At 42.7% G+C, this 144179-nt stretch overlaps 1 protein-coding gene across 1 annotated transcript; it reads left to right on the top strand.

The window, feature by feature from the left end:
* Positions 1–35094: 35094 nt before the first annotated feature.
* On the top strand, positions 35095–98451 carry ISM1 (isthmin 1; the record flags this gene model as incomplete). Its single annotated transcript, XM_082250613.1, has 6 exons — positions 35095–35109; positions 35496–35717; positions 69458–69722; positions 80577–80720; positions 92781–92870; positions 97735–98451. The coding sequence occupies 6 exons, from the start codon at positions 35095–35097 to the stop codon at positions 98250–98252; spliced, it is 1254 nt and encodes a 417-aa protein (XP_082106739.1). The 3' UTR covers positions 98253–98451.
* Positions 98452–144179: the final 45728 nt, after the last annotated feature.

Below are 144179 nucleotides of genomic sequence, written 5' to 3'. Positions count from 1 at the left end.
CAATTAAGGCCGTCTGCCTACTGCAGGTTCTGCCACTGACAGTTCTTTTATAGGTAAGGGCGGGACCACCTATTTATTTCCCCCCCCCCCCCCCCCCCCCCCCCCCCGTGCGGCGGGCAGTGACATTGGGGGACTTTGGTTTTTTATAAAGGAATTGTCAAAACTGTCAGGTTTTTATTACTAGTTGACACTTTTTTTTTGTTTGGTGGATGGGTAGGGGTTATGTACCCCATACTCATTCACATGGGGGGGCAGGATCTGGAGGCCCCTTTTTTAGAGGGGGCTTCCAGATTTCTGACAAACCACCTGCCCGCATACCCCACAACCCTAGTGATGCCCTTGTACCCAAAGGAGGGATCCCACACTTTTTTTTTTTTTTTTTAATTTTTGCGTGGGGTTCCCCTTAAGATTCACACTAGACCCCAAGAGCATTGTATGGACTGGGGGGGGACCCCCATGCTGTTTTTTTATTTCAACATTTTAATTGTCAACCTGTTTGCTTGTTTTTTTGTTTTGTTTTGTTTTTTTTTTGTGTGTGTGTTTGTTGTTGTTTGTATTTAGTTATTTATTTTTCAATAAACAGCTAGGCTTGAATTTCACTTTATTGTGGCTGGGTGGTAATGTATTAATGGTTTTACTATGTAATACAATGTAACATGACTTTCTGCCACTAGCAGGCTGTGCCACGTAGCTGTGAATTTTGGTGTGGCAAAAAAAATAAATGTTCTATATTCTGTAACAATTTTTAAGTCCAGCAGCATTCTCCAATACAAGAGCCCTGATGAAGGTGGAGGATTCAAACCCTTGGAACCCATAGGCTTTCTTTCTATTGATCACTAGATCACTTTGGACACTTTGACCATAGGTGTAGCACTCCTCCTGCTTCCTGTAGGTGGCCTTTTCTAAGGACCCCCCCCCCCCCATCCTTTTTGAGATTTTCTGGTATTTGTGAGCATCCTAACCAAAACAAGTTAGCTTGATTTACCTACTTGCAGGCCGCCCCATGCAAAGGACGGCCACTCTGTGCCGATCATGCACATGTACATGATCCAGCATTTATGGGTAGGGGGTGGGCGCCCTCTGCCCTATCTGTGCTTTAATTCCCTACAGCACAAGTGGGTTAACCGGTCCCGGCCAATGATTTATGGTCGATATTTGCTGATCGGCGTAGCGAATCACAGTACAGAGTCCTGTGCATACGAGCAGAAATGTGGCTGCTAAGCAGGAAAAAAAAATCAGCCACATCTAGTAAAAGCAACACACAATTAACCCTTTCATTGCCCCTAGATGCTAACCCCCCCCCCCCCCCCCCCCAGCCAGTGTCATTAGTACAGTGATCGTGTATAATATTTGCACTGATCACTGTATTAATGGCAGTGGCAGTTAGTCAGTCCCCCCCCCAGCATCAGTTAGTGTCAGATTTCCTGCTGCACTAATCGCAGCGCCATTATAAGTCACTGATCACCACTATTAGTATTTAAAAATGTATAATATAGAAAAGAATCACCCCCCCCCCCCTTTTTTAACACAATCACATTTTGTTGCTATGCAGCCTGAAATGAAGACACACACACACTTTTTTTTTTTTTTAATCGAGCTGTATTTAGAAAAGATCACCCCCTCGTAAAAATGACTTGTAAACTCAATCAGTTGTGTGTATGTGTGTGTGTCACTGGTGATGTCAGTGGCAGTTAGTCAGTTCCACCCAGTGTCAGATTGTCCGCCGCGCTATTGTAGTCCTGCTAGAAGTCGCTGATCATCACCATTACTAGTAGTAATAAAATACCAGTGTATTTATACTATAATTGGTAGGAGCTATAACTTTCACGCAAACCAATCAATATACACTTATTGGGATTTTTTTTCTACCAAAGACATTTTTTTTTATGAAGGAATATGTGTGTATAAAAAAAAAAAAAAAAAAAAATTTATATATGGGATGCACCGATCCGACTTTTTTGGACCCTATACCGATATTTGGCGTTGTGAAATCGCCGATACCGGAACCGATCCGGCGCTACACACAAAGCAAGTGGCTGCAGTACAGAGCAAAGCCGCTGCTTCATGTGTACGGCTCCTCCATTCACAGGCGGAGTGCATCTGATACAGTAAGTAGTGGCTCCCATCCCATACTACTACTGCACCTAGTAAGGGATGGCTGAGCCGTTACCAAGCAAAAAATCGGATCGGCCAATGTTAAGCCTCGTACACACGTACCGATCGTCGGCCGAACGATCGGCCGTCTTTTGTCCAGGGCTGTCGTGTCTGTTGAAAACTGCAAAAGACTGCACACAAATTTTGTCAGCCAACAACGGCTGACTGCAGAAGTGATGTCATGTGATGGTTAACTTTCCTTGTCTTTTTTTCTTTTCTGAGCATGCCCAGTCTTGCAAATCTGCTGTCTGTCGGCCGAAATCTGTACTGACTGGCGAACAATTGGCCGTTCCGGTGTTGGCCAACAAAAATTTTAATGCCTGCACGACAGATTCTGTTCGGCCGAAAATGCGCTGTTGGAAGCATCATACTAACAAGCCTACAATCGGCCGATCGGTCGTCGGCCGAATATTTACGGCCGACAATCGGTACGTGTGTACGGGGCATTACCGATCCCCCGATCCATCTAAAATGGCCATATCGGCGCCGATATCCGATCCGAATATCGGATCGGTGCATCCCTAATAAAAAAAAAATATACAAATATATATACACACACATACAAATACTTTTTTTTTTTTTTTTTTCAAAATGTTCAGTCTTTTTCCACTTGTATAATAAAAAAAATAAAAAAATCGTTATGATCAAATGCCACCAAAAGGAAGCTCTATTTGTGTGGAAAAAAATATATACATTTTGCTTGCACAGTTATGCAATGCTGTACCCAATTATCAGTTATAGTAGTGCAGGGCTAAATGACAAAAAAATGGCCTGGTCGTGAAGGGGGTACCATTTTAAAAGTGGTTAAATGATTGATAAAAAGAGCCAAGGCGTTTTGGGGGCTTAGACAACCTCCCTTCATCAGGGTTTATGTATTGCATATTCTCAAAGGTGACAAGACCCAATTAAAATGTAACATTAGATACAAAATATATAACTATCCCCAATATAACACAGATGGCAAAATATAATTTTACTGGGATTAAGCCTACCCATGCTAGCCAACATGAGAGGGGAGTTGGCTTTAGATGTGCTTTAATCATTGCCTGCATGTATTTTGATTGTAGTTCAGAATAAGATTCATCTATACCTTGTTAGTAAAAAGAGTTGGCACGAGATTAGAAAAGCCGGACCTACCGTCTGTCACTCTAGAAACTACTGCCATATGCTTTTTACTTTTCTTTATAGCGCAGCAAAATGATGAGATTGTAAAATCTTCCAGGCAGAGACAGATTAGGGCTGAGATTTATACTGTGTAGTGCAGCTCACTCCAAATTCCGAACATATGGACATCAAAGGTGTGTCTGCTCTCTTCTCCTACAGGGTCCAGGGTACTTTTCTAATAACTGAAAACTATTCAAGAAGAGTTTTTACTTTAGAGGAAGTATTTGTGCTGCTCAGAAACATTTACAGTGGGTACGGAAAGTATTCAGACCCCCTTAAATTTTTCACTCTTTGTTATATTGCAGCCATTTTCTAAAATCATTTAGGTTCATTCTTCTTCCTCATGAATGTACACATAGCACCCCATACTGACAGAAAAACACAGAATTGTTGACATTGTTGCAGATTTATTAAAAAAGAAAAACTGAAATATCACATGGTCCTAAGTATTCAGACCCTTTGCTGTGACACTCATATATTTAACTCAGGTGCTTTCCATTTCTTCTGATCATCCTTGAGATGGTTCTACACCTTCATTTGTGTCCAGCTGTGTTTGATTATACTGATTGGACTTGATTAGGAAAGCCACACACCTGTCTACATAAGACCTTCCAGATCACAATGCATGTCAGAGCAAATGAGAATCATGAGGTCAAAGGAACTGCCTGAAGAGCTCAGAGACAGAATTGTGGCAAGGCACAGATCTGGCCAAGGTTATAAAAAGATTTCTGCTGCACTTAAGGTTCCTAAGAGCACAGTGGCCTCCATAATCCTCAAATGGAAGACGTTTGGGACGACCAGAACCCTTCCTAGAGCTGGCCGTCCGGCCAAACTGAGCTATCGGGGGAGAAGAGCCTTGGTGAGAGAGGTAAAGAAGAACCCAAAGATCACTGTGGCTGAGCTCCAGAGATGCAGTCAGGAGATGGGAGAAAGTTGTAGAAAGTCAACCATCACTGCAGCCCTCCACCAGTCGGGGCTTTATAGCAGAGTGGCCCGACGGAAGCCTCTCCTCAGTGTAAGACACATGAAAGCCCGCATGGAGTTTGCTAAAAAAACACCTGAAGGACTCCAAGATGGTGAGAAATAAGATTCTCTGGTCTGATGAGACCAAAATAGAACTTTTTGGCCTTAATTCTAAGCGGTATGTGTGGAGAAAACCAGGCACTGCTCATCACCTGTCCAATACAGTCCCAACAGTGAAGCATGGTGGTGGCAGCATCATGCTGTGGGGGTGTTTTTCAGCTGCAGGGACAGGACGACTGGTTGCAATCGAGGGAAAGATGAATGCGGCCAAGTACAGGGATATCCTGGACAAAAACCTTCTCCAGAGTGCTCTGGACCTCAGACTGGGCCGAAGGTTTACCTTCCAACAAGACAATGACCCTAAGCACACAGCTAAAATAACGAAGGAGTGGCTTCACAACAACTCCGTGACTGTTCTTGAATGGCCCAGCCAGAGCCCCGACTTAAACCCAATTGAGCATCTCTGGAGAGACCTAAAAATGGCTGTCCACCAACGTTTACCATCCAAACTGACAGAACTGGAGAGGATCTGCAAGGAGGAATGGCAGAGGATCCCCAAATCCAGGTGTGAAAGACTTGTTGCATCTTTCCCAAAAAGACTCCTGGCTGTATTAGATCAAAAGGGGGCTTCTACTAAATACTGAGCAAAGGGTCTGAATACTTAGGACCATGTGATATTTCAGTTTTTCTTTTTTAATAAATCTGCAACAATGTCAAAAATTCTGTGTTTTTCTGTCAGTATGGGGTGCTATGTGTACATTCATGAGGAAGAAGAATGAACTTAAATGATTTTAGCAAATGGCTGCAATATAACAAAGGGTGAAAAATTTAAGGGGGTCTGAATACTTTCCGTACCCACTGTATAACTCGCTTGGTTTGAAGCATGCCATGGCTGGGGTGTTTAAAGGGTTACTCCTCCTAAAACGTCTTGCGTGTGCGCTTCAGCAACAACTCAGTCAGTGATTGAGTGCTACATTTCTAGGCACTCTCACATCTTTACATTTCTTTTTTATTATTGCTAAGCTAATGATAATTAAAGTGATTGTAAAGGTAAATTAAATGAAATAACAAACGTCTCTACTTACCTGCTCTGTGCACTGGAAATGCACAGAGCGGCCGTGAACCTCCTCTTTTCGAGTCCCCCCACCGGTGCTGCTGGCCCCTCCCCTCTGTCCAGTGCCCCCGTGGGAAGATGCAACTTTGCTGCGATTTTGGGCCTATTTTACTTATGATTTGTTTTTCATAGGTCATGTGACCTCATGGGTTACTGATGCGTTCTTGCTGCGTTTTCAGTGCATTTTAATGGGGTAGTGCGAAATGCAGCAAGCAGGATTTTATACACAACAGAAGTTCAATGGACCAGTGTGAAGACATACATAGAATTTAAAGAGATGCATTTTATCCTAAAGCTTTTCTTGCGCTAAAGGTGCCAATAATGACCAACAATAAATTCATATTCATCTAAATTGATGATATTAAAAAGTCGAATAATACAATTCTATATATAAAAATATTTTAAAAACCGTCATTTTTGGTGTCAGTTTTTGGCCAATGCATCCTGCATTTTCGGTTTCGGCACCATTTTCATTCTGTGCACCTCCTATTTATTTACCTTAATACAAGGAATACATTAGGGTAAAAAAATGTTTAGACTTTACAGCCACTTTTAAATTAATAATGAGTAATTAAAGCCCAGCTCCGTGAAAAGTTGTCATAATTTTTCCTTGAGGTGGGACTGTGCCCTTGCTGCAAGGGTTAACTGCTTGTCTATTCTATGGCAGGGTAATAGCCCTTTTACTTACCCGATCCTCCACTTTCCCAGCAGACTTCACTTCCCTATGCTCTGGCAGTGGATTGTCCTTCTGGATCCTCACGTCCAATGCAGGGCTTTGGAGCCTGCTTTGGTTTTGCAGACATTAGGACCTGGGACTGCTGGAGCATGGGGGAGAAGACACTGCAGGAACCGGTCTAACATCGCAAAGAATCGGGTAAGTAAATCTTCTTCTTCTTTTCTTTGCCCCCTAGACCTAAACAAGCAGTTAATACTTGTATTGCGGGTGCAGCCCCCACAGCGAGGGAGGGTTTCGGATTTTCCGGAATTAAGCCCCAAAGTGTTACTAAACCCAGGACCCTGCATTCACTATATCTGGTCTCCCATAGTACACAGGACATGGAAATGCAATTATTTTAGTAAATATAAATTGCTAAATAGCTTTTCTCATCAGCAGTATATAGCAATCTCGTGACTCCTATCGCTATCAATGTCCAGCCAAGCATTGGTTAAATCTTTCAGGAAGAGTTTTTTTTTTTTTTTTTTTTTTTTTTTACTCCTCTGGCTTCCCTGAGGCTGCATCTGCAGTGCTGATTGGCCCTGTGCTGATCACATGCACCCCCCCCCCCCCCCGACAAGGCCCAGGCCTAGGGCAGCACTTTTCAGGGGGGGCAGCAAAAAAGCCACCCCCCTTCACCTGAGACTCTATTGGCCACTGGTTGCTAGAGCCAACTCTCTCACCCCTTCCTCTTTCTCACCCCCCTTCTCCCTCTCTCTCATCTCCCCTCTCTCATCTCCCCTCTCTCATCTCCCCTCTCTCATCTCCCCTCTCTCATCTCCCCTCTCTCATCTCCCCTCTCTCATCTCCCCTCTCTCATCCCCACCTCCCGCTCTCTCCCTCTCTCTCCCACCCCCCTCTCATGAGATCTCAGGGGTTCATGCTGGGACTTGTAGTCCTTAAATTTTAGAGGGAGTCACATCCATCTAAAAGGAAGGAGTGGGGCAAATTTACATGGGGGGTGGGGGGGGGGGGGGGTTGGTCGCCCAATTTTAGTCTTGCCTAGGGCAGCACAAAACCAAAATACACCACTGCCCCCCCCCCACTAACTCTCCAACAATACACACTGAACTGAGCATGTGCAGAATGCCTCCAAGGCTCTGTTCTATCAGCAGATGGATTGGGGACAGTAAAAGGGGAGGATCAGAGAAGACCGGATTATTACACAATGAGGAGGATTAACCCATTAGGTTCCATAGTAAGTATAACGAGCATGCTTTACTGCATATACACACTCCTTTTACTGTTGTGGGTTTAGTAACACTTTCAAGTGAGGCTATATCAAGTCCAATAATTCAAATCAATGTGCAAGCAAATTATTATTTTTTTTTTTTTTTCTTTTTAATTTCCCATACATGAGATTTGGCTTTCGGCGAATCACCTTAATTACTAAGCAAAGTGCACATATCCTTTAAAAAGTAAACAGCAGCTACTCCTTAGGAGCTCATTCACATAACCGTTCCTGGCTGTAGACCACCCAGAACAGTGCATTTCTGCTGCAGGTTTGGACTGATGAGTGGCTCTGTACGGTACAAAGACTGCATCCAGGGCTGGTAATCTCTCCCTAACAACAGCTAGTCGCTCCATGTGCAATTCTACGCGGAGAGCCTCTCAGCCTGTCATTGGTTTTTTTTCCATACTGAGCGGCTGCAGCTGAACATAGACACCTGGCTTAACCTTCCTGTGAAATATGCTGATCTGGGTGGTGTATGGCCATGTGAGTGAGCCTCTGTGCAAAAATAAGCATCTCCTATTGCCAAAATTGCTTCTTTATGCCATCTTGTGTCAGAATGAACGCTGGTAATTGCATACTATCCTCAAATTGTGGCTCTTGTGTCAGTCTGTCTATGGCCAGCCGATGACCTTCTTCCACTTGGATGATGGGAGTCCTTTTTCTATCTTTTCTGGGAGATGGGGTCTGGTGGCACCCATTGATGGTGGATAGTTGGATGTGCAGGGTACAATCTGACTGCCTTTTGACACCGTTGCAGACTTTCCTCTGTCCGTGTATATAAATCTATATAATAGTGTAGGGTGCTACAAGCACCATTTGTTCACTAGCAGACCATTGCAATATACATGAGTTTCTGTAACCTTATTCTCCTCTTAGGAGAAGATGGACAGCGTGCATCATTTTTGGGGGCACCAGATGCGATTAATACTGACAAATGTATAGGCCAGGCAGGGTGAATGGCACTTTCTGCTTTTATGTGTATTTAAATTGTACATAAGTGCTTGTGATCCTTTTATTAGGAATAAGACCTATAGAGGGTCTTTTTTTTTTTTTTTTTTATCTTGGCGTGCACATCTGCTAGACAGTGCCTGTTGCTGAAGACCCTCATAAAGTCTACACTAGTGCCAGCTTGGGGATCCTTTACACTGGATGCATTGTCATGTATTTTATTACATTAGGATTTCTGTCCTTTTTTCTAATAACATAATAAAAAAAAATGTGACAACTCACACCGTGCTTTTCTCAAGGTCACCCCAAATCACCCCAAATGTGGGTAGCAGTCCTGCGTTTTGTTGTGAAAAACAGGGTTAAAGTGTACAACGCAAAATGCACTTGGCTTAGTGGGGAAAAAAAGGAGCCAAATGCACTTGGCTCAAAAAAAGGAGCGCTTTGGCACTTTTTACTCATAGGGAAGTCCATTCAAGTGAATGCGATGTCCTATATGTGACGAGCGAAAACATGCAAAAAAAAAACACGCAGGAACGCACATTCACATTGGTGAAGTTCCCCTTTCCAATTCTGTGATGGAGATTAACACAAAGGTGTACGTTTATGAAACAGAATTTTTCTCTCAGTTTACTTCCCACAGGGAGAACAGAGGAGAAGTTTTTCCTTTGAAAACGGCCAAGATCTTTGTAAAAGTGAATGGGCTGCCTGTATTCTCGTGAGAAATAGCGAGATTACAGTACAAGAAACACTCTGGTGCCTGTTTATTAGGCAGTGGTAAATTACCACTGATGAGTACACATGCATTCTCAGAGGAGACCCCCCACCTAATGGTAATAAAATAATTAGTCTTCCTACACAAAAAAAAAAAAAAAAAAATATATATATATATATATATATATATATATCGTATTTATTGGCATATAACACGCACTTTTCCCCCCTGAAAATAGAGGGCAAATCGTGTGTGCGTGTTATACGCCAATATTGTGCCTGACTGCCTCGGAGGGGAAGGGGGTGGGATGAGAGCTGCCGCATTACACAAAGCCGGGATCTTCTGTGTACTCAGCACTCGCTCCCGCCTCCTGGACCGGCTCTTAGGATAGACGTCACATGTTCATTGGACCAGTGTTCTGTCTATCATAAGAGCCGGCCAAGGAGGCGGGACTGTGTGAGACTGCGATCGCCGAGTAAACAAGAGATCCTTCTGTGTAATCTGGCACAGATCAGTCTGCAGTGGTGGGCACAGATCAGTCTGCAGTGGTGGGCACATATCAGTCTGGAATGGTGGGCACTGGTGAGGCTACAGATGCTTACTGACCCTTATTTTGCTTCAAAGCTGTTTATGTATAATTTACGTTTTTTTCCTGAAACCTTCCCTCATAAAATTAAGGTGCGCGTTATACGCCGATAAATACTGTGTTTCAGTGTATATAATATATACATACATCACAAAAGTGGGTACACCCCTCACATTTTTATTATATCTTTTCATGTGACAACACTGAAGAAATGACACTTTGCTACAATGTAAAGTAGTGTGTACAGCTTGTATAACAGTATACATTTGCTGTCCCCCTCAAAATAACTCCACACACAGCCATTAATGTCTAAACTCCTGGCAACAAAAGTGAGTACACCCCGAAGTTAAAAGTCCAAATTGGGCCCAATTAGCCATTTTCCCTCCCTGGTGTCATGTGACTCGTCGGTGTTACAAGGTTGCAGGTGTGAAACATTTGGTGTTATCGCTCTCACTCTCGCCGCCTCGCCATGGTCGACCAAAGAAACCGAGTGCACGTGCTCAGCATCCTATCCAGAGGTTTTCTATGGGAAATAGAGGTATGAGTGTTGCCAGCATTGCTGCAGAGGTTGAAGGGGTGGGAGGTCAGCCTGTCAGTGCTCAGACCATACACCGCACACTGAATCAAATTGGTCTGCATGGCTGTCGTCCCAGAAGATGCACAAGAAAGCCTGCAAACAGTTTGCTGAAGACAAGCCGACTAAGGACATGGATTACTGGAACCATGTCCTGTGGTCTGATGAGACCAAGATAAACTTATTTGGTTCAGATGGTGTCAAGTGTGTCGCAGCAACCAGGCGAGGAGTATAAAGACAAGTGTGTCTTGCTTGCAGTCAAACATGGTGGTGGGAGTGTCATTGGGGTGGGACTGATGGCACTGGGGAACTACAGTTCATTGAGGGAACCATGAATGCCAACATGTACTGAAGCAGAGCATGATCCAAGGAGACTGAACCGCAGGGCAGTATTCCAACATAACGACCCTAAACACACCTCCAAGATGACTGCCTTGCTAAAGAAGCTGAGGGTAAAGGTGATGGACTGGCCAAGCATGTCTCCAGACCTAAAGCATCTGTGGGGCATCCTCAAACGGAAGGTAGAGGAGCGCAAGGTCTCTAACATCCACCAGCTCCATGATGTCATCATGGAGGAGTGGAAGAGAACTCCAGTGGCAGCCTGTGAAGCTCTGGTGAACTCCATGCCCAAGGGGGTTAAGGCAGTGCTGGAAAATAATGGTGGCCACACAAAATATTAACACTTTGGCCCCAATATGGACATTTTCACTTAGGGGTGTACTCACTTTTGTTGCCAGCGGCTTAGACAATAATGGCTGTGTGTTATTTCGAGGGGACAGAAAAATTACACTGTTATACAAGCTGTACACTCACTACTTTACATTGTAGCAAAGTGTCATTTCTTCAGTGTTGTCACATGAAAAGATATAATCTTTACAAAAATTTGAGGTGTGTGTGTGTGTGTAAAACACACACACACATTATATATATCTATATCTATATCTATCTATGTATATGTGTGTGTGTGTGTGTGTGTGTGTGTGTGTGTGTGTGTGTGTGTGTGTGTGTGTTTTGTGTGTACATAAATATAGCAGGAGGACATGTTTACTGTCTTGGGGGGGTCTGATCGAGGAAGAAGGAAGTCAATATTCTTCCTTCTTACCCCCTCAGTCCCCCCCCCCCCAGATTCTGTCTTCTCTCCCCGATTCTCTACCTCTGGGTTGGTGAATCTGGGAGTGTGAATTCTGGCACAGATCTCCAGTGAAGTGTGGAGATCACTGCTTCATCAACTGGCCATTTCTGTGTCTGTCAGTGATGATCAGTGGAGAACATGTTCTCCCCTGATCATCTGTTTCATAAACCAAAAATGATCAGCTGCTCATCTGTTTCAAAACTGGACACCATATTGAAACCATTGTTACAAGGAAGTTAAAAACCACCACCGTGAGGTGCTACTACTAGTGCGTGTCCAATCTAAAACATTATGTAATGCAGAGTCTTAATGCATGGTTTGAAGTATAAAAAAAAAAGTGTTAACTCTTTTAGTCTAGAGCAGGGATCTCCAAACTACGACCCTCCAGCTGTTCGGAACTACACGTCCCATGAGGCATTGTAAAACTCTGACATTCACAGACATGATCAGGCATAATGGGAATTTTAGTTCCTTAACAACTGGAGGGCCGTAGTTAGAGACCCCTGGTCTAGAGTAGCATGTATGCTTTTGACTTATTGGCTGGGCCTCTTGCCATACACGGCCCCACTTTAACCAGCAGCATGACCAATTTAAATGTGGGAAGTAATAATTGGGCACTAGAGCTGTTTGTGTCCAGCTTTTTGCATGCCATACATGTAACAATGGCCAGTCTTAAGTGGGGTACACACTAGTAGAAAATCTGCTGAAAATTCCTGCCTGAGGTAAAATTGTACGATTTTCGGCTAGTGTGTACACAACTTTCAGCAGCCGATGCCGACATTTTCAACGAAAAAAAACGGAGGGACAAACCCCAAAATTTTCCCCGCACGACCAATTTTCTTTTAATGTGTATGCAGTACGTCTGTGAAAAATCGGAAACGAAAGACCGCACATGATCTGGAGTTGCTGACGACCCGGAACAAACATCCCAAAAAAAAAAATAAAAAATCGGACGAGAAATTTCGTGAACATTATGCGCTGGCAACTAAACGGTTATGACCGCTGAGCATGAGAGAGAAAAATCGGAGGATATTTCGTCCGATTCTCGTCAAGCGTGTACGAGCCATTCTAGACTAGGGTAATTCTAAACAATACATATCCCATATCAATTTGGTAATTTAAATCAGATTTTAAAGTGATTGTAAAGTCTCGTGTTATTTTTATAGGGGAAAAAAAAAATGTTATACTTACCACCTCTGTGCAGTTGGTTTTGCACAGGGCAGCCCGGATCCTCCTGTTCTCGGGTCCTTGGCTGGTGCTCCTGGCCCCTCCCCCCTTTTGAGTGCCCCCACAGCAAGCAGCTTGAGCCAAGTGTGTCCATTCAGACATGGAGCTGCTGTTTGGCCCTGTCCCCCCCCCCCCCTCTTTCCTGATTGGCTAACTGAGTTTTATTGACAGCAGCGGGAGCAAATGACGCCTCTGCTTTATCTTAGCCATTCAGGGGAGAGTCCCGGACGGCTGAAGCACTCGTGGAGTGGACATTGCTGGATAAAGAGGGGGCTCAGGTAAGTAATAAGGGAGCTGAGGGGAGCCACTGCACACAGAAGGCTTTTTATCATAATGCATAGAATGCATTAAAGCGGAGTTCCAGCCACAAAATCGACATAGTCTATTTTGGGCCATCCGCTTGCTATAGCTCATCTGAAACAGAAATGGATAATTGCGATTTTGTTTTTTTTTTTACTCACCTTGTAATTGCAGAAAAACATACTCCCCTTTTTTCCACTTCCTCCCGCGGCCCGCGCCGTCACTTCCGCTTTGCAATGATTCCTGGGAGCTGAACGTCATCGCTCCCAGGAATCAATGCGCCTGCACCGACCCCGACGTCAGTTCCGGTGCAGGTGCATCATACCTTGCTAAACAGCTTCTGGGCATGCCCAGAAGCTGTGCAGGGATGACGCTGCAGACCCGGAAGTGATGGCGGGGCCGGCGCAGTGCATCGTGGGACCGAAGAGGATGGAAGAGGCCGCAGAAGAGGATCGCGCTGGCTTCAAGCTGCCCACACCTGAGATGGCGCTGGAGAATACATTTTAAAAGTAAGTATTTCTTCTAAAAGGTAAGTGCGAACCGGGACAGATCAGAGGCTAGCCATTGTGGAATGTACTAGCCCTGACTGTCCCGGGGATATGTATGTTGAAATATTTTTTTTTTTTTGTGGCTGGAACTCCGCTTTAAGATATATAAAAAAAAAAAAACCTTCTGCCTTTACAACCCCTTTGAACCCATGACCAATTATTTAAATGATCACCGAATTGCCTGTTTTTTTGCAATCAATTTCTAAAAGCTTTATTTATTTTTTTTTATTTATTTATTTTTTTTTTTTAAATGGTTCTGTAAAATGGTAGCTTTGTATTGCCAGCATTCGTTTAAAGCCTAACTCTGGGATTTGGAAAAAAAACTACCTTTGCAGTGGGCCATACTGCAAGGGTTGAATGCTTGTAAAAGTGAAGCTAAACTGTATCTGAGCACCATAAACTGAAAAAAATTAATTTTTAATGTTCAAAACAAACTGTCTCCATGCTTTATTTGGTTGAGAAATCACTTTGAAAAATGCCCTCCTAGTAATTCTAGCCACGGCCATCTTTGGTAAGGGTAGTCAGTTCATGCAGAATTTACTTCCTGGAATCTATTTGCCCTTAGCTCAGGCAGGAGGGTGTGCCTATGTGAGACAGTCCCACTTCCTCTCCTCCAAGATGAAAGAAAAATAGTCCATGAAGACTAAGACCTGAAGGTCAGAAACCCAGAAGCAACTGAGGAAATGTAAATGAGGTTAGAACAAGTAAATGTAAAGCAGAGTGGCCATCTTGGAGACCTGTAGAGATGTATTGATATACAGAGCTGTCCTGTAATGCTGTACAGAGAGTACTAAATAAACATCCGTTGTTCCAGACCAGAGTCTTGTCTCTCACAACACGGAGAATATAACAGTGGCGACGAGGATGGGATTTACAAGGTTACTATCCGTGTGAGAAAGGAAAAGAAGAAGAAAAAAAAAAAAACTCTGAATTGTCAGCTGGATACAAACACCCACAGAGCCCAGCAGGAAAATGTCATTGATCGGGATTAAGTGATTTTGATGGAGAACAGACATCGTGGAGCTCCTGGATTGAGAGACTGGAACAGTATTTTGCTGCAAATGCCATCCCAGGCGACAGGCAAGTAGCAGTATTTCTGACACTGGTTGGTGCTAGGACATATGATACTCTTAGGGATCTCCTTTTTCCCTGAAAAACCAGCAACTAAGACTTTGGCAGAGCTCCTGACACTGTTAGGGAATCCCTTCCAGCCTAAACCACTAGAGATTGCAGAGAAATTCCGGTTCTATCAGCGGCAGCAACAGCCAGGTGAAGATATTAAGGCTTATGTGCTCGCCCTTCGCAGACTAGCCTCAACCTGTTCTTTTGGGGAGTACTTACCAACTGCACTGAGGGATAAGTTTGTCATGGGACTAAATAGTGAGTCTAGCCAAAAGAGACTGTTAACAGAGAAAGCTCTTACCCTTACAAAGGCAATTGAGATAGCTTCAGTGATGGAAATGGCTGTGAAAGATACAGAGGCATTGAACCCCCAGAGCAGAAGGGAAGAGGTTAAAGAGGAAGTTTTCAGAATAGCACTCAAGCCAACTGCAGCTAACTGTAAATATAGAACCTCACCAACCCGGACGTCGGCTTGCTACCGTTGTGGGAATACAGACCATGATCACAAAGTCTGCCGGGTTAAGGATCAGCTCTGTCATAATTGTGGTAAGGCAGGCCATCTGAAACGAGTCTGCCGTAGTAAGAAGGTGCGAAATAAACAACCTCTGCACACCAGGACAAAGGCATATATGGTGGGAAGATATACATCGTCATCTGAATCAGAGGATGAGGAAGTGCTCCACAGATTGGACATACATCATATGCATTCAGCACCCTCTGCAATGACTGTAGAGGTAACCGTGGAAGGAAAGAAACTCAAGATGGATGTAGACACAGGAGCAGCAGTTTTAGTTATCACCCAGAAACAATGGAGAAAACTTCTGATCCGAACAACTGTCCGTCCAACACCAAAACTGCAGACATACTCAAAGCAGATACTCCACCCACTGGGGTACGTGAAAGTACAGGTATCCTACAATGGTCAGACAAAGAGAATGCCACTGTATATCCTAGAACATGGGGGACCCCCTCTCTTTGGGAGAGACTGGATTGCTTACTTTGGCATGCCAGACATCGCCATAAACCCCTGCAACACCGTGACCATCCCAGCAAGAGATAACGAGGGATGGGTGGAATCCCTGAAACAGCGATTCCCACAAGTCTTTGATAACCATTTGGGAAAAATAAAGCATGACTGTGTGAGAGACACAGGACTCTAGTCTGGAACAACGGATGTTTATTTAGTACTCTCTGTACAGCATTACAGGACAGCTCTGTATATCAATACATCTCTACATGTCTCCAAGATGGCCACTCTGCCCCTTGACCCTTGTCATCACTCCTGGGTGGAGCCAGCCTTAAAGTGACAGTACATGTGAAACCCTTCAGATATAACACCTTCCTATAATTATTAAAAAGTTAATTGAGAGAGTTTAGTTCCACTAGCATACTAAAGTCACTTTCATTACAATAAGTATTGATGGGGAACACTCAAAATGCTGTGTTAGTAATGTGGTGGATGGTGTGTTTTTTTTTTTTTTTTTTTTTGTCCATCCCTGTAGCTGCAGCTGCTGTTTTTTAGTATTTGTGCCTCTCCATAACAAACAGTAGGGCATGGCTACATCCACTTCCTGCTGATTGCAAAACTAAAAACACATCCCTGGCCACCCTTTAAATATGCATGTTCCAGGGAGGGAGCTGATCACTGGAAGGTATAAACTCCAGCGAAAGGCTGCCCATACATAAGTTGCTTGATTACATTCTATCATACCTGCTTCCAGGACAGCAATCAAGCAACTGATTAGCTCAACAGTATGCACAATCCACTGGCCAGCAAGGAGGAACATGCTCATCTAAAAAGATGTCAGGAATGTGTTCCTTCAATCTGGTTCATCACTGAAAAATCATCTGAATGTGTGGTTGCAAAGGGAGTTGAGAGTGCAGGATTAAATTTTAGAAATCAATTAAATCAATGCAAATTTGGGTCTTCAAGGTATTTAATAGAATAGTGGATAATCTGACAGATTGGGGTTAGGAGTTCCATAGGATTGGAGAGGCTCTGGAAAAGTCCTGGAGGCGAGCATGGGAGGAGGTGACGAGGGAGGTAGAGAGCAGGAAGTTTGGAGAGGAACGAAGAGAGTGATTCTGTTGGTATTTTGAGACGAGGCTAGTGATGTAGCTGGGGGTTAAATTGTGGATGGCTTTGTAAGATGTTAGTATTAATTGAATTTGTTGGGTGAGCGGAAGCCAGTGGAGGGATTGGCAGAGAGGAGTAGCGGACACTGAGCGGTTGGTAAGGTGAATGAGTCTGGCAGCAGCATTCATGATGGATTGAAGGGGGGGGGGATAGCCTGTGAAGAGGTAAGCCAATGAGGAGGGATTTGCAGTAGCCGAGGCACTAGATGACCAGGGAGTGAACTAGGAGCTTTGTTGTGTCTTTGGTTAGAAAGGGGCGCATTTTGGAGATGTTGCGGAGGTTGAGGCGGCAAGATTTGGACAGTGATTGGATGTGGGGCTTTAAGGAGAGAGTTCAGAGTCCAGGACTACACCTAGGACCTTGGCATGCAGGGATGAGCTGATAGTTGTGCCATCCATTTTGGCAGAGATCGGGGGAATGGGCACGTGGTGGAGGAAAAAAGTTTAGTTTTTTAATAGATTGAGTTTGAGGAAGTGGTGTGACATCCAGACTGATATATCTGCTAGTAAATTTGTGATCCATGAGGAGACTGAGGGGGTGAGCTGAGGGGTGGATAAATAGATTTGATTTTACTGTTGTGAGTTTAGTAACACTTTAAGTTGGGCTTTAACGCTAGAGGATAAGGAATTGGGTGCAATAATTACTTTACTCCTTGCTCCAGCAGGCTCACTCAAGCTGTGTGACAAGTCCCCCACAGCCTCCTTTTATAGGTACCCTGGGCTGCAATTGCATGAAAACATCATCTAGGACTTAAAGTGGAGTTCCGGCCTATTTTGCAACTTTAGTGATTCCTGGAGTGCTCCCTATGCTGATCAACAATTGGGCATTTTAAATTTTTTTTCGGGGGTCCCTTACCTTATTTTTAGGGCATTTTTGATTGTACTTCCTCCTTCTCCATCCCCCCCCCCCTCTGTGGCCACGGCCTCCGACATCACTTCCACCTTTTGCATTGCATCCTGGGTGCTGTTTGTCATCACTCCCAGGAGGCTGGAATCAGGAAGAACTCCCAGAACACTTCCTGGAATCAGGAAGAAGGACACAGCAGATTAAACTGAGGCTTCCGATGCCCACGTCTAAGATGGCCGCACCCAGACAGCGTTTTTAAAAGTAAGATTTTGACTAAAATCCAATACTGTACACCTTGTAAGTATGAGAATAGCGGTTCTGTAAAGGGCGATGGATTAGTATTATAGGGGTATTTTTAGTTAAAAAAGGCATTTGAGGCCGGAACTCCGCTTTAATGATATTGTCAAGTACAATGCAGGACCAATAGCAATGTTCTGTGTGTAAGAACTGTTCACAAGTCACTGTGGAGGAGTGTGCTGGTGCAAGGAATAAGATATAACATAACGCAAAGTAGTGCATTATGGTGTGCTGCAATGGAGGTTTGCTGGGCTGAATGAAAAATCTTGGCTGGCTTAATTGTCTTCAACAACAAAAAAAGCTTGCACTCCCTGCTGATTGGAGAGAATTGACTCCGAAGGCAGTTTGTCAGACCTCTGTAGAGAGACCACTGCTTCCACACAGAGCACAGGTCCTGCTCTCCAACATTCTGGCAGGGGACAGGCTATTTTATTCAGGCTGTGGCTGTTTTGTAAAGAAAATAACTTAAAGCGGTAGTATCCTGCTTTTTTCACTTTTAACTACAGGTAAGCCTATAATAAGGCTTACCTGTAGTTACAATAAATATCTCCTAAACCTGCACGGTTTAGGAGATATTCCCACTGTATGAAGCCGCTGACGAGTGCGGTGCATGCGCTCTGAAGGTCCGGGGGGGGACCTTCAGAGTTCCTTGCCGGGAATTGCCCGAAAATCACTCCCGCGCGCATGCGCGGGAGTGACGTCATTGCGGCTCCGGGCCAATCACAGCGCCAGAGCCGCCGTACCCGGAAGAGACGCCGAGGGATCATGTCAGCGCCCACAGCGATGTCTGGGGGTCCGTGTCGGGGCTTCGTTCTAAGGTAAGTGTTTCATAATGAGCTAGTATGCGATGCATACTAGCTCATTATGCCTTTGTCTTGCAGGTTTTTTTTTTTTTTTCTTGGATGAGTTTACTACCGCTTTAATACCTTTTTTTGTGTTTTTATTGCACTTGGAATATATTTACCTAATTTAAACTAAAAGTTCAGTTGGTCTTTTATAATGTATTTGTTTATTACAAGCATGTACTGTATTGGAATGTAAAAATTCCTACGCTTCAAGAGGTCTTCATGGCACGGCGTGGCTGTTCCAGGCAAACGTGACACGAATTTTACTGTATATCTCTTCCTGACATTCCTGAATCCTGTGTGTCCCTCTTTACTACCAAATGGTTTAAATTATTCTCCTCAATGTAACAGGATTTGAAAGCTCCAATATTGTAATTCTATCTCCTGACGGCCTTTCAAGTAAACTATTTTTGTTTAAGCAGCTGTATTTCTGAATGAAAATACCTAGGATAAATATTGGCCTGATCATATTCGAGCAATTAATATAGTGGGAGCAGATGAAACCTATTCAGTGGAAATCATGTATGGTGTGCAAGCTGTGTGTATATAGTGGGATATAGGGCCGATGAGATCCACAAAACTCAAGAACCTTTCCTGCTTTTACTCTTACAATTTTCTGAAGTACGTACAGCTTGTGTGTTTTGTATTATAGTGCTATGTATTCATTCTGTTTCTATTCTTGAATTGATTACTGGAGAATGGAGTCCTGTGTGAGTTTATTTTTTTATTTTATTCTAAAAAAAAAAAAAATATTTATATATAATATTTTTTTTTATGACTTAAGAACTTCATGTTGCGGTAATTTTTGTTGCATGCAAATTTTAAGGCTACATTCACATGTGGGCGTAGCGGATCACGGGCAGAATCACCGTGATTCTGCCCGCGATCCGGAATCATTGCAAATCGCGGGACGCCTGTGCGATGCCCGTGATTTGCAATGGCACCCCAAACGCTGTGCGATGTTGCCGCGATCGCGGTAACATCACGCGAACAGAATCGTGGGACGCATGACGCACAAAAGAAGCTCCTGTACCTATGTTACCGCGATTCGGCAGGCGGAAATCGCGGCAACATCGCACAGCGTTTGGGGTGCCATTGCAAATCACGGGCATCGCACAGGCGTCCCGCGATTTGCAATGATTTCCGGATCGCGGGCAGAATCGCTGTGATTCTGTCCGTGATCCGCTACGCCCACATGTGAACGTAGCCTAAACGGAATGTAAAGTGTACTGTCAGTAAACAAACACATTGTTACATACTTGCTCTCCTGTATTTTTGATTCTTAAAATTTGTGCCATAGATTGGTCACTAGAGCATTTTTTTTTTTTTTTTATCACCCTTCTCATAAGGTCAAGATTTTTTGCTGTCGGATCCCCCAATAGGGCGTTTCACTCTCCCTATTTGTCCTGTTTACCATTATCATTAAAAGTAAATGAAAATCCCAAATGTTGGGTTGTCCCCAGAAAAGTAATCGAGGGGAAATCTTCCAATGGGGACACTAGCACTAGTTCTGGTGATCTAGGTGGCCCCAAAAGATTTCCTCTCCCTTCCTGTTTTGGCTATGGGGCAGGAAGTGAAGGGAAGTCTCCCCAATGGGACACAGATTGCACAAATGAACCGTTTTAACCCCCTTTACTCTATCCAAAATTATTTTAAAAAAAAATGCTTAAAAGCTTGAGGTGAGGGCTGCTAACCTGCATCCCCTAAACCTGACCTCCAGATGTAAGTTATCTGTATGTGCTCAGCTTCAGGATCATTAAGAGTGAGCAATGTCTGAGCCTGTCACCACCACTGCATCATCATGATTGATTGACAGTGGGGATTGGGCATGTTGTTGGTTCATGGAAGGATATTTTTTTTTTTTCCTCTACGTGTCACCAGTATTTTGGTTGCAGCCCGGGGTCTTGAGTGAGGGTTTCCTTAAGAGGTTTTACCAGTAGCTTAAACTTGACTTTGGCTGTGATAAATTAGAAAAGAAGAGACACAGCTGGAGAAGTGATAAAGAAATGATGGCACTTCTAAAAAGAAAACCGCTGACCATCTCAAGAACAAAATCCTTCTGTTGAAAAGATCATTGATTTCCCTTGACAATTTAAGAGAACATCTGTGCAGAATTGAAGTGGATTTCTTCGGAGGTAGCATGTGCCGTGCCGTGTGATATTTGAGATCACAATGCAAAGCCTTCTTTCTGCACCCTATAATGAATATAGCAGGTCTGTTGATATTTCATTATGTCTTGTGTTTCGTTTCATCACTACTTTACGTGCCTGTTCCAGGAAGGATTGCAGGATCTCGTCTTAGCTGAATTTTTTTCTTTCCTTCTTGAAAGAAAAAAGGTCAGTAGCAATCTTTTGCTGCCTCCTGTTTACGTTCTACACAGGCCAGTCAGGAATTTTAGAGATATTGGGGTTGATTTACTCAAGCAATAGAGGCTGTTCACCAACATTCACTTTCCAAAGTGACTTGGTAAGCGAAGAAGGTCAATCTGTATTGGTAGTGTCAATCTGTGTTCGCAGTGTATGTGTCCAGTGAAGGATTGCAACGAGGCTGGTTTGCTAAAGGGGTTGGCACCAGCCTCTTCCAACCTTTCTGTCCTATGGAAGCCCTTGAAATTTTTAGGAACCTTGAAATAATAATTTTTAAGTCTTAGAGGAACCCCTTCTTCTTGAATGTATTCCTTTGGGGGTCAGTGGATAGACTGCCTCCTGCACACAGTGGTTGCCCTAGTGCCACCCTTACAAACAATATTCTAAACAAGCTGCGCTGAATCACACCCTTACAAACAGACTGGTGACATGCTGTTGGCTTTGCCGATTGGCATTGAATCCTTATCTTTGCAGCAACATCAAGAGGAAGGTCATTCGGTCACAGCTCAAAGATCCCTCTAGAGCAAAGATCCAAATTTTGATCCCGGATGTGGCCCTTTGTTTGCTTTTTCTGGCCCTTGGGGCACTATTCCCCCCCCCCATTGTTGGGGGGGGGGGGGGAATGGGACACCGTTCTTCCACGGACACTAGTGATGGTGATGGGGTACAGTTTCTCCCACTGACACCAATAACACACACAAGAACCCCATTCTCAAGATTTTATCTTCTAATACACCAGATCAGTATTTGAGCAAATTTGTATATGCTAGCCTGGTAGGCTCCTACCTCCTTCTAGTCAGTTGACTTTCACCAATGGGCTGCCATCCATCTGAGAAAGAGAAGAGGATATAGCTAAATGTACTAGCTAACAATAAGTTGTCTGCAAATGGTAGTATGACTGAGACAGTAGCCTATAGCATAAAACAAATCCTCTGCTTGCGTGAGCCACGAATTAAACTCTTAGCTGACTAAGGGCCAATTTACACTATATGCGGTGACAGACGTTTTACCGTTGTGTAAAACGTCTGTCACCTCAGGGACGCACTGGAAGCCACTGTTGCCTATGTGTCCCATTCACACTGCTAAGCAAAGCTTTAGGCGTCTTACACACTGCTGCCAAAATTTTTTTTTTTTCTCTGATCTAAGTGCAGCCCATTGTTTTCAATGTGCTTGTACACACAGGCGCGTAAACTTGCTCTGAATATAGATGAATAAAGATGAGTAAATGAAAAGTGCAGAAATACATGTTGCTGGTCAGTGCTTATGCGGGCAATGTTAATTTGAGGTTAAAATTGCTTTTTTTTTTTTTTTTTTTTTTTTTGTGTGTATTTTGCGCTTAATTGCACGTACATATATACCTAGAAATACTGATGATCTAACATCAGTACCGTGTGCAAGTACCCCTAATTGACTGAAGCAAGCCCTGTTTTTAATATTACCACCATGGGATGAGACCTGCTTGGCTCATGGAGCCTACTGATATACAGTAATCCCTTTAGGACTCTACCAACCAACACCCCTGTCCCTAATAAAATTGAATGAAGGTAAAAACAGATGTTGGCAATTGTCTTTTATTGCCTTGTGCTTCCATCCATAAGTCATTCTATCACTTTACTACAATCCCAACCAACAGGACTATTGTCTGTTCTAAAGAGTCTACATTGATTTGTGTGTTTATCATGCGATTATCCAGGATGCCAGTGTTAATTTTAACATCAAATTTAAAATTTAAAGCGGAGTTCCAGCCAGTATAGCCTGTATATATAAAAAAAAAATGTAAAGTCAGCAGCTAAAGATACTGTAGCTGCTAACTTTTAATATAGGGACTCTTACCTGTCCAGGGTTCCTGTGATGTTGGCACCCCAAGCCGGTCTGTCCATCGGCTTCAAGTGCAGGCGTCGGCATTGCTAGTAGGGGAAATTGGCAGTTGCCAAATTGGAAGTCTTTAGGTGAATCATGCTACACTTTCTGGATGGTCCCATCATCTTCTGGGACACACACAGGTCCCAGAAGGCAGTGGGGGGTAAAGGAGGAGGGCCCGATGAAATTGCAGAAGTGACGTACCTCACCATGGTTGGACGGAAGTCCACCTGAAAAACGTCGGAAAAGGTACCACAAAGACTGAAAAAAAGTGCCCAAAAAACCAGGGGGGTGGGGGTGCTTTATTGTATAAAATCTAGCTGTATTTCAGCCTGGAACTCCGCTTTAAGCCTGCTACACACTATCAGTTTTTTTTTTTTTTTTCGTTCATCCCAGGGGGCTGAATGGAAGAAAAAAATCTGAAGAGTTTAGGAGGAGATCCTGTACTATTAATCTGATGTTGGTACAGCGATCTACCCACTTAGCTACTGTGTTCTGACGGGGACAGCCCCCGCCAGAACACACAGGTCAATGGCTTAGAGCAGTTGTCCTCAACTCCGGACCTCGGGGCCCACTAACAGGCCAGATTTTAAGTGTTACCTTGGGGAGACCTTGGGGAGATGCAGACTAGAATACTGCAATCACTGAGCAGCAAATGAGATCACCTGTGATGTAATTTAGTTATCTTGCAAACCTGGCCTATTAGTGGGCCCCGAGGACTGGAGTTGAGGACCACTGGCTTAGAGCACTAATTGCAGACATTTTTCGGTCATGCCCCTACGTTCGTCCTGCTTCTGTTGAATCGACTGACTTACACATGGGCCAAATGTCGGCCGGTTTCCATGGAACTAGCTGATACCACCCGCTATTCGGCCCAAGTGCCTTTGGTCTTAGTCAGTCTTTTGACTAAGATGCCATTTTAGATTTAGTCATATTTTAAATGTCATCTGAATTGTTTTAGTTGTATTCTACTCGACTAAAATCTCCAGTACGTTTTTTGGTCAACTAAAATCCAACGGGTTTAGATCAATTGTAATGTATTATTTAAACATTTCTCTAAATTTCCAAACCCCTGGAGGAAAACTGCAATAATGTGTTATTTATGGTATTAGGGTTTTTGAATTTGCACTACAGACACAGATTAAGCCGTTGTGATATAACCTCTTTATAAATAAAAACCCAAGTCTTGCTACAAGCATAATGCTTTTTTGACAGAATGCCAACTTTAAAATTTAAAAAAATCTAACAAAAAATCAGGCCTTCACTTGCTAAAAATCAGAGAGCTACCATGGGAGCCGGAAGAACTGTCAGATGGAGCTGTCAAAAGCCTGGGTGCTAGTAGCCAATCTGTAATGGTTTCAGAGGAAAAACCACGCCTTCATCAACTGATGAAGAAAGAGGCAGATGAAGGCACAGTTTTGCCTCTGAAATGCTTCCTGATTGGCTGCTAGCAAACAGGGTTTTGACAGCTCCATCTGACTGTTCTTCCAAGGTTCCTACTGTGGCTCTGACAGCTTCTTTGGATCTCATCACCGGCATCTACTGCCTCTCTATGATCCCAGCGGCTTCATTCGGGACTATTACCACTACTGATGGCTTCACATTAAGCTAATTCTATGCCTGTTTCACATTAAAGGTTGTGCATGCATTACCATTGTTTTTATACTTTTTATATGAATAAAAATCTTGCTGCACTATTGGCGGCCTGGGGCCTTTCTCTAACCTCCTTACTATCAAAAAAAAAACACCCCTCCCTAAATTTTAGTTCCATTTGCGTTCATTGACGAAAATTGGCATTGATTTTCGTCATAGTTTTTGTCACTGAAAACATGCCACTTATGAAAAATGACAAATATTTTTGTCAATGAAATTAACACTACAGGATGTCAACAGTAAAGTGAACTATACACAACTAGAGTTTGGCCAATTCAGCAGGAAATTGAAGGCGTTGGTTGCCCTGTAGGCACCAGGCTTTACAACCTTTAATTGAAAAACCAATGAAGCCGGGTGGAAAATTGTTGGCCGAACAGTGATTGCATCCAGCCTGATATTCAGGTATTCAGACAGCCACTGGCTCTGTCCATACTGTTTGCATGACTAGCATAACAGTCATCTGAAATTCGGAAAACCTGTATCATAATGCATTGAAACTTGCCGTTATGGGGGTTCCTTGCTGATTCAGGTGGTTTAAATTATTGTAATTATTAAATTTTCAGCTGCATGCCAATATATCTTAAAGCAGGTGCTGGAAGACCATAAAGAATTATGTAAGATTATAAAATGCTCAAAGGAGATTTATTAAAGGGACATTAATTTTTATTTGTGGTAAAATATGCTTTTCAGCAAATGTATAATGCTGCTTTACTACTATAATTTTTGCTTTGTTAGTCATGCTAGAGGGTTAGATTGTGCATATTTTGTTAAATGCATGTGAAATGGTTACTTTTTTTTTTATTTTTTTTTTATATGAGCCATGTATAATGGTTCCCATATTCCATGAGGATTGCTTGATACAGCCTGCATTCACCTGAAAGGACTAAGCCCTGTCTGTTTTAGATTAGATGCTAAATGTAAGTAGTAAAACCGTTCCACGTTCGAACATTTCTTCAGGGCAGGCAACAGCTTTTACATGGTTTTCTGTTGGGTCTAGGGGTGGCTTGTGTTGAGGGTAAGCTCTTGTGGGCCAAGCTTTGAGAGTATGTACACATTTCCAGTGTGCAGGGAAAGTTTGTATGCAACAAAATTACTAACAGAAATGTAGTTTTCTGGAATTCAGCTCCTAAATACAGATTTAAAAAGAAGTATGAGCTTTAAAAAAAAGAGAGAAAAAAAAAACATTTTATACTCAACTAGGTGAATGCCGCATCGATCCAATACTGCATCTGTCCCCCATCGCCTCTGCACTGAGTGTACAAACACTGCTGACCGCTCAGTTCTCCCAACCGCTCTGAGCAGAGAGCCCTGAATGTGGAGGGGAGGGGCTGTCTAAGGTTTAGGGCGGATCGTTGGTGCCGATCCAGGGTTCAGGGTGGATCCTGATCATATGGTCAGGAGCTTTTCAGAGCCTGGACCGGCTCTGTGACATCAGCTGAAAACAGGTTACAGAAATGCTGAATGAACTGCACTCCTGTGACCAACAGAAGTATAGCCAAAAAAGCTTTGGCTATGCTTCCCCATTTAAAGAATACCTAAATCCTAAAACAAAAATTGTAGATAGTGTAGCTTACCAGTCCTTAGATGTGGTAATTGCATTAGTTTTTCCTTTTTCAGGCTTTGAACATTTTCTGCAATTACAAAAATACATGTTGGTCCTGCCAGAAATCAAGTGTCCTTGTCACTTTCTGCTCAATGAACTAAAATCTGAAGCGATGTGATCAGCTTTCCCAACTATCTTCTGTGAGCTACAAAAGAATGCCCCTCTTTGTAAGGGGATTGGGAGGAGAGAGGGCGTCTTTGTAGTCCAAATCGGGTAAGCAGCTTTATGAGGCAAACCTCCATAGATGCAGTAAATCAGCATGGTCACTCTAGGACAGGGAGTGTCCCCCTGGCAGGATCACCAAGAGGGGAAAAAAGGGGGTAAACAAAAAACCAATGCAGCCACCACATTGAAGGACTGACTGGTAAGCTGTAATGTATTGCTTTCTTGTTCTTGGCTTTGGATTCACTTTATTGGCCACAGTTTGCTTATGGCTGTAATCCCAGGCTCTTCAGTAGTAAACGAAGCCTGTCTAAAAAATATCCTATAAGTTTTGGGGTCGGTTCACACTGTAGCGATACCAGACATTGCATGTGATTTTTCACCCCCACTGCTGTGCAAATCACATGCAATGTCATTGTATGGCTGAATTTGCATCGCATGAGGACAAAACTCGTGCAGAACCCTTTTTTTTGGTCTGCACCAGAATCTGATTGCATAGGTGTTCACACCTTTGCAATCCGAATCCGGTCCGAATTGAAAGTTCGCACTGCGATATGCGAACTGGTCTGGGGGTGTCACTAACTTTGTATTGACACTCCCACCGGTTCACATATGGCAGTGTGAACTGCCTGTGAGCTGGGTTCCCGCATCGCACCAATGTGAACCGAGCCTTGGACAGCATACAAGCTGTTACATATAATGGAGCTCCAACCATCAGTAAACCCAACTTGCATCAGTTTTACTAGGTTTGTAAACTGTACATCTGTTTTATATGTGTGGCTCCATTTTCCAATTGAAAAAAGAATGGTCAGCCCATAACTGGATATTCTGTATTGTTTTTCTTTTCCTCCATTCCTCCATTTCCTCCATTTGTTTGCAGACTGAAGACTGCTTAGAGATTAGTGTAGCCCCTGACCTTTCTACTCTGTAATACACCTGCTTGCCTTTTGAACCTTACCTGGACTCCTTAGAGTTGGAGCCAGTCTTCTAAACTCCACTTATAATAGATGTAGCAAAAAAATTTCTAGGATCATTCAAGAAGTTTAATATAATTTCAGTTTGTGACTTTACAGCTAAATTATAGGTACAGATTTTAAAACCTAGTTGCATTAACTCAGCTTGGAGCAAGGTAAGCATGATTTTACCGTACCTTAGGGACCGATGTGAAAGCAGAGAATCACTGTAGTAGTCACTGTTACTACAGTGATTGTTGCTGTCGTCCAGTTCCATTCAAAGAAAACCTTGCATTTTTCTCAGTTAATGTAAAGCATTTTCTGATTGGATGAGGTGGAGATTGTGATGTCCCAGCCCTGCCTCTTCTTCATCCAATCAGATAATGCCTTGCATTCATTGAGAAAAATGCAAGGTGTTCTGTGAATGGTGCCTGTGCCAAGCGAACGCCCCCATGTTGGCACAGAACCTTTTTGGAAGACCGCAGGGATAACTTTAGTAACCTTAACTACTACAGTGATTCTCCACTTCCACAGCAGTCCGATGATATACAGTATATACAGTTTACTTGGTCCAAGCTCGACCACCATACCCAAGCTATAAATTCATACCTGAAATTTTGGTTCTTTCCAAAAACAATGGAAACCACTTCCTAATTTTTAAAATGGGTCTGTAGACCATGAAGCTCTTAATTGGACTGACTCCTGATCTATGTTTAGAGTGTATGTTTGGGCAAAGTAAATAATATTCAGTACATGCATATTTCCCCATGTTGTATCCCTTTAAAAACGTTGCAGGCACATAAAAACATGTTGCTCTGCGAGAAGTCCAGTGTGCTCTTAAATTCCTGTAGTAAACTGACATACTGCCTGTGCTGCACTGAAATACCAAGTTATGGTATCAGGCCTGCCCAGTTCTGCTCTGAATTACTGAACCTACATATGTTCTAGAGAAGGGTAGGTAGACCTAACACACTTCCTGTCCTAGGTGACAACACTGCTCCTCTAAATACAGTACAGTGAGCAAGCAATGTCATCCTAAGGCCCCTCTCACACGATCGGATCTGCCTGTCCGTTTTTCAGGTGGACCAGATCAGGCCACCCATTGACCTCTATGGGGAGGCGGATGTCAGCAGACATGTGTTCGCTGACACCCTCCTGGCATCCGATCCGACAAGATCCGCTGAAAACAGACATGTGGCGAAACGTTCGCCATCCGTCCAGCGGGTTGAATCGGAAGAAATCCTCTGGGCCATTGTTGCATAGCGGTCATGCTACAGTAGTGTGCATTAGGTCCAACACTTTGTGCAAGGATGGTTGATGACCTGCAGGTCACACAAAATGGTTGCACTGGACAGTGTGGAGCCCTGTTTAGCATTCTGTTAAGATTGCATTTTCTTTTAATGCCCCTCCAGAGGTGCACCGTGCAGACTTTTCTTTAGGGTTTGAAGACTGTGACTGTCCTATTAACGGGAATGAAGTCAAGCAGTAAATTTACCGCTCACCCTTTTCACATTGACCGTGTGTCTCTCTCCGTAGGGATCCTTTGATGTTGTAACAATAGAACATTGACCTAGTGGAAGATTAGGGCCCTTGAGGAAAGAAAAGAAAGCATGGTGCTGTTAACCCATGATTGGTTTGAGAACTTGATATACTGTTTTCGACATGCACCTTGTTTTTTTGTGGTAACACAGTGATATACTTTACAGTATAGTCTTCTCACCTCCAAGATGCCCCTGCAGCTGCCCAGCATGAGGTGGTATGAGAAGTTTTAAAAATGTTGGAAGGTTAAAAGTTTAGTTAACAAGGATTAAACTTGTGACATTGTAGAATAGAAAAATAAACATAAAGAGGTTTTGGCACCAAACAATCGGCACATAAGAACGTTGTTTATAGCTGTTAAATATGTGACCTCCCTGAGGTCAGGGCACAGGGAACAGAGCAAGAAAAGAAACCATTATCACTGCAGCATTGACCTGTTACAATCCAGTTGTTTAAAGGTTTCATATAATTGAATTCTATGTAACCATACACCGCTTAAAAAAATAAATTATATATATATATATATATATATATATATATATATATATATATATATTACAGTGGTGGGATTCAAAAATTTTAGTAACCAGTTCCGACTTTCCCAGCAGAATGACCAGCGTGCCCCCTTTCAATGCACAATGACCAGCGTGCCCCCTTTCAATGCACAGTGACCACAGCATTGCCCCCAATGATTGCAGAGTGCCAGCCACAGCATTGCCCCCAATGATTGCAGAGTGCCAGCCACAGCATTGCCCCCAATGATTGCAGAGTGCCAGCCACAGCATTGCCCCCAATGATTGCAGAGTGCCAGCCACAGCATTGCCCCCAATGATTGCAGAGTGCCAGCGATCCCCCGCACTTACCTCACGCAGCTTCTCTTCAGTCCCCGGCTCCCCGCATCTCCGAGTCTTTAGTCCTCCCGCGGCGCCTCCTCCTCGTCCAATGGCACGGTGTTTGCCTTTCGGCCAATCAGGAAGCGGGAGGACCCGCTCCCTGATTGGCCAGGAGGAGGATCCGTGTGACAATAGCGAATTCTCATTCGCTATTGTCACAGAATGGGCGGGTCGGGGCGCGCTGCTCCCTCCCTGGCCGCCACGTCTGCGGCTGCGCGGTCCGAGTGCGGGACATTCAATTGTACTGCGCTCGGACGCGCAGAGGGATTCAGCCGGTTCTGCGAACTTGCAGAAAGTTAGTAACAGGTTTTATGGAACCGGGGCAAACCGGCTGAATCCCACCACTGTGTGTGTGTGTATGTATGTATGTATATGTATATGTATATGTATGTATGTATGTATATGTATATGTATATGTATATGTATATATATATATATATATATATATATATATATATATATATATATATATATATATATATATATATATATATATATATATATATATATCTATCTATCTGATGATCTGTGTATAATTTTAAAGTAATCTCAACAAATTCTTCAATGTACAGAACTTTGACCATCAAAAAGAACATTTTCAACCACTAGCTGTCTGAGTCAATTCTGACACTTCCCACATGCATGTAAAAATCAGGATTTTTTTGCTAGAAAATGACTTGGAACCCCCAAACATTTTATATAATTTTAAGCCAAAGCCCTAAAGAAAAAAAATGGTTGGTGTTGCAATATTTTATGTCACACGATATTTGCACAGTGGTTTTTTAAATGAGTATTACTTGAAAAAAATACGCTTTTTAATGAAGTTTATTTCATGAAACCACAATATTCTACCCAATTGGTGTAACATTTTCTTTTGTATTTTACCAAACAAGTAAATGCCTAACATGTCACACTTTAAAATTGTGTACACTTGTGAAATGGGGACAAACTATGGTATTTAATTTTTTTTTTTTTTTTTATAGATGACACTTTAAAAGCCTTTTACAGGTTACCCGTTTAAAGCTAAACCGGAGGTCTGGTGCTAGAATTATTGCTCTTCCTATGACTTTCGTGGCGATACCTCACATGTGTGATGTGATTACCGTTAATATGTGCACGCAGGACCTACGTATGCATTCGCCTTTGTATGTGAGCATAGGGGGTGGGGGTACTTTACACTTTACATAGAATGCCTTTAGAACCACTTTAATTCCATTTTGGGGCTGTCAGCAGATTGACCTCTACTAACTCGGCAGTGCGTAAAAATTGAAATCAACTGAGCATGTGCAGAACTGGGCGAGACAGTGCATCACTGGATTTTACACAGTATAGACCCTTATTTATAATGTTTTCCATAGCTATACCTGCAAAAGGGGCAGCCTAAAGTTATTTAGCAGGACTTGATTTTCTGACTAAAGTTCCACTTTAAGGGAGACCACCCTAATGGATGAATAGTACACCTCCCCTTCTTTTTTTTTCTTTTTTTTTTTTTTTTTTTTTTTTTAACAATGCAGCTCACCACAGGCTGGTGTGCTGCAGTTCATTGGGCTCTGCTGTACAATCCATTGGAGTGCCATCCACGTAGAGCAGGTTCATTGCCGTGTGGTGTGGCAAGGCATGTTCATTCTCATTGCCACAATGCGCAAGTGTGAATGGGCCCTAAGATTCCAACCTTGCCAATATAAGAAATTAACTGTAATGTCTGTAAATTATAAAAAATGTTGGGGTGTGTGTATTATACACAAATATATAAAATATATTATTAAGCTTTCAGTAGCTTAATGGTCATGTACATGGGGTCTGTACATGGTATACAGAAAACTTTAAAAATCTGAGAATATTGTGTTTTTTTGATAGGGGCTACCTGTGTGTTCTGGGTATACATAGTAACTATTCACCCATTACCTTCTCTTGCTTTTTAAATTTTGATTACTACACTGCATACATCATCAATGCTGTTTGCGCTACCTTACTGGGCAAGCACATATGGCATGCATCCTCATTGGGCCAGCAGAATAGAAATATCTGAAGGAAGACTGTATATTTTTTTTTAGAAGCCTATTATGTTCTTCTTTAATGCATCGTAAACCTTAGAGGAAGGCTTGAAAGTCCTTAAAGACCAATGACCCATTGATAAGCCACTATTGTTAAATGGGTTCCCTATTTCTATTCCAACTCCTTTTTATTCAGAGGTATAATTCTGTGAGCCTGGAAAAACGACTCACACTTGTAATTTGTGTTTCCTTAACTCAATTCAATAAAAGTTTATTGAACGGAAGCCTCAAAGGAAGAATCTTCTTGCTGAGAGATGAGAAATTATTCTTTTCTGGACACTTTTTTTTTTTTTTTTTTTTTTTTTTTTTTTAATGCATAATCCCTGTTTCCGTGTGATCATTGCAGAAGGGGTGCGGAAGGAAGGTGTTGTAACGAGTACACCAAAGCTGAGAACAAGCTGAATAATAACAGAACTGTGAAACACCAAAACCCATCCCAGAGAAACTCAATCTGAAAAATATTCAACATTTGATACCCCCAAAGATAATTTGGTTGTTAGCAGCTTAAGGGCTTTAGCAAATTCTGGAAATGGGTTGGGTTGTAGAAATGTGAAGCCAGTCAATGGCTTCAAATGGTTTCCCATTGGGGAAAATAAATTCCTGTTTCCTTATCTTAATAGAAAAGTATTTTATACATTTGTCTAATAATAATTAGTTTGACTATTCTTGAATCTTAGAACATAAATAAGCATTTATTGATGGCTGATTGGAACTTTTTGAGTTCTGGATAATTTTATTGTGGACGCTGGATTGCAGAAAGTGGCTGCAGCATGTTAGTCTCCATTCACACTGGTACGACTTGTCAGGCGACTTGGGTCAGCCTGACAAGTCGCGTCCCATAGTGTAGTACAGGAATGGTTCTAATAGGAGCGACACAAGTCGCTCCGACTTAGAAAAAGGGTCCTGTACTGCTTCGGGGCGACCTGGAGCGACTTGCATAGACATTCATTTTATGAAGTTCTTGCAAGTCGTGCTGACGTAGTGTGAACCAAGACTAAGGGTCAATCTAGTTTATTTATAACCCAAAATCATTGGTTTGGCTGTATTGGATAAGTGGCATAGCCCACAGTTCTCTGCTCTTTTACCATGAAAATGGTTGATCAAGGAAAATTTTGGAGGCAACTTAGCGGACAGATGGGGGTAATTACCAAGGCAAATTTAGATGGCAGCTGGCGTAGTCCTTCTTTAAAAGGTCATTTGATTGGTGTTGGTAATCTCAAACAAAGGATTTTACTTTTTTTTTTTTTTTTTTTTTTCTAGCTTTTAGTAGTATCTTAGCACTTCCATGTTAATAGTGCCTTATTTCTTCTGCCTTTTTAGCATTATCCCCTTATCACAGGCTCCCCATTTACCATTAGAAATATCTATCTTGCATACGCTTCTGCTGAGGAACTGCAAGCAGACATGCAGGGCTGGTGTTAGACTATTTTGCACCCTAGGCAAGACCAGCTACCTGCACTTCCCCAAAAAATTTAAAGATAAAAAAAAAAATGTATTACCATAATATAACCATACTATTAAAAAAGCATATGATTTCCAACAACTGGTAAGTTTCCTAACCTATCGGCAAATGCAGCCTGTGCAGGGATGCTTTCTCACCTCCTTGCCAACGTTGGCTCTGTGTGGGGACTGAGTGGGGAGCTTGGAGGAAGTGATCTTGAGTGCATTATGGCTTGCGTGGCACCTCATTGGCTGGATACCTTATTCACAGATTGGCTGAAGTTTGCATGAGATGACTTTGTCTCCAGCTAACATCATCCAATCCTGCAGCGGTATGCGGAACATCAGCGCAGTGTGTGTAGGGAACATTGGTGGACTGTGGGGAGAAGCCAGCAGAGTGTTAGGAAGCCAGCGGAGCATAGGGAAAACAGTGGCCTTGGCTGTGCCCTAGGCAGCTGCCCTAATTGGCCTAGAAGTAGCAGCAGCCCTGCAGATGTGCTTTAGCACTGCCCAGCAATGCAAAACACTTATAGCAGTTTTTGAAGGGAAGCTGGCAGTCTGTTATTAAGCCTGTTTACATTTTTATATACTTCAGATAGCCCCAACCACTCCACTTCAAGCTGTATCTCTACTCCAACAACCACACTGGGTAGTTTATTAAAACTGGAGCAATTGTGCATACTAACCAATCAGCTTCTATCTTCAGCTTATTCAGTTAAGCTTTGAAAATGAAAGCTAGACGCTGATTTTGTGCCATGTACAGTTTCTCCAAATTTTGGCTGCTTCAGGCTTAAGATCCCTTCATTGGGTACTGGCTCCAGTCAGTCTGTGATCTTCTCACAGTTTTATTATAGCACCAGAAACAAGAATGAAGCTGTTCCCCCTTCTAAAAGTCAAAATTTTAATTTTCTTAATGTAGTTTGGTACAAGGGGTGATTTATTTGGGCTTCTAGAATAGAAGCTTCGTTCTTGTTTCTGGTGCTTAAATTGTGTTTAATTCCTGCTGAATTCAATCTAATAGTGGTCTCATCAGAACCACCTGGCTTGACATGATGATCCTGAAAATTCAGAGAAGCAGGGTGGAAAATTGATGGTTAAACAGTGATCACAGACAGTCAGCTGGGTGCCAGGTGCTGGCTGTTTTTAATACAATGACAAGTATCATAGGTTCCCCTCCAAAATTTGAGTTGCCAGAACAGAAATCTGGGAACTCTGGGAGAAATCTTCCAATGGAGACACTGGTTCTGTTGACATCTAAGAGCGGATTTTCCTCACTTTGAAAAGATTTCCTTTTTATTTCCTGTTGTATCTGTAGAACAGGAAGTGAAGGGAAATGTCCTCAATGGGACACAAGGGTTAAAACAAAGGTGTGCTTTAGTTTTACGTTAAAGTGCAGGCAGTGTGGAGTGATCCCTGTGATATCACCCTGAAAATAGTATCTATTCTCTGTTCTAAATCTGCACCTTAAAGCCTCATGCACACACATGACCTAAATTTGCTGAATATAAGGCTCCGTTCACATGTAGGTGTTTTGGGGCGTTTTTGGGGAGTTTTTCTGCTCTAGGATCCGCTCTCAAAATGCCCAACAAGACAAATCCTATTCATTTCAATGGCCCCTGTTCACATCTGAGCGTTTTGACGCTGTGAGCAAAACGCCCAACGCTCAAAGTACATGAGCTTCTTTTTGGGCAGATTACAGGCGTTTTCCATTGGTCTCTATTATTCAATCTAAAAACGCCTGCACAAAAAACGCCTGTAAATCGCGGCAAAATCGTGGTAAAAAACGCTACGCTCAGGTGTGAATGTAGCCTAAAAATCTAGGCAAATGGCTGCATGCAGCTGTACTCTTGTAAACCTATTTTTCTGAATGGGGAAGTTTCACATCCGGGAAATATGCCTTATGTGCAGGTAAACTCTGATGCAAACTAGTATCAGCATTTAGAAGAGGACAGCTGCATATGGCCATTCAATTGAAGGGAAAGCTTTACGTTGCACCTTTTTCCCCCCTAGGCGTGGGAAAACGCCCAGATTTGTTTGTCTCTTGACTTCCATGTTAATCAAGGATAAAAGATCAGAATACTAACCTGTTGTGTATGGTGGAACCAGCTGGTAGATAGACTGGTCCCCCTGATTTTATTGTAGCGCAATTTAAAAAAATACGTTTTTTTTTTTTTGTAATTGTAAAGCAAAGAATGGCTGGAAACCATATTTTTTAGATTTGTTAGACGTTCCTGCAAATTTAAAGTGTACACTGTAAAATGTTTCTAAAGATGTTTTCATTTTGCTTTCTATAGAATGCTGAGGCCTTCTCTGATGGAAGCTTTCAGTTTCCCCATGGTGAAAGACCAGAATATCTGGATGACCAGGCAGCACACAGGTCTCTACCAAAACATCGTTTTATGACCGATGGACACTCCCCTTTACAAAGTGATGGAACAGGCTCTTTCCTTCTAGATCTTCCAAACTTTCCTGACCTCTCTAAAGCAGACATTAATGGTCAGAATCCAAACATTCAGGTAAAAATCAGCCTTTTTTTTCTTTACTTTTTTTGTTAGATCTGTAAATGGTATTTTAAATAATTTTTGTGATTTTTGTAGGCTGATGACACACAAGCAACTCCACCCCTGGTAATCCGGCTGCTGACAATTTGCTTAAATTGACAGTGACTGGATTGCTAAAGCCAGCCATAGATGGGTAGAATCTTGGCCAATTCAGCAGGGACCACCCAAGATTAGATCCATCTATGGGCAGGCTGCTTGCTACCAAGTTGATCCATTGATCAGCTTTGGTACAACAAGCATGTCAGATTTTTAGCATTTGATTATTGTCGGCAGCTCTAGCCACTAGCGGTAATCACTGTGTTCTTGTGACAGGGACAGCTCCCGCAATCCAACACAATAGCTCTGTGGGAGGGATTCTCCAACACTATCTGTGTTGATGTGGGGAATCGAGCAACTTTCTTGTTGCTGGAAAGAAAATCGAATAATTTATGGCTGGCTTAAAAGTCTACCTGTTTCAACCCTATATAATTGCTCCCTCTGTAGCTGAGATAGGGAAACATAGGCAGCCTTTTTACAATTTGTTGCTGGCGGAAGCATCACCCATGTGTCATCAGCCTAAGTTTATTGATGTCAAAAACCTGAAGAGTACCTTTATACAAATTGACACTTAAAGTCCAGAGAACTGTTGTATTACACAAGACCTTGCCAATTTATATTGACCTCATAGTCCTATCTCATAATGGCATGCATAAGATGGTTCATCTAAAATAATGATGTATTTGTATAGGTTACCTGGAAAAAGGTGCTGGTAGTCGCAGTATACTCCCCCCATGCTTTCTATCATTTGTTTTTACGTTTCCTGTTCTTGATTATGTTTTGATAGGGAATTATTTGATTAACAAACTTATTCCAGATCGTAAGTGTAGGCGGCCTAGGGTTCATCCATTTCAAAACTGTTGCTTAAACACATGGAAATAATACTTGAAGAAAAGTTCTAATATAATGAGACCATTGTACCTCATCTAGAAGTTAAAATAAACAATATCCAACAGTTAGAGGAACCTCCAGAAATTCTTAAAGAAGGGAATTTTGCTTGGTGGAAGAAGTCAAATGTAAGTGAGCATCCCCAAAATGTATGTATAAACTCGCGTCTGGAGAAAAAAAAAATTTAATTGGTTGAAAACGAGTCTTTCCCATTTTCTCTATACCTTGAAGTTCCATTTCAATATCAAACAATATTGGATGCAAGTATCATTTTGAAATTGGGACTCCCAGGATCTTGGGATCTCAGCAAATCTATCCGTTATATATTGAATATATCCTGTTTCTCGTTTCTATACAAAATACCCAGGCCTGTGGTGTTCAAAATTCTCAGTCTCTCCTCTGACTAAACACACGAACACACAATTTTCAGCTTGAGCCACTGAGTTCTGTAAACAGGTTTTACATCAGAGAGAAGGGAGGACCTGATAAATGTGAAAGGATTTGCCTTTACCCGTGCATATTTTAACATCTGTTACATGGCTTATTTTGCTATTTTAGCAAAGCCTCCATATACCTTCTCCCTTCTCCTGCAGCCTTTAGACTCTGAACTAAGAAACATGACAAGTCAAGGTTGTAAAGTACCCAGGATGTTCCCTGTTTTATGTCTGACCTCTAGGACATGAAAAGATCAGTAGTAATCATTCTCTGTCACCCAGCAGTGCATTGCCAAATGTCTGCTACTGAAACTGAACATGAAAGGAGCCGGAGGTGTGATTTATCTGTTCTTCATAATCTCTTCTGACTCTTGGCATAATTATTGAACTATAAACATTCCACAGTATTCTCATATGTTAATGGGAAAATAAAAAAAATGCAATCATCCTCGATCCATTAGGGGAGAAAAATAAAAGTAACTTGGCATTTTTTTAAAGACCAACCTTATTGAAAGGATTTTTATAAATGTTTTTCTTACATAAAATGGTTTTTAAAAAAATGTTTTTGCATAATCTTGACATAGTCTCTTTTTATCTTATAATATTCAGGGTGCACCCATTAATATTCAGCTAATAAACATTAACTTAAAAATTATAAACTTATTTGAATTCTAAGTAGATTAAAAAAAATATAGAGAGAGAGAGGGTTTTTTTTTTTTTTTTTCCATGTTGAACCCCATAAAGAATATAGCAAAAAATTAAAAATTTTTGTTTATAGTTTGCATGAAATACTCTGTGTTTTTTTTTTTTTTTGTATATTCAGTCCTTGGAAATATATGCAGAGCTAGCAAGGATCTACAGTACCTGCTGGGAAGCTGTGTAGCATGAGACATCTGAAGATTTTATTGATGACCTTGAAAATACAAACCTCAAACTTCTTACTGAAAAGCAAATGCCTTGGCATAGATGTGTGGCACTATCCTACATAAGAGTAAAATATCACATAAACATGGTGAAGCCATTGGACTGTAACAAATGACCATTGTTTTGGGACTGCACAAAGTCTGCTTTTAATCAGGGCAAAACCTTATTTTGTCCACTTGTAGATTGATAAAGCAACTCTGTCTAGTTAAGTGTGTTTTTTTTTTTTTTTTTTTTTTTTTTTTTTGTTATAAAGCAAACCACTAAATAAACAGATAAAATACATATACAGTAAAACCTTGGTTTGAGAGTAACTTGGTTTAAGAGCGCTTTGCAAGACAAGCACAATTTTCAAACAAATTTTGACTTGTATATCAAGACATCGCTTGTATATCAAGTAGCCTCAAGTCACAGCTGAGTATAAAAGAGAAGAGAAGCACCTCTAAGTGTAGCAATATGGTTAAATTTAACCGCTTCCATACAGAGCAGTTAGACACCCTTCCTGCCCAGACCAATTTTCAGCTTTCAGCACTCTCACACTTTGAATGACAATTGCTCAGTCATGCTACACTATAACCAAACAAAATTTTTATCATTTTTTTCACACAAATAGAGCTTTCTTTTGGTGGTATTTGATCACAACTGGGGTTTTTTTTTTTTCGTGATATATGCAAAAAAAGAGCAACAATTTTGAAAAAAAAACACTTTTTTTTAGTTTCAATTATGAAATTTTGCAAAAAATAAATTTTTCTTCATACATTTGGGCCAAAATGTATACTGCTACATGTCTCTGGTAAAATTAACCCAAATTAGTGTATATTATTTAGTCTGTGTGAAAGTTATTGAGTCTAGAAGCTATGGTACCAATTACTGAAAATTGATCACACCAGATGTACTGACTGCCTATCTCCTTTCTTGAGGCCCTGAAATGTCAGGACAGTACAAATACCGACCAAATGACCCCTTTTTGTAAAGTAGACCGTCCAAGGTATTTAGTAAGAGGCATGGTGAGTTTTTTGAAGTTGTAATTTTTTCCCACAATTCTTGGGAAAATGAAGAAAAAATTTTTTTTTTGCTTTTTTTTTTTTTTCCCACAAAGTTGTCAATTTATAAGCTATTTCTAACACATAGCATGTACACAGCAAAAATTACACCCAAAAATACATTCTGCTACTCCTTCCGAGTATGGCGATACCACATGTGTGAGACTTTTACACAGCCTGGCCACAAAAAGAGACTCCACGTCCAAGAAGCACATTCAGGCGTTCTAGGAGCATAAATGCACATAAAACTTTCTTACTACCTATCACACTTTTCAAGGCCCTAGAGCACCAATACAATGGAAAAGTCCACAAAATGACCCCATTTTGGAAAGCAAACACTCCAACGTATATTCTATGAGGCATTATGGGTCGTTTGAACATATCATTTTTTTCCACAGGTTTTTGGAAAATGTGGGAAAAAAATGAAAACTTTTTTTTTTTACACAAAGTTGTCAATTTATAGGATATTCCTAACACATAGCATGTACACAGCAAAAATGACACCCCAAAATACATTCTGCCACTCCTCCTGAGTATGGCAATACCACATGTGTGAGACTTTTTCACAGCCTAGCCATATAGAGGGGCCGAACATCCAAGGAGCATCATCATGCATCCTAGCCACTTGCCTAGGCCTATTTTTGACATTTGGTGTTTACAAGCTAAAATCAGTTGTTTTGCTAGAAAACTGCTTAGAACCCCCAAACATTATATATTTTTTTTTAGCAGAGACCCTAGAGAATAAAATGGAGATTATTGCACTATTTTTTATCACACCGTATTTGCGTAGCGGTCTTCCAAACGCAGTTTTTTTGGAAAAAATTCACTTTTTTTAATTAAAAAATAAGAAACCAGTAAAGTTAGCCCAATTTTTTTCCATAATGTGAAAGATAATGTTACGCCGAGTAAATAGATACCCAACATGTCATGTTTCAAAATTGCGCACGCTCACGGAATGGTGACAAACTTTGGTACTTAAAAATCCCCATAGGCGACAATTTAAAAATTTCTACAGGTTGCCATCTTTGAGTTACAGAGGAGGTCTAGGGCTCAAATTATTCCCCTTGCTCGAACGATCGCGGCGATACCTCACATGTGTGGTTTGAACACCGTTTACATATGTGGGCGGGGTTTCTGTATGCATTCGCTTCTGTGCGCGAGCTAACGGGGACAGGGCGCTTTAATTTTTTTTTTTTTTTTTTTTTTACTATTTATTTTATTTATTATTTTTTATTTTTACACCGTTTAAAAAAAAAAAAAAAAATTGATCATTTTTATTTCTATTAAAAGAAATGTAAATATTCCTCGTAATAGAAATAGGCACGACAGGACCTCTTTTTTGTGAGATCTGGGGTCAAAAAGTCCTCAGATCTCACAAGTACACTAAAAGATAGAAAAAAAAAAAAAAAAATAATAATTATAATATAAAATGAAAAAAAAAAAAAAAGAACCTTTAAACCGGTTGCTAGGCAACAACATTTTCCGTAGCTCCGGTCCTCCAAGACCATAGAGTCAAGTGAGGGCAAGCTTGCCCTCACTCGACATCCTGTCTGTGAGGATTCGGGACCGGATCGTTTTCCCCGCTGCCGGCGGGTCCGGTAAGCGGGGAAAAGGACCGGAACGCGTCGGGAGGGGGGGGGGCGCCTCTTCCGCCATCCCGGAAGGGTGATCCCACGGCGAATCCGCCGCTGGGACCACCCTTATCGGAAAGCCAACCGTCCACCGTTTAAAAAAATACCAGGGTTATGGCAGCTATCTGCTACCATAACACCGGTATTTAGGTTTAAACGGACGACGTATATAAACCTTTTTGGACTTGGACATGGTGGCTGTATGAAGGGTGACAGGTACTCGGGTACTTTGTTGGGCAGGTGACAGGTACTCTGGTACTGATGAGCAGGTGGCAGGTACTCGGGTACTCCGATAGGCAGGTGACAGGTACTCGGGTACTCTGATGGGCAGGTGACAGGCAGGTGATAGGTACTGATGAGTAGTACTCACTGACTGATAGGTGATAGGTGATACTGTACTGATGGGTACTGATGATCAGTACTGATACGTGATAGGTACTGATGAGTACTGATGAGTAGTGATGGGTACTGATGAGCAGGCGGCAAGTACTTGGGTACTTCAGGCGTCAGGTACTCTGATGAGCAGGTGGAAGGTACTCGGGTACTCTGATGGGTAGGTGACAGGTACTCAGGTACTCTGATGACGGGTACTCCGTTGACAGGTACTCAAAGTACCCGAGTACCTGTCATCAGAGTACCCGAGTACCTGTCATCAGAGTACCCGAGTACCCGTCATCAGAGTACCCGAGTACCCGTCATCAGAGTACCCGAGTACCCGTCATCAGAGTACCCGAGTACCCGTCATCAGAGTACCCGAGTACCCGTCATCAGAGTACCCGAGTACCCGTCATCAGAGTACCCGAGTACCCGTCATCAGAGTACCCGAGTACCCGTCATCAGAGTACCCGAGTACCCGTCATCAGAGTACCCGAGTACCTGTCATCAGAGTACCCGAATACCTGTCACCAGCCCATCAGAGTACCCGAGTACCTGTCATCTGAGTACCTGATGACAGGTACTCGGGTACTTTGATGGGCTAGTGACAGGTGCTCTTTATTGGGGGGGGGGCAATCAGTGTGGTTGGGGTGCACTGTAGTTGGTAACTAGCTGTTTCCACACTCTCCTCCTCACACAGGATCAGTGTGTGAGGAGGAGAACACGGTGACAGCTAGTTACCGTGTTCTCTGTTGACATTTGTGACCGGCTGTGATTGGACACAGCCGGTCACGTGGTAAAGAGCCAATTTCATTGGCTCTTTACCTAGATCGGGGATCGACTCTGTCCGAGGGACGAGCCTCGTCCCCGATCGCTGCTCTGCGCGCCCCCGGGGGCGCGCATTGCAGAGAGAACGAGCGGCTCGTGCTGGAGCCGCTCATGTGATCGGCTGTGATTGACACAGCCGATCACGTGGTAAACAGCCAATTTCTATTGGCTGTTTACCTTGATCAGTGATGGGCTATGTCCGAGGGACGAGCCTCATCCCTGATCGCGCCGCTGCGCGCCGCCGGGGGCGCGCAGTAGCAGCTAGAACGGGCCGACGTCATATGACGGCGGCCCGGATCTAGACAACCACTTTGCCGACGTCATTTTACATGACTCGGTAAGGAAGTGGTTAATGAAGGTACAACATTTAGCAACTCGCATGGTTGATGATTGGAACAGGCACATCTAAGGATGCAGGCATCAGGGGTAAAGCTGTCCACTTAGACCATCCTCCGCACCGCCATCTACGTCATCCCTTCCATGCTGCCCCTCACTATCAGATCGCTTTACTCCTGGGTGGTCTTCCCGGTCAGGATTACAGACTGGCAGCCGGCGGTGCAGAAGATGGTCTATGTGGACAGCTTTACCCCGGATGCCTTCATACTTAGATGTGCCTGTTTTATTCATCAACCATGTGAGTTGCTAAATGTTGTACCTTCATTAAATGTAACCATATTGCTACACTTAGAGGCGCCTCTCTTCTCTTTGCTACTCTGTAGCTCCTGCTGGATTTTGCTTCTAATCCCCTTGTGGAGGCGCCATTTGTGGATGGACATTTTATGGTTACACAACCTATCACAATGCTATAATCTTTTTATATGGACTATAAACTGAAGGACTTATGATGGTTGTGGAACGAATCATCTGAGTTTCCATTATTTCTTATGGGGAAATTTGCTTTGATATAAGAGTGCTTTGGATTGCAAGCATGTTTCCGGAACGAATTGTGCTCGCAATCCAAGGTTTTACTGTATAGCAAACATTTATTCCTGCCAAATACACAAATAAATAATATCCATATGTAGCAAGGTTGACTCCTTGTGGTGTAACACCTTTTCTCACAATCCCTTTAGGCTCCCACATCCTCTGGGTTCCTGGCCACATCCAGGGAATGTACATTTCCCACTCGCTGTGGCTCAGTGGGACTGCTCCTGATGATAAAGAGGTGGCTCTTCCACTGTCCATCCTGACATATAGGCAGCTGGGCAAGGTCTCAATAGCTGCAGCTCCCAAGATGCAGCAGCTATGGTGAGCAATGATCCATTGCTACCAGAGTACTGCAACTGCATGAAGGGTGGTGATATCTCTCCAGCCGCCCGCCTGTGGTACAAGCCCTGCATCTCCAGCCGCCCACCTGTGGTACAAGCCCTGCATCTCCAGCTGCCCACCTGTGGTACAAGCCCTGCATATCCAGCCACCTGCCTGTTGTACAAGCCCTGCATCCCCAGCCACCCACCTGTGGTACAAGCCCTGCATCTCCAGCCGCCCACCTGTGGTACAAGCCCTGCATATCCAGCCACCTGCCTGTGGTACAAGCCCTGCATCCCCAGCCGCCCACCTGTGGTACAAGCCCTCCCTCTATTTTTCCTACCTGTTACCAAACATGTGTCATTGGGCTCCCGCCTGTGGTACCTGCCGTGACGTCATCGCCCCCCCCCCCCCTTTGCTAGCTGTTCATCTGTGTACCCAGACCTACCCTGAATGTGGCTGTAGGGGACGCTGTCGCAAACTCTAAGGGCAAGTAGCCATTTTATGCATTAACTCAAATCGTGGTCTTCTAGTAGTGCTATCCTCCTCTGCCTGCTACAAATTCTTTCTTTGGCAGGTTAAACAGCCCCCATATACAGTGAAACCTTGGGTTGCGAGTATAATTGGTTCCAGCAGCTTGCTTGTAATCCAAAACACTTGTATATCAAAGCAAGTTTTCCCATAGGAAAGCATTGAAACTCAGATGATTCGTTCCACAAGCATTTATAGTAATATAAAGATATGCTGTTATTATATATAAAGTAGTACATTCTTGTACAGTATAAGTATGCCATCTCCTCTGTTAAACATTGTGTCCCTGTGTCCGTGCTGTACATAACAGATGCCGATTATACTGTATTAGTGCTTGTCTGGCTGTTCACTGCAGCCCTCTGCTTCCTCCTCCTCCCCTCCTCCTCAGATGACATCAGAAGGAGTGATCGTCCCCTCCCGCCGGGTTGAGCAGAGAGACGAGGAGACATATGCATACAGTAAGTGCAGGGACACTCTGAAACAATATAAATCAGCATGTGTATACACAGTACAAGCACTGGGACACATAATGGTATTTAACAGAGGGGATGGCATGCTTTTAGTGTATAAAACTGCTCTTATATCAAGACAGTGCTCGTATATCAAGACAGTTAAAAAATGTTGCTCGTCTTTCAAAACGCTCGTAAACAAAGGTACTCTTAAACCAAGGTTCCACTGTATGTGTATTTCTATCTATCCAGTTTTTAGATTGACAAAACTCTGCCAAGCAGCATACTATGCTATCTTGCTGTCATCATGCTCCTGGTTGGTACATGAGTACTGCAGCACAACGGAGTGGCTCCTTAGGACTCTTCTCCCTCTACTCTGAGCTCTGCTGTACAGTGCATTTCTTTCAAGATGCCACTTCAAAACACAGGACTTGTCTGCTCTTCTCTGTCTGTGGAGAACAAGAAGCCGATGGAATTGACATGCAAGGACAACTATGGACTGCTCTAGTTCTGTGTCCATACATGGTCAAAATATCATGACACAATTGGCTTTAAGAATTGGGTCGATCTTGACTACTGGGCACTCCTGCCTATTGCACCATGTTGTATTTGCATCTCCAGGTGACCTCTTGAGATGTTGCGTTCCCCAGGTATGCATAATGTATGCACTTGACAAAGAATAATTTCAGAGTTTGTCAATCTGTCTGTTGGCCTTTCTGCTGGTCTGGCTGCTGTCGTTTTTCCAAATTCTGTACAGACTGCTTGTTTACTTCCACTGACGTCAGTAACAGGTCATTTGTGATCTGTGTGGGATACCAGTGACAGCTGTCTTGAGTCTGTTTGCAGTACAGGGCTCCTTGCTAAATGGTTAATAGAAGTAGAATGCCTTGCTTAAGATCTTCATACTGACATAGCTCTTGTTTTATTTCTTAGCAGTTTTTTTAAATTTTATGTTCCTTAGTTTTGTAAATAAGGAGCTAACTGTTAAGAGACTCTGAATTTGCAACAGCTGTTGCATTGGCATAGATTTCATCTACAAAGAATGGCTTTTGGTTTTGTTTTCTAGTGTGGAGTCAATTTTATTCTTTGGTGGTCCTTACTGCTGTACTATGGGACTTCACAATTGTTTTCTATAGTTCATGGTTGTATATGTTTCCATCTGACTATAAAGCCCATGGGGGGGTATTGACTTTGTGGCAACGCAAGACTGAAGCAGCGATACATTTTGAGAGCGGGGTTTTTTTTTTTTTTTTTTTTTTTTTTTTAATGGTCAAATGTGAAATTTTGCATATTAGTACCTTGCATCCATCAGTGAGCAGTTGGAGTTTTAGTTCTTCTCCTCCTTTTCACATGACTTCCAGTATCTCCTTACCATCTGTTCTTAAAGCCTCTTGCTTATAGCAGTCAATAGCTCAAGATGCAATTTACACAAAAGTGAATACGAAGAGTGACCCCCCCCCCCCCCTTTACTTTTTCATATGGCTTAATGTGAGGTTTGAATAATGCCTTGTCTGAAATGAAATGGCTACTGCCATGCTGTCAATTCAGATGACCCATAGTGCTTTGTTATCTATTGTCTTGTATTGAATGTTTAAAATAAAGAGATCATTAAGATTATATAATCGGTAAAAAAAATAGTTTTTTTTTTTTCAAAATGAGTTTCAGAAAAACTTGACACACTAAAAATGTGCACTCACTGAAAATATATTTTCCTACAACTTGACGCTAGAGGCATTAGAAGCTGTAGTGTATTTTTTTATTTGTTAAGCTTGCATGATACTATTCTGTTGAGCAACATGTATTTTAGATGCCCCCTTTTATTACCTCTGCTGTTAATTTATTGTTCTTCTGTTTTTTCTTCTTCTAACATTCCCATGTTTAAAAATAATACTGCTTATGGAGTTGGGAGTCCATAATTGCTGTTATCCTAAATACTGACGTGCAAGGTTGACAGAACAAAGTCTAGCGCTGTACATCAGCATCCAATAGATATGCTGAAAACAAACTCCTTGCCCCAATCTTCAGAAAATGTAAAAATTACCACTTGAGGATTCTCTTGGGCATGGAAGTTATATATTGGGATTTTACAGTTTCGGTTCACCATTTGGCTTTGTATAGAGTTGCTAAGTGTGCATTTTTTCTCTCTAATCCACTTAATCATTTACATTGTACATGCAGCTCTAATGAAAGGAAGATCCAGCAGTCTTGGACTTGTAAAATTTAAGTATGTTTAGCTGATGGACCTTTTTTGGTATCTCATGCCAGTGTTCCAAGTTTGCATATAAGTGCCGGGTCACACTTGTGCGATGCGGGAAGGCTGCGAATTTGCAGCCTGTTCCCGCATCGCAAACGCACATCTGGCAGTTCACATTGCCATATGCGATACGCAGGGGGTGTCAATGAAATGTTAAGGACACCCCCAGTTTGATCGCATATCGCAGTGCGATCTGACAGTTCGCACAGGATCGGATCGCACAAGTGTGAACCACTGTGCAATCCAATCCTGATGCGGCTGGAAAAAAGGGTCATGTGCGTGTTTGGTGCAGATACAGTGCGAATTCAGCCATATAAAGTGTATGGCTGAATTTGCATCCGCACCTCCGATCGCATGTAATGAAGGAGCAGTGCGCTCCGAATTACATGCTATCGGCGCACTCGCTATGGTGTGAACCGGCCCTAAAGGGTAACTCCACTTTTCGTGGGGGAAAATAATAAAGCATATACAATTGCAACACAAGTCATATTGTATTTTTAATGTTATTAAAAATGTCTTTTTAATGTTATTAAAAATGTCCTTTTCCTTTTTAATCTGCAGCTGCTGTCATTTTCTGAAAATGCAATGCAATATGGCTACCTAGAGTTTTTCTGTACACAGAATGTGTACAGGATGTCTCCCAGAAACCTAATTTCCTGCTTGTGTGATTTGGCTCGCCAATTTTTCCAAAAGTATGCCCTAAGATACAAGTCAGATTTCAGGCATTTTTGGTGAGATATTCCCTATAGGAACACGTCTAAAGTTATGCAGGCCCAGCAGATTTCCTCATTAGTGCTCTGCAGCTGCACAGCTGTTTGAGAATTATAAAACCACTCCCATTTAGACCCACTCAGCACAGAGGAACAAACAGTGATTTCTTCAAATTAACAAAAAGGTGTGAATCTGCAACAAAGGCTGTTTATAATCCCTGCAATGTACATGATCACCCAGAGGGGAATGTTTGGAGTTAGGTGGAGTTACGCTTTAAACATAATTGAATCACCTGTCTGCTCAATAGATAATAATTACCAATGAATGAACAGCTTAGGCCCCACCTGTGCTCCATTCCTGCACCCACCTTCTGTCAGTGCCTAACAATATTTTAGGTTAAAGTAGCACTAAAGGCTCCAAGTCTTCTACCCTAATGCATCTTAGGGAGCCTGTAAAAGATTCTCCATTTTTTACATTTTGTGTTTTGTGTGCAAAAAACATATTTCTCTTTCGTTCATTGATGGACACAGCTCCTGATCTTCTTAACCATTGGGTTATACTGCCCCCTACAGGAGTAGACAGGAAAACTGTCTGGCTATGCCTATGGGCAGTCCCTCTCTGCTATAGGTACTCCATTTTTTTTTCTGCCTAGTCAGGAGTAAAGACCTAGTTCCTTGCTGAGATATCTGGTTCTGGCAATTTTTTTTTTTTTCTTTTTAGATAGAATTTTTTTTTTTTCCTGTGAGAGCTACAATCAACTGCCAGACTGGGCGACGGGCTGGATAATCTCCAGTGGTCACCCAAGTCTGGCCAGCTTTAGAGGTCTTTCTTTGCCTTCCTGTTGGAAGCCATCTTGGACATGTGCAGACTGCTGTCTCTTATAAACTCTGTTTCTCTGTCGCTCATTGACAGACGTAGTCCTCGTTGATACTAACAACTCGGGTTATGCTGCCCTCTACAGGAGTAGGACTAGACAGGAAAGAAAACATTCTGGCCACACCTTAGGGGCAGTCCCAGAGAGTATATCCTCTCTCTCTCTCTCTCTGCTACAGCAAATCAGTTTTTTCCTGTCTAGTAAACAAGAGATCCTGAGTTCAGATCTCAGCAGTGCCTCCATCCACTCGAGCGCTCAGTACTTCCTGGGCCTTCCGCCATCAGGCGTCAGTGGTCCAGGTATGTAAGGCGGCCACCTGGTCGTCAGTACATACCTTTACAAAGTTTTATAAAATTGATGTGATGGCATCGGCAGATGCCTCATTTGGCCGCAAGGTTTTGCAGGCCGCAATTTGAGGAGACCGGTGGTCTACCTCGAGGGTTTTTTTCTGTTGGAATTTCTGTTGAGTCTCATCTTTGATTGATGAGCCTTGAGAACTTCTAGTTGGCACCGGTTGGGCCTTCTAGATTGGATTTTTGATTTCCATTTTCCCACCCCTCATTTGTGGTACTGCTTTGGGACGTCCCGAGTTGTTAGTATCAACGAGGACTACGTCTGTCAATGAGCGACAGAGAAAAATGGATTTTTGTAAAATCTTACCGTAAAATCCTTTTCTCTTAAGCTCATTGACAGACGTAGTACCCGCCCCTCTGTTTTGAGTTGGGTTGGGTTAAATTCTCTAAACACTGCTTTGTGACATAACTGATTTGCTGTAGCAGAGAGAGAGAGGATATACCCTCTGGGACTGCCCCTAAGGTGTGGCCAGAATGTTTTCTTTCCTGTCTAGTCCTACTCCTGTAGAGGGCAGCATAACCCGAGTTGTTAGTATCAACGAGGACTACGTCTGTCAATGAGCTTAAGAGAAAAGGATTTTACGGTAAGATTTTACAAAAATCCATTTTTTTATCATCACTTGCCTGCTCTCACCTGAGAGCTTGCAGTCCGTTCTCTTGTGTTTGTGCTCCAGGGTGCATCACTGCTGGCAGTCTTCTGTTCTCCGTGTTCCTCCATGCATGACCTGGCTTGGCTGACGACTTTCCTGGCTCACAATTGCGCATCGGCAGACTACCCGCTACTGGACTCGACCCCGGCTTGGATGACTACCCACTTCTAGACTCGATCCCGGCTGTTCCTGATTTCACTCCTCACATTTGCTGTGCGTTTTATTGTTGTTGCCCTAATATACTGCTTTATTTTACTTGCATCTTCATGTGGTTTGGTTTCCTGACACCAGCGAGTGCACACAGACCTCAGCCCCACTGGATGGGGGCTGGCCTGCAAGTTAAATGCCTCACGAGGTCACATATGACTGGGTCTCAGCCCGAGTCACAGCGTTCCTCCTGGCCGATAGCCCCCCCATTTCGATGGAGAGGAGGTTCTGTCTGGAGTGGTGCCCACCTGATTCCTGGTATGACAAGTAATTGTGCCTCCCTATCCCCCTGGAAGGTTTTCGGGTGGACGTGGGACCCTCCATGGGACAGTCAGACCCCTGGGTTCCTCTCCTTCCCTTCCTGTTAGGAACCCCCCTCAGCGGTCTGGTGGCCCCTGTGGGCCATCTCGTCCCCCATCCGCCCCCCGCCCTCCACTGATGCTGGGACTGTGGGGTGGCCTGGTCCACCGCCTAGGGTGGGGGCAGGGTTCTGTGCTGACCATGGGGGTGGGGAGGGTTTACCTAGTGGGGGCTCCTGCCAGGATCCCCACCTCCCTGCCTCTGCTGTTTTCTGAGGCTTAGGGATCCCTCCTGGGAGCCTTGAGGTGCTGCCATTTTCTTGTAGCCTGTGTGCTAAATTTGTGTAGTCCAACTGCCATTTTTTCAGTGGTTTGCCATTGAAAATTGCGGCCGCCATGACAGTGGAGCCCTCTGGCCAGCGATTTTGGCGGTGGGAGCCCCTCCTCATTCCCTGGTGCTGACTCCTGGATCTTTTTGCCTAACTGGACTTAAAGTGTGTTTTTTTTTTTTTTTTTCCCCCTTTTCTAGAATTCTGCCACAAGACATTTGGGAACTACAAAACATGCGGCAACACAGTGACTAAGTGGTCCTTGCCTTGCAGCTTTTGGGTCTTTAGTTCAGTTTCTGCTAAGGACACAACATAGATGAAATAATTTTCATCCAGAGATCATGTTGATTTTCTACTGATGTTCTGCTTACTATCCACAATGCTTTGCAAAATGTTAAAATCACTATACATACTGGTTAATGCCTCCAACATTTCCCTAGTGTTCTTTGGAAAGTGCTTTGAAAAACATAAAAAAAGTTTAAGCCGTTACTGTATGTAGGTAAATCCTACTGAGTGCAGTGTTAGTTGCTACTACCTAGCTTAATTGCTACACGATACCAATGTGCCATATAGCAATTATTGATGTAGCGTGAAAGAATTTTATATAAAGAAACAGCAAATACATTTGTGGATGTGTTTGTATGTGTGTGCATATCTGCGTCAACCCTTCTGGGAAGGCTGTCCACAAGGTTTAGGAGTGTGTCTATGGGAATGTAGTCTCCGCTCGAATTCATCCCAAAGGTGTTCTATCGGGTTGAGGTCAGGACTGTGTGCAGGCCAGTGAAGTTCCACCCCAAACTCACTCATTTGTGTCTTTATGGATCTTGCTTTGTACACTGGTCCAAATCATTTGGTGGAGGGGGGAAATGGTGTGAGGTTGATTTTCAGGGGTTGAGCTTGGCCCCTTAGACAATTTCATGCTCCCAACTTTGTGAGGACAGTTTGGGGATGGCCCCTTCCTGTTCCAACATGACTGCGCACCGGTAAACAAAGCAATGTCCATAAAGATGTGGTTGAACGGGTTTGGGATGGAAGAACTTGACTGGTCTGCACAAAGTCCTGGCCTCAACCCGATGGAACACCTTCTCAAATGCACTTCTGGAAGAATGGTCAAATTTTACCATAGACACATTCCTAAACCTTGTGGGCAGCCTTCCCAGAGGAGTTGAAGCTGTTATAGCTGCAAAGGGTGGGCCAACTCCATATTGAATCCTACAGACTAAGACTGTAATGCCATTAACATTATTTTGCGTGTAAAGGCAGGTGTCCCAATACTTTTGGTAATATATTGTAGATTTCAGCTTGTGTCATGGCTTTCCATGCCCTTTTGCATCTCCCTTTTTTCATGTGTTCAGTACTTTTTTTTTTTTTTTTTTTTTAACCTGTGTCCATTCTATTTTATTACACGTAACCTAATTTCTGAGCTTAGTTGTTTTGGTTTCTTTGTATGTATGGAGTGCATGGATTGTTACCGGCATGTGGTAAAAATTCCATGTCAATAGCCACTTTAGAAGTATATTTACCTAGAAAAACGGTTGACGGCTTCAATACTTTTACCCGCTGTGTGTATGTGTGTGCGTGTGTGTACAACCCTCACATTTTTGCAAATATTTTATTATATCTTTTAATGTGACCACACTGAACAAATTACACTTTGCTACAATGTAAAGTAGTGAGTATACAGCTTGTATAACCTTTTTTAATTTTCTGTCTCTTAAAAATAACTCAACACGGAGCCATGCATGTCTAAGCCGCTGGCAACAAAAGTGAATACAAAAGTGAAGTTCAAATTTCCAAATTGGACCCAGTTAGCCATTTTCACTCCAGTGTCATGTGACTCGTTAGTGTTACAAAGTCTCAGGTGTGAATGGGGAGCAGGCGTGTTAAATTTGGTGTTATCGCTCTCACTCTCTCATACTGGTCACTGGAAGTTCAACATGACACCTCATGGTAAAGAACTCTGAGGATCTGAAAAAAAGAATTGTTGCTCTACATAAAGATGGCCTAGGCTATAAGAAGATTGCCAAGACCCTGAAACTGAGCTGCAACCTGGTCTCCAAGACCATAGAGTGGTTAAACAGGACAGGTTCCACTCAGACCAGGCCACGCCATGGCCGACCAAAGAAGTTGAGTGCACGTGCTCAGCATCATATCCAGAGGTTGTCTTTGGGAAATAGATGTATGAGTGCTGCCCGCTTTGCTGCAGAGGTTGATGAAGGGGTGGGGGGTCAGCCTTTCAGTGCTTAGACCATACGCTGCACACTGCATCAAATTGGTCTGCATGGCTCTAGAAGGAAGCCTCTTCTAAAGATGATGCACAAAGCCTGCAAACAGTTTGCTGAAGACAAGCAGACTAAGGACATGGTTTGCTGGAACCATGTTCTGTGGTCTGATGAGACTAAGATAAACTTATTTGGTTCAGATGGTGTGGTGGTGGGGGTGTCATGGTCTGGGCCTGCATGAGTGCTGCCGGCACTGGGAGCTACAGTTCATTGAGGGAACCATGAATGCCAACATGTACTGTGACATACTGAAGCAGAACATGATCCCCCGTACTGTGACATTCTGAAGCAGAACATGATCCCCCCTCCCTTCGGAGACTGGCCTGGAGGGCTGTATTCCAACATAAGGACCCCAAACACACCTCCACGACAACCACTGCCTTGCTAAAGAAGCTGAGGGTAAAGTTGATGGACTGGCCAAGATGTCTCTAGATCTAAACCCTGTTGAGCATCTGTGGGGCATCCTCAAACTGAAGGTGGAGAACATCCACCAGCTCCATGATATCATCATAGAAGAGTGAAAGAGGACACCAGTGGCATCCTGTGAAGCTCTGGTGAACTCCATGCCCAAGAGGGTTAAGGCAGTGCTGGAAAATAATGGCGGCCACACAAAATATTGACAATTTGGACATTTTAACTTGGGTGTATACTCACTTTTGTTGCCAGCCGTTTAGACATTAATGGCTGTGTGTTTTGAGTTATTTTGAGGGGACAGCAAATTTACACTTTTTTTTTTTTTTTTATACAAGTTGTACACTCACTACTTTACATTGTAGCAAAGTGGCATTTCTTCGAGGTTGTTGCATGAAAAGATCTAATAAAATATTTACAAAAATGTGAGGGGTGTACTTTTGTGAGATACTGTAGAAGTACAGTCAGGTCCATACATATTGGGACATTGACACAATTCTAATCTTTTTGGCTCTATACCCCACCACAATGGATTTTAAATGATCCAAAGATGTACTTGAAGTGCAGACTTTCAGCTTTAATTTGAGGGTATTTACATCCAAATCAGGTGAAAGGTGTAGGAATTACAACAGTTTGTATATGTGCCTCCCATTTTTTAAGGGACCAAAAGTAATGGGACAATTGGCTGCTCAGCTGTTCCATGGCCAGGTGTGTGTTATTCCCTCATTATCCCATTTACAAGTAGCAGATAAAAGGCCCAGTGTTAATTTCAAGTGTGCTATTTACATTTGGAATCTGTCAACTCTCAATATGAGATCCAAAGAGCTGTCACTATCAGTGAAGAAAGCCATCATTAGGCTGAAAAAACAAAACAAACCCATCAGAGAGATAGCAAAAACATTAGGTGTGGCCAAATCAACTGTTTTGGAACATCCTTAAAGAATGCACCGGTGAGCTCAGCAACACCAAAAGACCCAGAAGACCACGGAAAACAACTGTGGTGGATGACCGAAGAATTCTTTCCCTGGTGAAGAAAACACCCTTCACAACAGTTGGCCAGATCAAGAACACTCTCCAGGAGGTAGGTGTATGTGTGTCAAAGTCAACAATCAAGAGAAGACTTCACCAGAGTGAATACAGACGGTTCACCACAAGATGTAAACCATTGGTGAGCCTCAGAAACAGGAAGGCCAGATTAGAGTTTGCTAAACAACCTCTAAAAAAGCCTTCACAGTTCTGGAACAACATCCTATGGACAGATGAGACCAAGATCAACTTGTACCAGAGTGATGGGAAGAGAAGAGTATGGAGAAGGAAAGGAACTGCTCATGATCCAAAGCATACCACCTCATCAGTGAAGCATGGTGGTGGTAGTGTCATGGCGTGGGCATGTATGGCTGCCAATGGAACTGGTTCTCTTGTATTTATTGATGATGTGACTGCTGACAAAACCAGCAGGATGAATTCTGAAGTTTTTCGGGCAATATTATCTGCTCCTATTCAGCCAAATGCTTCAGAACTCATTGGATGGCGCTTCACAGTGCAGATGGACAATGACCCGAAGCATACTGCGAAAGCAACCATAGAGTTTTTTAAGGGAAAGAAGTGGAATGTTATGCAATGGCCAAGTCAATCACCTGACCTGAATCCGGTTGAGCATGCATTTCACTTGCTGAAGACAAAACTGAAGGAAAAATGCCCCAAGAACAAGCAGGAACTGAAGACAGTTGCAGTAGAGGCCTGGCAAAGCATCACCAGGGACGAAACAAAGGTGTGTGGTGATGTCTATGCGTTCCAGACTTCAGGCTGTAATTGACTGCAAAGGATATGCAACCAAGTATTAAAAAGTAAAAGTTTGATTTATGATTGCTAATCTGTCCCATTACTTTTGGTCCCTTTAAAGTGTGAGGCACATATACAAACTGTTGTAATTCTTACACCGTTCACCTGATTTGGATGTAAATACCCTCAAATTAAAGCTGAAAGTCTGCAGTTAAAGCACATCTTGTTGGTTTCATTTCAAATCCATTGTGCTGGTGTATAGAGCCAAAAAGATTAGAATTGTCGATGTCAAATATTTATATACCTATAGTCTGTGTTTCAAAATCAATATGAAAGCCCCCTTTTCACAGCTCTGCAGTTTGCCAGGCTTTGCAAATGGATGAATTCCATTATTGTCTATAGAGCCCGTTTTACTCTTATGCAACATGCTCCCATTCAACTTGGAAAGAGGTTCAGGTGCTTCATTTGTGCGTTTTTTTTGCATCGTGGACAGCTAGAAACCCATCAAACGCATCAAACAAACTAAAGCACAAAAACCCCAAGGATATTCAGAGAAGAAAATGTGAACTTATCCTGAAAGGTTGTCAGTCATGTTTGGATTTTTTTGTTTTCTCCAAATACAATTGCTTCTTAAAAGTGAAGTGTTTTTTTTTTTTTTTTTGTAATTTATACTTGCCTAGGTGGATACATCATTGGTCCGATGCTGCATCTGTCTCCTGGCACCTCTGCACTGAGAACTGAGCAGTCGAACTGTCAATCAGCAGCTCTCTGCTCTGCCCCCCTCGCTCATTGGGGCGCTGAGCTGTGGAGGGGTGGGGAGCGGCCAGCTTAGGCTCTTAGCAGGTCACTGAGAGGCTGAGCCGGGTGTTGGTCCAGGCACTTGGCAGATCCCGACTTCCATTGTCGTGATGACGCAGCGGTGTCTGGACTGACTTTTGTGACGTCAGCAGAGAGCGGATTTCAGCCCGTGCTCTGCTGAAAACGGGTCACAGGAGTGCAGACCAAACTCCATAGATGTACAGCCAAACGAACTTTGGCTGTAAATCTCCTTTTAATGTTCACATTGTCTGTCTGAGAATACTCAATCTTCTTAGCAAAATGTAAGCCCCGCATACTGAGAACCCAGATCCTGAACACTAGACAGTTGAATTTTAAGTGGCAGTTCAAAATACAGATGTTAACAATTTCAGTGTCTTGTTTTGAGTGCAATTTCCTACCTTTAATAAACTAAACAGTTGTTTCAGTAATGCCTGTAATTTCTTTAATCGGGTCAGTTTATCTTGAATGAGAATAAAGTGGCTTCTTTCAAAATGTCATTGTAGTGAGTTTAGAAATTCTGTAATTTTGTAGGGCTGGTCAAGCTTTCATAGTGTTGTAGGCTGGACCAGTCCCTAGAGGTAGGAAGCCATTGCTGCCTATTTTACATCTTGTAAAAAAATTCTATGCATACCATCCAGTCCTAACCCCACCCTCTCTACAGTTATTTTAAAGTATGTGCTAAAATACCTTTCAATAGAAATTTTAAAGAGGTTTGTATTGGCAAAATGTAAAAGTAATAAGCAGAGTTTGTCTTTGTCATTTTTCTAAGGTCATAAAATCTGTACCCACTCATTTCTGGGCTTGCGTTCTTCCAATGTGCTGTTGACAATAAGACAGTGCCTTGAAAAAGTATTCATACCCCTTGAAATTTTCCACATTCTTGTCATGTTACAACCAAAAACTTAAATGTATTTTATGTAATAGACCAACACAAAGTGGGACATAATTGTGAAGTGGAAAATAAATGATAAATGGGTTTTCATATTTTTTTTACAAATATCTGAAAAGTGTGGCGTGCATTTGTATTTAGCCTCCTTTGCTCTGATACCCCTAACTAAATTACACACAGGTGGACTACTAATTAGATGACTTGTGAAGGTAATTGGCTCCACTAAATTTTAATCTCAGTATAAATACAGCTGTTCTGTGAAGCTCTGAGGTTTGTTAGAGAACCTTTGCTTTATGAAGGCCAAGGAACACACCAGACATGTCAGGGATAAAGTTGTGGAGAAGTTTAAAGCAGGGTTAGGTTATAAAAAAAAAAAAATATCCCAAACTTTGAACATCGCACGAAGCACTGTTCAATCCATCATCCGAAAATAGAAAAGAGTATGGCACAATTGCAAACCTACCAAGACTTGGTCATCCACCTAAACTGACAGGCTGGGCAAGGAGAGCATTAATCAGAGAAGCAGCCAAGAGGCCCATTGTAACTCTGGCGGAGCTGCAGAGATCCTGAGTTTAGGTGGGAGAATCTGTCCACAGGACAACTATTAGTCGCGCACTCTACAAATCTGGCCTTAATGGAAGAGTGGCAAGAAGAAAGTCATTGTTGAAGGAAAGCCATAAGTAGTCCCGTTTGCAGTTTGCCAGAAGCCATGTGGGGGACTCAGCAAACATGTGGAAGAAGGCGTTCTGGTCAGATGAGACCAAAATTGAAAGTTTTGGCCTAAAAGTAAAACGCTGTGTGGCGGAAAACAAACCCTGCACATTACCCTGAACACGCCATCCCCAACGTGAAACATGGTGGTGGCAGCATCATGTTGTGGAGATGCTTTTTTTCAGCATGGACAGATAAGCCGGTCAGAGTTGATGGGAGGATGGATGGAGCCAAATACAGGACAATCTTAGAAGAAAACCTGTTAAGAGTCTGCAAAAGACCTAAATCCAGTTGATATGTGGCCAAACTTGACAATTGCTGTTCTCAGATGCTATCCATTTAAGCTGACCGAGCTTGAGCTATTTTGCAAAGAATGGTCAATATATTCACTCTTTAGATGTACAAAGCTGTTTAGAGACCTACCAAAAAAGACTTGCAGCTGTAATTGCAGCGAAAGGTGGTTCTACAAAGGGGTTGAATTACAAATGCATGCAACACTTTGCAGATGTTTATCCGTTTCCCTTCACTTCACAATTATGTGCCACTTTGTGTCGGTCTATCACATTAAAATCCCAATAAAATACATTTACGTTTATGGTTGTAACATGACAAAATGTGGAAAAATTTCAAGAGGTATGGATTCTTTTTCAAGACACTGTAAAAAGAAGAAAAATGTAGGCAGGCAACAAAATGGTGTACAAGTGGGTGACAGAGGCAGCAGCTGGTGTTGTATAAGGAGGAGGAAAGTGCTCTTACTGGCGCTTAGTAGGTACTGACCAAAGATTTTGCGGTGTTTGTTGCCTTCTGTTAATAAGTTAATTTTAACAGCATGGACAAAGTTTGTGTGTAATAATACACATTTTCCCTGAGTTGTTGTCTTCCAGGACAGCCCTTGAGAGATGGAGCTCCTCCCACTGGACAGGAAACCCATTGCCACTAGTTCTTTAAAAAGCGGTCCCTCAGGCACCTGCTCTGTTTTGTTTCCTTATTTCAGGAGGAGACATGTTGCCTGGATGAACTGTTTTAAAGAAGGGGCTGGATGAGCTCCATCGCTCAAGTGCTACCAGCGTCAGCCAAGAGTTCCCACCTCCCCTTTTTTTCATGGAGCAACCTTTTGGCCTCGGGTTCCCTCTGCAGGTGTTGAAGTTTTCAATGCCCGGCAAGGGAGAGGGCAGTGATGGACGAGCATCAGCGGTGGGGAAGGCCCTAGGCAACTTCGCTATAAGACGCCGTAAAACTGGAAAACACTGGTAGCTATTTCCGGCAAATGTGAGGTCATCACTGCGTGCCGGAGTTTGTGGTTCCAGCCTCTAGGCGCAGAGAGCAGGAGGAGGGCTGAACCAGTGTCTTAAAAGCGCAACAGCACGGACTTAAGGTGCCAGCGACTGGGAGCAGAGGGACATCATGGAGGCATCCCACACTCCAGGGGAGGCAAGCCCGGCTCATCACAGGTAGGCTGGCAGTTGTAAGCACCATATTTTCCTGTGTAAATGTATTTTTGGAAGTATTACAGGGGGAGCACTGAAGACCCTGGGGGAATCTTTTGCAGCTTGTCTTGGGCACCTTGAGCTTAGGCACTGTGGGAGGGGTTGGACAAGGTGCCTCGTATTAAACAGAAAAAAAATATGGGAAAATCCGGGAGTCTATCTGTCCCCTCTCAGAAAGAAACTTCTAGATCAGAAACTGCAGCTGCTAAGACTGAAAGTGTCCTTCCTGTTCTGTAAGGCTGTCTTCTAGTTATACAAAGACCTTATGTCCCACATTCATTACAGCAGTATTAAAAAGCAAGGGAGATTCTCCATTTTCAAAGTTTCTCTACTCTTTCAAGGATGAGGTGCAATCCACTTTTCATTATTTTCAAAAGTATATTACAGATGCACAGGTGACAAACATGGCTGCAAGTCAGTCAGATCAAGTACCCACCTCTCCTACTCCTGTAGCTTCAGTCTCAGGAGAGCCTTCAGAGTGTAGGGAGAACCCCCCCCCCCCCTAAGATTACTGACCACTGACTCAGATTCCTCCCAATCAGACTCAGGACAGGAGGGTCAGGGAGATGCCTCAAAATATACCAGGTTCAGACTTTCTGTGTAAGATGTGGATGAACTTCTCAGAGCTATCTACGATACCTTAGAGATTAGGGAAGAAGCTCGGCTATCAAGGCATGATAGAATGTACCAGATTCTGAGCAAAAAGAAGCCCAAGGTATTCCCATAGCACCAATTCATGATGGATGTGGTGCTCAAGGAATGGTCAGAACCAGAAAAAAGACCTTTCTTTTTAAGCAGCCTAAAAGAAGGTTCCCCTTCAGTCTGAAACCAGTGCCCAAAGATGGATGCCTCCCCTAGCAAAGGTTTTAAAGCATTCAAATCTGGCCTTCGAGGACAAGGGGCACCTAGGGGACCCCATGGACAAAAGGGGCGATTATAATCCTGAAAAGATTATGGGATACCTCTGGCCAACCTTAGGCCGGCATTGGCTATGACCTATGTAGCAAGACATTTTGAATTTTGGTTAAAACAGTTGCAAGAGCACCTGATGGCCGGTACCCCCAGGGAGGAGTTGCTCAAATCTTTTCCCATGCTCTTTAAAGCAGTAGGCTTGATTGCAGACGCCTCCGCTGAGTCAGTGAAATTATCAGCTTTGCTATCAGTAGCAGCCAGGCGAGCACTTTGGTTCAAAACCTGGCCGGGGGATACTGCCTCTAAGTTGCGCTTATGTAACGTTCATTTTTCGGACAGTTTTCTTTTCGGCCCTCAGTTGGATGAAGCTCTGGAGCGTACAGCTGATAGGAAGAAAACTTTCTAAGTCAAAAAGTGGTCCTGTCCTGGAAAAAGGTTTTCGTCTCTATAGGGGACAAACTAGAGAACAGGACAGAGGGGAAACCGAAAAAACATTGGTCTGACCAGAAGGGGAGGCCAAGGGCAAACATGCTTTTTAACCCTCCTGGCCAAATTGCAGTGACCCCAAATGCCAAGTGGGAGGAAGGTTAAAGAAATTCCTTCCCCAGTGGCGAAAACTAACCTCCCAACAATTTCCTCAGGGGAGTAATCGAAAAGGGTTATGCCTTGGAGTTCAGTGAAAGGCCTCCCTCAAGAATGTTAATTACCCAATTATCCAGAGACCCAGCAAAGGCCCAGGCCTTGCCATAACTCATAGGGGAATTGGTAGACCAAAAAGTCCTGATACCAGTACCAAAAGAGGAAGAAGGAAGGGATTTTTACTCGCATGCGTTTCTAGTACAGAAACCTTTGGGAAAATACTGCTTGATTCTAAATCTAAGGCCAATAAACAGTCATACGGTACAAACAATTCTGTATGGAGTCCACTTACTCTGTCAGGGGTTTGCTCCACAGGGATTGTTTCATGGCAACAATAGATTTAAAAGATGCCAATTCGCACATACAAATAAGAGAAAATTCTCAGAAATATCTTTGTCTAGCAACAGTAAAGATGGGGGGGGGGGGGGGGACTAAAGCAGAGCCTTACCCTTCGCCCTCTGATTGGCCCCAAGGATCTTTAACAAAATCCTGGCAGAAGCTCTTGCACCTTTAAGGCTCAAGTCCATAACCATTGTCCCATACTTGGGACGACCTACTGTTTATGGCACCATTGAGAAAGAGGCTACTGGAAGACCTGATGGTTGCACAGCAGTGGTTATCCCTTTTTAGGATGGATCATCAATGTGGAGAAATCAAATCTCTTACCCTCGCAAGAAATGTTGTTTCTGGGTTCTATAATCTGCACCAAGGAACAAATGATTGTACTCCCCAGAGGAAAAAGTAAATCACATTAGTCAAAGGAGAGTAGAGATGCCAACCAATCTCCCAGTCTCAATAAGAGAGAATGTCCATCCTAGGGCTTATGACGGCCTCAATCCTGGCCGTAAGATGGACCAGGTTTCATCAGAGACCACTTCAATCCTTCCTCTTACAAAACTTGGGGAAGAAAGGCCTAGAGGACAGGGTGTTCCGCCCAGCCAAAACAAAGCAGTCCTTATGGTGGTGGAGAAACCAAGCCAATCTAAGGGAGGGATTGCTATGGGCTTTTACAATCTCCCCCATACTGACTATAGATGCCAGCAGCCGAGGATGGGGGGCCCATATGGAGGGACAATGGGCTCAAGGAATCTGGTCTCAGTCAGAGAGAGACACAGCTCTTCCAACTGCAAGGAATTTAAGGCTGTAGCGAGAGGAATCGCAGCCTGTCAAGATCAACTCAGGGGCCAGCATATACAAGTCAGATCAGACTATATATAATGTCCGTAGCATACCTGAACAAGAAAGGAGGGACCAGGAACCCTTTCCTGATGAATATAGCACAGGAAATCTTCTCCTGGGCAGAAGAGAATTTGTAATCCCTCTCTGTGATACCTCTCAAGGGGATACAGAACAACCTAGCCGACTTTCTGAGCAGACCACTAATCTCGCAAGAGGATTGGTCTCTAGATCCAGTAGTATTTTAGAGATCACATCCAAATGGGGCCTTCCAGAGATCTACCTATTTTTCAACAAGTTAAATACCAAACTACAGGGTTTTTTCTCGCTAAATCCAAGGGATCAACCATTGGCAGTCAATGCTCTACAGACCGCAAGGACTTTCAGGGTATGCTACTCCTTCTCACCCCTACACTTAATTCCTTCTACTATCTTTAACAGATCAACCACCCTTGATGATACCCTCCAACCAGAACCTGCTATCGCAGGGCCCAGTACTCCATCCCAGACCAGCCATGCTAAACTTGGCAGCTTGGTATCTGAATCAGAGATCCTGAAGTCTAAGGGTCTTTTAGACAAAGTGATAAAAACTCTGTTTGCAGAGCTGTAAACCAGTTACAGAGCAATTTTTTTTTTCTTTCCCGCAAAGGTCTGGAGGAGGTTTAATATATGGTTGGCAGAATCAGGCAAAGTAGAGTCTGACTATCCGATTCTAGAGTTTCTACAGGAGGGTATTGATAAGGGCCTGTCCTTAAGCACGATTAAGGTACAGATTGCAGCCCTATCAGTTTACTTACAGCATTCCCTACAACAGGACCCCCTCATAAACCGATTCTGTAAAGCAGTTTCAAGATTAGGGCCTGGACCTTGTCGTGGGATTCCGACATGGGACTTGTCTATTGTGTTAAAAGCAGTCATTGGAAACCCCTTTGAGCCATTATCAGAGGCCTCCTTAAGGCGTATTACCCTCAACTATTTTCTCATCGCAATGATGTCTGCTTGCAGAGTCAGCGAACTACAAGCTTTATCAGCCAGAGAGCCCTTCCTGCAGATATTGGAGGATAGGGGTATTCTCAAGACTGATCAAGCATTTATTCCCAAGGTTGCCTCTACCTTTCATACAAGTCAGGATATAGTACTACCCTTTTTCTGCAATAGACCATCTAATAGCAAAGAGGAGCAGCTGCACTTGCTTCTAAATAAGCCATAAGACACCTTCTGCAACAAAAAGCTTTAGAACATCAGAGGCCTTTTTTATCCTCTTCTCAGGAAAGCGTAAAGGAAGGCAAGCCTCTAAAGGGACTATAGCCAGGTGGATAAAGATGGACATCTCAGAGAGGCACAAGCCTCTACACTTGGAACCGCCACAAGGGCTGAATGCACATTCCCCAGAGCATTAGCCACATCTTGGGCAGAGAGCCGGTGCTACCCTAGAACAAATATGTAAACCTGCCACGTGGTCAAGTATGTCAACGTTCATTTGACACTATCGATTGGACATTTTGGGTAGCCAGGATCAAGCGTTTGAGAGGAAAGTCCTCCAAGCAGTGGCACCCCTAAAAACTGAGTGAGTACCTGTTCATCCTCCAAAGGGCTGTCCTGGAAGACAACTGTTGGAAACCGGAGTTAGACTTATGCCCCGTACACACGTACCGATCGTCGGCCGAACGATCGGCCGTCTTTTGTCCAGGGCTGTCGGTGTCTGTTGAAAAGTGCAAAAGACTGCACAAGAATTTTGTCCGCCGACTGCAGAAGTGATGTCATGTGATGGGTTAACTCTCCTGGTCTTTTTTCTTTTCTGAGCATGCCCAGTCTTGCAAATCTGCTGTCTGTCGGCCGAATTCTGTACTGACTGGCGAACAATCGGCCGCTCTGGTGTCGGCATACAAAAATTTTCATGCTTGCAAGGCAGATTCTTTTCGGCCGAAAGTGCGCTGTCGGAAGCATCCTACTAACAAGCCTACAATCGGCAGATCGGTCGTCGGCCGAAGCTTTTCGGCCGACGATCGGTACGTGTGTACGGGCCTTTACCGGTAATTCTGTTTCCAGGAGTCATCCAGGACAGCAGGTTCCCACTGTACTGTTTAACTTTTTTTCAGCCCTCTCCTTCGGTTCTTGGATAAACTGACCAGGTGCCTGAGGGACCACTTTTTAAAGAGCTAGTGGCAATGTGTTTCCTGTCCGGTGGAAAGAGCTCCCTCTCTCAAGGGCTGTCCTGGCAACAGAGTCTAACTCTGACTTTTTTCTTTTGCCCAGATTTAAATGATTGGTTTATTAAATTGTCCTTTTTATCATTCTGTTACACAATATCAATGTCAGAAATATAGGATTGTGGTTTTAAAGCAGTGATGTAACTATAGCTATAGCAGCCTATGTGGCTGCTATGGTGCCTAAGGGTGGGAAGGAGGCCCCACTAGGGAGGTTGTCCTATAGTTGATGTCCTATAGATAGGATTATGCATTAGGGTACTGTTGCTAGTCAGATGATACTCAGACAAAAAGTTACAGGGGGTGGGGGGGACAGGCCGATTTGATGGACTACTCGGTCTTCTTTCTGCCATCATTTTCTGTAAACGTTCAGCTTTACATGACTTTTGTGAGTGCAAATTGTGTTTAATCTTTATTTTTTTTATTCAATAAAACTTTTTTACAAGGAGCCCGTGCGCTTTGTTTTTTCCTTTTTTATCCCTATCTCTGAGTAGATTTATTACTTGCCATCAGTTTTTTGTCACCCTGGCCATAACTTTGATATCAACCATGAATGCCTAAAGCAGGCCATACACCAGTAAAATTTTGGTTTGAAAGTTCATATAGAAATCCTGAAAAATTGTTCGCCAGAGCATTCCATCTTGCCATCATTGAGTCAACTAATTTAATTTGCAAGCCCTTAAAATTTTGTCCACGCCTGCTACTTGAATAGAATCCCAGACGTATTAAAAATGTTTGTTTTGTGCCTTGTATGATTCTATCCCAAACGAAAACCACTTTTTCAAATTTTAGTTAGAATTTCGTTTGAGGAAATTTTCCATCATGCTCCTCAAATTTTCTCATCACTATAGTCAAAAAGATCATCCCTTTTTAGCCCGGTAACCATTAGAAAAGTGAACAAACATTCCGAAAACAATTTTTTGCATTTCTTGCAAAATTCTTACTGGTGTATGGTCAAGTTGTTACCGAGGCTGAAAAATCCCAGAGTGCCTTCCGAACTAAAGTGATAAGACATTTAGATAAAAAATTTTTAAAAAAATTGCGCTAAAAAGACAAAATAATAATTATCACTTGTGTTGAGATTTAATAAGTTGATATAGTGAAAAATGTTCATACACACTAAGAGTGAAATTCCTCCACCAGTATAAGATGGCCTCTTACCATAACGATGGGACTTAAATGGTCAACAACACCTGGGGCATAACCCCGCCAGGGCCTCTTGGGTATCGAGGAAACACAAATAGGTAATACTATGGGTAAATGTCCACCTCCGCAGTTAAAATGTCATTTACTTCCGCTCCTGTCACTGCAAACTGCAATAGACGTCACACTACGCATGCACCACTCCTCCCCGAAACTCAGGGCTAGAAGACAACTTTCAACTCTTGAGTCCTCCAACCCTGAACATAGAGAAGGTAGAACTACATGAAAGCGAGAGAGAGAGAGAAATGTGCCCAAAGAGCAATAGAGGGCCATGGGTTTTACTATTGCCTCCCCCAAGGAGCGCCACATGCAAGTAGTGAACCTGTCCCCACAAAAACTCCTCTCTCCCTCCCCAGGTCCCAAAGCTTTCAGACATAAGAGGCCCAGAAACATACTGTCTATAACAAGTAAACCGAAATAAAGGAATTCTTGTGTACATATCAATACATCATAGTAGAAAAGCATAAAAATGATAGCATATACAATAAGAAGAATCAAATGCATCCCTCCTGGCTATGATCTATACATTCAACCAGGTAAAACTTAACACAGGTGCTTAAAGGGAGCCCAGTGGTATTGACTCCACTGCGTAATTTTGCATACCTTTTTATAGGAACATCCATCCACGGGGTGGAAACCCAATATTCAGATAACGGGTTTTTGTCTAGTGAGCAGAACAGTATTAAAAGTACCTATGTAGCAGCTAAACTATGCAAATCTGTCCATCACCAGAGACAAAGATCCCAGGCCCGGGGTACCCAACCAGGGCTCATAGAGTTTCTTCAATTTTTTTAGGACAACCTCGTTTAGTGAATATATATTTCTCTGTCAGTATGGTGTTAACTACCTGTATACACTCTGAGTGGAAGGGGAAAAGCAGTGCAAGCCATCTCTGCTGCCTTTTCCAGGCTAGTAAACAAATTGTTAAAAGTACAGGGAGCTGTATGGTAAGTGGCACCAATTCCTCGTCCATATAGCCTAGTAGACCTAATAATGGTCCTGAAAGCATTGGATTCCTTAAAAACTGTATTTAATGCATGGAGAATCGTCTCCCAGTATCTATGCAATTGTGGGCACTTCCACATCATGTGTACAGGGTAGCCCAGTGAGTCCCCACACCTGGGACAGTAATCATCCAGTCACTTGCCAAATTTAAATAGCTTCTTTTTGTATAGCTGGAACTGGAGAGAGTGCAGAGAAGTAGACATGTGCATGACGAAAAAAATTAGTTTCATTTTATTTAAATTTATTAATCTAGTTGTTTTGTTAAATTCGTTCTATTCATATTTGGAATTCGTTTTAGGTCTTTCGAATTTACCCTTTTTTTGTGAACAAACAAAAGAAAAATCTTCATTAAGTGATTACAATGACTCTTTAAATGACCCTTTGGCTTAACAAAAACAGCATTATTTCGAAATGGTACTCTAATCGCACACACAGTCTTTGGTTTCAGAAATAGGTTTACAGTTTTGAATTTGATTTGAATTTCCAAAATTCTGACTAATTTAATTTAGTTTTTCTGAGCGTTTCAGTAAACTTCGTTTATACTGCAATTCAGATGTATCTGATTCTCCGAATAATGGAAAAATGTGTCTGAATATTTATTCGTAACGAAACACACCGCACATGTCTACAGAGCAGGGCATGAAGGAGCTCCGCTATGAGGATAGATTGGGAACTGAATTTAAAGGGAACTGAATTTAATAATTCCTGCGAAGAGGAGCTTAAAGGAGGATATGATCAACCTGTATGAATACGGAAGTGGTTCATATGGTGAACTTGGTGTTATTCACTTTAAGGTCCTCACAGAGGATAAGGGGCATTCTTTACATTTAGAGAGAGAGATTTAATCTCCAAATACAGAAAGGTTTCTTTACAGTGAGAGTTGTGAAAATGTGGAATAGACTCCCTTAAGAGCTGGTTCTGGCCAGCGCAGTAGAGTACTTTAAAAAAGGCCTGGATTCTTTCCTAAATGTACATAATATCTGATTGCCTCTCAGGGGATCAGTTAGGAATTTTTTTCCCCTGCTGGAGCAAATTGGATCATGCTTTGCTGGCGTTCTTTTTTTTGCCTTCCTCTAGATCGTGTGTGTGTATGTGTTTTGTTGGTTGAACTAGATGGCCTTTTTTTTTTTTTTTTTTTTTTTTAACCTGACAACTATGTATAATACTCTATGAAGTAGGTATAGCTGTGATAATTTTCGAGAGGAATACCAAGAGGGTCGACTCTAGATTATATTGCCAATGCTCTTCTGTAAGAAGATCCCCCAAGTCTTCTGACCAGTGTTTCATACAGGGCCGATCTACCTTACCATCCAAAGCTACCAGATGCATACTACCATAAAGATCTGAAATCAAACCCTTGGTAGATGTGAAAAAGGCCTAGAGAACGTATTGATGGCGCCTGACTCCACTGCAAGGGGACTTCTTTGAACTGGGCAAATCTTGATAATTTTAGATAAGGACTTGCATGTTGCACAACTATCAGGAACCTGGGGATGAAAACCACTTTATACTTGCCTGTTGCAGAAACTTTACTCTGTAGCAGAGCTCCTGGCACTGAAGCATCTCATTTACGGGTGTGTGGTTTCTCACTACAAGCCCTACATCGCTATTGTGTCTGTGGAGTCTGCAGGAGGAGCAGCCAGCAAGGGGCCTGCTCTTCAACCAGCCTCAGGATTAGCATAGGATAAGCACTGGTAGCTCTGCTACAGAGTGAGGTTTCCACAATCAAACCACCAGACAGGCAAGTAGGAAGTTATTTTCATCACATGGTTCTGCAGTTATTTTTTTCAAGCCACTGACGGGGTTACTTTATTAAGCTTAGGGTTGTGAATGACAGAACAGTTTCACTCCTTTTAAGTGGCTGTACATATGCAGATTATGTTGTAAAAAAAAAGGTCTAAATGACCTTTCTCTATAGAAGGTTTGCCCTTGTTCTTTCATTTTGCAATGCCAGAATAATTACTTTACTTGATATTCTCCTGTCCCTTTTTTAAATCAAAGAGTTGGAGATCCTCTTCAAAAGCCTTCAGAGAATGTGTAACATCACAGGTTGTTTAACTCTATTCGGTTTTCCAGATGATAAATGTTGTGAAAATTTCCAACACCAATTTCAATGATCGAGAAGTCACCTGGCTTGCCATCAAACACTGAAGTAACTATCTTCAAACTCTCTACAGTTGGCAACAAATACAGCAAATTATGCCGTGTTTTTGCTTTTGCTCTCAGACATACAAATCCCCAGCCATATTCTTCATGATAACTCCCCAAAAAAGGAAGTATTAACCTGCTATGTCTGCTTTTGTGATATCCAAAACCTTGTTTTATTAGTACGAGAACTGTCTGGCCTCTAGGTGTATGAGCACATATATTAAAAATCCTGAGCTTAAAGCAGATGTTACTGTCCTTGACTGTGCCGGTGTTTTCAAACATCTGTGTAGCACATGTCTTTTTCCTCTATAGAAACTATTGCTTAATGGCTGTAATGATCAAAATGTGACCCCCATGTATGTCTTAACAGTCTTAAAAACTGTAAATGATAAAGTTATACCTAATTTTAAACTGAAAATGTGCCATGTAAAGCAACATGGGGACAGGGCGTGCTGTGCTTCTGATAAATCTTCTGTATACCAGTTTTACTTTTTGCCTTTCTGGCACCTCCTGCCCAGCTCTTGTTAGCAGGCAGGCCAGGTGTTTCAAGAGGCTGACCTCCACCAACACACACCATCCAAAAGTTAGTAATGACAAGATGTTGGTTGTCTTGTCACATTATATTGTGGTGCTCCCATAAGGTCACTCGCTCCCCCCCCCCCCCCCATGGTGGCTTACCTAGTTGAATTGCTGTCTTGTAACTGAAGGTCTTGAGCTCAATTGTTAAGGGTACTACCTACGTTAATCTCCTGTGGGCCATCTAAATGTAAATCTAAATTGGTTTGCTTGTATGTCAAGGATCCTGGCCCCTCGGCCCCCTCCCCCTTATACTAACTTGAGCTTGATCTCAATCCAGTGATATCCACAAGAGCTCCCTGCTCTCTTCCTCCTCATTGGCTCAGTCACAGCAGTGGGAGTCACGGACTCCCACTCTCCCATTGCTGTCAATCACAGCCTATGAGGAGGGAGCAGGATTCGGAACAAAGCACCGTTGTCTGTCTACAGATGCAGGCAGCGGGGCTTGGGAGCTAGCCCATACGACTTCTTCCCTCCCCCCCCCCCCCCCCCTCTTGGCAAACTGGAATAGTTAGGGACAGTAAGTGGCCGAAATAAGAGTGCTGTTGTTGTTAAAGAATGTTACCCCAACATTTCATATTCCCGATATGTGCCTGTTGTACCATGTACGTTTATGAAAAATAATCCCGTTCTTTGTATTACTTTCTTTGTATGAAATCCCTGATGTTCCTGCCAGTCCTTCTGCTTTCCTATGAACAGTTGACTACACTAAGCAGGAGAACACACCCTGGTCAGTTCTCTAGCGGTGCCTGCTCTCAATAATCAGACTTGCCCTGACACTCCCTCCCCCTCACAGCCTTTCACTGGGAAGCTCAGTGTGCTGCTGCTTCTCCTCCTCCCCCTCCCCAAGCTCTTATGCAGCTGCAAACAGAGGGAATGTGATTGTTCCAGGATTGACTTGTTGGCAAAGTCGCGTGTGTGTGTTTTTTGTCTTTCGTTCTTAACTTGCTCCTGGAATATTCGCAAATGGTGATCATTTTGCTATGCTAATGTATATGTTAAAATGTCCTGCTAGATGTATGGAATTGCTTTAAGAATGCAATACAAACATTTTAAAAGACCTAGTCCTCCTTTGGTTCTCGTACAGAAAAGTTTTATAGTTGCATCTTTATACTGGATTTAAAAATGTAAGAACAGAAAAATGGGATTACAGAGAGGATTTGCAGTTTTCCAGGATATCCTTTTTTAACCAGTGTTAAATAATACTAATTATAATAATAATTGAATTATTATTATTAAATTATTGTTGATTCTATTATACTGACTGTATTGTTTTATCTGTTAATCTACAAAGTAATTCTTTCCAAAAATTATGAACCTCAAAACCCACCAGTCAACTGCAGACCTTTCTAATTACCCCCCCCCCCCCCCCCCTGTATTTGCACAGGTTACAATTGAAGTAGTCGACAGTGCTGACACAGATCCAGAAAATGAAATGCATAAGGAGAGCAAGGCCAGCTGGCCGGTTCCATCACCAGACTGGAGGAGCTGGTGGCAGAGGTCGTCAACATTACCCAGGATAAATTATGGAGGCCAAGATTACAAATATGACAGCACCACTGAGGACAGCAACTTTTTAAATCCTCTGGGTGGATGGAACAGACAAGGGCTCGGCCACCGCACATTTGATCTGAAAGAACAGCCAGAATATGGTAAGTTCATGTTACACATGTCATGCTATGTATGCCACATGCACTGTGCATTAATAACTAGACGATGAGAGCTTGCTGACTGAGATACCGGAGGGTCAATGATATACAATAGTGTGTGTAAAAACTTAAAAAAAAAGGATATCAAACTGTTGCCTTTAGCAGATATTAGTTGCTGGATGACATTTATTCCATTTATTTACCACACTTCCTTTTACTTTTTTCATGGTTTTTTGTTGCATCTCCATGCTGTTGATCTCATGCAGTCTCTTCACCATTACCTCCTGCTTTGTCCTACCATGAAATCTCACTCCACCTGCTACAACAGGACAGTTTGAAAATTTCCATCCACTCCTATTGTGTTCGCCTTAGTATAATGAAAAAAAAGACTAGCAATGGTAGGTGTTCAGATTTGGAGACACTAGCCCAAAGACTACCTGGGTCCTTTGGGAGACGTAACCAAACCCTTGGACACATTCAAGGAAGAATTTCAGTTTGGCATTAGGCTGAGCATGGGTTCCCACTAGAAATATATGCTTTAAAAGTACCGTACATCAAAAGGACTTATTGATTTCAGTTTATACAACTTGAATGGCAAAATTCTAGTCCAGGTACCCACAATTTCACATGCAGGACTTTATTTCTACAATACAATGCAAAGCATTGTTGGTGTAAACAGGTCTTGTTTAAACATTGTATTTTCTCAAACTCATGCAATATGCTTGTATGGGGGAAATTAATACTCATTTCACAGATGGCAGAAAATGGTTTCCTCTACAACCAAGTGTAAATTTATTGCATATACACTATATGGGCACCTGACCATCAGATCTATACAAGTTTGTTGGACTTCCCATTCCAAATCCATTGGCATTAATCTGGAGTTGCATGTCCTCCCATCATCTGGGAAGGATTTTGTTAGGTTCTTACAGAAAAAAAAAATTCTTTCATTCATTTACAGACACAGCTCCTGATCTTCATAACCATTGGGTTTTACTGCCCCCTACTGGAGTAGGACTCTAGGCAGAAAAAGAGTGTGGCTATGCCTATGGGAAATCCCAGGGGGTATACTCCCTCTCTGCTATAGGTACTCAGTTTTTTTCTGCCTAGTCAGCAGTAAGAACCTAGTTCCTTGCTGGGATTTTTGGTCCTGGCAAATTTTTTTACTTTTTAGAATTTTAGAAAAAATTTCACCTGTTTTTTTTTCCTGTGAGATCTACAATCAACTAATCTAGATCCAATGGTCACCCCAGTCTGTTCAGCAAGCGTGTGACATAGCCCCACTGGACGGGGTTTGTCCTTCGTGTTAAACGCCTTGCAAGGTCGCATACGACCAGGTTTCGCCCCGAGTCGCAGCGTTCCTCCTGGCCGGCAGCCCCCCCCCATTTCAATGGAGCGGTGCCTGCCTGGTTTCTGGTATGGCGAGTAGCTGCCCCCCTCTCCCTCTGAAGGGTTTTGAGGGGGACATGGGCCCCTCCTTGGGATGGTCAGACCCCCCCGGCTTCCCCTCCTTCCTGTCAGGCAACCCCCTTTCATCTGTCCCCCATCCTACCCCCCCCCCCTCCACTTATGGTGGGGCTGTGTGGATGGTCTGGTCTCCTCATCGGGTGGGGGCATGGCACTATGCTGGCGATAGGGGACAGAGGGGTGCGCGCCCGAATGGTCGGTCATGCAGGAGGGGAGTTGTACCTGGTGGGGGCTCCTGCCAGGGCCCCCGTCCTGCCTGGGCCTGTCCTTGAGGCCTAGGGATCCCTCCTGGGTCCCTGGGAGCCTCATGGTGCCACTTGGGGCCACCATTTTGCTGTAGCCTGTGAGTTTCTGTGAACTGCGGCCATGTTTGTGTAGTCCAGCGGTGGTTTGCCATTAAAAATAGAAGCAGCCATGACAGTGGAGCCCTGCGGGCGGGGATTTTGGAGGTAGGAACCCCTCCTCATCCCCTGGTGCTGACTCCTGGATCTTTTCACCTCCTGATCGCTGCTCGTGGAGTGCAGATTATCCTGGTGGCTGCAGGTGCCGGTTTTTGCTGGTTGGTGAGTCTGGTGGGGTTCTCTCCCTCTCTGCTGAGGATCGCTTGGTGCTTTGTGCCTGGTGACCGGGTGGTGCTGCCAGCACTGTGAGGGTAGTCCCTTTGCAGCGTTTTACACTTTTTGTGGGTTCCCCAGGTGACTCATGGAGTCTTTGGAGCACATCTCCCCACCTGACCCCCCCCCCCCCTCTCTGAGGCTGCTGGGCCCTCCGGGTACCAACCATCCATTGATGCACTGACAGCGGTCCTGGAGTCCTTTGTGTCCAGGGTGGAGGTGGCCTTCGGGTGACGGGCTAGCAAAAAGTGCCCCCTGCCTCATCGGATCCTGAATCTGATTCGGCCGCTGGAGACGTGGGTCACCCTGCTGGGTCTGCGACCACACGCCTGGAATCCTCAGATAGTGAGGATTATTTCTCCATCTGCAACCACGCACGAAAAGGCGCTGGTGGAAGCACTGATTGTGTCGTGCGTGAGACCTTGAAGATGGAGGACGCAGCTGGGACGGAAGCGCAGGTTCCCTTTGGCACTCACAAGCCATCCAGAGCGGCAAAGGTGCTTCCTTTCCCCGCCTATTTTGACACAATTGTTGCTAAAGAGTGGGGTCCCTAAGCGATTTACTTGGTGTTACCCCCTATGAGGAGTCCCTTATTAGGGAGTGGACTGTTTACAGATTGAACAAGGTGACCATGATTCTGGTTGAAGAGTCCCCGGCCTTTAAGGATCTAACTGACAGGAAGGCGGAAGCTTTGGCCCAAAATATGTACACTCTAGCAGGTTCGACATTGAACTGGTCCAGGGGCCGCAGTTTTTGTGATGCCTTTTTGGATGCGGCTCCCCTAGTGGCTTGGCTCTGTTTTGGCAGTGGTCCTTCAATGTGTCTTTTGGCTCAAATGCTGGTCTGCGGACCAAACTTCTAAAAAGGCCTTGGCTGATCTCCCCTTTCAAGGGGATCGCCTGTTTGGGGCTACCCTGGATGACCTCATTAGGTCTCACAGGGGGAAAGAGTACTTTTCTTCCTCAGGTTACGAAGGGCAAGGAACCTTGTCGTAGATGTGGGCCCTCCTTCTCGGCCCATAGGACGTTTTTTTAGTCCCTCAGGGTCAACTGACAAGGGCTCGGAGCCTTTCAGGGCCTACTCTGGAGGATCCAAATAAACCTGGCCTGGCAAGCCGAAAGCGGGCTTCTCCAGACCTGCGGACAAGGCTCCTTCAGAATGAAGGTGCACCCTCACCCGTATCGGGGGTGGGAGGACGTCTTCATTGGTTTCCAGACCCGTGGACTTCCCTGGTACAAGACAAGTGGGTCCGCAAAGTAATTCGGTCCGGCTTCAAGATAGTTTCATTCTTGTCCCCCGGCAAGGTTCTTTCCTTCCAATTTGCACCTGTCCCCGGACAGTTTCAAGGGTCTGTTTGGGGCAGTACAAGACCTGTTGCTTCAAGGCAAGGTGCTTCCAATCCTGAACCTCAAGTCACTGAACTGCTTTGTGCAGGTGCAGAAGTTCAGGATGGAGTCCATTCGGACAGTGGCGGCATCCCTGCATCAGGGGGGATTTTCTTGCCTCTATCGACATCAAGGATGCTTACCTTAACATTCCACTATGTGCCAGTCACCAGCACTTCCTCCACTTTGCCGTGTGAGAGGAGCATTATCAGTTTGTGAAGTTATCCTTTGGTCTCCCCACTGCTCCTTGGGTCTTCACAAAAGTGTTAGCCCCGGTGCTAGCATTGTTACGCCAACGGGGGATCGCGGTAGTGGGCTACGTGGAAGACCTCCTTCTACGAGCGGAGTCCACTACTGCACTTTTGGGAAACCTGGAAATTACTATACGAACTCTTGAGGAGTTCGGCTGGATTCTGAATTTTTTGAAGTCTGCTCTGGTTCTGTTCAAATATCTGGGTCTGACTCTGGACCCAGCCTTAGCCAGAGTGCTCCTTCCTCTGGACAAACTCCAGACATTGCAGGCTGCAATTCATCTCCTGCTGTCCAGCAGATGGTCATCCCTCTGGACTTGCATGCGGGTGTTGGGCCTGATGGTGTCTACCTTCGAGGCGGTTCCGTTTGCACAGTTCCATATGAGGTCCCTGCAAGGGAGATTCTGGCCAAATAGGACAAGACTCCGCAGTTTTTCTGCTCAAGGGATGTGGACACTGGAAGAGTCCAGGCTACCGATCAATGTCTTGGAACTCCGATCGATCAGACTGTGCCTTGACCATTAGACGGATCGTCTTCAGGGATGTCCAGTGCGCACTCAGTTGGACAATGCCAGGGCTGTGGCTTAAGTCAATCACATAGCACAAGAAGTGTCCTTGCGGCTCTGAAAGTAGCCGGCATTCTAAAGTGGGCAGAACGGTTCGTTCCAGCCCTCTCCACCGTACACATTCCCGAGGTGGAAAATTGGCATGCGGATTAGCTCAGTCAGCCAAGAGGAGTGGTCCCTTCATCCAGTGGTGTTTCATCAGTTTTGTCTCCGGTGGGGCATCCCTGAGGTGGATCTGTTGGCATTTTGGCTCAACCATGCAGTGGTTTGTGGTTCGGCCACAGGATCCTCTGACGGATGCCACAGATGCGCTGGTGGCCCCATGGGGTCAGTATTGTCTGATGCCTTCCCTCCTCTCAAGCTTCTGCCCAGACTTCTACGCAGGATCGAGGCAAAAGGGATTCCTGTCATTTTAGTGGCTCCTGACTGGCTGCGCTAGGCTTGATACGCCTATCTGGTGCGGCTGGTCACCGATTTTCCTTGGAAGCTTCCACTCAGGGAGGACCTGCTGTCCCAAAGACCAATCTTCCATCCTGCTTTACAGTCGCTGGCTTTGATGGCTGTTGAACGCCAGGTGCTAATGGATAGCAGTCAGTAATTCCAAAGCTGTTAAAAGCTAGGAAATCTACTTCTAGGAAGATCTACCATCGTATGTGGAAGACATGCATTGCGTGGTGTGAATTTCTTGAGGTTCATCTTTGCTTTTTCTCTGTGGCTCGGATCTTGACCTGCCTTCAATGGGGGGTTGAAAAGAAATTGGCCTTGAGTACAATCAAGGGACAGGTGTCCGCTTAGGCGGTCTTCTTCCAACGACCCTTGGCAACACACTTCCCGGTGCGTAGCTTTCTTAAGGGTGTCCAACATTTGGTTCCTCCAGTGCGGTCTCCGTTGCTGCCTTGGGACTTCAAACTGGTGCTTTCGGTCATCCAGAAGCCTCCCTTTGAGAACCTGCAGGAGATTCCCTTGTTTATGCTGTCTCAGAAGGTGGCTTTTTGGGGGGCTATCGCACAGGGTGTCGAACTGGCGATGTTATCCTATTGTTCACCTTACTTGGTGATTCACAGAGATAAGGTGGTTCTTCGCCCCTGTTGTTGTTCCTTCCAAAGGTTTTCATTTGAATAAAGACATTGAGTTGCCTTCCCTGTGTCCCAGGCCAAAACATCCAAAGGAAATTGCTTTGCATGCCTTGGATGTGGTCCGGGCGATTAGGGTGTACCTGGCAGCTATGGAGTCTTTTATGAAATCAGACTTACTATTTGTGCTTATGGATGGGCCTCAGAAAGGGTTGTCCGCTTCCCCTGCGACCATTTTCAGATGGATCAGAAAGACGGTTATTCAGGCCTATTCCATTAGGGGTCAGAATCCTCATTTCTGTCAAGGCGCACTCTACTTGGGCACTTAGTGCCTCCTGGGCCTTCTGTCATCATCAGGCGTCGGTGTCTCAGATTTGCAAGGCGGCCACCTGGTCGTCGGTGCACACTTTCTCAGAGTTCTATAAAGTCGATGTGTTGCCATCTGCGGATGCTTCTTTTGGCTGAAAGGTTTTTCAGGCTGCTGTTTAGAAGACTTGATCCTCTTTAAGGGTGTATTTTTTTTTTTTTTTTTCAGGTGGGCTCCAGTTGTCTTGGTTGAGCTCCTTTTGCCTGGTTTGCTACTGTTTGGCTTTGGGAACTTTTTTTTCTGTTCCCACCCCTCATGTGTAACACTGCTTTGGGATGTCCCAATGGTTAAGAAGATTAGGAGCTGTGTCCGTCAATGAACGAAAGAGGAAATGGGATTTTTGACTTTCCGTAAAATCCATTTCTCTGATGTTCATTGATGGACACAGCACCCACCCCTCTGTGAAGTTGTAATTTTTCTGACACTGCTTGTACCGAAACTCCTTACTAACGCAGAGAGCGGGAGTATACCTCCTGGGACTGCCCATAGGCGTAGCCAGATTATTTTTCTGCCTAGTGTCCTACTCCTGTAGGGGGCAGTATAATCCAGTGGTTATGAAGATCAGGAGCTGTGTCCGTCAATGAACATTAGATAAATGGATTTTACAGTAAGTCAAAAATCCCATTTTTTTTTTTTTTTTTTCATAAAAAAAACTTGTGGAAAGGAAGTGCAAATCTTGCTTCTCCTGCCCACCAATTAGATTTCTGGTTTCATTCTAGTAACAATCCTAGTTTCTTTGATCCCATCATCCATTTTCCATGGAATATATATCTGGTAAAACCAAGTTTTTGTACATACAGTATATGTTTTTTCAATGCAAATTTTAATCAAAATAATATTCCTTTATTCAATCCTCACACATGGCTTTTTAAAATTTGGAAGTCAAAACCGTATGTTTAAATTCCTATTGTATTACCATTCAGATTACTTTTTAGCTGTGATTGGAAAAATAAATAGAAAAGTCGGATGATATACCAAATGCTTAAAAAATACAAAACTATTTACTTGATTTCAAAGAATTCCACTCACATTCCAATCTTGCACTCAGTCAAAATATTAAGAATTTTGTTTGTTAGAATGAACAGGGTAAGATGCAGAATGCTGTGTAACCCAGACCTCATGCAGAACATTTGTTTTGGCATGACCCATCACGACACAGGGTTGTTGGGTATTGGCACTGAAAAATACTGGTACAGACATTTTGGCCCACTTTTTTGTGGATTAACCTAGGGTTAGGGAGTCACTTTAAGTTTTGTTAGCATTTAAGTTTTTAAAATGTTGTTTTTTTTTTGGGGGGGGGGTGGGCTGTGGACAGTTATATTGCCCACAGTTTCTTTTGCCTTTCAGGGATCTTGGTTGTGAAATCACTGTGCTCTAGTTGCCAGGACTGCACACACTCCACAGCAACAAACGGGTTGATTTACTAAAACTGGAGAGTACAAAATCTGGTGCAGCTTCCAGTTTTTTACTTTTTTTTTGTCAAAGCTTAAGTGTCCATTCACACTTGTGCAACCTAAAAATCATGAAATTTCAATTGTGACTTGATGCAAATTTGGAGTGCGACTTTGTTACGACTTTGGCTTTGACTAATGTGATCATTTTGTTTTGTGCTCCATAAAGTCGCTAGACATCTGCCGCACTGGAAAATTTGTTTACCCTTTTGGTTTCTGCATTTTCTAACAAATTCCAAACTTTCAGAACGATTTGAACGGACCGATCCAAAATCTGTGTGAAGAAAATTCTGTGTTTAAAATGCTAACGACTACCCCCCCCCCCCCACAAAAAAAAAAAACACTGTAGCTGCTGACTTTTAATGTTAGGACACTTACCTGTCCAGGCATTTAGCGGTGTTCTCACCCGAGCCATCTTGACTAAGGGAAACCAGCAGTAAAGCCTTGCAGCTTCACAGCCAGTTCCATACTGCACATGCATGAAGCGTGCTTCACTTTGTGACTGGGCCACATTCATTGGGACCTATGAAGTGTCCCAGAAGGCTGCTGGGGGTGAACTGCGCCAGGAGTGGGAATGGGTACCTGTCAAAACCAGCTACCCCCCCCCCCCCCCTCCCAAAAGGTGCCAAATGTTACATAGTTACATAGTAGGTGAGGTTGAATAAAGACAATAGTCCATCCAGTTCAACCTGTGTAGGTGTGTGTGACTGTAATCATCTAACATAGCCTTTAATCTCCTGATCCTTGAGATGCAAGTCTAAGAGTCTTTTGAAAGTCACCATACTACCCGCAGAAACCACCTCTTGTGTTAGACAATTCCACAATCTTGTAGCCCTAACAGTAAAGAACCCCCCACGTTGCCTGAGGTTAAAACGCTTCTCCTCTAATCGCATTGTATGTCCTCGAGTCCTCATGCAATTCCTTCGAATGAACAGCTTTTTTTCTAAGCTGAGATCCCCATTAAGATATTTATAAATTGCTATCATGTCCCCTCTCAGACGTCTCTTCTCCAGGGAGAATAAATCGAGCGATTGCAGCCGCTCTTCATAGTTAAGGTCCTCCAACCCCCTAATCAGTTTAGTTGCCCTTCTCTGGACTTTCTCCAGCTCCAACACATCCCTCCTGAGGACTGGCGACCAGAACTGGACAGAATACTCCAGATGCGGTCGGACCAGAGTTTTATAAAGTGGAAGGATTATAGTCTTATCTCTGGAATACATCCCTTTCTTTATGCATGCTAATATTCTGTTGGCTTTGGAAGCTGCCGCTTGACATTGCATGCTGTTGCCTAATCTATCATCAACCAAGACTCCCAGATCTTTCTCCATTTTTGATTCCCCCAAGGGTTCCCCTCCTAACGTGTATTGTGTTTTTATGTTTTTAGTCCCCAAGTGCAAAACCTTACACTTCTCCACGTTAAACCTCATTTGCCATGTCGTTGCCCACTCTGTAATTTTGTCCAAAAATGTGGCAGCGGAGGGGGTGTAGAAGACAGACAAGTGAAGCTTCCTCTTTTGGGTGGATCTCTGCTTTAAAGAGCAGGCCTGGAAGCCTTGACAACCGATGACGCAATAAAAAAATGCCCCCCCCCCATCTATACCAGGCCCTTACATGAGCATGTAGCCCGGCAGGTCAGGAAATGGGGGGAGACAAGCGAGTACTGAACCATACCAGGTCAAATGCCCTCAACATGGGGGTTGCTTTGGGACAGGTGGTGGGGGACTTGTCAAAAACTTGTGTTTTTTTTTTTATTTACACACTTTTTTACATTTACATACTTTTGGTGAATAAGTAGGGGTACCAGATTCGGATAAGCCCCCCAGCTCCATGGTTGTGGGGAAGAGGCTCAGATAAGGGTCTGGTTATGAATTTTTTTTTTTTTTTTTTTTTATAATTTTGGTTTGGGGTTTTCCTAAAAACCCATACTAGACCTGAAGGGTCAAATTTAGTGCAGAAACTACTTTAAAGTTACTGCAACTGCACAGATATGAATGGTACTCATTGGGAAACATGGTGTGCGACTTATGCAACTTTGGACCACAAGTTGCACAGTTTAAACAAACAGAAGTTAGAAGCTGATTGGCTACCATGCACAGCTGCACCAGATTTTGCTCCCTCCAGTATTTGTAAATCAACCCCAATGAGACGATTCAGTCTGTATTTTAATTAAGTGTTCTTACCTATGGCACGTACACTTACGATTATATATATATATATATATATATATATATATATATATATATATATATATATATATATATATATAATTTATTATTAAGTGTTCTTGCAAGACCACTTACTGTTATCTCACATATATATTCTTATTATTATTATAGCCAAATTTACCACCCTAACTCCTCCCACAGTTTTTTACACTACATAGACATTAATATACCGAAACGTGCGGATTGTTCCCGATTGGTGTGCTATTACTTTGTGGACCGTTCGCCGAATGGTTCACGAAAAATATCAGCGTTTTTGTGCCGAAATTGGTCTCCTAGGAATGAATGGCAGAATGTTCAAAACTAGAGTGGGAGCTGAAAAATCAGGACATGATTTCTAAACTGCCACCTCTCCCTCATTTTCAAGCCCACCTACACAAATCTTGTATCAAACGTTCATTTTTCCCTGCTGCCATTAAAATGTCCACGGCTAAGCCATAGTCCTGATAGTTTTCACAATATGACTGGTGGATGCAAGAACACTTTACACAATTTCCCCAGAAATTGTAGCTTTTCTAGTTCTTATAGTGAAAGCCTATGGGAAAATTTGGCACCCTAACTCCTCCCACAGTTTTTACACTACATAGACAAGTAATATACCGAAATGAGCGGATCATTCCGGGGTCACGTTGCTTTTACTTTTTGGAAGGTGTTGCCGAAAGGTTTGCGAAATATCGTTTTTGTGGCGAAATTGGCCCCATAGGAATGAATAGCAGAATGTTCAAAACTAGAGTGGGGTCTGAAAATAGTTAGAGGGTGAGCGCAGAAATCTTGCCTCAATTTCTAACCTGCTGCCACTCGCTCATTTTTAAGGCCACCTACACAAATGTTACATCAAAACGTTCGCCTACCCCTGCTGCCACTTAAAGAGGAAGTAAACCCTCCTCTGCAAGTTGTACCTATAGGTAAGCCTATGATAAGGCTTACCTATAGGTACTGTAAATATCTCCTAAACATGCACAGTTTAGGAGATATTTACCTTACATGCAGCCAGTGACGTCACTGGCACATGCGCTCCGAAGGAACAGCCGCTGGTGCCGTTCCTTCAGAGCCCCGTGCCGTGACCGTCGGCGTGACGTCACCACGGCTCCGGCCAATCAGATGGCCGGATGCCGTGATCCGGAAAGACGGGCGACTGAACATGTCGCCCGTCATAGAGGTAAGGGGGCGGCACGGCGGGGGCTCGTTCTAAGGTAAGTATTTCATAATGAGCTAGTATGCGATGCATACTAGCTCATTGTGTTTCTCTTTCAGGGTGAAAAAAAAAAAACTATGCAACAAATATCCATACCTGCAATTCTTGAATTGTTAATTGTAAGATTAGTCCCTGACCTGACCATTTCCAACGATCCCTTGTTCTGAAAAAAAAAAAGTTTGGTTGAAGGTTTTTACTTTGAGCAATGGTACATATGAATGCTATGTTCTCTTTATTGACCATTCTGTATAAAACTTATTTTGTAGACTATGCTGATGGAGAAGGGGATTGGAGCGTCTGGTCGGTATGCAGCGTCAGTTGCGGCAGTGGGAATCAGAAACGTACCAGGTCTTGCGGGTACGCCTGCACAGCCACAGAATCCAGGACGTGTGATATGCCAAACTGCCCAGGTGTGTAAAATGACTCCAGAGAAATGCAAACCAAAGAAAGCTGTGCGTGCTGCTGGGAGCCTTTCCTTCTCACCACATCAAAACCACCCTGAAACGATCAGCGCACTGCCTTTAAAATATAAAGTGGGTGTTCTGTGGATAAATGCGTGCACATATAATGACTAATGGATTTTAAAAGAGGAGAAAAAAAATAAGACGGGTAATTTGGCCGCTTCTCCGAGGTAGCTGCAGAACACCTGGTAAAATGAACAGGCTGACTTTGGCTCACAATACACATTCCTGATGCCTTGATAATGCATTTGTTACATACTCCAGTTCTCTGAGAGAGGAGAAGAGAAACCTTGTGACTTTATAGTAGGAGTACCCGCAGTCACTAACAGGAATTTTAGAATATTTGACCACTCTACATTCTTGGCTTGATAAAGTTATTAATTATTTAAAAAAAAAAAAAAACACAAAAAAAAATGTAAAAGCGCAACACCACTAAAAAAAGGATTTATAAATGTATGAAAAATATATAGGAATTACCTAAAAGTGCATCATATTACCACATAAATGAATACTTATATCAGCAAACACTTCTTTTGCATAGTGTTAAAAAATGTCAATGTGCTAAACACAGTGCAATTAACATAAAAAAAAAAAAAAAAAAAAAAGTCAATAAAATATCCTGCGTTTTTAATAATTCCTGAAAACCTATAATATCCAAAGTGCTCGAATTCCAGATCTCTTGTGCACAATAATTAAATGACATGCAGTAGTGCTCCACCTCTGTGGATCCACCACCAGTCTCCTTCCGCTTACTTTAACGGTTGACCTACACTGTGGTAAGGTCAACCAAAGCTTTCCCGGACACCTGGGTGTATATAATTGCAGCAATCCTTCAAGGAGCAGGTAGGAACAGGTCTCCGGATGTGTATCACTTAGCAATATAAATGAAACAAAGGACTTCCCAGATTGTAAGGCCCCTTTCACACACCGAGTCCGTTCAAATTCACCTGTCAGTTTTTTTTTTTTTGTTTTTTTGGCGGATCTGAACGGACCCCCCATGCATCTCTATGGGGCATCGGATGTCAGCGGAGACATGTCCGTTGACATCCGATCCGTCAAAACCGGACAGATGGAAACGCTATTTTCCTTCCGTCTGGAGGATCGGATGAGAACGGACATAGGGTCCGTTCCCATCCAATTCCCCCATAGAGAAGAATGGGGACCTAACAGCTGTGTCTCCACACACGGCGTGGAGACACAGCTGTCATCCGCCTGCTCAGCGTGGGATCGGCAGGTCGATCCCCCGCTGAGAAAAACGGAGTCCGTCTGACGTGTGTGAAAGGGGCCTTATAAGTTTACACAAAAACATTTATTAAATAAAAACAAGTTCACCCTACGAGGAAGTCACAGATCACACGATAAAACGCGTCAGTGCGGGGCCACATGACGTCATCACGCCCAGAAGTTGTGTAGTGGACATTTTGACATATCCTCTCCAGATGTTCATGCCTAATGGAAGAATGTTTATACTGTGAATTTCTGCTACCTTGTGCAAGGGAATTAAGTGCACTTTGAGTATCTTTTCATTTTTTTTTTTTTTTTTTTAATAAATGTTTTTATGTGAACTTCTCACACTATGGGAAGTCCATTGTTGCATTTACAGTGCCCTGATAAAGTATTCATACCCCTGAAATTTTCCACATTTTGTCATGTTACAACCAAAAAAGCAAATGTATTTTATTGGGATTTTATGTGATAAACCATCACAAAGTGGCACATAATTGTGAAGCGAAAGGAAAATGATAAATGGTTTTTAAATTTTTTTACAAATAAATATGTGAAAAGTGTGGCCTGCATTTGTATTCATCCCCCCTGAGTCAATACTTTGTAGAACCACCTTTTACTGCAATTACAGCAGCAAGTCTTTTTGGGGATGTCTCTACCAGCTTTGCACATCTAGAGTAAACATTTTGCCCATTCTTCTTTGCTCAAGCTCTGTCAGATTGGATGGAGAGCATTTTTGAACAGCAATTTTCAAGTCTTGCCACATATTCTCAATTGGATTTAGGTCTGGACTTTGACTGGGCCATTCTAACACATGAATATGCTTTAAACTAAACCATTCCGTTGTTGCTCTGTCTGTATGTTTAGGGTCGTTGTCCTGCTGGAAAGTGAACCTCTGCTCCAGTCCCAAAGAGTTTTGCAAACTACTAAGATTGCCCTGTATTTGACTCCATCCATCTACCCCTTAACTCTTACCAGCTTCCCTGTCCCTGCTTAAAAAAAGCATCCCCACAACATGATGCTGCCACCAGCATGTTTCACAGTGGGGATGGTGTGTTCAGGGTGATTTGCAGTTTTAGTTTTTCGCCACACATAGCTTTTTGCTTTTAGGCCAAAAAGTTCAATTTTGGTCTCATCTGACCAGAGCACCTTCTTCCAGTAGTTTGCTGTGTCCCCCACATGGGGACACAGCAAACTAGTGACTAGGACACACAAACTGCAAACAGGACTTCTTATGGCTTTCTTTCAAAGATGGCTTTTTCTTGCCACTCTTCCATAATAGCCAGATTTGTGGAGTGCACTACTAATAGTTGTCCCGTGGACAGATTCTCCCACCTGAGCTGTGGATCTCTCCAGATTTACCATGGGCCTCTTGGCTGCTTCTCTGAATAATGCTCTCCTTGCCCAGCCTGTCAGTTTTAGGTGGACGGCCATGTCTTGGTAGGTTTGCAGTTGTGCCATACTCTTTCCATTTTTGGATGATCGGTTGAACAGTACTCTGTGAGATGTTCAAAGATTGGTTTATTTTATTTTTTTTATACCCTAACCCTATTTTAAATGTCTCCCTGACCTGTCTGGTGTGTTCCTTGGCTTTCATGATGCTGTTTGTTCACTAAGGTTCTCTAACAAACCTCTGAGGGCTTCACAGAACAGCTGTATTTATACTGAGATTCAATTACACACCGGTGGACTCTATTTACTATTTAGGTGACTTCTGAAGGCAATTGGTTCCAGTAGATTTTAGTTAGGGGTAATAGAGTAAAGGTGGCTGAATACAAATGCACGCCACACTTTTTAGGTATTTTTTGTAAAAAAAATTTTGAAAACCATTTATAGTTTTCCTTCCACTTCACAATTATGTGCCACTTTGTATCACATAAAATCCCAATAAAATACATTTACGTTTTTGGTTGTACTATGACAAAATGGGGAAATTTTCAAGGGGTATGAATACTTTTTCAAGGCACTGTGTATTGCTGAGTGATGCGCATCCAGAGGCAAAATTTGGAGATCTGTTCCTACCTGTTCCTTCTGAGGATTGCTGCAAATCTATACACCCAGGTGTCTGGGAAAGCTTTGGTTGAACTAACCACAGTGTAGGTTGACCGTTGGGGGTAAGCGGCAGAGGGGACTGGTGTTGGGATACACCAAGGTGGAGAACTACTGCATGTCTTTTTTGGTGCACAAGAGATCTTGAATTCTAGCACATTGGATATTCTACGCTTTAATGTATTAATGCAGAATGTGGTGTTTTTTTTTTTTTTTTTTTCTTTTTGAATGGACTTTTTTAAATTTTATTTTAGGTGCACTGTGTATTCAGCACATTAACATTTTTTACACCGTTACTGGCTTAGGAAGTATGTGTTGATATTGGGATTATTTTTGTGGTAATATGATGCACTTATAGTTAATTCCTATTTATATTTTATATATACTTTTAGTGGTGTTGCGCTTTTACTTTTTGTGTGTTTTTTTGGGTGCGGGAACGCATTTCAGTTTATAGCAGCAATGTTAATACATAGGTTTACACATAAGAGATCCATTCATTTGAATATCGCATATTTGCACCGTGGTAGGGCGGTAATTTTACTATAGTAGTATTAATTATTTCTGTAGAGCCAACACTAAATTCAGCTATTGTCACTGTACGTGTTAGCAAAATGACCAAGGCCCTTAAAAGTATAAGTGAAAGTGCATTGGCATTTATTTCAGTCATCTGATTGATTTAAGAAAATTTTGCTGGCTTTTCCCCTCACAGGCTCGCTTTGTTTGCCTTCAGATTTTAGTTAATTGGACCTACTAGTAATTTGCCCGCTTGTTACTACAAGGTTTTCATTTGATGGTATTTGCTCTGGAATAACAAATGTTCAAACAACTAAAAAAATAAATAAATAAATAAATTGTTCTGATCAAAAGTACTGACTTTTGTGGGCCAATTGAGAGCACGATAAAGGGTAGCTAAAGGGGCTCATTCACTTTGTTGCAGTTTGGTGCATTGTGTTAACGCAGCCTATTTATTCAAAAAATACAAATTCAAAGGAATATGGCACAAAAACTGCTAATCTATAGAGTATGCCCTAAGATGTAAAACCATAGGGGACCTAGATAGTCCTACAGATAAATAAGAGTCGGGGGAATGGGGGGGGGTTAATTGAGAACCAAATCCTTATATGCAGTCCATATAAGCATGAAAGTCTAAAATGCGTTAAGGCAATAAGACATCCCACTAATGGCAGCCTCCTAATGGGAATCTGAATTGAGTTCCAGCTGTGGCTAAAAAAATATATAAAGGCGCCTCTAAGTGTAGTTGTAAAATACCACTTTAATGGAATAAAAACAATTGGCAACTCTCATGATATAAAGTTAAAAAAGACACATCATGGTGAGGGCATCCTGAGCACCCACCATGATAGTCCTTCACTCACTGTCAGCCAAAGGGATGGAGCAAACCTAGAGGGAGGCTTTGAGCCCAGCAGGGGGCGTGATGATGTCCACTGGAAGTTCGACACATTTCTCAGCATGCATCCTGCAGGTGTAGGAGTCGCGCCCCTTCTTTAAACTCATGATCACTGATGACCGCATGCTCAGGATGCCCTCACCATGCTGTGCCTTTTTTAATTTTATACCATGTGAGTTTCCAATTGTTTTTATTCCATTAAAGTTAAAGGCACGTCATGGCGAGGGCATCCTGAGCAAGTGGTCATCAGTGATCGTGAGTTTAAAGAAGGGGCGTGACTGCCGCTACACCTGCAGGATGCATGCTCAGAAATGTGTTGAACTTCCAGTGGATGTCATCACGCCCCCTGTTGGGCTCAAAGCCTCCCTCTAGGTTTGCTTCATCCCTTTGGTCGACAGCGAGTGAAGGACTATCATGGCGGGTGCTGGCGCTTTTGACAATAATTACTAATGACAGCTTGCTCAGGATGCCCTAATCATGATGTGGTATTTTACTCCTACACTTAGAGGAGATATATTATCCCATCACCTAGTACCTTGTGTCCATGGCCATCATCCCGATAGGTAGATCCAAGAGGAAACCCCCAATTGTTTGGGACTATAAATGCCACTGGACACAAAAGGACTAAGTAGTAAAAAACATCAACATTTTATTGTATTATACAATAATAATAGATGATAACAAATGAAAACAACCATGAACAGTACAAGCTAAAAATTGCATGCAATGACAGATCACCCTAGATAAGGAAGACTCCAAGGTACACGTGGTGAGGAGAACCGGAGAGACCCTACGCGTTTCGGGTAAATACCCTTCTTCAGGGGTCAGCCAGAGTTCAAAACACAAAATGTGCCTATATAAGTAAAAAATGCTGTAAAGATCTAAACAAAAAAAACATTTTTGCTTCCATTAAGGTATCTCAGTAGTAAGTACCTTCACAAAAGTAGGGATGAACTGTCAATTAAAAACCGGTAGAGACTACCAGTGAAGGAAGGTGCCTGATTTCCAGTATACACATGGTCTTGTGGGTAGGTATAGGAAAAAAGATAAAGATATACTCCTACACTTATGGCACTTTTCCACTGCAAGTACCGGCTAGTACCGGCTCGGCTCTACTCGGCCCTGCTTGGCCCGGTTTGCTTTTCCACTGCGGTACCGCATGGTATAGTGTCGAACGGTTCGGTACGGTACGGTATAGGTTTGCTTTTCCACTAAAGTAGTACTAAAGCTAAGTGGGTGGGATAACAACGGGGTGGGTGTGATTCTCTGACCAATCAGTGGCTAGTAGTGACTGCATGCAAAGGATTGTGGGATATGGTACCAGTTTGGTACCTGTTGGAACCACAATCGAGTAGGTACTGTTTTTTCAGAGCCGTACCGTTCGGTTCCATGCAGTGGAAAAGCAAACCTATACCGTACCGAACCGTTCCGACCCTATACCATGCGGTACCGCAGTGGAAAAGCACAAAAGCGTGCCGAGCCGGTACGGTTCTATGCAGTGGAAAAGCGCCATTAGAGGCACCTCTCTCTTTATATATTTAAATGAGCTGGCATCTCTGTAAGACATCTCAGATGGAAGCTGCTGCATATAGTTGTCCTGATCCTGTGAAACCGAACTGAGCAAGCTTGAATGATGTCACTGTGCAGAGACGAACCCAGGAGTCAGAATGGCAGCTTCCATCTGAGTCTTCTCAAGAGGACAGTTTATTTAATTACTGCCTTCCAAGCAAAGGCATCCTTGTCAAAGAGAGATTGTGCAACACCATAACATGCCAGTGTCGTTATTTCTGTGTTCAAGCCATGCACAAAAAAAGAATCCACACAATTTTGCCCTTGTAACTGGTAATATAAAGTAGAGCAACTGCTTAACCGTAGCCAGAAGTGTTCAGTCATTAGCCAAAGACAGCAATATGTGTATTAGTATAAATATCAAATCTTAAACTGGCTTCCTGTAAGCCATAATAAAATCTGACTTACTGTAAATGTATTGTGCTGGAAATGGCAGCTTTGTACAAGGTCTAGGAGGCTCATGGACCACACAGACAGCTCCTTACAAACACCTCATTGGTTCTGAAATGCTAAACTTTTTTTCTCACCAACATTAGGAAACACACAGAGCTGCCAAAATGACTTATTTGAAAGGGATTAAGTAGTACTGGACTTTAAGTGAACAAATAAAATACATTTTGATTTAAAATCCTCCATTACGCCTGCTGCTGCATAAAGTACCACCTGTGCTCTGAAGGTTAGGTACACAAAATGGCCGTCTCCGATGAGAAACCACCCTATGGCCTCTTTTACGCAGGCGAATTGGAGCAGAAATGGACAGAAGTCACTTTGTGACATACTTGCAGGTTTAAGGTTTTTTTTTTTTTTTTTTTTTTCTGCATTTACAAAAGCATATTGGATCTATGACTGGCCAGGTGAAAATGAACTTTCGTCCATTTACATCAGATTTTGGTCCATATTGACATGATCGCATCATGCAGTTGCTGCAGTTTTGTCAGCTGCACATTTATGATGGGAATCTCCCATTCCACCACATCCCAAGGTTGCTCTATTGGATTGATATCTGGTGACTGTGGAGGCCATTGGAGTACAGTGACCTCATTGTCATGTTCAAGAATCCAGTGGTGAGATGATTTGAGCTTTGTGACATGGAGCATTATCCTGCTGGAAGAAGCCATCAGAAGATGGGTACGCTGTAGTCAGAAAGGGAATGACCTGGTCAGCAACAATACTCGGGAAGGCCGTGGGAGTTTACAGTGCTCAATTGGTACTAAGGGGCACAAAGTGTGCCGAGAAAATATCCCCCACACTGTTTACACCACCACCAGGCTGAACTTTTGAGGGATCCATGCTTCAGGTTTATGCCAAATTCTGACTCTACCATCTGAATGTCGCAGGTGAAATTGAGACACCTCAGACCAGGCAACATTTTTCCAATCTTCTATTGTCTAATTTTAGTGAGCCTGTGTAAATTGTAGCCTCAGTTTCCTGGTTTCTTTTCTTTTTGGACCTTTCTCTGTAAACCCTAGAGACGATTGTGCGCAAAAATCCCAGTAGACAGTAGATCAGCAGTTTTTGAAATACTCAGACCAGAATGCTTGGCATCAACAACCATGCCACGTTCATAGTCACTTAAATTACCTTTCTTCCCCATTCTGATGGTCGGTTTGAACTTCAGCAAGTTGTCTTCACCTCATCTAGATGCCTAAAAGGGGATTCACTCCAGAAATAAAGAGATTATTCTCCCACTCTACAAGACTCTGGTTCGGCCACATCTGGAGTATGCTGTACAGTTCTGGGCACCGGTCCTCAGGAAGGATGTGCTGGAACTGGAGAAAGTCCAGAGAAGGGCAACAAAAATAATTAGGGGAATGGAGGACATCAGCTATGAGGAAAGACTACAAGCACTGAACCTTTTCTCTCTAGAGAAGAGACGATTGAGGGGGGATATGATATCAATGTACAAATACTGTACTGGCAACCCTAGCATAAGGAACAAACTATTCAGAGTAAGGAAATACAATAAGAAACGTGGCCACTCACTAAAACTAGAGGAAAAACGGATTAACCTTCAAATACGCAGGGGGTTCTTCACTGTCAGAGCGGTAAGGATGTGGAATTCTCTTCCACAAGCAGTCGTATAAGCAGGGAGCATCGATGGTTTCAAAAAACTATTAGATGGGCACCTTTAAAGCAGAGTTCCGGCCCCAAAATCGGCATAGTCGATTATGGGCCATCCGCTTGCTTCTAGGTCCCTTGAAACAGAAACGGAAAATTACGATTTTTTTTTTTTTTTTTTTTTTTTTTTACTTACCTTGTAATTGCAGAAAAATATACTCACCTTTCTTCCACTTCCTACCTCGGCGGCCCGCGCCGTCACTTCCGCTGTGCAATGATTCCTGGGAGCTGAACGTCATCGCTCCCAGGAATCAATGCGCCTGCACTGGCCCCGACGTCAGTTCCAGTGCAGGCGCGTCATACCTTGCTAAACAGCTTCTGGACATTCCCAGAAGCTGTGCAGGGAAGACGCTGCAGCCCTGGAAGTGATGGCGGGGCCGGTGCAGTGCATCGTGTGACCGAAGAGGATGCAGAAGAGGATCGCGCTGGCTTCAAGCTGCCCACACCTGAGATGGCAGCGCTGGAGAAGAAATTTACAAAGTAAGTATTTCTTCTAAAAGGTAAGTGCGAACCGGGACAGATCAGAGGCTATCCATTGTGGAATGTACTAGCCCTGACTGTCCCGGGGGTATTTTCATTGAAATTTTTTTTGGGTGGCCGGAACTCCGCTTTTAAAGACCACAACATACAGGGGTATTCAATGTACAGTTAATAGCAAACACAAACCCATCATAGGTTGAACTGGATGCACTGATGTCTTTTTTTCAACCTCCCAAACTATGTAACTATGTATAAAAATGCTTTGAGTTGCTACCATGTGATTGGCTGATTAGCAATTGGTGTTACTACGCATTTGAACAGGTGTAACTACTATTAAAGTGGCCAGTGAGTGTGTGTGTGTGTGTGTGTGAGTGTGTGTGTGTGTGTGTATAATATATATTATGTGCATCTTAAATTAGAATATCATCAAAAAGGTAATTTATTTCAGTAATTCAATTTAAAAAGTGAAATTCATATCACTGTGTGTAATAAATCTATATAAAATATATATTTCAAGCATTTCTTTCTTTTAATTTTGATGATTATGGCTTATTGTGATATTACAGCTAGTAAAAAGTTCAATATTGTAGCCTAATGGTGTCACACTCTAAGCAGCTAATTGACTCAAAATACTTGTAAAAGTATCCTGAGCCTTTAAGTGATCTCTTAATCCAGTTAAGAAATATACACAATCATGGGGAAGACTGATGACTTGACAGTTGTCCAGAAGACAATTATTGACAGCCTCCACAAGGAGGGCAAAGTCCCAAAAGTTCATTGCTAAAGAAGTTGGCTGTTAGAGGGTTTTATCCAAGCATATTAATGGAAAGTTGAGTGAAGTGTGGTAGAAAAAGGTGCACAAGCAACAGAGATAACCGCAGCCTTGAGAGGATTGTGAAGCAAAGGCCATTTAAAAATTTGGGGAGGTTCACAAGGCGTGGACTACGGTTGGGGTCAGTACTTCAAGAGCCACCACACACACACACACAGGCTTATCCAGGACATGGGCTACTACTGTTGCATTCCTTGTGTCAAGCCACTCCTGAACCAATGACAATGTCAGAAGCATCTTACCTGGGCATAGGAGAAAAAAGGACTGGACTGTTGCTCAATGGTCCAAAGTCCTCTTTTTGGATGAAAGTAAATTGAGCATTTTATTTGGAAATGAAGGTCCCATAGTCTAGAGAGAGTGGGAAAGCAGAGTGAAGTTTCCAGTCAATGATGATTTGGAGAGCCGTGTCATCTGCTGGTATTGGTCCACTGTGTTTTATCAAGTCCAAAGTCAGCGCTGCCCTCTACCAAGAAATTCTAAAGCACTTCTTGTGCCCCTCTGCTGACCAGCTTTATGGAGATGCTGATTTCATTTTCCTGCAGGACTTGGCACCTGCCCACACTGCCAAAAGTACTAATACCTGGTTGAATGATCATGGTATCAATGTGCTTGATTGGTCAGCAAACGCAACTGACCTAAACCCCATAAAGAATCTGTGGGGTTTTTTCAAAAGGAAGATGAGACACCAGACCAACAATGGAGATGAGCTGAAGGGCACTATCAAAGCAACCTGGGCTTCCTTAGCAGTGCCCCAGGCTGATAGTCTCCATGCCACGCCACATTGATGCAGCAATTCATGCAAAGGGAGCCTTGGTCAAGTATTGAGTGCATGCTGTACTGTACATCGACATACATTTCAGTTAGCCAGCATTCCTGTAAGAAAAAAAAAAAACTTGGTCTTATGTAAATTTATTTTCTGAGATTATCTGAGTTACTGATTTTTGGGGTTTCACTAGCTGTAAGCCATAATCATGAGAATAAAAATAAATGCTTGAAATATATCACTCATAATGAGTTTCACTTTTTGAATTGAATTCCTAAAGTTACATTTTTATGATATTGTAACTTTTTGAGGTGCGTGTGTGTGTGTGTATATGTGTGTATGTATGTATATGTGTATATATATATATATATATATATATATATATATATATATATATATATATATATATATATATATATATATATATATATAGTAAATATAATGTCAAGAGTCAAGTATTGGGACGCCTGCCTTTACATGCACATTGACTTTAATGGCATCCCAATCCTAGTCTGTAGGGTTTAATAATGAGTTGGATCACCCTTTGCAGCTAGAACAGCTTCAACTCTTCTGGGAAGGCTGTCCACAAGGTTTAGGATTGGGAAGGCTGTCCAAGGTTTAGGATTGGTAATGTTTTATACAAGGATATTGGAGCAAGACTGGGAGTAGTGGTGCAGTATGGCACTTGTTTTCTCTTTACCTTATCTTTGGGAATGTTTGACCATTCTTCCAGAAACACATTTGTGCGGTCAGGCGCTGATCTGAATGAGAATGCCTGCCTGGCTCAGTCGCTGCTCTAATTCATCCCAAAGGTGTTCTATCAGGTTGAGGTCAGGACAGTCAAGTTCATCCCCCCCCCCCCCACCCCAAACTCGCTTAACCATGTCTTTTATGGACCTTGCTTTGTGCACTACTGTGGTCTGAATCATTTGGTGGAGGGGGGATTATGTTGTGGGATTTTTTTCACTGGTTGGGCTTGGCCCCTTAGTTCCAGTGAAGGGAACTCTTAAGACGTCAGCATACCAAGACATTTTGGACAATTTCATTCTCTCAGCTTTGTGGGAACAGTTTGAGGATGACCTCTTCCTGTTCCAACATGACTAAGCACCAGTGCACAAAACAAGATCCATAAAGACATGAATGAGCGAGTTTTGGGTGGAGGAACATGACTGGCCTGCACTGAGTCCTGACCTCAACCCAATAGAACCCCTTTGGGATGAATTGGACGAGAAGGCCTGGCTCGCAGTCTCTGCTCTAACATCAGTGCCTGACCTCACAAATGCGCCCTTAGAAGAATGGTCAAACATTCCCATAGACACTCTTAAACCTTGTGGACAGCTATCCCAGAAGAGTTTAAGCTGTTATAGCTGCAAAGGGTGAGCCAACGCAATATTGAACCCTATGGACGAAGACTGGGATGCCATTAAAGTTCATGTGCGTGTAAAGGCAGGCGCCCCAATACTTTAGGTAAAACAGTGTATTTAGAAAATGCATAACTTGTACGGCTGTTTTTATCAGTAAACTGTTTTACATTTTTCATTCACTCAGAGTTTTCATTCTCACCAGGTATTGAAGACACATTCAAAACCGCAGCAACAGAAGTGAGTCTACTTGCAGGAAATGAAGAATTTAATGCTACAAAGTTGTTTGGAGTTGGTAAGTGTACTTTGTTATAGCAGGGGTGATTTTGCAATAAAAGAAAAAAAAAACTAATTTTAATGCACTCAGAAACCAGAAGTTAGTTAAGCAGGTAAAGACTAGGGATGATCGAACTTTTGAAAAGTTCGGTTCGACCAGAACACTCGAACTTCGGTAATCAAAAAGCACCATTTTGAAACCCTAAAACCCAATAAATGCCCCTAAAAAGTGCCTGGGGTTCTGGGTCATGCCCCAGGCACTATTAATCACACAAAAAAGTTCTTAAAAATTTTCGTTTTTGACAGAGAGCCAATTATTGAAAAAAAAAATGAGATTTCTTTGGATTTTGTGTCTGGGGGGTCTAAAAAGTGCACCTGTGAAGTTTCAGCTCTGTAGCATGTCCAGAACCAGAAAAAAAAGATTGTTTGTCTTAGAATTGCAGTAGAGCAGGGATAGGGCTCCACTATTTTCACACCTGCCCGTTTTTGTTGCAGGTGTTTATTGGGCTTTTTTGTGGACGTCTTTGGAGGCAGGCATGACATCTGAACTTCTGTGTAGAGGTATATATATATATATATATATATATACACACATATAGGTGTGAAAGTAGCAGAACCCTATGCCTGCGCTAATGAAATTTATTTGCAGGCATAGGGCTCCGTTCCTATCACACCTGTATGTGTGTATGTGTATAAATACATATGTGTGTGTGTGTGTGTGTGTGTGTGTGTATACCCCTATACAGAAATTCAGAGGTTATGCCTGCCTCCAAAGACGCCTAAAAAATGCCGAAAAAAAAACGCCTGCAACAACACACCTGGGCGTTTTTGTTGCAGGCGTTTTTTTGGGCATCTTTGGAGGCAGGCATAACATCTGAACTTCTGTGTAGGGGTATATATACACACACATATATGTATATATACACACATATAGGTGTGAAAGTAGTGGAGCCCTATGCCTGCAAATAATTTCATTAGCGCAGGCATAGGGTTCTGCTACTTTCACACCTATGTGTGTATGTGTATAAATATATGTGTGTGTGTGTGTGTGTGTGTGTGTGTGTGTGTGTGTGTGTGTATATATACCCCTACAAAGAAGTTCAGATGTCATGCCTGCCTCCAAAGAAGCCCAAAAAATGCTCAAAAAAACACCTGCAACAAAAACGCCCAGGTGTGGTGTTGCAGGCGTTTTTTGGGGCATTTTTTAGGCGTCTTTGGAGGCAGGCATAACATCTGAACTTCTGTATAGGGGTATATATATATATATATATATATATATATATATATATATAATACTTACATACATATACACACACACACAGGTGTGATAGGAGCGGAGCCCTATGCCTGCAAATAATTTCATTAGCGCAGGCATAGGGTTCCGCTCCTTTCACACCTATATGTGTGTATGTGTATATATACATATATGTGTGTGTGTATGTATATATATATATATATATATATATATATATATATATATATATATTATACCCCTACACAGAAGTTAGGATGTCATGCCTGCCTCCAAAGACGTCCACAAAAAAGCCTAATAAACCCCTGCAACAAAAACGGCCAGGTGTGACAGGAGCGGAGCCACTACCCTGCTCTACTGCAATTCTAATCCAAATGATCTTTTTTCTATGGCGGTCACCCTGACATGGAAGAGTTTGGTCACCCTGCCATAGCAGTCAGAGTCAGTTAACCCTACACTACACTACAGTCACCCTGACACTTAACACTTTCCCTACAGAACCTAGATTATTAAATCTAACTATAGTGGAAAATAGCACCCTAACTACACTAGATATCCCTTTCCTCACACTAATAATTGCTAAATGACACTTTGGAAGCAGGAGTAACAGAACTTCTTCCACTCTCTTCCACAGCCCCTGTATTACAATGCTAGAGATTTGGCAGGGCTATGTTATATACTGGTGGGCGTATTCACTAGTGATTGGCCTCTGGACCCCCTAGTCACTCCAATCACATTTTACTGATGGCTCTGGTCCAATCATGGGCTTTTAAAGCCCAGTTCCTGTCCCATTGCATTTTGGTCGCTTCTGGTTGCCGAATTCCGAACTTTTTCCGCAAAAAGTTCGAAATTCAGCCGAATTTTGAACAGTCAATGTTCGGGTCGAACCGATGGTCGACCCGAACCGTTCGATCATCCCTAGTAAAGACTGGCATATTAAACAATATTCCTGCCCAGGCCGTTTTTTCTTTTTTGAGATCTGTGATACATTGAATGACAACTATTCGGTCATGCAAAACTGTGCCTAAATAAACTTTGTCATAGGTATGTCAGTGTTTCTGGTAGAGATGGCACTTTATTTTTACTGTGTTTGATATTTTTATTTGCTGGGATCAGGAACTTCCCTTTCATCTCGTACAATGATTAGTATGTTAAAAATAAAATGAAAACTGCAGCTAACCGCAGAAAGTTTAAACAATGTGTGATTGGTCACAGTGATCACATATTACTGATCCACTCTCATTGGCTTTGTGTGGTTTATGCAGTAAGTTGCACTGTCCAATGGATAGTGTGCTCACATTGTGGTGTTCTTTCACACTAAAGGGGACGCATGAGCACCTAAAAGTAGAGGCTGTTTTAAAGCTTCACTACGTCCTTTATGTGCAATGGCTTTATAGCAAGTGATATAGATTTCTGAGGTCTTATAGCTAAGATTAAAACATTTGTAACTGGTACTGACCTGAGATGTATTGATACACTACTTGCATTTAGGCTTGTAGGCAGTGGAAGTAGGTGTCTTGATGTTGACTACATCCTGTATACAACAGCACTCAGACTGGGAGAGGGAGACGTATGATTGGGAGCCAATCAGGTGTGCTGCATGCAAATGTACTGAAAAGGAACATATTGGTGGGAGGAGAGAACCGAGTGAGTTTAAAGATGACCTCATCCTGTTACTGCTTCATCACTGCAGGCTTGGAGGTTGAGAGGTGACACCACTTATGGCGCTTTTGCACTGCATGGAACCGAACGGTTCGGCTCGCTTTTGTGCTTTTCCACTGCTGGTAAGAACGGTTCAGTACGGTACAGTACGGCGGCGCTTTTCCACTACATGGAACCGAACGGTATGGCTCGCTTAAACAGTACCACCTCAGTTGTGGTTCCAACAGGGCCGTAACAGTACCATATCCCACAATCCTTTGCATGCAGCCTTGACTGTTTGTCACTACTAGCCACTGATTGGTCAGAGAATCATTGTTATCCCTCCCACTTACTTTAGTACTACTTTAGTGGAAAAGCAAACCATACTGAACCGTACCAACCCCGTACCATGCAGTGGAAAAACCAAACCGGGCCGAGTAGAGCCGAGCCGGTACTTGCAGTGGAAAAGTGCCATTATATTCCTTAAAGCCAAACTACACTGCAACTGAGCACCACCAATGCTATTTAATTCAATTTCAATATTCAAACCAAACACTCCCCAACTTATCCATGTCCCTATGTTTTTATTTTGTTGAGAAATCACTTTAAAAAAACACCCTCTAGCATTTCTGGCTGTGGCCATCTTCAGTAAGGGCAGATGATTAATGTAGCATTTACCTCCTGGAATCCATCTGCCCTTAGCCCAGGCATGAATGTAGGAAGGTGTGCTTAGCTGAGAAAGAACCCCCCCCCCCCCCCGAAGACTCCTGGGATGTAAAACCTCATTTGCTTAGGCATGGAAACCAGGAAATAACTGAAGAAATGTAAAAAAAATGGTTAAGTAAATATGATATAGTTTTCTATCAATTTACAAATGCTAGCCGCATAAGGATTAACAATAGTCAAAGTTAATTGAGAGAGTGAAGTTCCACTTTAATTGTACCAAGTGGTGTCATTTGTCTGGTAGTACTGTAGAATAGATGTCAAGAAAATAAAGGAAAAAAAAAATGGGATCTTTATAGGCACCGGTATTAAAAAAAGTATATATTTTATTGAAAAAAAATCATCACAAAGAGATATATTTGGAAAGAAACATAGCAAAAATATACAGAAAATTCACATATATATAACATACAGTGGGAATCGGCGGTAAAGCCTCAAGACCATGTGCAAATGAGATCGCACAACCTACTAGGTAGACAAAGTTATAACAACAATGGCATACATCACAGAATAACCTGTGTTACATAAGACGGCCAGGGAGGGATAGTGGCCGTCTCCAAAGGTCGTCTGTGCAGTATAGGTGATCAGATGTTGAATTAAATCCCAGTTGCCCTACATGTTTCGCTTAGCATAGTAAGCTTCTTCTGGAGCACATGATGTAAGCAAACATCTGAAAGAAAAATCAGGTTATGAAACTTTGTAGTAAGCTGAGCCGGGTAGGCTTGTAAGAAGTAACGAGGGGGTCAGTACGCTGTGGTTGGAGCAATTACATACGTCCTAATGAAGTTAGTGCCACCTTGTAAATGGCACCAGTAGCACCTAAAGGTAATGAAGGGGCCAGAAGGAGGAAGGTTCACTTCCTTCCAGTCCAAACAAAGCAGGACGAGGTGGGTACACCTCGTGTGCCTGAGACCCTGGTAGATGTAAGCAACAGGTATGCTCCAGGTCCTACGACCACATGTACACCCCCCCGGATGGGGATACCGCCATTTAGATGTCAAGAAATACAAATCCTTCAGCAGGTAAAACTGCATCGATATCCATTTCATTAAACTGTTTGCCTTGCGTTTAGCTTGAACATTTGCAAAAAAAAAAATTTCAAGAGCTTTACAATGTTGAAAATAGTTTAAATAGACGCCAACACTATTACATGACCTTCTGTTCTAAATGTCATTATTGCATGGATAGTATTCAACATAATATTTAATGTATTAACCGTTAATGAGCAGTAAGATGAGTCATACAAGATTTCTGCATTTCCTTGTAGATACAGACAGTTGTGAACGTTGGATGAACTGCAAAAGTGAATTTCTCAAAAAATATATGCATAAAGTTGCCAACGATCTCCCAAGCTGTCCTTGCTCCTACCCAACTGAAGTAGCTTACAGCACTGCAGATATATATGATCGTATTAAAAGGAAAGAATTTCGATGGAAGGATGCAAGTGGTCCAAAGGAGAAACTCGAAATCTATAAGCCCACAGCAAGATATTGCATTCGATCAATGCTGTCTTTGGAAAGTACTACTTTAGCAGCTCAGCACTGCTGTTTTGATGACAGCATGCAGTTGATCACAAGGGGTAAGGGAGCAGGTGCCCCTAATCTCATCAGCATCGAGTTTTCTGCAGAACTTCATTACAAAGTGGACATCTTACCCTGGATCATGTGCAAAGGAGACTGGAGTCGATACAATGAGGTTCGCCCACCAAACAATGGCCAAAAATGTACTGAAAACCCCTCAGATGAAGACTATTTAAAGCAGTTTCAAGAAGCTAGAGAGTTCTAAGTACTGGACTTAGTGCAAAGGAGTGTTAAAAGACTTGGCGGTTCACCGCAGGATCTGCTGGAAACAGGGTCATGCAGTTTTGACGCATGTTAGTGTCTGCAAAGCTGATTCCAACCTTCTCTTGTGTTGTAACCAATGCAGTGTACACTTCTTAATATAGAGTACTATATACATCTCTATAAATATTGGCAGACAGAAATTCATTGATCCTGTGAAATAATTTCTTTGTTTTTAAAGAAGGCTGGCAATTCTTTGCTTGATTCGCACAGTTTATTATAAAAGCTGAAGCCCAAACCCTTTGGAGTTGAAGTCTTGAAGGACCTCTCCAACAAATGTGGGTTATCAGTTTCAGATCACTTCATGGTTTCAGTGAAGCAATCTGAAGTTGATGATCTAATTTTTATGTGACCATCTCATAGGTTTCAATGGGCTATGGCCACCAATCACAGGTTTTATCAAACTTTGTAGGACACCTCTTCATCTGGGATTGGCAAACTTTTACAGTTCTCATACAGTGAAGGAGTAGCAGGAATATAAGACTGGGAATTACTTGGTTTGAATGGTAAAATCGGCAATATTGGGTCAACTGAAGTGAATGAGATGGACACCGCAGATATGCCTAATACACTAAACCATACAGTTTGTTGGAATTGCGCTATAGGAGAAGATTGGTGATATAAAAACTCCCCTTTTCCGGATTCCTTGGGAGAAATCAATTGCTGTTTAGAATAGTTTTTTTGTTTGTTAATATTTATAATAAAAATGAAGGAAGATTGGTTAAAAAAAGTTAACGCAAAATTCGAAAGGTTTTGGCGTGAGTGGAGAAGGGTTAAAACCTAAAGTATATTTTTCTGCTGCTGTTTCCATTTGGAAAGATTTCTTATTTTCTGTCCTGGTGATTTAGATAGTAACAGGAGGGACACAAACAACAATACAAATCTGAGCGGTTCGAATCCTCCCCCACTCTATCCAAAAAAGCCTGGGCTGGAGATCTATTTTAAGGCAAAGTCTACCAGAAACTGATATTTAAAGTTGTTGTAAACCCTAAGGCCCCGTTCACACTGGGGCGACGCTACTTCGCCGGGCGACCTCACAGGTCGCGGCGCGCTGCTCGCACCGCGACCTCGGAGTGGCCGGCACGGACTTCATAACATTGAAGTCAATGCAGGTCACTCCGGGTTGCCCCAAAGAAGCTCCGGACCCTTTTTCTAAGTCGGAGCGACTTGTGTCGCTCCTATTAGAACGGGTCCACAGCTTCTCTGTGGAAGGCAACCTACGGCGACCTGTCAGGTGACCAGGTCGCCTGACAGGTCGCCCCAGTGTGAACGGGGGCTTACATATACTCAGCTGAGGGATGTTCCTCAAGTGATACACAAAGATAAACAAATCCTTCTACATAAGTTGTACCTATCCATCTGCATTCTTCTCTAAAATCCAATCAAAGTGCAGAATTTATAAGCTTGTCTGAGACCTTATAAAAAAAAAAAGGGGGGGGCAGAGTTAAAGTCACACTCTGCAGAGCTCAGTGAGGAGAGATACTTGAAGGAAGAGACCCCCCCCCCCTCCCTTCACATAGCTTACAGCAGTGGTTCTCAAATCCTGTCCTCAGGACCCACTAACAGGCCAGGTTTGCAAGATGATTGAAATACATCACTGGTGATATAATTTGCTGCTCAGTGATTGCAGTATTCTAGTCTGCATTTCCCCAAGGTAATATTTAAAATCTAGCCTGTTAGTGGGTCCTAAGGACAGGTGTAGAAACCACTAGCTTACAGGAACAGACCTGAGGCTGTCAATCTGCTGGAGGCCATCCCCTATCACCTTTTTTCCCTTGTCAAAAGTGATTCATGCTAATAGCAGAGGAACAAAGCAGCAGAGAGAAATTACACGTAGTGCTTTTAATAGAGACAACCACACACTATAGAGGGGCATGCTTTGTTCATATTTTATGTCTGAGGTTTACAACCACTTTAAGTGCCAGCCATATCCAATTAAAACTGAACTACCAATTAGATATTGGTTTTTAAATGAAAAAAAAATAAATATCCCGACATAGTAAAAAGTACCCTACAAATTATCAAAAAGTGGCTAAAATATAATTTAAAAAAAAAAAACCACAAATATATAGTCCTGCCTGCAAAGAAAATAATGAATACCAGTCCCAGAGCTCATACTGCAAGTCTGCACTCTAGACTAAAGGCCCGTACACACGTACCGATCGTCGGCATACAAACGTCGGTGGACGAAGGATCTGCCGATTGTACGCGTGTTAGTATGGTGCCTCCAACAGATGTCTGCGCACAATCCGCGGACAAAAGTCTTTCGTGCAAACATGAAAATATTTGTATGCCGACACCAGAACGGACGATTGTTCGCCTGTCAGTACACAATTCGGCCGACAGACCGCAGATTTGCAAGACTGGGCATGCTCAGAAAATAGAAAACACAGGGAAAGTTAACCATTACATGACATCACTTCTGCAGTCGGCGGACAAAATTCTTGTGCTGTCCTTGTGCTGTCTTTGCACTTTTCAGCAGACACCGACATCCCGGGGAGAAAAGAGGAACATTTGTAAGCCGACCATCGGTACGTGTGTACGGGGCTTAAGCATCTTTGAGGAATCTGTGGCATCTGTCACATTTCTGGGAGTGTCTTAGAACCATTCCATGCAGAGGTGGACAAGTATTATCTACAGGCCTGATAGCTACAAACCACACTAATCATTATTGGCAAATGGGCCTGTGGAAGAACCACATTTCACAGCGTGTTTGGCTCTTTCAAAACAATGAAAATCTGCAGCATGGGCAGTGGGACAGTCAAGCTATCTTTTGTTTGGGGGTAGGGCATTTTTTGTTTTTTTTTTTCTTTAAAGAAAAAAAACACCTTTAACTTGAACCCAGTACATTAAAACTATCAGTTAAAGGATTGATTTACATGTACTGGAAGTGTTGGGTCTAAAGTTGAGGTTATCATTAAATTTACTAATAAGTGTTAATTTATCGTTAAAGAATACGTTTTTCTTTTGAAAAAAATATTTTTTTTCCCTAAAGCCCCGTACACACGTACCGATCGTTGGCCGAACGATCGGCCGTCTTTTGTCCCCGGGCTGTCGTGTCCGCTGGAAAGTGCAAAAGACTGCACACTAATTTTGTCCGCCAACAGCCGACTGCAGAAGTGATGTCATGTGATGGTTAACTTTCCCTGTGTTTTTTCTTTTCTGAGCATGCCCAGTCTTGCAAATCTGCTGTCTGTCGGCCGAAATCTGTACTGACTGGCGAACAATCGGCCGTTCTGGTGTCGGCATACAAAAATTTTAATGCTTGCACGACAGATTCTGTTCGGCCGAAAGTGCGCTGTCGGCTATCGGAAGCATCATACTAACAAGCCGAATCTTTACGGACGACAATCTGCACGTGTGTACGGGCCTTAAGGAGCCTGCAGAGCATTGCACCTGTGATCTGCCAGGCTCCTGCAGACTCTTCAGGATAGCTGTCTGCTCGTACATTTGGTGCATGCAGGCAGTTACTTGAGAGCAGGAAGATTAATGAACTACGAGAGCACTCACCAACGCCCTCACTGTTCATTGACCACTACAAGCCTCAGCTGCAGGGGATGATGGTACTTGCAGTCTGTTCATTCAGAGAATACTGTGAATGAATGATGCGGGTGTGTGGGCAGAGCTCCACAGGGCCAAATTTTGACTGCAGGTGCAGGGAGAAGATCCCCCCGCCTGCTGTCAAAGGTAAGAGAAGATAGTGGGTGCATGCTGAACTTGTTACATGTTACACCCTAAATATGGGTGCAACATGTTCAGAAGGGTGAACTTGGCCTTTCAGATCTTTTATGGTTCTGTATTGGGATGATTGGGTTTCCACACTCCTAGTTTTTGGGGCTGCTGGCACTTAGTATATAAAAACTTGTACGAGACCAGGTAACTTGGCCAGTGCCATTACCTCTTACTGTAGCTCCGGACTGTCTTCCCTATGCTGTTATTACAAAGCCAAGCTCTGGAGTTTTAGGCTAGTTATGTAAAGCTCAATTAAAGCAAGTCAGTTTTTACTGTTGTCATCAATGGGCTATTTAGAGATGTGACCGGTTCCTATTGTACAATTGGATAATCCAAAATGTTTAAAAAAATGTTGGGGGGGGAAATAATTAAAAGCTTTTATTTCTTATGACCTATGACCTGCCATCCATCTTCCTATCTATTAGCTACAAAAGAGAGACTATGGTCCTGTGCAAAGTATTCAAGAACGGGTAGATGGTTTATTATTGCTCCTACTCAGACCTTTATGCCTTCCCTCCCTCCTTTTTGACCAATTCTTCATTATGCTAAGGTGAGGGTCAAGCAGCAAGATTGACATTTTATTTAGTGGCTTTGAATGGTGGGCAGACCTGGGAACTCTGGTGTCTGGTTTACCCATAAATAACGAGTAGAGTGTTTCACCCATGATGAACTATCACTGAGTTTCTACAAAATATAACCCGCCAAAGGGTAGTTCAAAATCACAATCAGTTTTGGTGGACTTAGCCTTTTTAATAAATAAAAAAATATAACCCTGCTCTTATTAAAATTGGTGACATGAGACATGCTACCTTTTTTTTATATATAATAGTATTTTCTTAAGATGAACACTACACAACCAGGGAATTCAGGGTAGCTAATTAAATGCGACTTTTCAGGGACTAAAATGATTAAGAAATGTGGCACTTTCTCAAAAAGACAATATATTCAGTGTTTTGTCTTGTTTTTACATAAATATGGTGTTTAAGCCTCACATTTATTTTATAAATCTATATTTTTGTTGGGCATAAACCAAATGCAGTTAAAAAAAATTATTTGAAGAGTGTGTGGGGTTCATCCATTATTGCTGTTTACAAATACTTCAATATTTTTGTAAAGTATTTATTATGTTGTAGTTATATATCATGCATAATGCATGTCTGTTTTTTATTGTGTTTTTTTTTTTTTTTTTTTTTTCTGTTTTTTTATTTGGAATGTGTTCTCAAATGTGGGACATAACCACCAAGGTTAAAGCTGTTCATTTTTGTTTTAATATCCGTGAAAAAAAGCAAAGTTTAATAAATCGCCCCAAAAAGCTTTCTCTCATCACCCAGTCTTGTATTGGCATACAAATGGAAAACCTTTTATTGTGCTTATACTGTTACATTAGGGTGTGTAGATCTTTGGAAGAAGGTGCTTTTATAGACTTTTTATAGAATACCTTGCAGTCGAAATGCAGGAGTGCAGAGGGGGTTCTTTTTATTTTTATGTTATTGGGAGTCTTCTGATGATTTCCACTGTGAGTACATAAATGGAAATTTGTCCTCCATGCTTCATGAGTCATTAGAAATTTTTCCTACTCAAGGTACCCTCCAAAGTTCTGGACTGAACAGAACATGACATATTATTCTGCAACAATGCAAGAAAACTGGGTGCTTAGAGTGTCTTAAGGGTCAATGCATGGCACAGTACCTGTGGACGTTAAAGACCAACAATGGGGGAAAAAAATCCCAATGTCCCCTCACCAGTTTTGGCCATTCTGTAGTTTGAATTGGAGAAAACATGTTCTGAGATCTTTACTTACCAAAGTCCACTGCCACATGCTGAATCACATCCTCTGAGGCTTGGTTCACCCCTATGTGTTTTTCAATGCTTTTTGCAGAAATGCACTACCGTCCATTTTCCCATGGTTTTGTAAAAGCAAAAAATAGTTTTTGGTTCACTCAATGTCAAAGGAGAAGCTGTAGGAAAGTGTGCAGTGTGGTGTTTTTTTTTTTTTGCCACAATCTGCATTTTTTAATCCACCCAAAAACAATTGTCCAAAAAAAAAAAAGCACTTAAAACATAAAAAAATGCATGAAAAAACACAGAAAGCGCTGCAGAAATGGATCAAAGCTAAACTGGATAGGTGTGAACCAAGTCTTAGAGTTGTTCATAAACTGCACTTCAGGCCACCTGAATAGTTCTGTTGCTGCCCTCGTAATATTGTTTCATGCGGTTGGTGCTGGAAGACTGTGAGGAACACTTCTGGCAGCCAGTGGACAACATCAACGACCGCAAGAAATGATGTGGGCACTGCAAGAACCCTCCTACATTAGACTAGCAAAAAGAAGAACCGGGAACAGCCTGTCACATGACCACTGTTTTGGGTAAGTAATTGAGGTTTTCATGTTTTTTGTTTTTTCTTTTGCAATACTTTTTATTGGTTTTAACGTGAAAGTTACAGAAATGAGACCCATGCAGGGGCTAAAAACGCAACAAATGATACAATATTTTAAGGCAATTGCATAAGTAGTCATCCAGGACCTACAATATATGAAGGTAAAACAGATGGGCCCAGTTGGGGCCAATCAATGCAGGCAATCCTAATGATCTACAGACTAGGGATTTGAGGTTGGAGAAGGCAGAAGTAGTAGGGTAAGGGTAGGGAGACAAAGGCAAGAAAAAAGGGATAGATTAGGTGGTGAAAGCACACAAAATGCCTCTTTCATGCACTCAGTCTCGAAGGCCAGATTAAAGAATAGAGGTAAAGCAGACTAGAAGAATTCCAAAATGAAAAGGCATAGTTAGGCCTAGAAAAAATTAGCTTGTGATTCATTTTTTGACTAGTATCATATTTATACATTCCTTAACACCTTGCAATCATTTTGATATACACTACCGTGCAAACATTTTAAGCAGATGTGAAAAAAAGCTGTAATTTAAGAATGCTTTCAGAAAAAGAAGTGTTAGTAAAAGTAGTTAAGGTTGAATAAAGACAATAGTCCATCCAGTTCAACCTAATGTAGGTGTGTGTGTGTGTGTCAGTGACGATAATCATTTCCCATATCCCTGTGTATTGTGCTCTTTGAGATGCACGTCCAAGAGTCTTTTAAAAGTATCAATACTCCCCGCTGACATCACCAATTGGGAAAGAGGGTTCCACATTCTTACCGCCCTGACAGGGAAAAACCCCCTACGCAGCTTAAGGTTAAACTGCTTCTGCAATCTCATTGTGTGGCCTCGTTTCTTTTATACTACCCGAGGCTGAATCCTTTTTTCCTATGCTGGGATCACCATTGAGGTATTTGTAAATTTCTATCATGTCCCCTCCCAAGTGTCTCTTTTCCAGCGAAAATAAATTTAGTGCTTGTAGTCGCTCATCGCAATTGAGGTCCTACAATCCCCAAATTAGTTTAGTTCCCCTTCTTTGGATTTTCTCCAGCTCCAGCACATTCCTTCTGAGGATTGGTGACCAGAACTGGATAGAATTCTCCAGATGTGGCTGGACCAGAGTTTTGTAAAGTGGAAGGATTATATTTTTATCTCTGGTGTATATCCCATTTTTAATGCATGCCAATATTCTGCTGACTTTGGCAGCTGCAGCTTGACATTGCATGGTATTGCTTAGTCTGTCTTCCACTAGGACCCCTAGATCTTTTTCCATCCTTGATTCCCCAAGAGGTCCCCCCCCCTAGTGAGTAGTTTGCGTTTTGTTTTTAGCCCCCAAGTGCATTACTTTGCATTTCTCCACGTTAAACCTCATTTGCCATGTAGTTGCCCAAACTGAACAGGACAGAATCTTGGGGTACCCCACTTACCACTCTAGACCAGTCTGAGCACACGTTATTTATCACCACCCTTTGGACGCACCTCTGTAACCAGTTGCCTATCCAAGAAAAAAAAAAACCTTATGGTCGATGCCTTCAGACCTCAGCTTATAGTTTAAGCATTTATAGGGGAACTGTATTGAATGCCTTTGCAAAATCCAGATACACCACATCCACAGGTCTCCCCATGTCTAGATCGCAGCTCTCCTCCTCGTAGAATGTTAAAAGATTGGTCTGGCAAGAACGTCCCTTCGTAAACCTATACTGATTACTACTGATGATACTGTTTTCATCAGCAAATTCTTGGATATAGTTTCTTATCATCCCCTCCAATAATTTACCTACTATTGATGTCAGGCTGATTGGCTTGTAGTCTTCTGGGATATGACTCTGCCCCTTAATAGTTTATTTTTATCAGTTAACAAAATGGAAAGTAAATGATCAGAAGAGAAATCTAAATCAAATCAATATTTGGAATGACCACCCTTTGCCTTCAAAACAGCATTGACTCTTCTAGATACACTTGCACACAGTTTTGAAGGAACTCAGCAGGTAGGTTGTTCCAGACATCTTAAAGAACTAACCACAGATTTTCTGTGAATATAGGCTGCCTCAAATTCTTCTGTCGCTTCATGTGATCCAAGAAAGACTCGATGTTGAGATCAGGGCTCTTTGGAGGACCATCACTTCCTGGACTCCTTGTTGTTCTTCACCCTCAAGATAGACTCCAAAACACACAGCCAATGTCCTTAGGAAATTTGTCCTGCTGCAGAATACATTTGGGGCCATTTACACCCCTCCCTGATGGTATTGCATGAAGGATGAATATCTGCCTGTTTTTCTCAGCATTGAGGACGCCATTGATCCTGACCTCCTCTCCAACTATAGTTGCAGAAATGCAGCCCCAAACTTGCAAGGAACCTCCACCGTGCTTAACTGATGTCTGCAGATGTGCAATATTGTACCACTCTTCAGCCCTTCAGGGAACAAACTGCCTTTTGCTTTAGCCAATTATTTCAGATTTTGACTCCTCTGTCCTGTCCACCTGCTGTCATTTTTCTCCGCCCCACATCCTATGTTTTCATTCATAGTTGAGTCGCTTATCCTTGTTTCCATGTCAGAGTTATGGCTTTTTGGCAGCAATTCCATGAAGATCACTTCTGGCTATATTTCTCCAGTATATGGGTGTACCTGGGTCCAACTGGTTTCTACCAGTTCTCTTTTGATGGCACATCTTCCAATGGCAAAGGAAAGAAAGCATCATCTGCTTCATTGGCCAACCAATGTGTCTACAGTCCTCAACAATACCATTTCATTATGCTTCTTTAAAAGAGCTTGAACAGCATATCTTGAAACCCGTCTTCTTTTAAATATTTGCCTGGGAGGGACCTTGCTAATGTAGTATAACTACCTTTGTATCTTGTTGCTGTGCTCAGTCTTGCCATGGTGTATAACCTGTGACATAAAACTGTCTTCCACAATCTCACCTTTAGTGGCAGAGTTTGGCTATTCCTCACCCAGTTGTAAGCCTCCTACACAGCTATTGCTGTTTGTTTTTGACTGTGTTTAAACATACCTATGAAATTGAGGATCATTAGCACCTGCTTGGTATAATTAGTTAATCATACTCCTATTTCTAATCACACAAAAAAATTGATTTGATTTAGATTTTTCTTTCGTTCACTCACTTCACACTGTAAATTGATAAAAATAAACAATTCTATTTTTGAAAGCATACTTTACATTATTTCTTTATACCTGCCTAAAATTTTAGCACAGTATGTATGTATGTATATATGTATGTATATGTGTGTGTGTGTGTGTGTGTGTGTGTGTGTATGTGTGTATATATATATATATATATATATGTGTGTGTATGTGTGTATATATATATGTGTGTGTGTATGTGTATATATATATATATACACACACATACAATTTTTTATTTATCTTTTTAAATAACTTCTGAAGACCCAAGGGTTGTAATTTTTTTTTTTTTTTTTTTTTTTTTTTAGGGAGATGATCTTTACCGGTGCAGTTACTGATATGTGGACATGTATTGCACTTACTTATCAGTCGGCAGTTAAACTTTTTGACATGTAAATCATTGTATTCTATGGAGATGTAGTGATTATGGCCTGTCTTCCTGTAATGATGGGGCATTAAAGCAGAACTCTGGGATTGGCTAAAAAAAAAAAAAAAAAAAAACCCTACAAAAAACACTAAACTGTTAATGCATTTGTGAAATTCCTTACTATTGAAGAGAAAAGTCTTAACTGAATTTTCAGGAAGTTCTCTCTGTAATTCAAAAAAATGCAGCATCTATTCGGCCAAGGTGGAACTGGAAGTGCAGGGAAATGTCACATACTCCACTCACTCTAAACATATTAGAGACTACGATTCCCATCATGCAAAGGGAATTGTAATGAATGTGGGTGGGCAAATTTTGCCTGTGTACTTGCCTACTTGTACGACAAATTATGTCCCCACATTCACCAGCCTCAAAGACATAAAGGTCTATAATTAGATGAACAAAAATTGTTTTCCTCTTCCAAGTGTTTAGGTTTTAGAACACCGGCGACTCATGACATCCCTAGCTGCAACCAAAAAAAGTGCCTGGGCATGCTCCTCTGTGGTAAAACAAACATTACTCACAAAAGTCCATTTGTGACAAGCACATCATCCACTGCCTGTGTATATCGCCACCACTGAGCTCCTCTGTATGCCACCGTAGAGATGACACTTCAGGCTCCAGTTGCAGCTCCTCTAGCCGAGTTCACACTCTCCTTGCATAGAGAGTAGCCGCTGTCCTCTCCTCCCATGTAGTGCTGTGCACGGAGCCAGCTCTGCTAATGGCTAACAGCACCCCTCCACCCACGCTGTGGGCCTGAATACCCGTCAGCCTGGCAAGAGTGTTCTCAGCTACAGGAACTGCAACTGGAGCGTCATCTCTACAGCAGCATACATAGAAGCTCAACTGCTGCAATATACACAGGCAGTGGATGAAGTAGACTTTTGTGAGTGTAACTTTCTATTAGATGGGAGGAGGGACTGAGACTCCTAGCCTGTAAGTATTCTAAAGACACTGTCTCCATGGGCGGATCAGATGGCTAGTCCCAGCCTCAAAGGTCCGCCCACTACAGTGAGCAGGGGTTGTATCCCTTCCTGCTGACTGTAGAAAGAACTACAATGGGCTTGTGACAAGACCCGTGGCTGGTGAAATACAAGGCAAAGTGGTCACCGGTCTTGCAAAACAGAAGAGAGAGGGAAGTAACCCTGTAATTTAAAAAATGCATCTGCTAGATTTTAGAAACAACAGAGCCAACTCAAAAATGGACTACATATTTTAGGAAGGTATGAAAACGGGATTAAAAGTAAGTAAAGAAGTTTTTGGCCGGAGGTCTGCTTTAATCCTGGTATGTGTGAAGAATGAGCCTAAAAGCAGGCAAGATGACTGTCGTTTATTTCACATGCTGCACCAGGCAAGATCAGGCTGGACACTCCACAATCACCTCTAAGATGCTGGCTTGGCTCATCTCCACCGATGCAATTAATTGTACCAACACCGGGAATGCCACACATAGAGATGAGAAAGTAATATTCTTTCTTTACTAAAATAGCCAGCATGTACAAGTTCTATTCTGACATGTTATGCATTGGGCAAAGTGCTTTCTTAACCACTTCCCACCCAGCCTATTGTCAAATGACGGCTTGGCCTCGCCAGGACCTTTGTCATTCCAGGTGGATGTCATATTATGCCCTCCTAGAATGTGCCTCACACACGGGCCACGCTGCAATGTGATCTGTCACCGGCTGTGTCCACCTGACAGAGCTGATGACTGAGCACCGGCCTGCTGTTGTGTACCATGTGATAGCTGTGATTGGTCACAGGGATCACATGCTACAGACAGGGCCAATCACATCCCATCTGTACCATGTGATTAGCTGTGACTAATCACAATAATACACACTGAATTAAGCAGTTTCATTCAGTAAAATGGTTGCTTTTACTATTTTATAAATTTTTATTTCATTTTTTAATACATACTGTCACCAGTTAGTGTCCCTTATCACCATTACACCAGTTATTTAATGACGCTATACTGCACTGGTGACTGCATATGAAAAAAACATTTTTTAGAAAAATTTCTTAATTTTTCCAAAAATTGTGCCAAAAAATTACAACTTTAGAAAACTTGCCACGCCACTTACTAAATACCTTGGTTTTTACAAAAAGGGGTCATTTGGGGGATAGTTGTACTTTCCTTGAGACAGCTGTGCCTTGTGCTAAAGATGTCAGAATATAATTATTTTGTGTCTCTGTGTTTGACATTCCTGGTGCTGGCACAATTCATTAAAAAGACTGTCATGTTGCACACTGACATACATTTATGCAAAGCTATAACACATTTTTCCTGACAGACTCCATGGCAGCATACGTTTGGGTAGTCCCGCCTCCACTCCTACCCTATAGGACCCCACTCCCATAAATCTTTGCTCCCTTTCAGCATCCGTGTTCTTTTTTTGTCCTCCTCCATGCACCTGTTTGGTGCTGAATCCCTACGAATATGGTCGTTTTATATGACGCAGGGTCGTTTGGAGTCGGCGGGACCTGTTTTCCCAATAAGCCCTTGCTGCTGTGGGGTGTGGGATGGGCAAGTTGAAGAGGAGCCAAGAAGTGCCTGACAAAGCGGGTTGGTAATGGCATGGCCGATGACCCCGCTGTGGTGGGTGGCCTCATTGTATTGCCCCAACGCTGGAATTGTTGTCCTGGTCTATGGCTCTAAGGTGTCCCTGGTGTCTAGTGCGGCTGGAGGGGTAAGTGTTTTCTTTATCCCTTTTTATTTTTTCATACCTGGTGGTCTAGCGACTGCCTGGTGGTCTAGTGTGCGGCTCCTCGCTTGTTCACAGTCTTCCTGGTGGTCCGGGAGGCTCTGTGGACACCGCGGAACGCTATGCGTTCCATCTCCGGCGTCCTCGGTCGCTCTGCGCATGCGCGCCGACTGACTGAGAGCGAGGCCTGGTTCGCGCATGCGCAGTAGCGGCGAGTGCCGATACTCGCGCATGCGCAGTGCGCCGCGACCGTGACGGGAACAACCGCAGGGCACGCGGGAGGATCGCCATGCTAATCCGCAGCATCACCGCTCCTCCTCCAAACATGGCTCATCCAAGTCCAGATACCGTAGTAGAGACCGGTCACCTCCCAGGTCTTCACGCCAATCCAGCGAGACTAAGTGCTGGGGCTGTGGTATCCGTTTACTGGACGGTGGATCACTATGCGACTCCTGTTATTCCCGAGCATCGAATGAAAGGGGAAGATCTGACCAACAACTTGAGTCTATGGTCAAACGCATAGTCAAGAATTCGCTGGCTGATTTTAATAGACGTCAATCTCCAGCGCCAGAGCCATCGGTATCTCCAGTTAGAGAGACCACTAGCGGAAGAGCCCTCGAATCCTCTGAACCTAGCCATCCCTCGGTATTCGAGTCTGATAGCGATTCGGATCAGGATGAACCAAGTTTAGGATTCTCTTTCAATTTGGTTCCACCTTTAGTAAAGGCCGTCAGAGAAACTTTAAACTGGGAAGATCCAGTAGTCTCGGCTCCAAAGCAGAGGAAACTCTTTAAACAGCTGAGCAAGGAGCGGCTGAATTTCCCGTTTATTCCTGAATTAGGAGAAATTATAACGGAAGAATGGAGTAAGGTGGAGAAAAAGAATTCTATGATCTCAAAATTGGCCAAGCTCTATCCATTCAAGGAAGAGGAAGTCAGACATCTGGAAACTCCTCCTCTGGTAGATGCGGCTGTCATGAGACTAGTGAAGCATGTAACTTTACCTCTTGAGGATACTGTTTCCTTCAAAGACCCGCTTGACAGGAAAATCGACACGGATTTGAAGCGTGTCTATCTTTCGGTGGGTGCTGCCTGTAAACCAGTTTTGGCCCTGGCTTCTCTGTCCAAAGCCATGGAAGTGTGGGTGGACAACGTGGATGATTCCCTCAGAAGCTTCTCCGAGGATGCAGCTAAGAATTCTCCTATCCAGGAGTTGAAACTGGCCTCAGCTTTTCTGGGGGAGGCGTCTATTGATGTTATTCGCCTGTTAGCCCGGGGAATGCTATCATCCGTTACGGCGAAGCGTGCACTTTGGTTGCGCCCTTGGTTGGCTGATCCTGCTTCTAAGCAGGTGTGGTGCCGTATTCCCTTTGAGGGTTCGTCCCTCTTTGGGAATAAGTTAGATAGCGCCATTTCCAAGGCTACTGGCGGTAAGTCGGGCTTTCTCCCCCAGGATAGGCGTCTTCTGGGTCAAAAGAGGCCACCTCTTAGAAGACAAAATTCTGATCGTGCCAGGGAGGCACGCAGTTATAGGCCAGGGAGGGAGTTTGGAAGAAATTGGAAATCCCGGCAGTCTTCCTTTCGGAAAGGCCCCAAGACCAATACGTCTGGGGATAGAGACACGACGAAGTCCTTTTGAGATTGGGCCCGCTCAGGCCGGTCGGGTGGGAGGTCGTCTCCTTCACTTTCGGCGGGTCTGGGCGGCCTCAATCCGGGATACTTGGGTCGTCAACACGGTCTCTGCAGGTCATTCTTGGACCTTCACCAGTATTCCCGGAGACAGATTTTTTCCTACCTCCCTTCCTCGGTCAGGCGACAAAAGAGAGATTCTCTTGTCCTACGTAGACTCGCTAGTCACTCAAGGAGCAGTGGTTCCAGTGCCAGAGTCCGAAAGAAGACTCGGAGTGTACTCTCCTCTGTTCATGGTGCGCAAGAAGAGCGGCGCCTGGAGACCAGTGATAGATCTGACGCATCTGAATCGCTTCATCAAAGGCGAAAAATTCAAGATGGAGACTCTATTCTCCATTCAGCAAGCCATTCAACCAGGAGATTGGATGGTCTCGGTAGACCTGAAGGATGCATACTTCCACGTACCAGTGTCAACAGAGTTTCAACGATATCTGAGATTCTCGGTCGGCCAACGTCATCTACAATTTGTATGTCTCCCCTTCGGGCTTTCCACGTCGCCTCGTACCTTTTCGAAGGTCTTATTAGCGGTGGTAGCCTTGATAAGACTGAGAGAGGTCCGTCTTTATCACTACCTGGACGACCTCCTTCTTCTGGCCCAAGACAAGTCTGTCATCCTGGAACATCTAGCTCTGGTCATCTCGTCTCTAGAGAGGTTTGGCTGGATCCTGAACAGGGAGAAGAGCCATCTGATTCCCACTCAGTCCCTGGTCTTTTTGGGTGCGCTGTTCAACACCAAGAACAGTACCATCTCTCTGCCAGAAGAAAAGATTCCGGTAATCAGGGACAGAGTGTCTCTAGCTTTGTCAGCATCCCGTCTCACAGCAAAACAATGCCTAAGGGTAATTGGCACCATGGTGTCGGCAGCCCCTATGGTGAAGTGGGCTCTCTGGAGGATGAGACCTTTTCAGAGGGGTTTCCTTCAGCAGTGGAACGGAGTCAGCAATTCCCAACGAATTGTGATAACCACAACAATGAAGAGTTGGCTTCCGTGGTGGCTACAGCTGAAGAATTTGAGCAATTGTCACTCCATAACCCCCATATCTTGGGTGATAGTGACATCAGACGCCAGCAACACCGGATGGGGCGGTCATTGCGGAACAGAGATGGCACAAGGGAAATGGGACTTTCGGTCTCGCCAGACAGTGTCCAACATCTTGGAACTACGAGCGGCCTTTCAAGTGCTACTAGCCTTCAGCCACCTCATTCGGGGCACCTCAGTCATGCTGAGGTTAGACAACACGACTGCAGTAGCCTATGTGAGGAAACAAGGTGGAACTCGCAGTGCATCCCTGCTTCGGGAAGTAGAGCCAATAATGACCTGGGCTCAGGAAAACCTGGTCAATCTGTCGGCAGTTTACATACCAGGGGCTCAGAACACTCAAGCAGATTTCCTCTCGAGAACACAACTCAGCAACAACGAGTGGTCTCTCCACGAGGATGTCTTCAGCTGGATCCTGTCCTTGGAGTTCATCCCAGAGGTGGATCTATTTGCCTCCTTCAACAACAGGAAGTTGCAGAAGTTTTACTCGAGGGACAGAGATCCCAGAGCATTCGGGGTGGATGCCCTGACAGATTGCTGGAGGTTTCACAAGGCCTATGCCTTTCCCCCAGTACCAATCATCTTTCAATTCCTGCGGAGAGTACAGATGGAATTAGTCAAAGTGGTTGCAGTAATCCCGTTCTGGCCCAACAGACCGTGGTTTCCCCTACTGTTTCAACTGAGCTACCGCGACCCAGTCCCTCTTCCTCTCAGGACGGATCTGCTGTCCCAGGGCTCCATCCTTCACCCATGCCCAGCCCGTCTGCACCTTCGGGTCTGGTTTTTGAAAGGGGAAGGCTGGAAGCGTTAGGATGTCCGGAAGTAGCCATACCAACGCTTTTGAGTGCTAGAAGACAAAGCACGAATAAGACCTATGAAAGGATTTGGGCTAGGTTCACTTCTTTCCTAGAGTCCAAAGGAAAGTCCTGGTCATCTCCTTCCGTGCAGAATATTCTATCTTTTCTCCAGTCAGGTTTGGAATTACCTCTTTCAGTGAGCGCCTTACGAGTCCAAGTCTCAGCCATATCCGCTTTCACAGGCATTTCCTGGGCTACACATCCTTTGATCAGGCAATTCTTCAAAGGGGCAGTAAGGCTAAGGCCACAGAAAAAGTTGAGATTCCCCAAGTGGGACATGCCTTTGGTCCTGGATTTCTTATCCTCAGTTGGCTCAAGTCTTGAAGATCCTATATCTATAAAACATCTCACCCTCAAGACGGTCTTTCTGGTGGCCATCACATCTGCAAAAAGGGTGTCAGAGATCCAAAGTCTGGGAAGTAAAGAACCCTTTCTGACCTTTTTCCCGGACAGAGTTGTCCTCATTCCAATGCTGGGAGCAAGGCCTAAAGTCACGTCGGTTTTCCATGAGAACCAAGAAATTGTTCTCCCGACTTTCAATTCATCGGCCGAACCTCCGGAAGTCCATCCTCTGGATGTGGGCAACACGCTCAGACAGTACTTGGAAGCTACAGCCTCTTTCCGGAAGACAGATTATCTCTTTATCCTATTGTCTGGGAAGAACAAAGGTATGCGTGCCTCTTCAAGATCAGTTGCCTCCTGGATAGTAGAGGCGATTCAGTGGGCTTATAGAGAGAAGGGCTTGGTTCCTCCAAAAGCGGTGACTGCACATTCTACGCGTGGTGTCGCTACTTCATGGGCAGCTTCAAGACACGTCGCTCCGGATGTGGTCTGCAGAGCAGCGTCTTGGTCATCCATTCACACATTTATGTCACATTATTGTGTTGAGCCGGCGGCTCTTTCTTCTGTTGGTTTTGGTACTCAAGTGTTATCTGTTGCAGGTGTTAATTAAAATTGTCAGCATCTGCCCACCCAATTGTGTTTTGGCGAGTTATTTCCCAAACGTATGCTGCCATGGAGTCTGTCAGGAAAACGGAAAATTTATATCAAATACTTACCGTAATTTTCCTTTCCTGATGGACTCCATGGCAGCAGGAGTCCCCTCCCAGTTCCTGAGTAGGCTAGTTACAGAACACGGATGCTGAAAGGGAGCAAAGATTTATGGGAGTGGGGTCCTATAGGGTAGGAGTGGAGGCGGGACTACCCAAACGTATGCTGCCATGGAGTCCATCAGGAAAGGAAAATTACGGTAAGTATTTGATATAAATTTTCCGTTTTAAATTATACTTATCTCATGCACTCACGGTTTAACCCAATGCTCAGCACACCTGAGTATACTAGTCTAGAAGTCATTCTTGCAAAACTAAGTTATACACCCCCCACCTCTCCATGGTTATTGTATATGATACAGACTATTCTACTTTTTCTGTGGTGAGGCAGGAAGTTGGCTATAGGTAGGTAAATGTTGTTCTTCATAATCTCTGGTTCGTGTCAAAAATACACCGTAATCTGTAATAGCTCATTTTATACATGCCAATTTGGGTTTTGGTTTACTGCTTTCTTACCATCCTCTCCCATTATTCTAGTGTTCTTAGTACATACTGTACATTATTTTCTCATGCTCTTTGATGCATTATGTTAGCATGACAATCACAGCCTTCATTCATAGTGAAGGTATTTCTAAAGTAGAGAAAAAAATGATTTCTGTTCCCTAAAAATAACATCTCCACTATTTATGTTGGCAGTGTGACAGGCAACACTCTGTTTTAAGTAGAATTAACTGATTTTTTTTTTTTATTCTCCATATTTATTTTTTCTACTTTTCCGGCCTCAGACGCTCAGCCAGTTATTTCTCTGTTCATTTATCCATTCATGTTTCAGAATTAATTTTTATGCAGTGAAGGAAAAATAAAGCACACAGGTAGCGCCATAAAATATGCTCGTAGAACATGAGTCCATGTCCCAAATGATCTTGTGTTTCACAGAAGTCTTAGAGCATGAATTCTTAATCACCACACACTCTCCAATGCCGCTGATGGATCTCTGCATTTGCTCAGGAGCAGTCCTGTCAGAATGGAAGGAAACTTTTGAAAATACTTTGATGACTGACAGCTTTCTTCAACCCACTACCATCCATAACACAGCCAACTATGTACTTTGTGACGTTTAATGCAGTGAAAGGGCTCCTACACAAGTATTTGCAGAAAGTAAAAACTTTGACACTCAGTCTAGACCTTACTAACACTTGCAGTATATAACAGCATTTATGAGCAGTGTATTTAAGTAAGACTTATGTTTGTAAATGTGCCATTCACGTAGTTAATGGCTTCATACTTTTTTGTACAATGTGTAAAGTATACAAAGAAGCAAGCATTAACTTTTTTGATTTGTTAAATTTTGTAGGCAGATTCACTGATGTAAATGCATTAAAAACATATAAACTAGCATGGAAAACAATATTCAAAAAACAGGGTTTTTTAAAAAGAAGGGTTTTTTTTTTGTTTTTGTAATCATCCCAAGAACATCTGCATGTTACACCCATGTTTAGGGTGTAACATTGGTGCCGAGTGTGGCTCTGCCCACACAATACATCATTCATTCACAGAGATCTGTGAATGAATAAATTCAAGTACCATCTGTCACCTAAGTCAATTGACACTTCTTCCATGCTTTGCAAGCTTGTATGAATAGAAATAAATTAAATGCACTTTTTCTATTTGCAAAAATGGACATAGCCATTAGAGCAGAATTATGCCCATTAACAAATGTGCCACAGCTATTAATTATATGTGCATCTGTATTTACAGTTTTCTTTTAGTCCGCCTGAAAAGTCCCACATATACCTATAAAAGCCTAACTACAGCTTTGTTATCATTTGAACTAATTCCTTTTCTAATTACTACTCCCAATGTCGGTGCTGTATAAATTGTATGTAGCATCAGCTACATACAGTATGTATTGCTATGTTCCAACAGTAAGCTCACCCCTGCTCAGCCATTACCAGGAAGTCTTGTATTTTATCAATGAATACTATGCTTCCTCTGATTGCCTGAGGTAGAGATCATGACATTGTCTACCCCCTCTCCACCTCAGTCATTCAGAGGAAGCCTTGTATTCATTGATAAAGTGCAAGGTTTCCTGTGATCCATTGCTCAGCACAACTTAAATTTGTTTCAGCAGCAAACAGGAAGTCTCCATATCGCTGCCAGGACAAAGCACTGCATACTGTACATGTAGCTGATGCTACATACAGTTTACCCAGAGCTGCAAGTGCCCATAGAAATTAGTAAAGGAAATTTTTTGTTTGAGCCAGCTTGGCACAAACAAACTATTTAAAGTGATAGCAAAGTGGGAGTTAGGCTTTAAGCCCGCCAGTAAGGTCTACTTAATGCTGCTTCGGGTGATGGAGTGTGTTTCTATGGGAATTTTGGTGCTTTTAAAGTATAAAAATCGAATAAAATTATAAGACAATATATTGTTTAGAAGCTAAAATTCCCCTATTCGTGTGCTAATGAACCTGTTGGACTGGTTCATGAACTCAGGCTAGGAAATGTTGCTACAGGAAGTAGGGGGATGGGAAAGGACTTGAGCAACCAGGAAAAAGGGCCAGTGCTAGTTGTTTGTATAGACAAAAGAACAGGAAGCTTTGCAGGACTCTGACAAGCAAGAGGCAGTCTGGAGGATCCTGGTTAAAAGAAAGAAGACTCCATCACCAGCAAGAACCAAGTTAAGTGACTGTTTAGTGTATGCCTGTAACATACCTTATACATGCCTATTTGCTAGAAAGACAAGATAGCTTGTGCATGTTATAGGCATATTTTGTCATACTCTCTATGTTGTGTATTGCTTTTCCTGCAAGTACAACATTTTTGTTTAGTAAAGCAAATTAATATACACTACACTACAGAGGTTTTTTTTTTTTTTTTTGCTTCCTGGGTTTTCAACAAAATACTCTTAAAAGCAAAACATGGGGTGGCAAAGATGTGATGAATCACCCTTGCTCCTACAATTTTAGAGCAGAGCTGACACTCTCTTGAAGGCTCGCACTACAGTGTCCAGGGACAGTGTCTCTGCAGAGTGTCTGGCCACAAGTTATCAGCCAGTTTGTATGCAGAAATAGAACAGAGTACAGCTGCATCCAGAGGCGGCACTCAGCAGCAAACTATTTGCACCCCATCACTTGTGAATGTAGCCTTATGGATTTTCTTACAGATGGACAAGACACAGGTTTCAATCCAGTTCATATTTCAGCATTTACTGTCTGAAATGAATCTTCTGATCCAACTGTGATTTGTCTCATAAGAACCACCATCACTTGCAACTATGCTGCGTTGAAGAAGGGAATCCCAGAAGGCCCTGAAACAGTATTATGACATTCATCTTTTTACACTTAGTATTCTGGAAAAGACAGAACATAGAAGAGTTTTAAGGGTGATAGTCTCTCAGAAAAACAGTACATAATCCATATAAAAAAAAAAAAAAAGAAATTTACTGTACATCCAATATTCTTTGTTAAAGGTCACAAATGCAGGCTACTAAGAGCCCCATGATATTAAGAACAATAACATGAGTATTAAAACATCCATCAACCTAACACAATACAACCCCGTCATGACAGTTCACCCTGCAGAAAGATGTATATCTATATAAATGGCAGACTATACCCCACCACCTCAGGAGCTTAGCTCCCCCCAATTAATCAAGGTGTAGATTGTGTGATTAAAAATATGCTGAGGTGACTTGAAGATGCCAACATGTTTCACCAAGGAGACTTCCTCAGGAGTGAGAGATTGTACTCAGAGCAATGATGGTTTAGTTAAAGATGGTGACACAGCATGGTTGCAAGGACCAAGCTGTCTTGAAGAAGGGACCCCAGAAGGCCCTTAAACAGTATTATGACATTACTCTTTTCACACATAGTATCCAGGAAAAGCCAGAACATAGAAGGAAAAGGGATTTTTAAGGTGGGTAGTCTCTAAGAAAAACAGAACATAATCCATATTTTAAAAATAAAGACCTTTATTTACATCCAAAATTTTTCGGTAAAACACCACAAATGCAGGCTACTAAGAGCCCCTGTTATTAAGAACAATGACATGAATATTGAAACATTCATCAATCTAACACACTTCAACCCTCTCATGACAGTTCAAACAGCAGAAAGATATATATGCATATCAATGCCAGACTATACACCACCAACTCAGGAGCATTGCTTCCCCCAATCAATCAAGGTGTAGGTTGTCTGAACAAAAATATTACATGAATTAAAGATGCCATCGCTTTTCGCCAAAGAGGCTTCCTCAGGGGAGAGAGATTGTACTGATGGTTGAGCTAAAGATGGTAACACAGTATGGCTGCAAGGACTATGCTACTTGGGGATCACTCGTTCATCCTAGTATATTCTGTACCCAGGCTAAGTGAAGATTTGGGCTTCCTTTGGCCAACACAGAGCGAAGTACATCATGTATAATGTCTGGATACATAAAAAGTTCAGAGGCCCAGCAAATTTCTGTGGCAGGCCTATGCACGCTAATGTTTGAGCCCAATATTTCTGGATAAGGAGAATGACAATTTAATACCCCTGTAGCATGGTCCGAGTGGATTTGTACATTTGATGGACTTTTAACTAAGAAGTTTGGTAGTAGTGTAATAAAAGTCTTTCTTTTTTAAATAGGGGTTATGCACTGTTTTACTGAAAAACTATCCACCTTAAAAGTCCCATTTCCTTCTATGTTCCAGGCTTTCCCAGATACTAAGTGTTAAATGTCTAAAAGGGATGTGTAAATATTGACCTCTGCCTCCGATATACGTTTTAAGACATTACTCTTATCCAATAAAATAGTGAAAAGAACACCTTGTAATGCTGGATACATTTTACCATTTATTGGATCACTCACCTGACATCAGCCTAATTATAAAAGGTTTGCCCATACTAGAAAAGACAAGGTTGTGAATATTACAAAAAATGCTGAAGAAGCAAATATTTATATAATGGCGTCAGTAAGAAGTAAAATAATGTGTACAATTGTGTAGTGAAGGAGGAAGTCTTCTATGCACAGGAAATTATTGAGAGGATATGACAATGGGCAGTATGTGCAGAAGAGGAATGTGGAGGGTATAACAGTGGGCAGTATGTGAAGAAGAGGAATGCAGAGGGTATGACAGTGGGTAACATGTGCAGAAGAGGAATGCAGAGGGTATGACAGGGGGCAGTATATGCAGAAGAGGAATGCAGAGGGTATGGCAGTGGGCAGTATGTGCAAAAGAGAATTGCAGAAGGTATGACATTGGGCAGCATGTGCAGAGGGTATGACCGTGGGCAGTATGTGCAGAAGAGGAATACAGGGGGAATTACAGTGGGCAGCATGTGCAGAAGAGGAATGCAGACAGTATGACAGTGGGCAGTATGTGCAGAAGAGGAATGCAGACAGTATGACAGTGGGCAGTATATGCAGAGGGATGGCAGTGGGCAGTATGTGCAAAAGAGAATTGCAGAAGGTATGACATTGGGCAGTATGTGCAGAAGAGGAATGCAGAGGATATGACAGTGGTCAGTATGTGCAGAAGAGGAATGCAGAGGATATGACAGTGGTCAGTATGTGCAGAAGAGGAACACAGATGATATGACAGTGGGCAGTATGTGTAGAAGAGGAGTGTGGAGACTTTGACAGTGACCATTGTGTTCAGAAAAGGGTTGTGGACGGGTATAGTGTGGATAGTGAGTTGCCAAAGAATATAATGTGGACAGTGGGGTGTACCTAAAAACATGTAAATGTAGGAGGGCAGTAGCTGCCAAAGAACAGAGCTCAGATAGGATCGGCCTGAGAACATAATATAGACACCCCAGTAGCATGAGGCTATCAGGAAAAATGAATGCAGACAGTGGGGAAAGAGCTGCAACAGAAGCTGGTGCAGACACTGGGAAGTAGAGCCAGGGGTCCAGAGTCTGTTGCAATGTGCAAACTACTGAAGAAACAGTGTGTGTTGAGGATGTGGACACTAATGATGAAAGAGCGCCTCAACTAGGGTATGGTCACTATTGAGTCAACAATGTCTATGCTGAGGACCTCTCAACACAGGGCGAGTCTGGATTTAGAAGAAGGCACATGGGTTTCCCTTTTTATTCATTTTTCAATTTTGTCTTGTAAGGAATGGAATGAAACGTACCTGTCCTGTGAGCAGCTGGTTAGAATTATGACTTTGTCGAGACTGATAACTAGCCTTTGCACTATGTACTGATTACTCCTAGGAAACACTGTCCAAAGATTGGGTTTTAACATTTAAAGGATAGGACAAAAAAAATATTGGATAGGATGATTCCTTTTAAGCACTGAGATAATACAGTGGGAAATAAGTAAGGCAGGACTTGGGCAACTCTTTCTTTTCTTTATAATGGGACTTTATGTACTGACCCATTTATCTATCCTCAGAAAACGGAATAAATGTCACTGTATCTTTTGTGTAAATTGATTTCCTTGTTTTGTTTTTATTTCTTACATTGGGTAAACTTTTATAATGTACAATCAATGGCATTTGGGATACAGGTCTTTTTAAGAAGATTAGAAATAGGAAATCATCTATATACTGCATCATCAAAGCCTTTGTACACATCAATGACTCTAAGCCTTTCCATTTTCCATATAGATTCACAGCTGTTCAACATTGCTTAGAAAGGAACTAAAATAGATTTGATGGGTAATCAGATGATCAGTAGCAGTTTCTGTTTACTACAAGGTGCTGGCTGTAGCTTTTCAGACTTTTTGTTGCAGGTTACATCACAACATGATCAATGTTGTCACTTAAATATGCATGGCTTTATTTTAGAAAAGTCTTAGTTTACAGCAGCTGTAGTTCCAAAAATACCTTCTAACCCAATACACCAACAAATTCTAACTGTCATCTGAGTATGTCTTGCTTCATGGCCCCGTGATCTATTGTAATGAAATTGCAAATCTTAACCTACACAGTATGGTGCCAGTGCAATTACTATCTGCTATGTTCATTGCAACTACCCATGGGTCTTAATGCTTTCCATAGACCATATGATACAATATAATAAAACATTTTGTATGGTATTATTATACTCTGTGTCCTCCAAATTAAATATTGATCTATGGATCCCAACCTCTCTTGGATTTCTCCAGTACTGCACCAGTTCTGTGGAATTCACTAATCTGAGCAGTTCAACCCTCTTCAAATCAGAAAAGTTTTAAACATGTCAAGCAGGAAAATGTCATAGGAGAAAAAAGGAAGCTACCATCGCTGACACGCGTTTTAAAAAATACAATTTCCAGGCAGCGGTAATTTTTGTTTCGTGCCCCCAGAAATCTCTCTGTGTGGAAGCACTGGTCTCTCTGCAGAGGTCAGACACACCCCTTGTTGAGCCAGAGCTGCAGCTGTCCAATCAGAATAAAGCATAAGCTTTACAGAGCTATATGTCAAAATCAGCAGTGTTGGATCTTCTCAGAGAGACCAAGGCTTTTACACACAAAGCAAGGGTTCTTCTTTACAGCATACTGGCAGCTGACAGGCTTTTCTAATCTGTGGCTTCTTTCTGAAGAAAACAAACTGTAAAACTTTAGTTTTTATTCACCTGTAAGATATCGAGTCAATTTAAACTGAAAGTTCAATTTGACTACAAAGACACCTTATTCATTCCTTAGAATCTGTCATCGTGATTCGCAGCTCTTTATCCAACTATATTTAAATTTTCTTTATTGCTGCCTAATGTGACACTGTCACAAATAAAAAATAAAAAAACAATAAAAACATGCAGGCAGATTTATGTAAGATATTCTGTACATATAAAAACATATATAGTGCATATTGTATTTAACATATACAGTATACTGTATGTATGTGGGGCTGGCATATTGAAACAGAGTTACCCTGGCCAGCTGCATTTTACACATCAAAAGGATGCAAGGGGCAGATGCCTCACCTTGGCACTTGAAAAAAATGTGGTCAACTATGTGTCAATATTTCAGCCCCACATGCATGTATTATCTATGATAAATACAATATATATATATATATATATATATATATATATATATATATATATATACAGTATATCACAAAAGTGAGTACACCCCTTACATTTTTGTAAATATTTTATTCTATCTTTTCATGTGACAACACTGAAGAAATTACACTTTGCTACAATGTAAAGTAGTGAGTGTAAATCTTGCATAACAGTGTAAATTTGCTGTCCCCTCAAAATAACTCAACACACAGCCATTAATGTCTAAACTGCTGGCAACAAAAGTGAGTACACCCCTAAGTGAAAATGTCTAAATTGGGCCCAATTAGCCATTTTCCCTCCCCCGATGTCATGTGACTTGTTAGCGTTACAAGGTCTCAGGTGTGAATGGGGAGCAGGTGTGTTAATTTGGTGTTATCGCTCTCACTCTCTCATACTGGTCACTGGACGTTCAACATGGCACCTCATGGCAAAGAACTCTGGGGATCTGAAAAAAAAAAAAGAATTGTTTCTCTACATAAAGATGGCCTAGGCCAGTGATGGCGAACCTTGGCACCTCAGATGTTTTGGAACTACATTTCCCATTATGCTCATGCACTCTGCAGAGTAGTTGAGCATCATGGGAAATATAGTTCCAAAAGATCTGGGGTGCCAAGGTTCGCCATCACTGGCCTAGACTATAAGAAGATTGCCAAGACTCTGAAACTGAGCTGCAGCACGGTGGTCAAGACCATACAGCAGTTTAATAGGACAGGATCCACTCAGAACTGGCCTCGCCATGGTCGACCAAAGAAGTTGAGTGCATGTGTTCAGCATCATATCCAGAGATTGTCATGGGAAATAGATGTATGAGTGCTGCCAGCATTGCTACATAGGTTGAAGGGTTGGGCGGTCAGCCTATCAGTGCTCAGACCATTCGCCGCACACTGCATCAAATTGGTCTGCATGGCTGTCATTCCAGATGTAAGCCTCTTCTAAAGATGATGCACATGAAAGCCCGCAAACAGTTTGCTGAAGACAAGCAGATGGATTACTGGAACAATGTCCTGTGGTCTGATTAGATCAAGATAAACCTTTTTAGTTCAGATGGTGTCAAGCGTGTGTGGCGGCAACCAGGTGAGGAGTACAAAGACAAGTGTGTATTGCCTACAGTCAAGCATGGTGGTGGGAGTGTCATGGTCTGGGGCTGCATGAGTGCTGCCCGCACTGGGGAGCTACAGTTCATTGAGGGAATAAATGCCAACATGTACTGTGACATACTGAAGCAGAGCATGATCCCCTCTCTTCGGAGACTGGGCCGCAGGGCAGTATTCCAACATGATAACGACCCCAAACACACCTCCAAGACAACCACTGCCATTGCTAAAGAAGAGGAGGGTAAAGGTGATGAACTGGCCAAGCATGTCTCCAAACCCTATTGATCATCTGTGGGGCATCCTCAAATGGAGGGTGGAGGGAGCACAAGGTCTCTAACATCCACCAGATGTCGTCATGGAGGAGTGGAAAAGGACTCCAGTGGCAACCTGTGAAGCTCTGGTGAACTTCATGCCCAAGAGGGTTAAGGCAGTGCTGGAAAATACTGGTGGTCACACAAAATATTGACACTTTGGGCCCAATTTGGAAATTTTAACTTAGGGGTGTACTCACTTTTGTTGCCAGCAGTTTAGACAATAATGGCTGTGAGTTGAGTTATTTTGAGGGGACAGCTAATTTACACTGTTATACAAGCTGTACTCTCACTACTTTACATTGTAGCAAAGTGTCATTTCTTCAGTGTTGGCACATGAAAAGATATAATAAAATATTTACAAAAATGTGAGGGGTGTACTCAGTATTGTGGGATACTGTGTATATATATATATATATATATATATATATATATATATATATATATATATACATATACACAAAATATCCTACATAAATACATTTTTATTTGTACAAGTTATCCTACATAAATCTGCCTACAATAAACAGCCTTTAAACTGCTTATTTAATGCCAGTGCAGACACCATTGCAGCCAATCTTTTCTCTCTTGTAGACATACAGCTGCAATCTTCAAGCCTGGCACAATTAAGTATGTTGGATGCCTGCATCTCCCTGCTTGTTGGTACAGAGTTGGTACTGGTGAGTATTTTATGTCCATAGCAAGAAACTGGAAATCTTTCATATGCATTAAGTCACTTCATAACATTTTTAGGTGTATAAATTTATTTTTCTCTCCACTGTGCTTTGGAAGCACAAGACCGAGAGCAGTTTCACAACTCTGACAATCTCATCCATCCTATCCATATAAAATCACCTGCAGCAAATTTACAAATGGAATGTAAGTAGGTCGTTCTTGGAGTAGCTACAAAAATAGCTTCCTTTGAAGACTCTGAATTGCATTGCTAGTAAAAGCGCTTGGAAGCTCACCATCTCACAATTGCCAGCCAAGGAATTTTACAGAATTGTTCAGTTCTTGAAAAGGTTCCAAGCCATGTAAAAAGAGAAAAGCTGTTTGAGAAGTGTTAGGTCAGTAAATAGGCAGTATTTATGAAGGTGTTCTCTACTTTGTTGGACTTTTTTTAGTTTACAGAGAAAAAGAGAAGACCCTGATAATCCTAAAATAGGTAGAACCGTTCTCTGATTACATCAAGTTTAATTGTGTTGATTAGAGACATCAACAGATACCAAGGCTTGTATAAATTGGGCAATACTTCACTTCAAGGTGAACTCCGCACACAAAAATTTTAGAAACGAAGGGAGGGACCCAACATGTCCACCCACTACAGGCTGCCTGCAGAAAGCTGCAGGAAGGGGCAGATACAGGACCAGCCAACTGGTAGGAGAGAAAGCAGCAGTGACTGGTCTGTATTAGGTCCCTTAGTGTTCAATATACATTAAAAATAAAAAAAAAGAAACATTTTTCTTATTTATTTTTTTTGCGTCGCACTCGGCACTAATACATTGTTATTTTAATACTGCTGCCTGCTGTTACTCCACCTGACCACCTGGAGCGCTGCCCAGACTGTAGGCTTGGCTTGGGATGAGGGAGACTCTGGCTGACAGTGCTCTTGTCTGTGTGCTCCGCCTCCACACCTCCTCTCTAGTCCAGACTGAGACTCCAGAGACATGTCTTGACTTATCCAGCCAGTTACAGAAGCTTCCAGGAGGACAGCAGCACTGAGAGCAGAGCGGGAGGAAGCAGGCAGCACCTATCCTACCCACTGACACATATGATCGGCTCCCCCTCTCTTCAAGCTGCCACTTCCTGCCTTTGGCTGTTGCTTGGGGAAGGAGCTGCCTGAACCTGAGTCTGAGTGCTGTTAGCTCAGCTGAGCCTGTCTGCCTGCTTGCCAAGACCACGTGGAAGGATCATCTCAATTTTCTCTGAAGTGCTGCTGTGCTGTGCTGGAGTCTGGACCTTATCCTTAACTCCAGGAGGACAGGTCACCAAGAACCACCAGCTGTGTCTCTCTCTGTGTGCTGTGTTCTAGATCTGAACTTCAACCATGGATCAAGTTCAGGGCTGCTAGAACAGTTGGAGTTCAGGTTTTTTTTAGGCTAACTTTACTTTTAAAAAAACAGTAAAGTTAGCCTAATTTTTTTCTATAATGTGAAAGATAATGTTACGCCAAGTAAATAGATACCCAACATGTCATGCTTCAAAATTGCGCACGCTCGTGGAATGGCATTGGTACTTTGTAAAGGTTACCAGTTTAGAGCTACAGAGGAGGGCCAGAATTATTGCTCTTGCTCTAACTATCGCAGCGATACCATGTGTGGTTTGAACACCATTTAAATATATGGGCGCGAGTTGCGTATGCGTTCACTTCTGCGTGCGAGCTCAGAGGGAGGGGGCACTTTACATTTTTTTTTCTTTTCTTATTTGTTTTACCTTTTATTTTTACACTGCCCCTTAAAATTTTTTTTTTTTTTATCACTTTTATTCCTGTTACAAGGAATGTAAACATCCCTTGTAATATAAATAGGCAGAACAGGTCCTCTTTAATATGATATCTGGGGTCAAAAAGACCTCAGATCTCACAGCTACACTAAGAAGCAAAAAAAAAGAAAAAAAGGCCTTTTTTTTCATCATGAAAAAAATGGGCCCTTTAAGGCGTGACGTATGACGTTGCTCCGGTCCTCCAAGGCCGTAGAGTGGAGTGGGGGCCAGCTTGCCCTCACTGGACTTCCTAGTTAGGAGGGGAAAGAACGGGATCGTTTTCTCCACTACCAACGGCTCTGGGTAGCGGGAAAAATTACCAGAAAGAGGCGGGGGGCGGGACAACCTCTCCTGCTACCCATAAAAGTGATCCTGTGGCGAATCCATGGCTGGGACCACTTTTATGTCAAAACGGACTGCCCACCATATAAAAAAATATTGGGGTTATGGCAGCTATCTGCTGCCATAACCCGGCATTTAACGTCAAAGTAGCGACATAAATACGCGTAAGTGGTTAACATTGTTTTTAAGCCATTCCTATGAAGCCTTGTCTTTTAACATGGGAATAAAGCTTGGTATAAGGATAAGGGCTCTTGCAGTTTGCATGTGGGTTGCCTTCAGTTTTTCCCTATTGTTGGCTTTATTCAGTCTATCCTCTACCCTCACAAGCCTACCAGTGGTTTTCTTATTGCCGCTGGAGCTTGTAATGATTTCAGAGTTGTCTCTTGGTGTCATCCATCTTGCAGTGTCACTCATTTTTGTTGGGCAGACTGTTTTGACCATTCCTCCCACTAACACCAATGATGGGTCACTATTCCTCCCACTGACACCAACGATGTGGCACTATTTCTCCCACTCGCACCAATAATGGGGCATTGTTTAATCCCAATGACAACAGTCCAGTCCCCCTAAATTTGGAAGGATAGTAACTTGGCCTTATGTTTTGAAAGTTTGGAGACCCCTGGTATAGGTTATGGCAAAATACTGACCCAGCTGAAGTTGGACCTTTCAGATGCAGGCGTATTTACATATACTATATTCATGCCATTTAACCAATTATGCAACTTTTAGCTGATTTAGGGGTGTTCTATTGTAGGGGTATATAATTAGGCAGTCAGTTATCTTGTGTTTTATCATTCTGATTAAGGTAAATCTCTTTTCAGAGATCTTTTTTTTACTAGTTCTGACAAGGCACGTGCTTGTAATCACACTGGAAGAAATAACATTAAAGGTCCATTTCACTTCTAGTCTATTCACATTGTTTTCACACCATGATGAAGGGAGTTTCTTTAGATCCCTGTAATGTGTTGGCATATTGTTTTCACACCATGATGAAGGGAGTTTCTTTAGACCCCTGTAATGTGTTGGCACATTGTTTTCACACCATGATGAAGGGAATTTCTTTAGATCCCCGTAACGTGTTGGCACATTGTTTTCACACCCTGATGAAGGGAGTTTCTTTAGACCCCTGTAATGTGTTGGCAACTTTTTGAACTGTCCTCCTGACTTTTATTGGAATAAAGTGGTATCTGGACCTCTTAGCAGTGGTGTGGCACTTCAATTTCCATTTTGGTTACATCACACTACAAGTCAAGGAGACCGTGGAGATCTTTTGGGGTGTGGAAGCCGCCTGTCCAGGAACCAGATTATTTACATCAACATCAATACTTTAAAGCGGTTGTTTTTTTTTCTTACCTGCAAGGCAAAGGCATAGCATACTAGCACATTATATTGAACTTACCTGAAAACTAAGTTCCATCTTCACCTGTCTGTGCATATGCACAGGACCGGCGAGTCACGGCACAGGGCTCTGAAGGAATGGCACGGGTGATGTCACTGGCTGCATGTACATGTTATAGGCTTACCAATAGGTACATTTTAAAGCATAACTTCACTTTTGTTGAGAAAAAAACATTCCCCTCTGGGTGATCTCTGTACATTACAAGGATTTTAACAAACTTTGTTGCAGATTCACAGCCTTTGTTATTCTGAAGAAATCACTGTTTGTTCCTCTGTGCCTCTGTGATGAGTGGGTCAAATGGGAGTGGTTTCATAATTATCTATCAGCTCTAATGAGGAAAGCTGCTAGGCCTGCATCCCTTTAGACGTGTTCCTATTGTGAGTATCTCACCAAAAATATCTGACTTCTGGGAAAATTGGTGAGCCAATCACACAAGCAGGAAATGATGTTTCTGGGGTGTGGTCAGTATACATTCTGTGTACAGAACACCTCCAGGTAGCCATGTTGCATTGCATTTTCAGAAAATTACAACAGCTGCAGATTGAAAAGGAAAGGTAATTTTTAATAACATTTAATCACAATATGATTTGTGTCTTAATTGTATACGCTATATTTTTTATTTGCTGTTTTTTTTTCCTTACGAAAGTGGAATTACCCTTTGAAGATGAAAGTTTACTTCCTCCTTAAGATAGCAATACTAATAAGATAACCTTACCGGTCTGTTTCTATTTTTTTCACCTTCCCCCACATTCTTTTACTTTGACATTAAAACTGTCAAATCATTCCAACAGCTTTGAAATAAAATGGCGCACATTAATAACATTATGTACATAAAGCCTATTTCTTTCATCATTGAAAAGACTATACATTTCATATACTGCTGACTGTATGGTGCCATAGTATATTAAAGAGAGAAGGCATTCAGTGGCATCTGAACATATAAAGCTGACAGCCTGACAAGTCACTTGATTCAGAAACACTCGGTTCCCTCCCAAGCAGACCGTGAATATCAATGAAGGGCTAGACTGTTTCCAATATGCAGCAGCCAAGAGAAACCATGGAGGAAGCGAGGAGGGCACACTTCATACAACTGGGACTATGTTTTCTGCCTCTGAAAAACAAATATTGCTTTTGGCTCTGGAAACATCAAATGCTTAGTACATGACTCTGGCATGTCTGCGTTCGCATTAGAAACAAGAATCTTTATCTTCTACTGAATTTTATTTGGTGCTGCCCAAGTTCACACCTACAGGTCAGTAAGGGCAGATCAGAGGGTCCATGCTGGGGACTTCAGAATTTTACTGATCAAGTATTAGCGGCTGTTTTTTTTTTTTAATGTCATGCTCATCCTTGTTTCACTAATGATACACTTTACGCAGAACAAGCATTTAAACTGGTTGTATCCCCTGTGTGGAAAAAAAAAAACCCCTGCATGACAATGGCATAATGTGCTAGTATGCATCCAAATACTTACCTTAGAACGAAGCCCGCACATGGTCACCCGGACACCGCTGAGGGAGCTGACATGCTCCCGCGGTGTCTCTTCCGGGTTCGGCAACTCCAGCGTTGTGAGTGGCCGGAGCCGCGATGACATCACCTCCGCGTATGCGCGCAGGAGTTCACTTTCCTGCGAGGAGCTGGCAAGACACGCTGGACCTTCAGAGCACATGTCAGCAGCTGCATGCAGGGTAAATATCTCCTAAACCGTGCAGGTTTAGGAGATATTCATTTTACGTACAGGTAAGCCTTATTATAGGCTTACCTGTAGGTAAAGATGAAAAAGCGGCATATACTGTCGCTTTAAAGTGAGAGTTTTCTCCTTTCCAGTTCTAACTGTAGAGGCAGAGGATGAACATGACAGTCAGGGAGCTAACAAGGTGGCAATAGCATTTGTTCATATTTAGATTGTAAGCTCTAATGAGCAGGGCCCTCTGATTCCCATTGTATTATAGTGTATTGTATTTGTACTGTCTACCATCAAGTTGAAAAGCGCTGTGTAAACTGTTGGCGCTATATAAATCCTATATAATAATAAAAATAATAATAATTTCCATCATGACACTTTTAATGTATGAAAAATGCAATAAAGAGGGTAATCTACAGTAAATCCAAAAAGAAGAGAAGCATGGATGCCTCCTCTATCTGTGAAGGACCAACGGATCCGGGGACGTTGCACGAGAGACTCGGCTGTCCAGGACTCTCCCTCCATATTGGCTGAGTCATTGGCCCCCCCGCTGCTGTCAATCAGTCAGTGAGCCAATGAGGAGAGCAAGGGGGCAGGGCCAAGCCCCGACTCCATGTGTGAATGGACACTGCTTGCTGTGGGGGAACTCAGCAGGAGAGAGGGGCCAGGAGCACCGAAGAGGGACCCAAAAAGTGGAGGATCTGGGCTGCTCAGTGCAATCCCACTACACAGAGCAGGTAAGTATGACATGTTTATTTTTAAACAAAAAAAAAAAAAAAAACAAGACTTTAATATCACTTTAAAATGTATAACCAATGAACAGTTTGACTTTCCACGTAAAGAAAGATTACCAAATAAGTGATCCCAGACCTGCCATACTTATATTCAGATTTATTCAGTAACAAAGTGCAAGGAGCTAAGTACTAAGTGCAAAGTCCAATACTCATAGCAGTCAATTGGAATCCATCTTGCACTTGTCGTAAATACACTTATTAAATGGTAGGAGTGTGCAAAGTTTTGATTTCTCCAAAATGTCAACAAAAATCAGGAGATTTGGGCAAAATGCATTGCAGTCATTGGGGAAGGTGAACCAAAAAAGGCCCATAAATGCAAAAAAAAAAAAAAATATCCACTGAATAAAGAAAACTAAAAAAGAGTAGATTTTTGCTGTTTTTCATTCAAATTTTACCAATGCTGTTCAGTGAGTGAAATTGAAATCAAAAATTTCCAGAATTACTCCACCCATTTCTTTTCAGTAAGATAGCTTGCGTTTTATTTAATAGGACAGGTATTTATGCTTACTTTATCTCCTATAGAAAGTAATGGGGACACCCTTATTACATTATAATACATAAGGCTTTTTATTTAATTTTCTGGCAGACAACGATGAAAAACATATGTTCAAGGCAACAATGAAAAAGATTAATTTTGTCAAATTTGTTTTTACACCCAAACTCTTTTAGATGAAAAGTATAGTTTATTGATAAACTTGCCTAATAAGTATGCTTCTGAAGGATGTAATCTTAAATCAAATAGTACATCACACAATAGTATTGTACCATGCATGGCCCTAATAAGGCTTGCTCGCCCAAAGGCATACAAAGACAAAGGCCTGGACTTAAAATAAAAATGGAAATTAAAGCTGGCTATAGATGGATGGAATCTCAGCCGGTTCAGTAGGGATTGGTCGAGATTTGATCCATCTATGAAAAGGCTGGTTGGATTTGTTTGCATGTGATTACGCTATAGCAGCCAGCGGTGATTATTGTGTTCACATGGTGAAGATCACAATTATTTGGACTTTGTGGACTATTATTGGTCTTTGAACCTCTATTGGTTTTTTCATTCATAGGGCCAGCAAAAGGAACCATAGCACCCAGTGGTGGAGCAGATACCGAACAGCTAAACCTGTTGAAGTGCAGAATATTCTTCAACAGGTTTAGCTTGAGGAACAGCATCACAGGCAGTGATACAGGTAAGTATTTATTTTTTTCTTTGCAGAGAGTAATAGGGTTTCTTTAAATAGCACCTGTGCCCAAAAAAATTATATATTCTTAACAAGTAATAAAAGAGCTTTAAAAAAGCCCCCACTGATCAATCTAGCTGCTTGTTCTCAAATATTCTAAATTTGGGCTTCAGTCAGTTTCTAACAGTTCAGAAACATCTGCTTTGTGTTCACATTTAAGGGCTAGAAGACTGCCAAGATTATTTTGCAATAGAAAGTACTAGGAAAAGAGCTGAGATTTCTGTGCCTTTGTTGTGATTTCTGAAGATTAATTTCTCCACATTGCCTATAGCTACATAGGTGAACAAAGACTTGTTTTAAAATTTGTTTTTTCCTATGCGTCCTATGCATACAATGCTTTTTTTTTTTTTAACGTGTGTTGTGACGATAACCACTGTATCACAATGCCACTGTGATGAATAGAATATTACTCATCACATTTCAATAAAATTCTTTCAAAAAGAACAAAAGTAAACAGTGTGATTTGTCAGTTTTGGAGCATCAGCACTGTGCACAACAGCAGCCATTTGAAAAGCATGGCTCACTGGCATGAACAATATTTTACAGTGTTTTAGAATGTGTAAATACAGTACTATAGTGTGCATAGTCTGGCTTCACTTTAAAGCGGTTGTATACTGCCGGGAAAAAAAAAAAACAAACCCTGCAAGACAAAGGCATAATGAGCTAGTATGCATCGCACACTAGCTCATTTTGAAATACTTACCTTAAAACAAAGCCCAGACACGGACCCCCGGACACCGCTATGGGAGCTGTCATACTCCCTCTGCGTCTCTTCCGGGTCCGGTGGCTCCGGCGCTGTGAGTGGCCAGAGCCACGATGACGTCACTCCCGCGCATGCGCGCGGGAGTCACTTTCCGGCAAGTGCCCGGCAAAGAACTCTGAAGGTCCGCCGGACCTTCAGAGCGCATGCGCCACTAGCGTCAGCGGCTGCATGCAGGGCAAATATCTCCTAAACCGTGCAAGTTTAGGAGATATTAATTGTACCTACAGGTAAGCCTTATTATAGTCTTACCTGTAGGTAAAAGTAAAAAAAAATGACTATACTACCGCTTTAAGCTCATACTACATTGGTGCTGCTCGATGTACCTGTGACATCTCAAGGCTCTATTCAGTGCAGAAAGAATAGATCTGCCAATTGAAAATCTTTACCTTAATGAATTCCCTGCATTAAGGTAAAAAAAAAAACACCCCACTAACTATTCTACCCACTCTCCTCCCTAAACACTTGCTTGACTCCTCTCACTGCTCCAGTGCTGTCCTGGCTGCAGCACTGCTCCTCTAACGTCCTGGTCTGACAGGAGAAACTGGGAACAGCAGGAGCAGTAAGCTATGCTGTTTGTCAAGCTTCTGTGAGAAGGGAAAGGGAGCGTGGCTTCTGGCACTGTGTGTATCTATGGACGCACACAGCCTGGCTCAGGAGCGTGCACACAAAGGTGCCCCCTTAGCACCCAGCTTGCTAAGGGGGCACCTGGAGGAACAAGGAAGGGACAACGCAGGTGGGGGACCGCTAAAGAGGAGGTAAGGGACTGTTCTGTGCATTATGAGTGCACAGAGCAGCTAAATACTGTATAACACATTAAAGAAAAAAAAACCTTTAGTATAACATTAGTTGTAACCTTCAGGAGATGTACACTATGTGCACAATGCAGCTCCAAAATGCAGTGCAAATCCAGTGCACTAAATAGCGCTGACCTTTATCTTTACACATTTATATAGTCAGTGGGCTCCTTGGTTAGTCCTCTTATCCTACATAACCTATACTAAGGGGGGCATAGGTCCGGCCTCTTCTTCTATACCCAGCCTTGAAAAAGTATTCATTCCCCCATGAAATGTTCCACATTTTGTCATGTTACAACCAAAAACTTAAATGTATTTTATTGAGATTTTATGACAGACCAACACAAAATGTTATATAATTGTGAAGTGGAAGGAAAATGATAAATGGTTTTCAACATTATTTACAAATATATATCTGAAAAATGTGGCGTGCATTAGTATTCAGCCCCCCTGAGTCAATACTTTGTGGAACCACCTTTCGCTGCAATTACAGTTGCAAGTCTTTTTGGGGATGTCTCTACCAGCTTTTCACATCTATAGTGTGAAATGTTTGCCCATTCTTCTTTGCAAAATAGCTCAAGCTCTGTCAGATTGGATGGAGAGCGTCTGTGAACAGCAATTTTCAAGTGGATTTAGGTCTGAACTTTCACTGGGCCATTCTAACACATGAATATGCTTTGATCTAAACCATTCCATTGTAGCTCTGGCTGTATGTTTAGGGTCATTGTCCTGCTGGAAGGTGAACCTCTGCTCCAGTCTCAAGTCTTTTGAAGACTGTAACAGGTTTTCTTCTAAGATTCTAAGATCCATCATCCCATAACTTTGACCAGCTTCCCTGTCCCTGCTGAAAAAAGCATCCTCATAGATTGGGCTAAAAAGTTCAGTTTTGGTCTCATCTGACCAGAGCACCTTTTTCCATCTGTTTGCTGTGTCCCCCACAACTGCAAACGGGACTTCTCAAGGCTTTCTTTCAACAATGGCTTTCTTCTTGCCACTCTTTCAAAAAGGTCAGATTTGTGGAGTGCATTACTAATAGTTGTCCTGTGGACAGATTTTCCCACCTCTGCAGCTCCTCCAGAGTTACCATGGGCCTCTTGTCTTCTTCTCTGATTAATGCTCTCCTTGCCCAGCCTGTCAGTTTAGGTGGACGGCCATGTCTTGGTAGGTTTGCAGTTGTGCCATACTCTTTCCATTTTCAGATGATGGATTGAACAGTGCTCTGTGAGATGTTCAAAGCTTGGGATATTTTTTTATAACCTAACCCTGCTTTAAACTTCTCCACAACTTTATCCCTGACCTGTCTGGTGTGTTCCTTGGCCTTCATGATGCTGTTTGTTCACTAAAGTTCTCTAACAAACCTCTGAGGGCTTCACAGAAGAGCTGTATTTATACTGAGATTAAATTACACACAGGTGGACTCTATTTACTAATTAGGTGACTTCTGAAGGCAATTGGTTCCACTACATTTCAGTTAGGGGTATCAGAGTAAAGGGGGCTGAATACATTTGCATGCCACGCTTTTCAGATATTTATTTGTAAAAAAATGTGAAAACCATTTATCATTTTCCTTCCACTGCACAATTATGTGCCACTTTGTGTTGGTCTATCACATAAAATCCTGATAAAATACTTTTATGTTTTTGGCTGTAACATAACAAAATGTGGAAAATTTCAAGGGATATGAATACTGTTTCAAGGCTCTGTACATCAGACTCATAGATACACTACAGACTGGTCTGGCACAGCATGAGGACATCCTGGAAAAATAACATTATATGGTGAATTTGCTGCATCCCCATTGAAAAAACACATATAAATTCTTACAAGTAGCAATAATAAACCATTCACACATGTGTTTATAAGTACTTATACTTGAAAGGAATACCTGCAGTTTTTAGAAACTATTTAAAGTCAAGCAATACAAAGCAAATGGATGTATTATATCCCAGTTTTAGATCATTTAATACAGGGACACGTGAACATATCCTTTTGGATTAAAGGGGAAGTATAGTGTATTTTAGTGTATTTTTAGACAGCACACATTTTGGGCTATTTTGCAGTGTTTACATTACAGCCATATGAAATTCCAGTTTTTAAGTTCTTTAACTACCTCAATACTGGGCACTTAAACCCCCTTCCTTCCCAGACCAATTTTCATCTTTTAGCGCTGTTGCATTTTGAATGACAATTGCGCGGTCATGCAACATTGTACCTAAACCAAATTTGTGTCATTTTTTCCCCACAAATAGAGCTTTCTTTTGGTGGTATTTGATCACTGCCAGGTTTTTTCTTTTTTGGTGCACAAATAAAAAAAGACCGAAAAGTTTGAAAAAAAAAAAAAGTTTTTTGTTTAGGTTATAAAATTTTGTGAATAGATATGTTTTTTTCCTGCACTGATGAGCACTGATGACGCCGCACTGACAGGCACTGATGAGGAGACACTGATTGGGTGGCACTGATGGGGTGGCACTGATGGGGTGGCACTGATATGCAGCACTGATGGGCACTGATAGGTGGCACTGATATGCAGCACTGATGGGCACTGATAGGTAGCACTGATATGCAGCACTGATGGGCACTAATATGTGGCACTGATAGATAGCACTGATATGTAGCATTGGTGGGCACTGATAGGCAGTGCTGATGGGCACTGATAGGCAGCACTGATGGGCACTGATCGACGGCACTGATGGGCACTGATAGGTGGCACTGATCGGCACTGATGGGGGCACTGATTGGCACTGATGGGGGCACTGATGGGGGGCACTGATGGGCACTGATAGGCAGCACTGGTGGGTAATAATGGGCACTGGTGGGCGGCACTGGTGGATGGCAATAACGGGCACTGGTGGGCAGCACTGATATATGACATTGGTGGGCAGCACTGATAGGAGGGCACCACTGGCAGGCTGTTTGCCATCCCTGGTGGCCATGGTGGGCATCCCTGGTGGTCATGGGTGGGCATCCCTGGTGGCTCTAGTGGCACCCCACCCCCCCCAGGGCTGCACTGGTAATCAATGTTCTGATTACCAGCACAGACCCCCCCTGTGATCAGTGAGTACTTAGAAATACTCACTGATCACCCCAGCTCCAGTATCGATCCTCTTCTTCTCCTCCCTGACAGGATCTGTTAGGGAGGAGAAGAGATCGAAGCCGTTACAACGGCTGTATTTACATTGCATGATGGCTGTGATTGGACAATGTATATGTACAATGGCCGGGTGGGAGGTGGTTAAGCAGCTGATTTCATTATTCACTATGTATTCAGCTTCTTTATCTTTACATCCCTGCCTATGTTCAAGTTTAAGGTGGTGTCATGAATGCTTCCCTAGGTTTCCTGTCTCTCCTTTCTCTTCTGGCATCCTCTGGAGTCATCCTTACATGCAGGGACTGGAGTTGTGTCTCCCTACCCTGTGTGCATCAATAGAAACACACAGCCCCATAAGCAGGTATTCCCCTGCTCCTCCCTCCTTCTCTCGCTCCCTTCTGCAGGCTAACAGACTGACTGGAGACTGCACTGTCCACTATTACCTCTTTCCTGTGTAGACTGGAAGTTCATGAAAGCAGAGAGAGTGAGCAGGAACCAGCAGCATTGAAAGTAAGTGCAAGTGCTGGGGTAAGAATTTTACCAAATAGTTTGCTAAGCAATTTGTATTTTATTGTGCTCAGTGTGTTAAACTTAAAAAGCTGAAGGTTTAATACTACTTTAAAGCAGGTTTCCATTTAAACTTTTTTTTTTTTTTTTAAACGCTTGCCGACCGCCCACAGTATATTTACTGCGGCAGTCAGCCCCTCCTGGGCAAAGCTACGTCGCTCGCCCAGGAGCCTGCAGGGGGCAAACGAGCGCCGCCAGGAGGCGCGCTCCCGCCCCCGCTCGTTCACTGAGGTCCCCGCACGAGTGACCGGCAGCTCCGATGTCCGCCGGGCACTTGCGATCTCCCGCTGGAGAGGGAAAAAGGCAGGCGGCTGATGTAAACAAAGCCACCTGTCATTCTCCCTGGTGTAACTGCAGAGATCATACGATCCTGCTATGTAGGATCGTATGTCTCTGTGATTACATCACTAGCCACGCCCCTTTACAGTTAGAATCACGCCCCTAGGGACACACTTAACCCCTTGATCACTAATAAAGTTAACCCCTTCCCTGCCAGTGTCATTTTTACAGTAACAGTGCATATGTATAGCACTGATTACTGTAGTAATGTCACTGGTAACCCCAAAAGTGTCAAAAATGTTAGTCAGAGGTCCGATCTGTCCACCGCAATGTCGCAGTCCCGCAAAAAAAAAATCGCAGATCGCCGCCATTACTAGTTAAAAAAAAACTATAAAAATTACATAAATCTTTCCATTAGTTAGTAAACGCAATAACTTTTGCGCAAACCAATCAAAATATGCTTATTGCGATTTTTTTTACCAAAAATATGTACCATAAAAACAAATTGGCCTAAAATGTTAAAAAATTTTGATTTTTACATTTTTTAGGGGGGAATTTCAAAAATATTGTTATTTTTTTAAAATTTACACTCTTTTTTTGTTTATAGCGCAAAAAATAAAAATCGCACGGGTGATCAATTACTACCAAAAGAAAGCTCTGTTTGTGGCAAAAAAAGGACGTCAATTTCATTTGGTTACAGCGTTGCACGACCGCGCAATTTTCCGTTAAAATCACGCAGTGCCGAATCACGAAATAGGCCCTGGTCTTTGAGCAGGAAAATCCTCCGGGGCTTAAGTGGTTAAATACCCTCCTTTTCCTCCATAAAAAAGGTGCCAAAGTACTACTCACCCTAACTGCCCTCCAACAAAGGCTTACCTGTTCTCCTCTGCCGCTGACTGCCATTTGTTTTCTGGGTTGAATGAGTCCAGAGTTATATCAAATGTACTGTATGTTTATCAGCTTGCTTGCCGTTCCACTTAACTTTAACTGCTACCCATATGAAGTACAGCAATGGAGTGTGTGACAGTGGGTCTAGACGCAGGGATCCTCAAACTACGGCCCTCCAGCTGTTGTGGAACAACACATCCCATGAGGCATTGTAAAACTCTGACATTCACAGCCATGACTAGGCATGATGGGAATTGTAGTTCCTGAACAACTGGAGGGCCATAGTTTGAAGACCCTTGGTCTAGAGGCATGTCTACATTACCCAGGAGTGTTACAACTTTGCTTTTCAGAATTGCCCCGCATTTAGTACAACAGAAACATCTGCAAGGCTGCTGCAGCTTTTTACAGGAACTCCTAGATGCTTGAATTTCATACATGAAGCAGCTTGCCCCCATTTCTCTAGTGAGTCATTTTAAATATAGGGCTACACCTGCAGGGGCTGCTGATTTTACCTGGTTCTTCCCCAAACAGTACACAGGCCACCATCCACCCAAGTCCATTCACTCCAGCTCCATTAACAGTCTAGGGCAGAGGCGTAACTAGAACCTTCAGGGCCCTGGTGCAAGAAACGATGAAGGACCCCCCAGAGAGGGACCTTCCCACTGATCCTGAGGCACTTTACTCCCATTGTGGTCCCGCAGTGGGTCCCTTTCTGCCACCTTGGGCTCCCCCCTATGGTGGCAGAACGCCAGGGGCGGGTCAAAAACGTGACCTTTCTGATCCTGGTAGTTCCACCACTGGTGTCAGTAGTCTTTTATTTTTGTTATATTATTTTTTTTTTTACCATTTTATTTTACTTATTTTTTTTAAATAATTTTATTATTTAAAAAAAAAAAGGTTTTTCAGGACCCCTGTTGGCTTTGGTGAAATATTAGGGGTCTAAACAGTCCTCTGATGCTTCACCTTTGAGACAGAGAAAGAAGATTCAGGAAACCTCAGTCTCCATCTCTGTAGCCTCAGCAGCACAGAATGAACGAACAGGAATAGCTCTGTACACAACTTCCTGTTCATTCATAAATTGAAACTAAGTTACTATGCTTCAGCTATGAATGAAAAAAAGTGAATCAGTGGTTTATCGATCACTGACTATATTCATTAAGGAAGGGGCCGGTAAATTACACATTTACCGGATTTTGCCTCACTCTCCATCCTAACAATAACCCCCACCAGCAGCCGGGGGGTAGAGAGAATTCTGGCAGCACTGAGGGGGCACAGGTTGCCAGGGGAGCACACAGGGGCCCAGGCAGCAGGTCAGGAATAGGAAGGCAGCGGGGCGGCATGTAGAATAACTGATGCCCTCCATTTCCTTCCTGCCGGTGCTGAATGTCTGCAGGAGAGAGAGAAGGAGAAGCTGGCATTCAGCGGCTGCATGGAAGGATCAGTTTCTCTACATGCCGCTGCCTATCCAATCCAGGTGTACAGGGGGACCGGTTGGAGCATGGGACTGGGTCGTAATTGTGACCTCTGTAAAGTACATACTCCCCTGGTCTAGGGATTGTCTTTTTGTGATTTATTGCAGGTAAAACTCATAACAGGAGAGGGGTTGGGGACGTGAGATACTCCACAAAGGGTCATCAATTGTCTGTGAGAGGACAATGTTCTCCCTAAGCAATGGTAAATATTGGAAAGTCTAAGGCCTCACAGTTAAGGACTATGAGACTAGTCTCCTTGGCATCTGGTTACCTTGTACCCAGTGCAATCTCAGGAACACTTCACAGTGGAGAACTCTTCTCTAACCCCACAGTCCAGGACACTGCTGAGGATGGGAGAATAGCTAGTATTTGAGATCCTTTGAGAGCAGGCCCATTCCAAACAACCTTTGGCACTTTTATTCCAAAAGCTTACAGTCACCAGGAATCAGTTCAGGGTCATTACACACAAGTCCCCAGGACAGCTGCCGCCTTCCAGCCTCCTTCAGACACAACCCAGTGAGTGGTACAGTCCTTTTCTAGACCAGATCCCTTTGGTGAAGTCCTACAGTCAGTTCCAGGTCACTTCCAGCTAACAGCTCCCAGCTCTGCCACTGCTGAGACCTCACAGAACAACAATACAGTCCACAAGCTGCCTCAGTGGCAATAGATCACTGAGGCTTGAAACTCTCCTTGCTGGGGAAAATACCCCCTCTTCAAGGCTTTAGACTATTTATCAGCTTTCCAGTCATCATCTAGGCACACCTCCCCAGGGATTGGCTAGGCCCTGATGATTAATGTTCAGGCTGGTTAGTTGAATTCTCCCTCCCTAAGCTCTAGAAACTTCTTCTAGAGGCAGGGAGAAGCAATCAAACTCCCAGCCTGTGAAACCATAAACAGACCAGTCCAAACAATATACTGCTCCCTTGATTGTAGAAGGAATGATGAGCGCTAGGGGGATAACCTGCCTGATAGGTGTAAGAAGGGGGGGGGGGATAACAAATATAATAAGGATGGATAAATTAAAAATGAATAATAGAATAAAAAATATATAATGAAAATGAGTTCTGAATCAAAGTCAATGTTGCAATTAGGTCAAAGTACAATGCAGTAGAAGGTTCAGAATCATGGAGTGAAGATGCTGATGCCAAGTCGCACAGGGTGCACAGAGAGAGTCGCAAGCCAGCTTGCAGAGTTGAAGCAGCTCTGTGTAAATAGACAAGGGGGGGAGGAGAGCGGCGCCAATCTCAGTGCAGCAAGTAAAGAAGTTAAATTTTATTATATTAAAAACACTCACATATAGTATTGTGAAACAGGTGAAGGGATCATAGGGTACGCTGTAGAGGATGCAGTCCTGATGGCAAGCTGTTTTTGGTTTGGGTGGCGCTTCTGACCGTTCCAGTGGTGTTCAGAGCTCCAGATGCGGGGAGAAGAGGGGAAAGCCTTCCTGTGCAGAAGACTCACGTTGCAGCGGTGGGCGTGTCCAAGGTGCGTTCGGAGCATGTGTGCTCCTTCATCAGGCCTGATGGCTTTCCCCTCTCCTCCCCGCATCTGACCATTCCGGACACCACCGGAATGGTCATAAGTGCCACGAGAACTGAAACCAGCTTGCCGTCAGGACTACATCCTCCACAGCATACCCTATGATCCCTACATCTGTTTCACAATACTATATGTGAGTGTTTTTAATACAATAAAATGTAACTTCTTTACTTGCTGCACTGAGATTGGTGCTGCTCCCCCCCCCCCCCCGTGATTGCAGAAGGAGCCAAAAACTAATATTACTTAGCATCTTGTGCTAGGAAGGTGCTACATACACAAGGAAGCCCTGTATGCACACCAAATATAAATTGTATGCCATTTTGCATGCATACCCTGGAGAGTGGCCCAGGAGCTCTAAATACATGAGTATATATCAATGAGGGCTCGCTCCTATGGTTGACAGCTTGGCCCAAACCCATACCAGCCTCCTGCTTCTCACTGTTAACTCATCATTGTGACAGATAGGATCCTTCACCAATGCTAAGATGCAGGTAAAAGAGGTGGCCCAGATCAAGCAACCACAAGCTAGTTATATTGAGCTGCCTGCTATCCAAATTAAGTTGCACTTTTATATGTTTAGTGTTCCTAAAAGAACACATACCTTCCAATTTTGGAACTTGAGAAAAAGGAACCCTTGAACAAAATCCTAGCATCCTGCAAATCCCGAGCCCAATGCTCAACAAATTCTGACAAAGGGCACCTTGGGCACTTGTGATCATGGTGTGTGTGAGACACTGGGCACCCCATAAGAGATGTGGGGCAGGTGTTCTGGGTGCCCACGCTGGTGCACCCATGTCAGGCGAGTTAGTGAAACCAAGTGCCCCAACTTGTCCTGGCACAGGAATGGGATTTAGCCAGGTCTCGCAGGATTTAAATCAAATCTTGGGATAGTCCTGGTGAATCTAGGATGGTTGGGAGATATGAATACATATGTATATATCATAACTGAAGGCTTTATTTTTAGATATGGATAGAGTGGTGAGGGGATAGAATCACTCCTGGATATTTACTGCTGTCTATGTCCCCGTTACCAAGATTCACTCTCTTTAACTGTCCTGGTCACCATTGTCACTGGGAATGAAAGTAAAGGAAATTCAACATTTTGAGTTGTCACCAGAATAGATGGTAAATGTTCTTATGGGCACATGTGTTTCCCTGACAACAGAAATTCCTTCACATTGGAAATATATCCTCTCACTCTCTGTTGAATTTACAGGAAGTGAAGGGAAATCTCCCTAAAGAGACACGGATTGCAAAACCTGATAGTCTAAACTTCTACTCTACGAAGAAAAAAAAAAACAAGTTTGGCTTAAGATATACTTTAAAGTGTACTAGACCTATATCATATTAACCACTTGAAACCCCATCCTGTAATACACCTTCATTACCAGGCTGTTTTTCAGTTTTCAGTGCTGTGATAGTTTGACTGACAATTATTTTGAGCATGCAACACTGTACCCGAATGAATTTTATATCATTTTTTTGAGACCGATAGAGATTTCTTTTGCTGGTATTTTATAGCCACTGGGTTTTTATTTTTCACTACATATAAAAGAAAAAAAGATCAAAAATGTTGAAAAAGTTGCCTTATTTTCCATTATTCAAATAAGAATACCAAGACGGTAAGAAAAAACCTGCCAAATTACCCCATTTTGGAAAGCAGACACCCCAAGGTCACAACTTTTTAGAAATGAGAAACATGCTGCTATTGAGTTTCTAGATTCAGCGGATCATTCATGTATAGGTCATACTCAAGGGAGGAGGAGTTAAGAGGGTTTATGTACAGGATAAGAAACTTTAGGGGTTCATATGCAAGTTACATAGAGAAGAAGAGTAGAGATGAGATGTACTGGAGACGGGGGGGGGGGGGGGTGTAAGGGTTTAAAAATGTATCCCACAATCAGTTAACCTCACCATGAATCTGCTGCTGACTGTGATCATTTCATTCATTCATTTACAATAATATAATACTACTCCATATTCTTCCTTCGTTGTGAGAAGAGTCAGGCTCCTAAATGTGAGCAATGGAATGTTTACATTTATGATTACTTTGATTGGTCATCACAAGGTATAGAGCCACTCCAATCAGTTCTGTACATTGAGTCTGTGATCTGAGCCATCCAATCATGGTTATGATCACGGACATTCAAGGATACACTTG

Source organism: Pelophylax lessonae (genome assembly GCF_965119305.1).
Source record: "Pelophylax lessonae genome assembly, chromosome: 3".
In the NCBI taxonomy this organism is placed as follows: domain Eukaryota; kingdom Metazoa; phylum Chordata; class Amphibia; order Anura; family Ranidae; genus Pelophylax; species Pelophylax lessonae.
This window is presented reverse-complemented; position numbering and strand designations above follow the sequence as displayed.